Genomic DNA, 144179 nt, shown 5'->3' with positions numbered 1-144179 from the left:
GAGAATATCTTTCTAGCTCCCCTATTTTACAATTGGTGTGACTGTACCTTGAAAGACAAGATAAATGACTTCTCTAAGAAACCTAGTAAGTAGAAGGAAGATTGAAGCCTTCAAATCACACATACCCTCTTATCGTTCACCTTGTGTCCTATTTTATTGAAAAAAAAAATCTACATTGACCACTGTGATCTCCCTCTGTTTCATTTCATCCCTGCTTTTAACTTGTTAAGGTCTTCTCCCATCCATTCTTTTTTTTTTTTTTTTTTAAACAGGTTCAAAGGATGTTCACTTGCTCACCTGAACTATCAGTTCCTTCCTTCTTTCTACCTTGGTGTCTTCGTTGCTTCAATGGCTCTAATTACTGCACTTATATTGATTATTCTGGAATCCATATCTTTCCCAAACTTTCCTCTAGAGCTCCAATCACTTATTGTCCATTGCTTGTTGAGAGCCACCAGAAACCCTGTGTAATGATAATTATCCTATCTCCCACAGAGTAGAGATCAGACCTGCTGCATTTAGCTTCTCCCCTTCTATTTAATCCTTATTGAAATTGGGGGTGGGGGGGAAGATGTTGAATTTCTACTAATAGCTCAAGTCTCCAATTGTTTTGTCCATCAATTTTGGGGATCCTTGATTGCCCTTCCATTCCATTTAATCACTTAACAGTCAGATTAACTTTTTTAAAAAAATCATCAGAAAGATGGAAGTGAATCTCTTTGATAAAGAGAGCTAATTCAGTTTCAATTGATCAAGGATGGACAGAAGCAGCTACACCCAAAGAAAGAACACTGGGGAATGAATATAAACTGCTTACATTTTTGTTTTTCTTCCCGGGTTATTTATGCCTTCTGAATCCAATTCTTCCTGTGCAACAAGAGAACTGTTCGGTTCTGCACACATTTATTGTATCTAGGATATACTGTAACCTATTTAACATGTAAAGGACTGCTTGCCATCTGGGGGAGGAGGTGAGGGAGGGAGAGGAAAAATCGGAACAGAAGTGAGTGCAAGGGATAATGCTGTAAAAAATTACCCTGGCATGGGTTCTGTCAATAAAAAGTTTTTAAAAAATCATCAGAAAAAACTTTAAAAATGTAATTTTAATTTATGGAATAAAACAAGTATTTCCATAACACAGTAAAATAAAACAAATGATTGCAGTTCAATTTTCAAAAATACAATAAAATTATCATCTTAACTTCCTTTTTTTCCTCCTTCCCCCACTTGCTACCATTAGATCCAAATAGGTATTTATTTATATGTAAAATTATTTTATCCATAATTCTACTTACCAATTCTTTCACTGGATGCAGATAGAATCTTTCTTCATAGATCCTTTATAATCAATTTGGGCATATATATATATATGTATATACATATACATATATATATATATATATATATATATATATATATATATATATATATATATATATATATATATATATAAAACATTCACAAAAATGCTGTTTTAAAAAAAATTGTTGTTTTTGTATACAATGTTCTCTTGGCTCTGTAAGTCCTTCCATATTTTCCAATAATCATTGAGGTCAGATTAGCTTTTACAAAAGCATATTTACTTAAAAGCTAAAGCAAGAACAACCATACAAACATTTCCCTAGCACCTAGAAATAATCTCCCTTACACCACTTGATCTCCAGATAAGGAAGAGGGATTAGGCTCATGGTTTGGCTCTATTCCTATATTGTCTAAATCCCCCAAAGTTTACAATTCCAAAATCTCTTTTGGCCTCTCAAGGGCTTCCTTATAGGGTGGCAGCAACAGCTGACCTAGATGGAACCTTGTCTCCAAGGTCAGATTCTGAGTTCAGGGACAGCATCACTTTTGCCTAGGATACAACAAAACCTCATCTATTTCTTGGGTTACAGGGTCTAAAGGGGGAAAGGAGATAGCTCTTCTCTATACCCAATTTAATCCACAGTGCCCATGATTTGGGTGAACAAGCTCATTACCTCTTGGTGCCACAAGAGAGAGACTGACTGTGTCTCTAGCAAGTAGATTTAAAGATGTAGTCAATTTTAACTATATGATCAATGGAAAGAAGTGGTAGAATCTATTTTCCCAGAATCAGGTTCCTGCTGTTTACCAGATGGATGTCTCCATTTTATGTGATCTGGGCATATGTAAAGCTCTTCTGTACCTGTCAGTCTCTCAAAATATCAACATTTTAAATAATGAACCCACAAATGAACCCCCACAGCACATTCTTCCCCCTGACTTCATTATATCTGTTTGGGGCACAATTCATTTTGACATATATTTGTTAAGCACCTTCTGTGTTCAAGACACTACTCAAGGCCTTGGGCATATAATGACAAAACAAAATAATTCCTAGTCTTAAGAAATGTATAAACTACTTTCAAGTTGGGTTTGTTCTACTTATTCTATTTATATCCCTAGTACTTAGCATATTGACTGGCACATATGAGGTGCTCAATAAATACTTGTTTATGGATTGAACCTTTGAAACTTGGATTTCTGTGTAATTTTGAACTTGAAAGAGAATAACTGCAACTCATATTCATATAGTGTTTTAAGGTTATCAGAATGATTTCGTTCATATTATGTTTTCTGATCTCCCCACAACTATGTGGAGGGTATTTACTTCTTCACTTTTTCTAGCTGAAAAAAAATTGTGACTGAAAAAGGGTATGACTTGTCAAGATCACATAGTAAATATCTGTTACTGAATTTGGAACCAAGAATTCCTGATGCCAAGATTAGTGCTTTATCTATTATATCAGAGTAGGAGGCTATAAAGAGCTATTGTATCCAGGAATTTAGGGGAAGAAAAAGATAGAAGGGCTATGGAAGTAGTGATAATATGGATGGTGCTGCTTAGAGGATAGGGAAACAATGATATTTTTTCCTCAGGTAAATAGGAGAAACTCTAGAGAAAGCTCTCCCTTCCCACATTGGAGTCAGTTGGCTAGGCCATTCTACCTTGTCAATTGAGTAGGGGAACGGGAATAGGAGATCTATTCCCCCAGGTCATTGAAAGAACCATCTGCTTTAATTAGCTTCATCATAGATGATCAGGTGATCTTCCCACTCCTGAGAAGAAAAAGACAATTGCCATCTGTTCTTTTCCTGAGAATTTAGTCCCTCTTGCACTCTTGGTTACAGGATGATGCTGACGCAGCAAAATGTAGAGAATTGGAATGGTACTCAGAACAGAGCAATGTTACCAGTGGAAGGATAAAAAAAACCCCAGGGACCTGGGAAGAAATACTCAAGGATTTAAAACGATTTAATCTGAGGAAGACATTGCTGAGGGGTATGTGTGGGTGTTATTATTTAGGTTGTTCTCAAATAATAGTTGCCAAGTGTATGAAGCCATAATGTTCAGATGGCAAAGAGAAGTTATTCATTTATTCAAAACAAAATGAGAGAATTGTATAGAAATGGAGCAAAGTTAAATAAGCAAGACAATCAATATGACTAGGAGACTGACAAAATACTAGACAAAATAGGTTTAAAATTTTCTTCTTAGGGCATGTGAGAACCGAATGTTAGCGTTCATACTACATACTGCTTAAAATAATGATGTGATTTTTGGAGGTACTTTCTGAGTTCATTCAACAAACATTTATTTTATTTTTCAATATTTTATATTTTTCATTTGTGTAATATAACTTCATTTTCAAGCCTGGGAGTTTTGAGTGTAGCTGCACATGTGGAAGAAGGCATAACTTGTAGGTAGAGAGAATTCTGATAGAACCTTATCGTCATGACAAAAGTTTTGTGCTTTTAAGAGCTCTTCTACTAATTCTTTTCCTCATGCAAGTCAGCTGCGTCAGGTCAGCATTCTCTCTACCGGTTAGGAATTATGTTTTCCTCAACAATCACTAAAACACTTGAAATCTTAATCTTGGTTTGGTCTAGTTACATGTGCCATAAGCACTTCCTAATAGCTCAATCTCCACAGCACAGAACTCTCCTCTGAAATAAGAAAAATAACTAATTGAAACTCTTGATATGTTGGACCAATCTGATAGTGTGTGCCACATTCTATTCACCTAATCCATCACTTCTTCATTTATAAGTAAAGGAGGAATATCTTTTTTTTTTAATCAATTCTTTGGAATCAAGATTGGTGATTGAATTTTCTTTGATTTCTGATGGATTGTGTTTTTTGTATTATTTTAGCTCTAGTGTATATTACCTTACTGATTCTACTATCTTCACTCTGTATCTTTTCATATAAATCTTTCTAAATTCCCTGAATTCCCCATATGTGTCATTTCCTCTGACATAATTTGATTACATGCATTTATTTTGAAATGAACAAAAGACTGGCCCCCTCATTCCTAGGTCAAGGGGCCTCAGGCTTATAGGCAGACATTGCTCCAACTAAGTTAAGGAAAGTGTTATGTTCAGACTGGGCCCCATCCCCCAGTTCATGAGACCCTAGACAACATTGCAAAACATGTTGACAGGTTCCATTGTGTGCTCACTCACACCCAGACATATCCCCATTGTAAATGAGAAACTGTGTCAGTGATTTTCGAAATCTGTAATCACAAGGCTGTACCCAGATGTGGTAAATGTGTTTAAAAATGTACCTTGCTAAAGGTTCTGATCTCTTCTACCCTGTCTAGTGGAGGTCAGTCCTGGCCGGCCAGCTATTAAAGGATGCTTTAAATTAAATAATCTAGTGTGAGCTATCTATCTCGTGTCTATCCATTTCAATCCAAATTCATTAATTAACCTCCTAATTTTATACTTATTTTATTTCTAACTTTTTTTTAAATGTAAAAGGAGTTCTGAGTATTTTAATTTTTCTGTAATCTTTCTTTTGGTTTTTCATTTCCTTAGGACATGTGACCTGTAGTGGAATAGCTGGGTCAAAAAATATCAACAGTTTGGAAATTTTTCTTGCATTATTCCAACTCAAAGTTGATGTGGATTTTGAGCTTACTCTTTTTCCTTGTCAGGAAGAAGCCATCTGACTTATCAGGAATAACCAAGTTCCAGACTATCCTGTTTGTATAGACTGATTATAAGACTGGCACTCTTTATCAGACTCCATTGTCTGTCCCTCCAACCAAAAATGCCAAAAGGCATTTTTAAACACATTGCCTCAGATTTATTTTGTACACTTGTATTTTTGTATATTTTGTGTTTACTAATCTGCATGAGTCTTCTTTACTGAAAGAACAACATGCTTATATTCACAAGCTCCTTGAGGACAGGAAGTTTGATTTTTTCTTTGTTTCTTCAGTTATTGGCATCTATTAGGAGCTTAATTATTGTGGAATTGAGTTGGTCTTTATAAAAATCACGAGGTTAAATCCTATAATTATGCTTTCATGAGGAGGAAATTGTGGCTTAGGTTATATCACTTACCATAATCACAAAACCAGTTACTGACAGAGACGAGATTACAAACTTTGTGCTTCTATGTACCTAAATTCAAGGCTCTTTACACTTTCCCATGCTGCCTCATTTACATTTTATGGTGTATGAAGGAACTAGTATCTTGTTACAATTTCCCTGAAAGCTAAATTTAAGTGACCTGAAAATTTGATCATTTTCAGGGAAGGGAGGGAAATCTAAGTATCTATGGAAATGAGAATGATTTCAGCCATGAAAACTAATTACGAAAAAATTTAAAAATGAATCCAACATAAAGGAATCTACTTCTCTAGAAAGTGAAATATTTCCCTTGTTACTTATCTCAGCCTACTCACATAGAGAAGGCTTTGAGCATGAAATTCTAATCTAGTAGAAAACTGCAAACAAGTAGTTTTATCTCTTGCATCTCCCAAGTGTAAGTGCTACAGCTACCAAGCTGTAAAAATTTAAATTTAGATTTCATCATGGTGTCATAGCAGGTGGACAGAAAGAAACCATAAGTCACACAAAAGGAGGAAAAAATTAGGTGATAATCAAAGAATCCGAGTTAGAAGGGATCTTGAAGGTCAACTAGTTCAAACTGCTACCTAAGAGAAGAGAAAATAATAGGTGAGAGAGAGAAAAAAGAAGAGGAGGAGGAGGAGGAAAAAAGAAAAGCAAAATAGAAGGGGAGAAAAGAGGGAATTATAGTGTGGGCTATTTGATTGTATGTCTTCAGTGCTGCCCTCCATAAACCCAAAGAAGGACATTCTGTTTTTATTAGTTATCCACTGAGGAAATGCTATAATTGCATTACTCATCAATGGAGATACCACTTGAGATAAGCCTTGTATCTCTGGTCCATGCCAGAGTTATACTTTGGCTAAGACGTGGCAGTATTATTTTGTCCATCATAGGGCATTTAGTCTCAAAATGCCCGGTCTGATCCTCTACCACTGAACCTGAAGTCACAAGGTACTTTCAGTTAACTCCTTGCTGGCCAGATCCAATATTAATCTGGGGATAAAAAGGAATGTTGATTTAAAAAAATCTGCTATATATTTAGCTCAGGTCTCCCATTGTATCAAGGTTTTATTTTCTTTATTCACTTTCCACTGTATTCATAAATTTAGAGACATAAGAGAAAGATGAAGGGGGGAAAGGAAATATATTAAATATTATATTTGCTCCCTATTTCATCACATGAGTCAATCAGAAAAGCATTTATTAACTGATCAGTATTTTCAGACACTCTGCAAAAGCACTCAGGATATAAAGGAAAGAAAAAAAAATCAGTTCCTTTACTCAAAAAGCTTAAGTTCTGATGGAGGAGACAATAAATAAATAATTAGATAATTGTATAACTCTGTATACACAGAGTAATTGGAAGGTAATCTGAAAGATGAAACAGAATGGGAAATATCTCCTGGTTGAAGGTCAGTGTATCTATAAAGCAGAGTGAGTGAGTGGAGGACAGTAAATTGTAAGAAGTCTGGAAATAGATGAGGACCAGATTAGGAAGGAATTCTTAATGCCAAATGAATCTTCGAAGTAATAAGGAGCCATTGAAAATGTTTTGGGTAGGAAAGTGACATGGTATTTTGGATCATTTCACATCTAAATCTGACACAAAATAAAAAAGAATTGAAGATTGACTTGAATCTAGAAACAACAAAGACATCCGCAGACAAAGCAGATATTTCTTTCTGAGGAGTTTTACTTGTAAGGTCAAAAAGGCATAATGGTAACTAAAGGCATTTTTCTCTGTATCTGGCCTGATCTTGACCATCCCATCCTGTTCCACTAGTGATAAAGCAGTCATTAAATAGAATTTGAGGTGGCTGCCAGCAAGAGAATTCTGAAGAGAAAATCATTGTAGTCAAGGCATAGTTTATGAGTTTATCATTTTGACTTGATGTCAAGACCTAGTTTATGAGTTTCTCATTTTGACTTGATGTCCTTCTAGAGTGGAATCTGATGGAGGAACACAGGTTTGTAAGTGGGAAGGCTTTGGGGACCTTGCTAAAGCTGACATCTGGACCACTGGCAATTGATGAGGTTAACTATAAGTGTCTGAATGGTATCTAGGAATCTTGGATTTGATAAATGTCTATAGTTTAGTTAGGAGAGATTGGTCTAAGACCTATCTCTTCAACTTTTAAGCTGTAGTTCTCTTATTTTTTTCTTATTTAATATTTTTCTCTCCAGTTACATGTAAAACATTTTTTTTTACCATTTATTTTAAAAACTTTGAGTTCTATATTCTCTTTCTTTCTTCCTTGTTCCCTATTGAGAAAGCACATATGAAGTTATGCAAAACATTTTAGAGGGCACAAAATTATGATTTATTATCAGTAAAAGTTTGATTTGTTTGTCTCCTTTATGTACCTATATATACAGGATTATGTAAAATTTTCTCAGTCAAAAAGTGGTCATGAATGGAAAAGCTTTAAGAAGCACTAAGATTGCAAACATAGTCTTCATGGTAGTTGTTTATAATATATTTTGAATTTTTAAACTTCTTTGGTGATGAATTAGAACAAGCCAAACTTGTGTTCACTTCATTATGCCATGATCACTGATTAAGAGTCATTTTAATATAATTGACTAGAGAGGAAGTAGGTTCATTCATACTGTTAGAGCATCCTTGCAGATAGAGATAGCAGTTTCTGGTAATCAGAAACTATTGTTCTCTCAGGTATTGAAGGGAACATACAACTGCCAATGTGAATTTGGCATGGCAGGTACCAGGGCCCTCATTACTACAATATCAGGAAACTAGACACAGTATTTCTTGATGGGTTAAACAAGAAAATGGAGAAAGAAAAAGTAAGAAAGGAGGGAGGGAAAATGGAAAGGAAAAATTAAGGGAGAAGAAAAGAGTGAAGAGAAAAGAGAACTTATAAAGGAATTGGAAGAACAAGGAGTAGGGTGAAGAAAGGAAAGAAATTGAGTTCTGATTGCTTGTAATTATAAAACATAAAACTATTGTTCATGGGCTAGGCTCTTAATCCCCTATGGCAGAAATCTTGTCTACAGCCTTGCAATATTTTCTGGGTTATAATAGGTGTTTTCACTGATTGAAATTACCACGCTTTTTATGGTGCGTCTCAATCAATTATAGCACGGAATCTGCTATTTATTATCCCCGTACACCACTAGAACCAAATGCTGTTCTCAAAAGGGAAAAGGAAGGAATCTTTAGGGTAACAATTTGGAACAGACAAGCAAGAAGAAAAGAAAGCAGCTGGCGGTTCTTTGGAAATGAAACTCATCATTCCTCTGCCTGAAATCAGCTTCTCCTCTAGAATTTCCTAAATATTACCAGCACTACCAGTCTACCATTTACCCTTTCTTCTCACTCACACCCTGTCAGTCTGATCTCTCCCCACATCAGTCTTCAACTTGTGTTGATTCACTCTTTACAACAAGCTTTTTATTTTCTTTTTCCTCTCCTCACACTGTCACTAATCTAGAACATTATCGTGCCCATGATCTACACTTTTGCAATAGCTATCTATCCAGGTTCCCTGATTTCATTTTTTTCCCCTCCAAACCATTCTTCACATTGCTGACAGATTTTTTTTTTTGAGGGAAGAATCCATGATTACATTGATGCAAGAAAGTTGTAGTGAAAAACTATTTTCCAATGGTGAAGAATCAATGCTAATGAATGCTATTCTGCAATTCAGTACACTTAGAGAGTGATCTGAAGCACTGAAAAGTTGAGAGAAGAGCTCAGAATCACATGATGGTTCACAATTAGAGATGAGATTTTAATCTAGGATTTACTGAGCTCAGGGCTAACTCTATCCACTGTTGCATACTATCTTGAGCACTGTCAGACAACTCTTCTTAATGCTTGTTTTTGGTCATGTCACTCATTATTTTAATCGCAAAACTTCATTGAATACAATCTATACTTCTGAGCTTGCCATTCAAAATTCTCTACCTTCTAGCTTCAGTCTTTACAGCTTTTGCTATTACCATTTCCCTTCATAAAACCTAAACGCTAGTCAATTCCCCAAAGATATATTGTGTTCTTGCCTCTGTATACCTCTGGTCCTGCCTTTCTCTCTATCTGACATTTCTATTTTGCTGTCTCAGTCTCTCTCTTGAAATCCTATTGATCTTATAAGACCCAGTTTAAATGCCACCTCCTCTATGAAGCTTTTTTCTCATCGACTTAGCCAGATGTGATCTATCCCTCTTCTAAAATTCTTTGTGAGAGGTAACATAGTCTAGTGATCAAAATATTAGACTTAAGAGTGGAAAGAAACTGCATTCAAATTCTTCTATAGACATTTACTAGCTGTGTGACTCTGGGAAAGTTTTTGTAATTCAATTTCCTCATTGGTAAAATGAGCTGGAGAAGAAAATGGAAACTATTTCAGTATCTTTGTCAAGAATATCCCAGATGGGTCAAGAGTTGGACACAACTAAAAACTGCCTGAACAACAAAGGCACTCATAAATTTTAACACATGACATGATTTAGTGATAATCTATGGAATCATTAGTAGTCTAACTACTAGATACTAGTTGGAGTTGAAAAAGACTTTGGAGATCATTTAGGCCAAAATCTTCATCTTGCACATGAAGAAAGTAAAGTTCCATGGTTATACAAGTAATATGTGGCAAACTGAGAATTGAAACATAGGACCTCTATCTCCAAAAGCATTTCTCTTTCTACTATACCACTCTACTTCTTGGAAGCTGATGTTTAAATATCTTTGTACCTCAATAACATAAGAACAACAACAAAAGCAAGAATAACAAAAATTATGGTAACAGTAATGATAGCTAACAATTAAATAGCATGTCCAAAAAGTCTTAGTTCAGTTTAATAACTTTTATAGTTTTTTAAAGTTTGCAAAACACTACATATTTGATTGTCACAACAATCCTGTGAGATAGAAGATATTATCACTATTATCACTATATTATCATCATCACCATTATAGATAAGGAAACTGATACACATAAAGGTTAAATGGCTTGCCTAGAGTAAAATATTAGGCAGGATTTTAACCTATTCTTCCTGGCTTTAAGTTGCATTCTCTATCTATTCTGTCATCTAGTAACTTTTTTAGTTGAATATTATATGTGATTCTATATTTTTGAATTTCAACTTTTTTAGAGTGACCCTATGATATATTTATAGAATGCAAGAGTTGGGGAACATGATATTGTGGGAAAAGCACTTGTTCTGGTTTGTATTCAAATCCTACCTATATGATCTTGAGTAGGTCACTTCATGGCTTTTGACCTCTGTTTCTTTATTAACAGAATGAAGTTGTAGCAGATGGCTTTGTAGATCCTGTCTATCTCTAGATTCATGATTCTATGAGCTATCATTAATGGCAATTACAGTTTTCATTATAATATTAAAATCATCCAATTTCTATCTACATTTATAAATTTATAGTCAGCATTCAAAACTGAGTACATTTCACTGAAATACTTTGTAGGGACATATTTTGAACAGAGTAGCGAATGGGCTTATTATTCAGATACACATACACACACACACATATCCCTGCTTAACTCTAGTCTGCTTAGGGGAGGTGAGGGAAATGAAAAGAGAAAAAAAGAATAAAGTAAAAAGGACATTGTAGAGAACAAAAGAAAATCTACAAGGAAGCAAGATGGACAGTCATGAATATAATAGTCTTTTATTATTATATTTGTTGTCTTGAAAATGTATTGTTACATATTTTGAATCCTCATTAATATTCCTGATGGGCATATGACAATTCTCCCCTTTTTGTCTTTCTTTTTTCTATTTTGTTTTTTCTTATGTCGTATTTAAGTTTTAAATAAATAAAAATTTTAAAAATGCTATACAAATGACTAGCTGCTATTATGTTTTTGTGGTCTATTCCATTACATAATATTATACTTCACTCTTAACTAGTCTGTTAGGGCATTTCCCCTATAGAAACATAAATGCTTTGTTCTTTTTATATAGAGAGCTTTCTATTTTCTTAGAATAACAGAGTATATTTAAGCAAGTATTTTACAATTGTTTTTAGGGTATGATATCTAGGTGCAAAGCTGCTCAAAAAGCTGGCTTATGTGCAATGATTATATTGCAAGGTCAGAAGGCTCAAGATAAGTGAAAGAGATAGCCCTCATTTTCCTAAATAGAAGCTCAGTAAAATAACTAACATAACTTTCACATATTTTCATACCCTATTATCATAATAGAAGTTTTGTATTCACAGTGAGGCACTGGATTGAGATTTTTTAGTTCAATTCATCTTATTCTGGTCAGACTTTTTGTTTAAAGATAATATGGGAGATTTACAGTGAGCAGATATGTATATGTATTAGGCAGAAAATTCTAAATTCCATTCATTCTCTTCAAGGTCCAGCTCAACTACTTCTTCCTCCATGAACCCCACTTTTACCTCTTTAGATTATAGTGACCTCTCTCTGCCTGCATAGTACTCATTGTTTGTGATTCTTATGTGACTCCTATCCTATAGTGCTTTTTGATAGCTCTTTGTATTGTGTTCTATATTGGTAGTATTTTTAGAGATGAACCTTCTTCCTCCTCTTCCTCTTTCTCTTCTCTCTTCCTCCTTTTGTGTGAGGCAATTTGGTTAAGTAATTTACTCAGGGTCATGCAGCTAATGAGTGTCAAGTGTCTGAGGCTGGATTTTATATCAAGTCTTCCTGACTCCAGGACTGATGAAGTCTATTTACCTAGTTGCCCCTGGTCACATTGTTCTAATACCAAACATACACTTGCCCATTCAAGGCAAGTACTCACATGATGGTCAAAAGAAGGGATGCAAGGACTCTTTCAAGGTCTCTCTGAAGAAGTTTGGAATTGATTGGGTGACATGGAAGATACTGGCACAGTACTGCCCAGCATGATGAGACATGCCCTTGTTAGAGAAGGTGTCCATGAACAAAGCAGAATTGATGTAGCTTAAATGTGAGATGTGCAAATTTAGAGAATCCATTCCAAATGTTTATGTGACCTATGTGAACTGGACTTGTGGTAGAGCTTTCTGAACTCCTTTTGATCTGATTATTAAGAGTCAGACACATTGTACCTTGATTTTTAACATAGTGATGTCATTTGGGTCCTTTTTGAGAATTAAGGACAATTATCAACCAATATTGGTTATGTGTTATAGTAGATAGACAAATGGCCTCAGAGTTAAGAAGACCTGGGTTTAAGTCCTGCTTCTGACACTAATTGGCTGTTTTACCTTGAACTGAGATACTTCTCAGTATCTGAACAAGATCTCTAAGATCTTGTTGAAGAGAAAGCATTGATTTGCACTGGCAGAGAATTCTCTATTCTTGCGGTTTCCAATCCCCTTCAACAAAAAAGAATGCACTATAAACCCCCAATGTAATTAAATACAATACTCATAATATTTTTCACAACTATTTGTGAAGGCACCATTAAAGAAACTTTAATATGAACCCCTTGGACCATGCATGTGAACTCCTATTAAATGGGAACCACTAAAAGAGAGCCACTTCCCTACAACATGAGATCACAGTTCTGGATTATCATTATTTGACTTTTTGTTTATTTCATGTTGTTAGAAATACATTCTTGACACTGAAAATGAAATATCAAGGAAAATTTATTAAAGAAGAATCTTAAGGAATCATCTTAATGTTTCTGGCCAAAAGCAGGCTATGTTCCTCTTTGGAAAGAGGGAGAGCTGAGCACAGAAATAAGAGAAGCTTTATACTTGTTAACTTGGTACAGTCACTCCCTTCAGAAAACTGATAGGTCCATTCTCCTCTGGGTTACAATCTTTCTGATATACCCATTATTTGTTTCCTAAATATGTTATTAATCCTCCCTCCCCCCTCCCCAATCATGCATCTCATGTTCAAAAATGATAGAAAACTCCTTCTAGGAAGTGTGTTGTTTAATATTCAATTAGCATATTAAGTAGGCACAGTAGTGATTTGGTCAAATCAGATCATGGATTCCAACTAATTTGAACTGGATCTGCTATTATCAAAACCACAAGACTTTTTCTGATCGGCTGAATCTACCTTCCTAGCTCCCCAATTCCTTGTTTGCTCAAGGTTTCTGGGAGATTGAAATTTAATTGTCCTGTGGAATCTTAATCTTCTCTAACCTCTCATATTCTGAAAACTTACTGGTCAGTGGTACCCACTTATCCTATACTACCTTGAAGCTTGCACCACTGCAGAATACCAACTTTTCAATGAAATTGTCAGCTAAGGCAACCAAAAAATACTAAAGATGATGAACTAAAAACTTGGTATAACAAATTCCCATTGTTTCAGTTCTATAAAGTGGTAATTTTGTATGGCCCAACAATGATGTTATAAATATCCAGATGGACCTTAGTAGAAAAAAAGGTTCCCTGCCTCTTTTTTAGACAGTGCTAAAGAGCAAGGAAGTCTTTCCCCAGCTAGTATTTCACACAGCATAGGTGCTGCTTTCTCCATTCAGTTTTCAGCCTCAAAACTTTCTTCTTATCAGATAAGGTACTTCCATCAACTGCAGAATCTCTCTCTATTATGAGATGGTTTCAGCTGTGCTCAGTGTCAGTTCTCATTTCTGTTATCTTTTTAGTTTTGTTGTATTCTTTGTTCTGACTTCTGAAGTTTTGGTGTTCCATAAGAAGCTTCTTTTGTAACTTCTCATTTGGCTTTTATTATTTCAAGTCAAGGCTTCTTATGTAATTCTTATTTCTATTTTAGATTTAAATGATTCAAAGCCATGTTTCTGCTAGGTATGACATATTTAATAAACTATTAAAATGAGATATTAATATAATAAACTAGTGAGATAAAATAACAAATTGACAAAATGAGTTAAAATAAGATAGTATTTGTAAAGCATTTTACAAACCTTAAAGGATAATATAATTGCTACTATTGTCAATATTATTATATACAATAAACAGTTTTTTGATTAAGAATTTCCAGATAGTAAACTTCCAAGTGCTATAAAATATGTTATATAAATTAGTTGCTTGGAAACAGTGTATTACAACTATAATTAGTCGGTATTTTGCTCCGGAGGTCAAGCTTTCACTCAATCCTTTCAGAACTTTATGTATTTCTCCTCAAGCAATGTTATCTGAGAAATATATTTTCTTTCAGAACTGCTTTTTTGCTCCTTTTCTGTTTCACACATAACATTTCTCTCTCTCTCTCTCTCTCTCTCTCTCTCTCTCTCTCTCTCTCTCTCTCTCTCTCTCTCTCTCTCTCTTGCATATATGCCTTTCTCAGTAAATAAAATGACCATACAAAAAAGGAAAAGTACATCAGGTAAAGAATGTGTGTGTGTGTGTGTGTGTGTGTGTGTGTGTGTGTGTGTGTGTGTGAAACATTAACAACTGCGAAGGTCAAGAAAGGCTTCTCATAACTCTTTAGCTGAGCTTTGAAGGATTTTGAATAAGGATTTTGAGAAGCGGGGGTAAGAAGGAAGTGTGCAATTCAGGCATGTGGGAGTACCAGTACTAGAGAGTACCCTGGAGGGGAATGTGACCATGGAGAAGCAGCTCTTCATGCTCTTTTCCCAAGCCTGACCTAAAATAAATATAGTAAGTAACAAATCTGTTAAGTAAATATTAATTCTTTAGCCTTGTGAACTGTATGCCTATAAGAAGAGTTAAATGACAATATATTTCATGACCTCAGACAATAAATTACCAAGTAATATAGGAGAAGGAAATGTATTATAAAAATGAGAAGCTCTCTCTTAGCATATCTGGATTTATAAAAGAACTGTTGGGGGAAAAAAAGTTACTCATGGAAGAAACAGAGACTAACTAGTTCATTCAGATAATTGAACATCTAGCCTTGGCCTCCCTAATATGAGGCTCTAACCTCCTAAACTTATTCAGGAGAATTATTCATTTGGATTATTTGCATTAACAGAATTAGCCTCAGAGATCATTCTAAAATCAGGTTACTGAATCCAGTCTAAAAAAGACTTGTTAAGTATTTCCTGAGCACCAAGCTATACCTGTTTCCCTTAAGAAAGAAGCTAAGAGGTTTATGAGTCAGTCTGTCTCTGTCCTGTCATGTTAGCCAAGCACATAAGCACAAATAGCTTAGTCACGGTCAAACATTTCACAGCTCAGGATCTCCATTTTCCTTGATGGCTTGTTCTGAGAGGCCCTCCCTATCAGGTCAATAATGAAATTATTTCCCTATCTAGAGAATTTAGCCAATCCTTACAATTTCTATCGTTTTTTGCTTTTGATTGGGGGTGGAGTGGAGTTATTTTTATAACAAAGTGCATTTATTGTTGGTAAACTTTTAATAGATATCATATTTCTTTCTTTCTTTCTTTCTTTTTTTAATAAATTTTTTCCCACATTTAGTCAAGTTTCTTTCTTTTACTTATTTTTTGCTGAGGCAATTGGGGTTAAGTGACTTGCCCAGGGTCATACAGCTAGGAAGTGTTAAGTGTCTGAGACAAGATTTGAACTCAGATCCTCCTGACTTCAGGGTTGGTGGTCTATTCACTGCACCACCTAGGTGCCCCGGATATCATGTTTCTTGACCATATAGGAAGCTTTGAGAGATCTTTGTAACAATCTTATGCATTTTTGTATTTCCCCTCCCTGTTCTCTCCTCTCCAAATAAATCCAGTGCTTTGTCTTGGTTATGGTGTTAAGTAAATATTGATTGTTTGAAAAATAAAAAAAAAGACACAGGGCTCTAATACCTTCAAGGATAGTGTGGGGAGAATTAATGGAGGGCTTTATAAATGTTACTCTGGGGAAGCATATTTAAAGACCCTATCTAGGAGGAAGTCGATCTATTGTTTAAAACTCCCTTCAGCCTTCCTTCCCAGAACATCAAAAGCAGTCTATAGAGGGCTAATTCAAAGTGACTCATTAACTTCAGACAATAGAAAATGACAGATCCAGCCTTTAATCAAAGAGGTTTGAGCAGCCATTGATTGGAAGACAGTCTCACTTTCTTCAGGGCTGACTGATTGACTTTTGAGCTTTCTTACTTGCATCCTAATTAAAAACCTAACTTGGCTGTCAAGTGTTTTAACTTTGTCAGCCTCCATCAAGTCAGAGAAACTTCTCACAGTACATTTTCTTTGTCCTTTGAATTATTAAGGAAAAAAAAATTAGTGAAATCCAGTTACCTGGAAGCTAGTATGGTTTCTTTTTGCCTATAACAATCTCTAACCTAACAGATATGGGGGAAGGGGCAGAAGAGTCTTTAGGAGTGAAGCTATAGTCTCTGACCTCATTCACAGCAAAACCACTGAGAAGAATAGAATACCAAAGACAAAGACAATATGCTATGTGATGGAGCAGAAAAGAAATATTGTGATTGGCTGTTGATGTCTATGAAAGCCATTTGATGCATGAACTTAGAAGCCAAAAGAAACAAGGCCAAAGAAATTTTTTAAAAATCCCACAAAATAAAGGTGGGAAGAAGAAAATGGTAGAGAGCAAAAGTGGGTAGTAGCAGAAGCTCTGGTAGAAGTTAGATTGATTCAATAAAACAACAAGCATTTATTACTGTGAATCTGGTACTATGGTAGTGAAAATGGGGATATAAATGAAGAGCAAAATAAACATTCTTGCCTTCAAACAGTTAGCATTCTAATGGGGGGGGGGAACACACCATATGTGTAAATACATATAGACTGAGTAAATATAAGGCAATATCTGAGGGAGCTATTACCAAATAAGCCTGGACACCAGACTTAGGTTTGAGCTTAGGTTTCAAAGGAAACCAGAGATTTAAAAAGACAAGGATAGAGAAAGAAAAAAAAATGTTTTAGGCATGGAACAGAATTGATGCAAAGCAACAAAGAAAGAAGCAGAGTATCATGTGTGAGGAATTGCAAATAGGCTAGAGTAGCTGAACCACAGAATGCAAAGACAAGAATAAAGAAAAAGTACAAAAACCCTAGAGCTATATAATGGTATAAGATTTTTAAAAGCTTCAAATGTGAAACATATTAGTTGTACTTTTTATTCTAGAGGTAATATGGAATCCTGGAATTTACTGAGCATGATGGTGGCATCAGATGTGTGCTTTAGGAAATTATTTTCCCCTCTTGGATCTTATAAAGCTTTCTGTTGTGTAACTTGCCACTACATTTGTCACATAATAATGTGTATTACTAATATCTGGCTCTTATTTCCCTAATAATTGTTATGTTCCATGAAGGCAGAAATCATGTTTTATGTAAATTTTGTGATTCTTAGCACAGCATTGTGCACATGGTAGGCACTTATTGTTTATTGAAAGAAAAATGAATACATGAATATATTTTAAAGTTTTTATATATATGTATATATATGTGTGTATATATATATATATATATATATATATATATATATATATATATAGGGACAGAGACAGAGACACACACAGAGTGAAAAAGAGAGAAGGAGGGAGGGAGGGAGAGAAAGAGAGGGAGGAAAGGGGGGAGAGAAAGAGAGGGAGGAAAGGGGGGAGAGAAAGAGAGAGAGAGAGAGAGAGAGAGAGAGAGAGAGAAGAGAGAGAGAGACAGAAAGAGAGAGAGAAGAGAGGAAAAGAGAGAGAGAAGAAGAAAATAGAGGAAAAGAGACTGGACAGAGACAGATAGTGAGGGAGAGAGAAAGAGGGAGGGAGAAGACAGAGAGGGGGAATGGAAGGAGGAGGAGAAAGAGAGAGAGAGAGAGAGAGCGAGAAAAAGAGAAAGAGAAGGAGAGAGGGGGAGACACACACAGAGACAGAGAAAGACAGAGACACACATGGAGAAGACAGAGAGAAAGAGAGAGAGAAGAAGATGAAGACAAAGATGACAAAGAAGAAGAAGACAAAGACAAGGAAGAAGAAGAAGAAGAAGAAAAAGGAAGAGGAGGAGGAGAAGGAGGAAGAGAAGAAAGGGAGAGAGAGGGGGGGAGGGAGGGAGAGAGAGAGAAAATGAGGGAGAGACAGAGACAGAGAGACAGAGACAGAGAGAGAGAGAGAGAGAGACAGAGAGAGAGAGAGAGAGAGAGAGAGACAGAGAGAGAGAGAGAGAGAGAGAGAGAGAGAGAGAGAGAGAGAGAGAGAACTAAGTAGCATGCTTGAGGAATGCAAGATTCTGGTCTGTAGAATTTCATGAGTTATTGAAAGATTTTTTTTTAAATCCAAAAAGTATGCCTTAACTATCATATCTTTCAATGACTGCCATGTGCATTTCGGATTTGAGTCTTCTGCTTAACCTCCAAAGGCAAAACCCTTTAATAATTGGTGGGAATTACAGAAGTAAATTTCAGCTTGAAAGTCAAGAAAAGTTTCCTAAATTAGAACTATACTAAACAAAATGTGAAATGGGTTATCCAAGGAAAGTGTGGTTTCTTTCTTTCTTTCTTTCTTTCTTTCTTTCTTTCTTTCTTTTCTTTCTTTCTTTCTTTCTTTCTTTCTTTCTTTCTTTCTTTCTTTCTTTCTTTCTTTCTTTCTTTCTTTCTTTCTTTCTTTCTTTCTTTCTTTCTTTCTTTTTTTAATTATAGTTTTTAATTTACAAGTTATATGCATGGGTAATATTACAGCATTGACAATTACCAAACTTTTGTTCCAATTTTCCCCCCTTTCCCCCATTCCCTCCCCCCATGGCAGGTTGACCAATACATGTTAAATATTTTAAAGTATAGATTAAATACAATATAAGTATACATGTCTTCAACAGTTATTTTGCTGTACAAAAAGTATTGGACTTTGAAATAGTGCTTGTGAAGCAAATCAAAAATGTAGGCAGACAAAAATAGAGGGATTGGGAATTCTATGTAGTGATTCATAGTCATCTCCCAGAGTTCTTTCTCTGGGTGTAGCTGGTTCAATTCATTACTGTTCTATTGGAACTGATTTGGTTCATCTATTGCTGGAGATGGCCATGTCCATCAGAATTGATCATCATATAATATTGTTGTTAAAGTATATAATGATCTTTTGGTCCTGCTCATTTCATGCAGCATCAGTTCATGTGAGTCTCTCCAGGCCTTTCTGAAATCATCTTGCTGGTCATTTCTTACCCAACAATCATATTCCATAATATTCATATACCACAATTTATTCAGCCATTTTCCAATTGATGGGCATCCACTCAGTTTCCAATTTCTGTCCACTACAAAGAGACCTGCCACAAGGGTGTGGGTTCTTTTTATCAGAGGATGGGTCACCACTTCTCACATATTTTGCAATGGGAATCCCTTTTTTAAAAAATTTTTTGGGCCAGATGACCACTGAAGTCTATTCCAAGTCTAAAATTTGGTACTTCCCTGATGCTGAATGTTTTTCTAAAATGAAAGAGTTTCCTTTATTAATTTAGTAAATATATATGGTGAACATAATTCTGCCTACTCTAAGTAAAAAAGACCTTTGCTTCATTTCTTACCAAACTGAGACATTCATTTAAAAAGGCCAAGATCTCCCACTGTATCCCGGGACATCTCCAGTCATCTTGAACTACATGTGCACTGGACCCAGTTGGTTCTGGAGTAGAAAATGAAGCTGGTGACCTTGTACAATCCTCCATCACTCAAATTTAATTCACTTCCTTGATGTCAAGCTCATCTTCAAGAATGAAGGACAAGCAGCAACAAAACCAATAACTTCACTTAAAAAAGTTTGTTAACAATCTTCTAGGGTCTCTGTATTAATATTTGGAACATCCATTCTTATTGCTCCAGTCTGGGAAAGAATTGTAGAAGGTACAGGAATCTGGGCTTAATTGATACCTACTCTAAGGAAGTTCTTGTAATGTTACCCATCTACTTTTCCATTTATCCATCCATCCAATTCACTTGCTCTTGTGAACTTATTTATTTATTTTTTTTACTTTTTCCTATCCAAATAGTGAATTGTAGTTTTAAAAATCCTGCTAATTCAGGATTATGCTTATTTAGATGATTTTTTTTTTTTACAAACTATGGTAATTTTCTCACCTCATTTGCCCTTTGTAAATTTTGCATTAACTGACAGATGTGAAATTAAATGAAAATGCCAATGTTGTTTTTGTTTGGCCTTAGTAATATAATCACTTTGCAAAAATGAACTTTTTCATTATGTAACTGAAAGAAAACATGTAAGAATTAATAGCTGGTAGGAGGAAGCTTACAGATAATCCATATGCTAAACACTACAAAGAAGAGCTGCTACATGATGTTATTAATATCACACAGTAAATCAATTCCTGCTGTGTGGATGTTTTTGCATTTGCTAAAATAAGGGAATTTGTCCTTCGTCTGGGAATTTGAGAAAGAGGATTGGTATCTAGAAATTTAAGCCTAAATTTCCTTAATTCAGGGACCTGGCTAGTTCAAGGCAGCACCATACCCTAAAGTTATGGGTTATTGGGGCAAAGTTAGATCATCTAATTTTCTTAGGACCAGGCAGAGAAAGGGGCCCTAAGAAAGAGAAAAATAAGTTGTGTACATGTGTTACGTGTTATACTGATAAAAATTTTGGAAGAGTTATTAGGTAAATCATTAATCAGTAGGACCATCTTACCACAGGCAGAAAGGCAGGGCTATTGAATTGTGAAAGCAGAAAGGTAGCATCTGCTTCCATAGCCTTAACAAGGGCAGCAGCCTCTCTCATTCTGTGATTGGCTATAAGCAGAGATAGCCTATGACTCTAGACTGGTGTTTCTGAAACTGACATTATACTGTGATTATAGAACTGAGTCTGTGATAGGAAAGAGAGAAAGACTATCAGATATGACTGTGATAGAATTGTAGCTCTGTGAAGTCTGGTTAACTAGATAGCTTCCCTATAGTATATCTGTATTTTCTGTTGTGTGTCCCCTGTCCACTGAGCTGTATTATGAACTACTTGACATTTTAGGCATGAGCTATTTAATTCAATAAACATTTATTCAGTGCCTACTATATGTTGGGCACTGTATTAATTGTTGGGAACATAAAAAGAGGCAAAAGACAGTCCCTGACCTCAAGGAGTTTACTATTGAGTGAACCGGGTAACTGAGGACTTCTCAGAATAATAAGACTCATAAGAGATAACTGCTTAGAAAATAATATAACTATTTAATAGCCTGGAAATATTCAAGAAGACTACAAATTGGGTAATCTCTATTTGTTGATTGAGAAAAGCCTGAGGTAAAACCAAATCTCCTCAGGTTATTTTAGAAATTTCTAATTCCTCTGACTTAACTGATTATTAACCTAGGAAGTAAAACAGACTCTCTTTTGAATCAGGTATTGCTTAAAAAGATCCTAGTGCCACAAAAGCCTACCTATATTTCAGAGACAAATAGAGGAATAAAGGTCGAGTTTGCCAGTTATTTTAGGAAGACTAACAGGAGATGGGTAGGTGAATAGTTTCTGTAATTTTTTTTCCTGACCATTTAAATTATCTCTCAGTCTTTGTGAAACTGGTCCTCTTCTCTCTAAGACTCCAGTGAGTGGACTTCCTGCTTCTTGCAAGATTCTAATAAAGCTTCTGTTCTTCACTTTGAGATATCTTTGAGTATTTTTGAATTAAGGGCTGTTAACCCACACAGTTTGGAGGCTCTTTTCCGGGTAATGCTTGGTGAGGGAAAGCTAGGTGATCCCTGGCTTTGGAGACTAAAAGGCACCTAGAGACCTTTTGTCCCCAAGTCTCTGGGGTTTGGCCATTCTCCTCCCTGCTAGGCAGAGGCCTGCAGCAGAGACACTCAGTTAAGATAGAAGCAGAGTGCCTGGTGTTGTGTGTGTGTGTGTGTGTGTGTGTGTGTGTGTGTGTGTGTGTGTGAGCTCGTGGTCTGGAAGACTTGTATGTGCAATCCAAGGTAGGCCTTCAGGAGTTTGGGGATCAATTGGCTGGGTCGGGGGAGACCCGAGAGCTTAGTTATCACAAAATTAAGGTTTGTGTGATGTCAGGCTGTGGAGATCCTAAGGGAATGGACTCACTAAAGCAGCTCTTGGTTGACTGCTGATAAAAAGTGATTTTTACCAAAAAGGATTGGAAGTAGGAATATGGTCCTCTCCAATCATGGGGAAAGTGCAGTTGAAATCCCCAAGCCAGGAACCAGGTAGTACTTGGTTCATCCAATAATCCATTAGGAAACCTTCTGCAGAATTGGAATAAATTGCCAAAATACTAAAAAAAAAAAAAAGAAAAAGAAAATGATAAAGTATTGCTGTTTTGTTTGGGGTGGACAAGATTTGGGTGGAGGAATAATTTGGCTAAAATATAGTTCCTCCAATAATTGAACATGCCAACAATTAAATTTGTATATTAATGGGAAAAGTCCCTTCAACCCACTTAAGTTAAGTTCTTCATTTTGAGATATCTCTGAATATTTTTGAATTAGGAGCTGTTATCTCACACACTATCTAATGAGGGAGACAGTATGTAAACAAATGTATACAAAGCAAACTATATACAGGATAAATAAGAAATAATTAACAGAAAGAAGGTGCTGGGATTGAGAGTGGTTAGGGAAGGCTTTGTGTAAGAAGTGGAATCTTAGTTCACACTTACAGAAAACCAATGAGATTAAGCATTGGAAGAGGGAGAGCATTTCAGTCATTATAGAGCTGTACAGTATTGGTTCTGGGTCACAAGATCACAATTTCATCCTTTAAAATATATTGTAACACTTTCCTTCTATCTTAGGTGAGTTTAGATTAGAAGTCATGGTGACATTGTTAGTAGGTGGTTGTAGCTTCCTTAGCATATTCTTCATGCATGGAAAGTTTATCTTTGGCTTATTTTCTCTTTTCTGTATTTTCTTCACTCCAGTCTCATTCCATTTTCTGAGTATTTCAAGTCTTTTGTGACTCCCCCTACCTTTGCATTTTCTTATAGAAATAGTCAGTTAAATAAATATATCTTGAATGCTAGCTATTATGTACAAAGCAGTTTAGCAAGGTGCTAATTGATATTAAGGTATTTGTAAATCAATAGTAGTAAAACAACAACACCACTTGTAATCAAACCTTGATTCGAATCCTATCCTCTGCTTGCCCTTTCACTTTTAATTATTTGACTTTAATTGGCACTTCTCTGATTTTCAGTTTCATTTGTAAAATATACATAATAACATCTATAATAATATACTGACATTTTGATGATCAAATAAAAAAGTGTAAATGAAACTGTATCAAAAATGCTAAAATTCCATGCCAATAAAATAAGTAGTATTATTAATGCATTACTTTTTATATGGAATTTCCATTTTTAAAAAGGAGAAGGTAGAGTTGGAATTTTAATCCAAAATAAATAATTAATATTAACTCATATTCCCAAATAGAAGATCTGGTTTTACATCGATTGGATTCAATATTGGGGGTTTTCTATTAATCATATTCTTTGGCTCATGCCCTCAGGGTTTCCTTTAGGAAATGCCAGAATTTGGTTTGTTGGAGCTCCTGAAAACCTGAGGATTTGGTTTATCTTTATATATTCTTGAAGTTACAACCTAAGAAAAAGTATTCTCAGGTCACATGCAAATACTTAGAGTAACAATATCCTGAATGTAGAATTTGCTTTATGTTGTCTCCTCCCTTAAACTGTGAACTTTCTTTGTATTCCCAATGACCTACACATAGTAGGGCACGTAACAAAGACTTATTGACAGGTAGATTGACTGTCTTGGTCTCCTTCCTCACCCCCACTTCCAAAATAGAAAAAAAAAAGACAGACAAAATGACAAATTGTTTTCAGTATATAGGTTTTCTCCATCTTTGACAGGGAATCATAAATTCCTCCAGATCTAAATCATTCCCATAGGACTCAATCCATTCTCATCCTGGCAAGAAGAAAGCACTCAGTACAGATTCTGTGATCTTAGAAACTTAGTCTAACAGACAGGGAACCCAGTCATATGAAAAGTTCAATCTTTCCCATGGATCTATATAATTTTTCAGACTTATGAAACTGTTATGGGGATTGATCATGATCTAGAAGAATTATTAAAGTTAATCTAATCCAACTACTTTCATTTATAGATGAGGAAATTGAAGTGCAGAAAAAGGAAGTGATGTTCTCAGGCACTCCGAATGAAGAGAGGAATAACATGTGCTATGAGGAGCTGTCATTGTGTGTGGCTGGCTGCAAGAAGGACAGAGAAGAATCTCTAGCTTCTTCTTCCCCTATCTTTTCCAAGAGCAACTTTCATTTCTGCCAGGTACTTTTTTTCTGAGATAATTCTTGGGGTTTATAAGCTCTCAGTTCTTCTAAGGTGGTATGATCTCCTGGACTACACTCAGGTCCGTGAGTAACCACAAACATTCTTCTTCATCCTGGAATTGTAACTAGAGACCTGTACCCTATCTATACAATGGGGATAATAATAGGACCTATTACCATAGGCAGTCTGAATCAACTGCTCATTCCAGAGTTCTGATTGAAGATGTCTAAGACAGGGAAGGGGAGCTTGACTCTGAGCTGCTGAGTAATACAGTTCCTACTTACCTTTGCTTCTGTCATAGAAACCTTCCCCAATATGTTATTTCCACAATTATTTTGCTTGTCTGTGCTTCCTTCTGTCCCCTTCTATGTTTAGTTTTTTCCCAATGACTCTTTTTTTTTTAGCTTTTAAAAAAAGTATTTTATTTTTCCCAATTGTATATCAAGACAATTTTAAATTTATTTTTACAAGATTTTGAATTCCAGATTTTTCTCTCTTTCTCCTTCCCTGTTTCAAAAATAGTAGCCAATTTGATATAGGCCATATATGTACAATTATGTAAAACATTTCTATAGTAATCACACTTGTCAAAAAAAAAAGAAAATCTACAAAAAAATAAAGCAAGTGAAAAAAGTATGTTTTGATATACCTTAGAAGTGCACCATTTCTTTATCTAGATATGGATAACATTTTCCATCATGTGTCCTTTGTATTTGTCTTGGACCACTGTACTACTGAGAAGAGCTAAGTCATTCATAGTAGATCATCATGCAGTATTGCTGATACTATGTATAAAATTTTTCTGATTATTTTCATTTCACTTTGTATCAGTTTGTACAAATCTTTCCAGATTTTTCTGAAACCATCCTACTCATCATTTCTTTCATAATAGTATTCATTATATTCATATACCACAACTTATTCAATCACTCCCCAATTAAGTGCATGTCTTCAATTTCCAATATTTTGACAGAACAAAAAGGATTCTATAAATATATTAGTATATGCAGATCATTTCCCTTTTTAATGATTTCCTTAATATATAGATAGTGATGGTATTACTAGATCAAAAGATATGTACAGTTTGGTTGTTCTTGACTTTAAAACAAAAACATTATTTTTAACTAAGAATCCACATAATGTCCATGTCCAAAATGTATTTGTCTTTGCCTGCTTTGGATCCATCATTTCTATGTCAGGTGGATAATACATTTCATCATAAATCCATTGAATATGTGATTGACCATGATCTAGAAGAATTATTAAAGTTAATCTAATCCAACTACTTTCATTTATAGATGAGGAAATTGAAGTGCAGAGAAAGGAAGTGATGTTCTCAGGCACTCCGAATGAAGAGAGGAATAACATGTGCTATGAGGAGCTGTCATTGTGTGTGGCTGGCTGCAAGAAGGACAGAGAAGAATCTCTAGCTTCTTCTTCCCCTATCTTTTCCAAGAGCAACTTTCATTTCTGCCAGGTACTTTTTTTCTGAGATAATTCTTGGGGTTTATAAGCTCTCAGTTCTTCTAAGGTGGTATGATCTCCTGGACTACACTCAGGTCCGTGAGTAACCACAAACATTCTTCTTCATCCTAGAATTGTAACTAGAGACCTGTACCCTATCTATACAATGGGGATAATAATAGGACCTATTACCATAGGCAGTCTGAATCAACTGCTCATTCCAGAGTTCTGATTGAAGATGTCTAAGACAGGGAAGGGGAGCTTGACTCTGAGCTGCTGAGTAATACAGTTCCTACTTACCTTTGCTTCTGTCATAGAAACCTTCCCCAATATGTTATTTCCACAATTATTTTGCTTGTCTGTGCTTCCTTCTGTCCCCTTCTATGTTTAGTTTTTTCCCAATGACTCTTTTTTTTTTAGCTTTTAAAAAAAGTATTTTATTTTTCCCAATTGTATATCAAGACAATTTTAAATTTATTTTTACAAGATTTTGAATTCCAGATTTTTCTCTCTTTCTCCTTCCCTGTTTCAAAAATAGTAGCCAATTTGATATAGGCCATATATGTACAATTATGTAAAACATTTCTATAGTAATCACACTTGTCAAAAAAAAAAAGAAAATCTACAAAAAAATAAAGCAAGTGAAAAAAGTATGTTTTGATATACCTTAGAAGTGCACCATTTCTTTATCTAGATATGGATAACATTTTCCATCATGTGTCCTTTGTATTTGTCTTGGACCACTGTACTACTGAGAAGAGCTAAGTCATTCATAGTAGATCATCATGCAGTATTGCTGATACTATGTATAAAATTTTTCTGATTATTTTCATTTCACTTTGTATCAGTTTGTACAAATCTTTCCAGATTTTTCTGAAACCATCCTACTCATCATTTCTTTCATAATAGTATTCATTATATTCATATACCACAACTTATTCAATCACTCCCCAATTAAGTGCATGTCTTCAATTTCCAATATTTTGACAGAACAAAAAGGATTCTATAAATATATTAGTATATGCAGATCATTTCCCTTTTTAATGATTTCCTTAATATATAGATAGTGATGGTATTACTAGATCAAAAGATATGTACAGTTTGGTTGTTCTTGACTTTAAAACAAAAACATTATTTTTAACTAAGAATCCACATAATGTCCATGTCCAAAATGTATTTGTCTTTGCCTGCTTTGGATCCATCATTTCTATGTCAGGTGGGTAATACATTTCATCATAAATCCATTGAATATGTGATTGACCATTGAATTGATCAGAATTATTTTTCTTACCCTGGGCAACTTTTTCTTCTGGTTCTGCTCTATACATTCTCTTTCATTTTATGCTACCCAGAATTCTCTTAAATGATCTGTTTCAGGTTTTCTTTTGGCACAATAAAATTCTATTACATGTATGCTACACAATTTGTTCAGACATTCCTTAGTTGATGGAAACCCCATTCCTTACTTGATGGAAACTAGAATCTTCTTGTTTTTTTTCTTCACCTTTGCTCTTTTGATCTCTCAAGTTTGTTTTGTTTGTGACTATTCATTCCTTCATATTATCCTCAATCCTAATATCCCTCATCTCCTACCCCCAGTCAATCTCTGATTGTTTTCCTGTAGAATTTGATTTGGGTATGTGTTCTTTTTTTTTTTTTTTTCCTTCATATAACAGTGAATTTTATCTTATGCTCATTTGTTCCATTCTTTCTTTCATGTTGATAAACTCTCACATCTCAGTTATGAAAACTATCAAAATCTGTCTTTTAAATCCTCTTTTCTAGTTGAGCATATTCTTATCAGTCTCCCTTTTCTTTTCCTTCTACATACCTTTTGAAACTATAGACCTATGGATCTGAAAACTTTTAAAAAATTCAATAATTATATTTCAGTGTAACTGATTTCCTTTGCAAGTCTGTGTACTTAATCTTATGTATTTAAGGATATCATTTTTTAAAATTTTAATTTTTTTAATATTTTATTTTATTTAATAATAACTTTATATTGACAGAATCCATGCCAGGGTAATTTTTTTTACAACATTATCCCTTGCACTCTTTTCTGTTCCAATTTTTCCTCTCCCTCTCTCCACCCCCTCCCCTAGATGGCAAGCAGTCTTATATATGTTAAATATGTTGCAGTATATCCTAGATACAATATATGTTTGCAGAACCGAACAGTTCTCTTGTTGCACAGGAAGAATTGGATTCAGAAGGTAAAAATAACCCGGAAAGAAAAACAAAAATGCAAATAGTTCACATTCGTTTCCCATTGTTCTTTCTTTGGGTGTAGCTGCTTCTGTTAAGGATATCATTCTAAGAAGGAATCTGATGGACACAAAAAGTTTCTATACTACTGTGTACTGTTAATTGTTTTTCTCTTCTTATTAATATGTTAGCATTACTTCATTATATAATTCCTTTCAGGTGCTCAAATAAATTTATCTTTTCAGGTTTCTCCTTACTTGTGGTTCCTACTGGTTTTTAAATTAAAAATGCTTGAAAATGCCCTTTGATGAAGTCAGAGTAGTAACTTCTAGTTTGAAATAAACATGTGACAAATTCACAATGGCCATTCTCTTTGCCAAAAGACAGATTCATTTAGGAGAAGAGGTTACAAACAAAATAAGAGGTAAAATAGGTACCAGGAGTGGCAAATAAGAAATAAGAGTTGAGAGAGCATATAGTTAGCAAGAAAAAGACAAGTTCCCTAAGGGAATTCACAATTGACCAGGAGAAAGGTACGTGAAGTAGGAGTAAGCCATTGATTGGCAGGTTAGATCCTCAAGAGAAATTTATCAGACAAACCAGGCACCATTAAAGTGAAGGCATTATGAGGAGGGAGAAAGAGAGTAACCTCATGGTGGGCTTACTTCTGGAAAGAACTTAGCAAAAATCTTCATCATGAGTAGATCTTCTATAGGGAAAATACAGACTTTGGGATTTCTCAGGAAAACCTGGAAAGTAAAGGCAGGAATTCAGAGGGAGGGATAAATGAGCTAGATGAAATGAACTTGGCAGACCAGATCCCAGACCTGTCTAAAAATATCCAATCAGTATCTCAAAAGTTGTTTAAAGATGCACAAAGATTGGGGAAGAGGCAATGGAAATAGTACCATCCTTACAATCTATACAAATAAGATAATCTGGAAATTAGTTATGCCTGATAATAGCCAAATGTACTTATTCCTGACAGGGGAAGAGAGCAAGTTCACATCACCTATGCTATTAAAGATTATTCAATCTCTCCCCCTTGTACTCAGCTTTAAAAAAAAAAAAAGTTGTTCTTAATTGTAATACTATTTCTTTTGTCTTTTGGAATATTGTTTTCAAAGATCTGCTCTACAGGAGAAGCTGTTAGGACTTGGGTAATCCTAAAATGCTTATCTGATATTTGAACTACTTCTTTCTGGATTCTTGGAGTATTTTTTCCCCAAGATATAAAAGCTCAGGATTTTGGCTATGACCTTCCTGGGATTTTTCTATCTGGCATTTCTTTCAGAAGGTAATAGATTTTTTTTCTATCTTCATTTTACTCTCTGTTTCCAGTATATATGAGCAGTTTTTCCTTTGTGATTTCTTGAAATACAGCATCCACACTCATTTTTACAATCATCATTTTTAGACAGCATGGTGTTTCTTAAATTCTCTCTCCTTGAGATGTTTTCCAACTCATCTGTTTAATATAGCAGATATTTTATATTTTCTTCTATTTTTTAGTCTTCTATTTTTTGGGGGGTGTGTGATTCATGGAGTAAAATGGCTTCTTTTGGAGATATTCTTATTTTCAGGGAGTCTATTTTTCCATTTTTAAGTTATTTATTTTCCTTCTAATTTTTTAAATCATAGTTTTGAGATTGACAAAGGAGATCCCAAGAGGTGGGGGTTGCAGACTGGTGTTGCCAGGTGTCTCAAAATAATTTACAGGCTTGAACCCATTTCAAAGTCAAGGGCAAAGTTCATTATAATTGTAATGCCAACTGAAACAGGTTAAGTTCCAAAAGCAAAGAACCAGGAGAAAGAAGTCTTCACGATCATTGACAAACAGATTATTAGAATCATAGCTCTCTTAAAGTCTGGGGGGTCTCAGGATTATTGCTATATTTCTCTTAGAAACTGTACCCTATCAATAGCTTTTATTTAATTAAAAAAAATCTCTTGCTTTACTTCTTTTAGGTGTTCATGTTACCCATGAAGATAAATCAAAATTTCCCCTTTCAGTCTCAGTTTACAATTGTTTCAGAGATTTCCCTCCTTATTTTGGGACTTGATATATCTACAAAAATTTATTAGGCTGATTGATATCTTAAATTTCTTTACTTTTGTTTCTGAATTGGGACTTTGTGTTACTCTTCTGTTGTACTTTTGGGTAGAGTGGTAGATTCTGTTTGGTATTGCTCTGAGTCACCTTTACTAATTTCTGTCTTGTAGATATCTTTGGGATTCATAGTACAGGATCTTCTGGGCCCTTTTTAACAACTCAGGATAAAGTTCTGAGATTGGGATATCCTGATCTGAGCATTGTCATGATGAATTGGTAATTACCTCTCCTGGGTCTTCCAAGTTTCCAACCCTGTGGCTTTTTGATTACTGTGGGACTTCCTGGAAGGAAACTCTTAGATCTTGCTGTTTCCAGTCACAAAACCTTATATAAAATATGAATAGGGTCCTTAAGCTTTTGGGTCTTCTCTGGAGGGAGGTTGAAGGTTTGGTTGCCTATATGACATCAGGCCTTCTAATAGTGCTCTTTTCTTATTCTCCAGAGCCTTCTGACTATTTTCTATGAAGTTCTTAGGTGGAAGAGGTCACTTGCTGTAGTTTTTTTTTTAATTGGATTTCTGGATTATTCAGCCTAGTCTCAATTTCAGGTTTTTTCTAGAGAAGATATATGGGAGTTGTGTAGTCTGCTTCTATTTGGGCAGTGGAAGTCCAATAGCTCTCTTTCTAGCTCCTCATCCTATTCATTCTCTTTTTTCCACAAGGAGAAGATGCTCATGATTGCTAAAGTCACGAAACTAACTCTTCCAGTGAACCTTACTCCTTCCAGATACCCACATATTCATTGATATTTATGGCATTATTTTAGAGTTGAGTCTTGTCTTTTCCCTACAAGGGTAAAATACTCAGATTCGCAATAGCATGCACTTCATTTCCTGGGACCAGCATGGTCCATGCAATTCCCAGCACCAGTGAAAGGCAAGGACTGAATTTGCTTTTCTATGTACTCTGTTACATCTTGCTCCTGCTTGCTAGAATTCTATGGTGTAAAGAGCATTGTCTCTGGAGTCAGAGGAGATCCCAAGAGGTGGGGGTTGCAGACTGGTGTTGCCAGGTGTCTCAAAATAATTTACAGGCTTGAACCCATTTCAAAGTCAAGGGGCAAAGTTCATTATAATTGTAATGCCAACTGAAACAGGTTAAGTTCCAAAAGCAAAGAACCAGGAGAAAGAAGTCTTCACGATCATTGACAAACAGATTATTAGAATCATAGCTCTCTTAAAGTCTGGGGGGGTCTCAGGATTATTGCTATATTTCTCTTAGAAACTGTACCCTATCAATAGCTTTTATTTAATTAAAAAAAATCTCTTGCTTTACTTCTTTTAGGTGTTCATGTTACCCATGAAGATAAATCAAAATTTCCCCTTTCAGTCTCAGTTTACAATTGTTTCAGAGATTTCCCTCCTTATTTTGGGACTTGATATATCTACAAAAATTTATTAGGCTGATTGATATCTTAAATTTCTTTACTTTTGTTTCTGAATTGGGACTTTGTGTTACTCTTCTGTTGTACTTTTGGATAGAGTGGTAGATTCTGTTTGGTATTGCTCTGAGTCACCTTTACTAATTTCTGTCTTGTAGATATCTTTGGGATTCATAGTACAGGATCTTCTGGGCCCTTTTTAACAACTCAGGATAAAGTTCTGAGATTGGGATATCCTGATCTGAGCATTGTCATGATGAATTGGTAATTACCTCTCCTGGGACTTCCAAGTTTCCAACCCTGTGGCTTTTTGATTACTGTGGGACTTCCTGGAAGGAAACTCTTAGATCTTGCTGTTTCCAGTCACAAAACCTTATATAAAATATGAATAGGGTCCTTAAGCTTTTGGGTCTTCTCTGGAGGGAGGTTGAAGGTTTGGTTGCCTATATGACATCAGGCCTTCTAATAGTGCTCTTTTCTTATTCTCCAGAGCCTTCTGACGATTTTCTATGAAGTTCTTAGGTGGAAGAGGTCACTTGCTGTAGTTTTTTTTTTTTAATTGGATTTCTGGATTATTCAGCCTAGTCTCAATTTCAGGTTTTTTCTAGAGAAGATATATGGGAGTTGTGTAGTCTGCTTCTATTTGGGCAGTGGAAGTCCAACAGCTCTCTTTCTAGCTCCTCATCCTATTCATTCTCTTTCTTCCACAAGGAGAAGATGCTCATGATTGCTAAAGTCACGAAACTAACTCTTCCAGTGAACCCTACTCCTTCCAGATACCCACATATTCATTGATATTTATGGCATTATTTTAGAGTTGAGTCTTGTCTTTTCCCTACAAAGGTAAAATACTCAGATTCGCAATAGCATGCACTTCATTTCCTGGGACCAGCATGGTCCATGCAATTCCCAGCACCAGTGAAAGGCAAGGACTGAATTTGCTTTTCTATGTACTCTGTTACATCTTGCTCCTGCTTGCTAGAATTCTATGGTGTAAAGAGCATTGTCTCTGGAGTCAGAGGACCTGAGTTCAAATCGTACTTCTGATGTTTATCATCGCTTTCAGTTTGGCTAAGTAACTTCCTGTGGTCTTACTTTCTCCATTTGTACAGAGGGTATTGGATTGGATGACCTCTGAGGTCAGTTCTATTTCTAAAACTAGAATCCTATAATTGATCGCACTTGGTCCAGGAACATGGAATTTTTAAAGGAACTATTTACGAATTAGGAGACTTAGTTCAGGACTGCTTCTGCTTAACTCGAAGCCACTCTATCATTCTGATGCTACAATTCCATTTCTTCTAGCCTGTCTATTTTCTCTAATTATTCTAATTGTAATCAACAAATTCCTTATCATTTTCTGTTGGCTATATCTACTGTTATCTCTGGAACCATATTATGAAGTACTGATCTCTGATGTGTATTATTCCACAGTGGCTAAAGTATTGTGTGGTTGTGTAGACTTCCCTCCAAGGAGATAGTGTCTGTATATATCTCATAGGTTTCTCTCTTTCCATTTAAAGCTCTGGTACTCACTGACTATTTACAGCTTTCTCTAGCTTTTTGTTTTTTAAAGGTCAGGTCTAAGGGTATAGCTCAAGTATGAAATTCATCAGCAACATGGTATTAACAGGCCATGAAATTAATTATCAAGGTGGTATTATTTTAGTAATTCCCAGAATTCATACCTTGTCAAGGAGCTTTCAAAGACAGAACAAAGGCCTCATTCATGCATGTTACTGAGAAGTTAGCATTGATGAGGGAATTTCACACTAACTGGATTTAGGCTGTATAATAGATGTTCAGAAAAGATGTACCAGGGTATACCTGGGCATAAGATTTATACTAGGAATTCTTAATTTTTTGTGGGACCCAGATCTCTTTTGAAATTTGATGAAATTAATGGATTTCTTCTCAGAATAACATTTAATAACAAAGGAAATGCTAAATTTTAGTTAGAGATTAATAAAAATAAAGATGTATTTTTTCCCCAACCAATTTCACGGGTTCTCTGAAATCCATGGATGTCATAGATAACAGATTAGGAGATACAGCTTTATATGCTGAATAAAATTTCAGGCACCATGGGAGGATGGTGGATATTTTTGGGACAAGTTGCCTTTCAAATACTTCTCAAATAATACCGCAGAAATAATTACTTAACTAATCTTCATCATGAAAGCCTATTGACACTTCTTCCATCAAGTAGGATAGCTATTTCTTAGTCTCCATTAATCCCAGGGCTTTATATGATATAATTTTGGGAAAATGTTGAAAGTGTCTGCCCCATGCTAGAAATATTAGCTATGATTACAGATGATGAAAGTAAATAGTACCCTCGTTATTCATACTTTCATTCATACCTACTTGTGAATTATAAAAAGTACTTCTTATTAACAAGCACTAATGACTATAATAAACTGAGGAGACCTTAATTCAAACAAGTATGATTACAGGTAATAGTGGAGAAGCAAATAAGAAAAAAAGAGCAAATAGGAATCTCATTCATACCTCCCTTCCTTGAACCAACAAATTTTTATGTTCTTAACTGTTTGTTGTTTAAAGTAAAATGTCCCAGTATATTTTCATCATTCATTCATTTAGAATTTTCTTTCTAATTTTTATTTTCAGTTCCAAATGCTCTCTTTTCCCTTTCTTCCTTCCCCACTCATTGGGAAAGAAAGAAATACAATAACTATTACAAAGATGAAGTCATGTAAAACATGAAAAAAGGCAAGAAAAATAAAGAGAAAAAATTCTGTTTCAATATGTATGCAGAACCCACCAGTTCTTTCTCTGGAGATGATCCAAATCTTTTATTATGAATCCTTTGAGATTTCATTGCATTGCTATATTGATAGAGTTGCAAAGTTTTTCACAGTTGATTATCATTACAATATTGCTGTTACTGTGTTCACTGTTCCACTGGTTCTGCTCACTTCATTTTGTATCTGCACATATAAGTATTCTGAGGTTTTTCCAAAACCATTCTCTTCATCATTTCTTCAAGAACAGTAGTATATATCACAATTATACAACATAAATTGTTTAGCAATTCTTCAATTGATAAGTACCTCTGAGTATTATGAGAACTTCATAATAGGAAATAGTATTACCGGTTTGTTTGCTTCCCCTAGCCCCTCCTCCATTCAGCTGGAATATTTCTTTATTCTGAATGCTGCCATTATTGGGAATAAAATATCATATGTCACTGTTCAAATATCATGAAAAGTAAAAACACATATTTACTTGTCAACTTCTTCATGGAAAAATGTAGCATCTAATGGAATATTTTCATGTCCTCAAATTAATGTTTTTCTTGAATATGAAATCCTGGACCATGAAACAACAAAGTATAGATTTATGCTACTTCAGAGGAGAAGCACATTAGAAAAAAAGAGCAAATAGGAATCTCATTCATACCTCCCTTCCTTGAACCAACAAATTTTTATGTTCTTAACTGTTTGTTGTTTAAAGTAAAATGTCCCAGTATATTTTCATCATTCATTCATTTAGAATTTTCTTTCTAATTTTTATTTTCAGTTCCAAATGCTCTCTTTTCCCTCTCTTCCTTCCCCACTCATTGGGAAAGAAAGAAATACAATAACTATTACAAAGATGAAGTCATGTAAAACATGAAAAAAGGCAAGAAAAATAAAGAGAAAAAATTCTGTTTCAATATGTATGCAGAACCCACCAGTTCTTTCTCTGGAGATGATCCAAATCTTTTATTATGAATCCTTTGAGATTTCATTGCATTGCTATATTGATAGAGTTGCAAAGTTTTTCACAGTTGATTATCATTACAATATTGCTGTTACTGTGTTCACTGTTCCACTGGTTCTGCTCACTTCATTTTGTATCTGCACATATAAGTATTCTGAGGTTTTTCCAAAACCATTCTCTTCATCATTTCTTCAAGAACAGTAGTATATATCACAATTATACAACATAAATTGTTTAGCAATTCTTCAATTGATAAGTACCTCTGAGTTTCCAATTCTTTGCCATCTGGTTCCAATTTTGAACTTATTACATGTAAAATCATGTATATTTTGTACTTAAGTCACTGTCATTTCCACTTTTGAAGAGGAACTTCATAATAGGAAATAGTATTACCGGTTTGTTTGCTTCCCCTAGCCCCTCCTCCATTCAGCTGGAATATTTCTTTATTCTGAATGCTGCCATTATTGGGAATAAAATATCATATGTCACTGTTCAAATATCATGAAAAGTAAAAACACATATTTACTTGTCAACTTCTTCATGGAAAAATGTAGCATCTAATGGAATATTTTCATGTCCTCAAATTAATGTTTTTCTTGAATATGAAATCCTGGACCATGAAACAACAAAGTATAGATTTATGCTACTTCAGAGGAGAAGCACATTATTGAAAAGCTGTCTGTAAATTTTGATGCATAAATTTCTATTTTTCCAATGCCTTTTAAAAATAAAATTCCTACTTAATAATATTTAATTTTTTCAATTACATGTAAAGATAGCTTTCCCCATTTTTATAAGATTTTGTTTTCCATTTTTTCTTCCTCCCCTCACTCCCCTATCCTCTCCCAAAGATAGCAGCCAATCTGATATTTTACAGTCATTTACAATCATATTATATATATTTCCACATTAGTCATGTTGCAAAAGAAAAATCAGAACAAAAGAGAAAAAAATATGAGAAAGGAAAAATAACACAACTAAGTGAAAATAGTATGCTTCTATCTGCATTCAGACTCCATAGTTCTTTCTCTTGATGTTAAGAGTATTTCCCATCATGAATCTTTTGAAATTGTCTTAGATCATTGCACTGCTGAGAAGAGCAAAGTCTATCAAAGTTGATCATTACAAAATGTTGCTGGTACAATATTCTCCTAGCTCAGTTCACTGCCTTTCATTGTAATAATCGAGATATTTTTCTCTTAAAAAATAAATATATAAAAAGCATTAGTTCTCTGTGCTGCATTGGCATTTCTTTTGGATGTTTTGATTCATTCTACTTCCTGAGCTTGCTCCTTGGTTGGCAGCTATAATCTTTTCCCCCATAGTATTGATATATATTTTTTATTAAAGCTTTTTATTTTCAAAACATATGCATGGATAATTTTTCAACACTAATCCTTGCAAAATCTTGTGTTCCAATTTTTTCCTTCTTTCCCCCCCCCACCCCCCTCTTTAAATGGCAAGTGATCTAATATGTGTGAAACATGTGCATTTGTTCTATACATATTTCTACAATCACTATGTGCAGCTATAATTTTTCCCACTTCAAGATTCAGGCTCATCTGTAATCCTTAGCTGAAATATTATTGTGTTCTTTCACAAAGAGTGAAGATTCTTTCACTGGAATCAGTCAAATCCTTTCCATTTCTCTAGTTATCCTTTTTCAGGACCTTGACTGAGGTCTGTCACCCTCTAGGAAGGAGATAGTGGAAGAAGAAGCAACATATAGTTCTCCTTCCTGGTTTAGGGACAGATTCAGTGGCAGACCTGATTCTAATTTATAATAATCACAAAGTACCTTATGCAGACTTTCATCTTTGTAAGATGGGCCATAACTGGGCAGTGGCCATCTATCTGCCCAATTATGGTTAACCATTTTTGGAATTCAGAGTCCTTCCATTTCTTAAAATTCTAATGTCCTTTTGTTGGTTAATGAAATGAGTGTCTAGGGAAATGATATGGAGGAATTGTCGTTGCTTGTTTTTTTCACATGGAAATCCACTACCAGATGCCTCAGATGCCTTATAGGGTATAGAATGATTCAATCATATGTGAAATATCTTATCCTTCTATTTCTTTGAATCAATTCACTATTGAAATCTAATTAAGGTATACTCTTACTTTAAACTACATATAAAATAGGTGTAAGACATTTAAAGATGAAGAACTGTTAGCTAGAGAGAGGAGGAAAAATATCATTTAGAATGAAGCAAGTAAGATGAAGCCTGAGCAAATCTAGGAATTCCAGGAAGGAGAGATTGAAGAACATGCCAAGTTTCTGGGACAGCAAACACAAAGGAAGGGGAAAAAAAAGATACAGAAGCACAGCAAGTACATATTAAAAGTGCTATGAAATGAGCATATGAGTATAGCCTAAATTGAAAGAATGTGGACTCAAGCTTATTAGACTACTGGGTCAAAGAACTCTGACCTTCTGTAAAGGATGGTTCCCCATTTCATAAGTTATGGAAAACCAAATTTATAGAAAACCAAACAATAGAACCATCTTCTCCAGAATTCTATGTTCCTTTTTCTTAGAAGATTTTCTGCTTGTAAACTTTCAGAGTGAGAAAAACCTGATAAAATATTTTTTTCCTTCTATGTGAGTTATTAGGTTAAACTCACTTGAATGGCTATAGAAGTCATTAATGATGCTATATAGTATTCCTCATCTTGAAACAATTGGTATGATATAATTAACAAAAGAATCTTACCTTTAATAGGGAATTTGTCTTTCATTTAGAATCTGTGCTGTCTTCATGATAGTAAAAAACATGTCAGGTCCATGACCATCTTTATATTGTATGTCTTACTTAAAACTCATTATCACAACATAGTAAAACTTGTTATCTCTGTTGTACAAATAAGATAATAGGTATAAAATGCATAACTTTTATATATCATAATTAGGATTAATAATAATAATAATTGTTTTTATCATTATATTGAAAGGTAGCATAGGATAGTAGGTAGAAAGCTGGATTCAAGAGTTAGGAAGAATTGGGTAGAAGTTTTTCCTGGTTCAATTTCACATACTGCTTGTGTGACCTTGAGCAATTATATAAGGGTTTCCTCAACTTGCAGTTCCTTAGACCAATGAGATCATAGTTCCAGTCCCTAGTCTTATCCCTTGTCCTGTTGTATCTCCTGGGAAATTTAATATGATCTTAACATAATAGCAAGGCAGTGTAGGGGCCACCTTCCTGGATGAAAGCCTATAAGGCTGTGTTTTATACTCCAGAATTAAATGCTTTATTATAACCTGTAATGTTCTTCTCTAAAATATAATTTTCTCTGGGATCAGGTTTCTTGGGGAGCTTCTGGAAGCAGTCTTCCTTTCAGTTCAGTAATCACAACAAATGCAGCCAGGGATTAAAGTCCAAATCCTTTATTGTCTCCTTCAAAGTCTTATCTCCTTCACTTGGGGCTCGGCTAGTTTTCTGGAGGCCTTCCGGATCTTGGTTTCAATGTTCTCCACAGGACAGCCTGCTAGCACTTCTCTGTCTTCCTTAGTTCTCCTCAACTTCCAAGGGTTTCTGCTTCAGCCTCCAGCCACAAAAAAGGTTGAAGATGAAATGAATCTCTCTCAGCCTCTGAGAGCTTCTAGTGCGCTTGTCCTTTCTGGCTCCTCCTTATATGTTCCACACTGAATATATACCAATCATTATATCACTAGGAAACCATTAGTTGTTGTAGGATTAAATCAATGCTAAACTAGATTTAACCTGTCTTCTCAATTCCACTTACTTAGCACCTTATTTCAAGTTCTGGCCCATAACAGTAACCAACAATTAACAAACCAGGACTTTGAATTCCCAGCCAATTGTGTAATTATAAAGATGTAACTGCTTTAGAAAGTCATTTGTTTAAAAAAAAGATATCTCCATCAAACTTCCTGTTTTGTTATCACATTTAAAAAAAAATTAAGGATACTCTTGAAATTCACATACACACATATAGATGTATATATATATATATATATATATATATATATATATATATATATATATAGTTTATTTTGTTGTTACTTGAGGTCCTCTCATTTGCATTTGTTTTTCCAAGCACTAATAACATCTGGAATGTTTTTTCCCCCTAATCATGTTCTCTCTTCTGGTTTTAAGATGTTTTGGAGCCTAATTCCTCAAAGCCTCCAGAATTGTGTTCCCATACATATTGTGTTCCCTGCATGGATGAAATCACCTTCATGGATGCCTATTCTGATTCAGCTATTTTTTCATACTTCAATACCATTGCCTCTTCCTCATTTAGCATATTGCTGACTAAGATGTCAATCCAGATATTGTGGTCCCAAGGTCATCACTTAAGATCATGGAATTGAAAAAAACAAGATCATAGAATTGTAGATAAAATTAGAAGGGATCTTAAAGGTCATCTAATCCAATAATCTCATTTTACAGAGGAATAAATCAAGGGCGAGGGAGGTTAAGTGTTTTTTCTCAAGGGGTTATTTTGTTATAGGATTATTAATAAATCTGTTCTTTTTTCATCTTCAAATGTTCTTGGGATGTTCTGGTTTAATTGTGTCTCATGTTAAGCCTTCTGAAAATCTGCTTTATGCTTTCCCCCCACTTTTTCATGAGATAGTATCTGCTGATAATCTTTTGCTTCTTAATTATGAATCATATTTTATGACATTTTTAGCAGTCCTTTCCTATACTCCGCATTAAAGTCACTGAGTATTATGGTATCTACTAAGTCGGGTTGGAAGGTTTTTATTGAGTTCTTTGTATAAATCCTCTACTTCTTCTATTGCGATAATAAAATTTTATGCATACTCCTAAATTATCTTCATGGAGGTTTTTTATTTACATTTATCATGATTCAGGTTGCCTTTGGGCCCAAGATCAAACCAACTCTGTCAATTTATTTGTCTCTTGTAAGAGAAGCTGTGTGTTATGCTTCCATTCACCATAATTTCCTTATAAATGAAGGAATAATGCATTTATTAATTCCTTATCTTGTGCAAAGTACTGTCCTAAGTGCTGGAGGAAGCAACTGGAAAAGGAAGTCAGTTCTTGTTCCCAGGGAGCTTACATTCTAATTAGGAAAATAACACATGTGGAATGTTTCAGCTGCAAGTCAGATGGATCAATCCTATGGTCCTTAGACTGAAACAATAATGGAGATGTTAAGATTTCTATTCAATATCATTTTCACTGATAAAATCAACTACTTTTCTGTGGTTGAACTTGTTGACAGTGCCAAAGACTTTGACAGCAAGAGCTTTCCTTTCTGCGTCTTCAATACCTATGACTATTACCAGTTACCAGACTATTTACAGAAGAGTTGCTTCTAGGATGAAAACTTTAGGTATTGGAATAGAAGCATTGCTATTCCCAAGTCTCGGGGGTTCCGGATCCTGGTCTATCTTCAGGATGTGAAGGGAGATGGTAGTGAAGATAGTGGTTGTGCTTTGATTCTACTAGTATATGCTGACTCCTGTCTTTCTCTTAGGGTACTTACAGCTTCAGCTAGACTGGCTTGCCTTTGCTTTATATTGCAGTTGATGGAAGTCTTATCAAAGACTTTCAAAGTTTCAAAGCCTTCAGAGAGATAATTTGAAATGAAAAAAAAAATGCTAAAGCTTCTCTGGATGCTGACAAAATGAAGGGTTTTGAAGGCAAGCCAGAATGAGAAGTGATAGTTTTTATCATGAGCTTATATGTGGAGACCTTTGGTGCATCTCTTCTGGGTCTCCTGGCATCCAAGTTTGTAAGGATGGTGATCAGAATCCATCTTCTTCACTAACTGAATCTTTTTTGGCCATCTTAGGATTGCCTAGTTAGGATATCAGAACCTTAGTCTCAGAAATTATCACTGCAGAGGTATTTTGGTAATTGTATAGCAATGGGCTCTTTAGAGAAATAAAATCCAAAATACTTTTTAAAGTTTAATTTGTACCATTAACATCTTTTCATTACTCTGTTAGATTTAGACAATCACCAAAACATTAAATCAAGACCTGATTTATAACATTTGTCCATTTCTGAAGTACAAATGCAAGCTCTTAGAATTTTTTCTTATGCATTTCTATGAGGTTAATTTGCTATCAGACCCTAGGCTATGCCTAATTTCCTTGACTAGGAACTGGGGAAAGAATGACCCCATGGGTCTCATTCTATCCCCTACTATTCTATCCTTTTGTATGACCTACTCTCTAAAGACATTTTCTACCTGAGGGGGGGGACATTCTACTGGAATTTCTATCTCCATCCAAATTGCTTTTAATAGTGAAAATGTGCTGAATAACCTACTTGCTTGATCTACTGTCTGCTCTGAAGGTCTTGCTGCTTCCTAAGTGCCTCATGAATTCTCTGGAGACATTGCACCTCTAGCACTCATCTCCTAAACAGTCAGCAGAGAGATTCAACATAAGTTACCTATACCTTAGGCATTTTAAAAATTAGAATACTGGTCATTACCCAAATATACACAGTGTTTTCCTACCTCATTGTCTTTACTCATATTTTACTCTGTGCATAAAACACTTTTTTCTCCCTCTGCCACTTGATATTCTATAAAACATTTTCTTTTCCCTTTGCTATTTGAAATTCTATAAAACATTTTCTTCTCTCTCTGTGCTTGAAATTCTATCCATTCTTTGAGATTGAACTTATATGTGATAGTTCCTTGAAGATTTCCTTGATCTTGCTATTTACTAGAAATTAGGACCCAATTTTGAATTTTTACAATTGCCTTTCTTTGTACTTTTAGTCTCTATTTTGCAATAGAATTATCTGATCCTCATATATTTTACCTTGCATAATAGACTTTTAGCTCTTTAACAGTAGGGCCCATGTCTCTCTTACCTTTCTATTTCTCTCTATTTACTTATTGAACTGAATTGCTTATCGAAGCAATGTGACACTGAGTTATTTGCCAGGAACCATGTCCTTGGAGACAGGAAAATGCGCGTAAAACTCTGAGCTAAGACCTTATCGTGAACAAACAATACATCCTAAATTCCTGAGATAAGATAATGTGTGTCCCAAGAAATCGGTCATCTCCGCCCAGGAACTAGATAACGAGTATGCCCCAGGATGTCAGCCACACATGTGGTCTGACATTCTTCTCATTGCAACCCCCAACTCAGAAATCATATTTAACTAGACCCTCTTCATTCAATAAACTGAGACTTTGTTCCACCTCAGCTCGTCTCCCTCCTCATTTCTAACCCCATCCCTTTTCAGGCAATAGCCTTACAGGCAAATGTCCACCTCGAGACCCACACTTTGATGACCTGCTGGATGGGTCATTTGGCGCCCAAACGTGGGGCCCCGAGGCTGGACATTTGCCTGGCAGATTAAGAAGAATTTCGTCCGGACCCGCTACGAGACCGCTCCACAGAGAGCCCTGCAACTGACCGCTCCACGGAGAGCCCCGCAACTGAAAGGTGAGTAAGCATCTGCTGCATTCATGGGGACTAGAAAGAGGAGTAAAAATTCCCCGTCAGGGATCATTGAGATCTCTTCCAAGTCAAGTCCCCGTCAGGGATCATTGAGATCCCTTCTGTCAAGTCTATCTACCCCCCACTTCCCAAAGAAGGGACTCCCCCCGTAGAAAGCAATCTCACATACCCTGTCTTCCCCGCTGCCGAACCTAAACTCCCTGTGAAAAATAAAAGTGAAACTCAGGATGCCCTTAGCGCCTCAGACGTTGCTGAATTAGGGCCGCAGGGTATATTCCACCTCCTCACAGCTTGCCTCTTCTTACCGCCGATACTTAACCCCCCTGTCGCCCCGGTCATTGACCTCACCACAGCTAAGCAAGACTTAACTGAAAAAGTAAAAAACCTTCGAGAAGTCCTAGACTTACAAACTCAATATTTACAAATGACGAACAAACTCTCAGCATTACAACAATCTTTACAAAGAACTCTCTCCCTCCTTGTGTCAGGGTATCAGAGACAATTACCCAAAGCAGTGAGACCCTTGAAGAATAAGAAAAACCCCCCCTCACTCACAAAAATTAAAAACCCCGCTCCTGCACAGCTTGCTTTCCCTGTGTTAAGAAGCCAGATGTTTTATATGTGGTAACTGTGTAGTCTGTGTGATGTGTGTTCTATGTTCTGTGTGATTTGTCTGTTTTATTGGTTGGAAAAATTTTTAAGAACAACGTTGCAACTATGCTTACTAAAACGGAGCTCCATGTTTGTCTGTGTGTGTCTGTGTTAAAAGGTACCAAGCTTGTAAGAGATAAGGATTCAGCCTCTGTGTTGCAGGTTTAGAGAATATCAAGAAGTTTGAAAAATCTTTCTCTCTCTCTCTCTCTGTCTCTGGCTGACTGCAGCAGCCTGTGAGACAAAGGGAGAAAGGGGAGAGAAAGGAAGAAAGAAAAAAAAAAGAAAAAAAAAGGAAATGAAAAAATAGATTGAAAGGGATTTGGAATTTCGGAAAGTTAAAATATGTATATAGAAGACCAGTGTGCTAACATTTAAAGGAAAGAAGTTTGAATGGAATATCTAGACATTCTCTGTGAAGGCAGAGAAAAGCACTAAATGGGCTTGGAAGTTCATAGAAACCCCTTTTGGATTCTGAAATGGGAAAAGGTGAAACAAACTTCTCTCTGGGGGTGGAGGTCCTGGAAAAAGCCCCTAGTCTGTTTTTGCTGATTTAAAAGCTTTGTTAAGTTTTAAGAACAATGATTAAGAAATTTGGGAATTGGTTGTTTGAAAATTTGTTTGTGATTTTAAAACTTTTAACCTGTTGTACTAATTTTGTAAGTACATGGAATTTAGCTATTTTAAACGGACAGAAAAGGTTTTTTTTCCCCTTGAAACAAAGCCTACTAGAGTAAAGAGCAATAAAATTCAAGCTTACCCTGGCCTGGGCAATAAAAAGCTCTGGAGATAACATGCTAATAGCTGTTAAAAGAAATGTGGTAAAAGACAAAACTTTTAAAAACAGCTGTATTAGTTTGATTCAGTTTGTTACCTTCTGAAATATATTGAGTTATTTGTTAACATAAGTTATACTTTAAAACCAGCTCTGCTGGACATGTGTGGGTTTTTTTTTGGAGGTATGGACTATTCACTATAGTGTGAATCTTACAGGTTTTTGAAGAGAAAATGTAAGAGGAATGCAGGTGATTTAGGAAGGACTGATTTGTAGGGAAATTAGAGGTTTGCATGGTTTTAGGAAGGTGAAAAAAAGACTTTTGGGAGTAGGTGAAGAGGTGGGGGGAGGAAGCCATCCACCTCCACTGTCTTCTGCTACTTTATAGTAGCATCAGGAGCATCTGATAGGAAAGTTCTTTAAGGAGATTGTTCAAATATGTAGCCAGGAAGAAAGAGAAAGTTGGAAATGGATAAATTTGGGAAGAAACCTGATGTTGGGAAACTGATGGGCTAAATCTTGAAAAGGATCCCCATGTAGAAAATCGAGTGGGGAACCTGAGGAAGTTTTTTCTAGGGGGCAGGAGTGGGGGAAGGGTGGCCATGTGGAATCCTCTCCTCCCCTCACCCCTCTAGAATGTGTTACTGCTGTTTTTTTTCCTTATCTGATTACAGCCAGTTCAGCAAACTTTGATTTTTTAAGGACATGCTTACTTTTAGGTTAATTGATTGAATATTTGTTTTTTTGATACATAAATGTTTTTTGGTTAAAAGAAAATGGTTGTAAATGTGATCCATACTTTGGTACGAATATTTCTAAAAGTTTAATTGCTATGTTAAAAAAAAAAAAACCTTCTTGAATTCTTTTATGTGGAATTGGGTCTTTTGTATAAGTTTAAATTGATTGTATTGGGTCATCCTGAGGTTATTTAAAGGGCCTCTGAAAATAATAGTTTTTTCCTTTGTCCTTTTGAAAATGTTTTTGTTATGGACAATATGCAATTTGGGATATTTTTTCTATGTATTGGGTATTTTAAAAGCAAAATGATTTGTATGTATAATGTTCACTTATGTAACATCTACCCAGATATGATAATTGTTCTAAGTTGTGAACTTACTGAGACGAAATTTCTTTCTGTTATTACTACAAGGTTATGATAAATAATTGTTTAAGAGTTATCAGAAATTTGATTAATGACATCTGTTATTGGAGGTAAAAAGTTTTTGGCTTAGAGTTAATTAGTTAATGCTATTTGGGAGTTCTAAAGCTCCACCCTCTGACAGTTACTGGGACAATTGATTGATAAGCTGTTAAAACTCAACTGCTTATGTTATGTTATAGTTATGTTCTTGCATTTTTCCTTCTGTAACTGATCTCTCTGATCAGAGCAATGGTCAGTAGAACTGTTAATGCAATTCAATTATGTCATGCCTTGCTATTTTCAGTCTGGTTATATGTAATCATTGCATCCTAAATGCTTGGGCAACTGAGTATTTCGCCTAGTCATCCGTCTGTTACTGGATATTGATGTTTTGTTCCTTTAAGGTTTCTACATGATAAGTGGACAATTAACAGAGGTCTGTAAGACTGCAGCCATTTGCTTGGCCTGTAAAGCAAACTCGTCTCTTCACATAGGAAACTGCCGGCCAATTTATTTTGGCCTCCTCATGTTTTGCAGCAACCTGATGAACTGAGTCTATCTGAGACTGATCTAATCTTTATTTGCTAGACTTGTGTTTTTGTTCTATATTTTGGTCAAATTACAGATATTGGTTTGCTTCTGGAACCTGGATCAGCTTTGATTAGCTTTGATTGTCACCACGGCACACACCCACTCTGCAAGGAATGAGAGCCTCCTATCACTTCACAGCCTGAAGCAGCAGTTTGTACATGAGACCATGGACTGGACCCTGCATCGAGTGTACTTTGGACTAATATAAGGGACTTTGGGAATGGTTGATGACTGACTGTTAAACCTTGCCTGGATCATCTATTACTGTGTGTTTAAGATTTGGGATGGGATTTGTTAAAAACTCTGTAACTGTTGCTGTTATGTTTGAGGAATTTTTAGGAAATGCTACTGTACTAGTCTGTTATGTATAGGGATTTTGATTCACTCTTGGGATTTATATGGGGAATGGTCATTTGATAATTCCTTTCCATGAGAAAAAAAAGGGGAGGAAAAGATAGAACATTGGGGAAACCGGTATATATTTTTTCAAAATACCTGAAAGAATGGGAATGCCTAGTTCCTATTCACTTTGCCTTAAGCACTTTTGCCCCACCCCCTATCTCACTAGTTCAGATTGAATTTGGATGCTTTAGTTTTAGAATCCCTTATTTTGTTAAAACCTCAACATCAACGAGCCTGGTGCAGCTTTACAATTTTCTACCATGGTTATGAATGACCCCTGGTATCACAGATGGTGGACTCGGTTGAAGTCCCCCTGTGCCGGCTGTGGGTGAGCCAATGACGGGATTATTGTGGCCCCATATTTCAGGAACATCATACCCTCTGGCTGCAGGAACACCCAATGACGGGATTATTGTGGGCCCATTCTCCATAAGCACACCCCGGAAGTTTGATGCTGGGGTGCTGGGACGGATGCCGCCCACATAGCCTAAGACAGGGGTCCTGCCTTTTTCCTGGCCTTTAAGGTCGGATTATTTGGGTACTGAATATGGACACTGGCCACATAGCCTAAGACAGGCCTCCCACCCATATATAAATAAAAAAGGGGGACATGCCAGGAACCATGTCCTTGGAGACAGGAAAATGCGCGTAAAACTCTGAGCTAAGACCTTATCGTGAACAAACAATACATCCTAAATTCCTGAGATAAGATAATGTGTGTCCCAAGAAATCGGTCATCTCCGCCCAGGAACTAGATAACGAGTATGCCCCAGGATGTCAGCCACACATGTGGTCTGACATTCTTCTCATTGCAACCCCCCACTCAGAAATCATATTTAACTAGACTCTCTTCATTCAATAAACTGAGACTTTGTTCCACCTCAGCTCATCTCCCTCCTCATTTCTAACCCCATCCCTTTTCAGGCAATAGCCTTACAGGCAAATGTCCACCTCGAGACCCACACTTTGATGACCTGCTGGACGGGTCAGTTATTGGGTATGAAATAAATAATAGGGTTCATATTCTGCTTATAATACTAACAAATGAGACTTTCCATAAGACACTTGACTCATTGTCTTAGTATCATCATTTGTAAAATAAGGTATTTCACTACATCAGTGACTTTTAACTTAGGACTCATAGATAGGATTAAGTACCAGATTCTGGGAGAGCAGTTTGGAATATGAAAAGCCCATAAAAACATTATTGTAGTCACAAGAAGTCCTTTTATTTCAAAAAGAGGCAAATGGGCTGATCAAGATCTAGTTTTCAGCTTTTGAGTGAAGGGGATCATTTAAATAGCAGAGGTTAAGATGGAAAGAAATGTTAGAACCAACACTCTTGACACTGAAAATCAGATATCAAGGAAAAATTATTAAAGAAGAATCTTAAAGATACCTTAACATTTCTGGCCAGAAGCCGGTCCCATTCCTCTTTGGGAAGAGGGAACAATGAGTATAGAAGTGGGGGAACCTTTATATTTGCTCATGTGATGTAGCCCCTCCCTTCAGAGAGCAGATTGGTCCATTTTATCCATTACAGTCTTTCTGATATACCCCCTACATGTTTCCCCTTAATATGTATAAAACATGTCCCCACTCCCTCATCATACATCCCATGTTCCAAAATGGCAGAAAACTCCTCCTCTGGGATGTGTTGCTTAATATTCAATTAGCTTATTAAGTAGGTGCAGTAGTGATTTGGTCAAGAGAGGTCATTGACCCCAACTAGTTTGGGGTGGATGGGCTATTATCTTCAGTTTATGATTTTCTCAAAACCATAAGAATCTTTTTGATTGGCTGAATCTACCTGTGCCTTCATAGCCCCTGTTAGGATTCTTAAAAGGTGCTAAGTAAGTGAAATTGAGGAGACAGTGGTTAAATCTAGTTTAACATTGATTTAATCCTACAACAAATAATGGTTTCCTAGTGATATAATGATCAGTGTATACTCAGTGTGGGATATATAAGGAGGAGGTCTCAGGGCCAGGAAGGACAAACCCACTAAAGGACAAGTCCACTAGAGGTCAAGCTCACTAGAAGAAGCCCACTAGAAGTTTTCTGAGCCTCAGCCAGGATTCAGTTGAGCAGATTCACAAGCCAGAAAAGACAGCTTCAGCTCTGGGAACCAAGACTACAGAAGGCCTCTAAGAAAAACTAGCCAATCCCTAAAGGAAGGAGATAAGACTTTGAAGGAGATGATAAAGGATTTGTACTTTAACTCCTGGCTGCATTTGGGGTGATTACACTGAACTGAAACTAAGGCTGCTCCCAGAAGCTCCCCAGGAAACCTGCTTCCAGAGAACTTTATATTTTAGAGAATATTACAGCCTCTTCTCCCAATTCCTGGTTTAATCAAGGCTTCCATTGATCACTTAATTGTTCTGTGAATCCTAACTTTCCTTAATCTCTCATATTCTGAAAACCTCTTGGTCAGTGGTACATACCATCCCACATTACCACAAAACTGGTAACACTGTGGAAACCCAACTTTTCAGCATTTCTCACAAAAGTAAAGGCAAGGTCTAGAGAGTTAGGGAGCAGTTAGGGAGAGTCCTAGTTGAGAACAAACTCCCATGCACATTATGTCCACATTAGCAATTATATGATGGGAGTACAGGAAGAGGGATATGTTAATACAGGATAATGAGGGTGCTTTGGTCACAAATATTACTTGTACAGCAAGAGTATCTGTAGTGAACCTACTTTGGGAAAGGCAGAGTTTTTTATCTGCAGGGTTGTTACTGATTTGGTAGATTGAACAAGTCTTGGTCACGTTGACAAGATAAAATAGTCCCTGAAATGCCTATCTTTGCGTGGGATAAGGTTGACAATGGGAACAGAGTGGGCTCAATTAGAGTTCATATCATTCCTGATAATGGCTACACCATGACAGATAGATTTCAGGAGTTCCATGAATTTGGACTTGGAAAAGTTAAATCTTTATTTTCACTAACCCCTTAAGCAAAATTTTGTATTTCCTTCAATTATTTAAGCATATTATTCTGAGAAGACTGCCAAAGGGGCTCATCTCATTAGAAAGGTTAAGAATTCTTATTCGAGATTGCCTCTATGATCCTTTTAGCTTTAAATCTATGACCCTAAAACTAAGAATTCTTATAGTTGATTTGAGCTAAGGTCACTAATCTATGAGGCCATACATCTAGTTATCTTGCTCATTTCTCATGGCTATAAATATATACCAATCTGCAAATGCAGAATGCTGAAGACACATGTAAGAACAGCTCTATCTGCCATTACAATGCATTAAATCTATATGTTATAGATGTTGGTCCACTATATTCCCCTATCCACCCACCCCCAAACCCCACAAGCTGGGGGCCATGGTTAAAGAACAATCTCAGTACTTCTTAAGGTTTTATTTTGAGCTGGAGTGTAAAAGGTTACTGTTTTAGAGATTTATTTTAAAGAAAATGCCACATTACCATTGAGAAGAATATTTAACTCCCTTACCTACCCAATTATTTGTATGTAGAGTAACTGAATACAATGGAAAATGCACATTCAAAGATTCTTGAAACTCTGCCAAGCAATTTAGCAGTCTTTGAGGGAGAGTCTATTTACCTATTATTGGTACCACTCCACCAGGCTTCTGCAATTTCATTTTCCATTTTATCAAATATGCTTTGTTTATCTTCTGTGAATCTTTCTTTCAGCAACTCCAGCTTTGCTTATTCCCACATCTTGCTTTGTTTTCAATACTGTTTCCTTCTTTTATGAGGCTTAACATTTCTCTACATTCTTCCAGGACTGATAATTTCCTGGCAGAGAGTATAGCTTTATTCTCCATAATATGAACTGAGGCTTTGACAAATCCAAGCTTGGTATGGTAACTGAAAGCTGAATGTCTCCAGAGTTTAGCTCAGGGGCTCACCATTAAACAAACTATTCACAAAAATGAAGAGAAAACCCCCACTCAGCTGCTCCTGAATAAAAATTGCATATGAGGGGTGGTTTCATACATATAACTGTAATTTAAGGGGGTATAGTGGAGGAAACACACTTTACCACCAAATTAATCTTTCAATAGTCTTTAATTTCTAACTCTTCCTCCCTCCTTCTCTCTCTCTCTCTCTCCTCTCTCTCTCTCTCTCTCTCTCTCTCTCTCTCTCTCTCTCTCCCCCTTCCCCAGTGCTCAGCAGAAAAGGTAAGTATATGTAATGTAGAGGGAACTCATGGTAAACATGGGTTTTCCTAAGACAGAGATGAAGGGTCTGGGGGTGCATTCTAGATAAAGGAAACTGCTTAGTATTATGTGAGAATAGTGAATGTAATGCAGTCTCATTGGATTCTAGAAAGTGTGAAGAGGAGTACCATGAGATAAGCAGAAAATAGTAAATTGAGGCAGATTGTGGAGGATCTAGAATACCAGACTAAATAATTTGGAATTTATTCTTTAGGCACTGGGGAGCAGTAGGATTACAGCTGGCAACAGTGTTTAGATTGGTCAGGGAGAGCTTCTGATTAGAAGGCTGGATAAGATACTATTGCAAAAATCTAGGGGGAGAAGTAATGGCTCAAAAAGTAGGATGATACCAACAGAAAGGAATAAAAGTAGAGGTCAGAAGGGAAAGGAAAAGAGATAAACATCTATATAGTTCCTACTGTTGTGCCACAATTCCCTTTTATTGTCCTGACTCAGTTTCCCTAATTGTTCTGCCTCAGTTTCCCTAATTGTTCTGCCTCAATCCCCTTAGTTTCAACCCCTCCCCCCTCAGGTTCATTAAGACTGATATAACTCAGGGATACTTACTCTAAGGTTATAAATTGTCAATGTGTAAACTCAAGATAAGGAGTCCAGACTTCCTAGCTCTAAGCTAGACACCTCCTTAACTCCCAGTTTGTTAGAATTTATGGTCCTACTCCTCAATCTGTCAGAACCAGATTGATGGTCCCTGCCTGGAGATTCCTGCTCACCAGACTTTGCACTCCACCCACTGCCTTTGTGTACTTGAACTTGGAGCTTGTATATATTTGAGAACTCACATTTGCTGCTAGATGCTTTGGATATCAGCCCTGGGGGCATCATGCCCCCAGCACAATTTCTACCTCTCAGAAATCCAAATAAAATATTAAAAACTCTGTACTGTCTATCTTCCCTCGGTTTCTCTTGCATTACACTACTATCTGTCAGGAACTGTGCAGAACACTTAAAAAAAAACCCAAATATTATCATATTTGATTTTTACAACAATTCACAATGAGGAAAAAGAGGGATTGAGAAGGAAAGAGATTCCCTAGTCTTCATTCTTTTTTTTTTAATTGAAGCTTTTTATTTTCAAAACACATGCAAGGATAATTTTTCATCATTGATCCTTGCAAAACCTTGTGGTCCAATTTCCCTCTCTTTCCCCCCCACCGCTTCTCCTAGATGACAAGTAATCCAGTATTTGTTAAACATGGTAAAATATATGTATATGTAAATACAATATAGGCATACATATTATCTTGCTCCACAAGAAAAATCAGATCAAAAAGGAAAAAAATGAGAAAGAAAATAAAATTCAAACAAACAACAACAAAAGAAGTGAAAATGCTGTATTGTGATCCACACTCAGTTCCCACAGACCTCTCTCTGGGTGTAGTTGGCTCTCATCATCATAAGATCATTGAAATTGGCCTGACTCACCTCACAGTTGAAAAGAGCCACATCCATCAGAATTGATCATTGTATAATCTTGCTATTGCCGTGTACAATAATCTCCTGGTTCTGCTCATTTTACTTAACTTCACTTCATGTAAGACTCTCCACACCTCTCTGAAATCATCCTGCTGATCATTTCTTAAAAAAACAATGATATTCTATAATATTAATATACCATAACTTATTCAATCATCCTCTAACTGATGGGCATCCACTCAGTTTCCAGTTTCTTGCCACTACAAAAGGGGCTGTCACAAACATTTTTGCACATGTGGGTTTTTTCCCCTCCTTTAAGATCTCTTTGGGATATAAACCCAGTAGAAACATTGCTTGATCAAAGGGCATGCAAACCTTTTGATAATCTTTTGAGCACAGTTCAAAATTGCTCTTCAGAATGGCTGGATCAGTTTACAAATCCATCAACAATGTATTAGTGTCCCAGTTTTCCCACATTCCTTCCAACATTCATCATTATCTTTTCCTGTCATCTTAGCCAATCTGAGAGGTTTGTAGTGGTACCTCAGAGTTGTCCTAATTTGCATTTCTCTGATCAATAGTGATTATTAGCACCTTTTCATATTCAGTTTCTTCATCTGAAAAGTGTCTATTCATATCCTTTTACCATTTATCAATTGGAGAACGGCTTGTATTCTTATAAATTTGAGTCAATTCTCTCTATATTTTAAAACTAGGCCTTTATCAGAACCCTTGAATGTAAAAATATTTTCTCGATTTATTGTTTCCCTTCTAATCTCATTTGCATTAGTTTTGTTTGTACAAAAACTTTTAAACTTAATATAATCAAAATTATCTTTTTGCTGTTCAATAATGAGCTTCGGTTCTTTTTTAGTCACAAATTCCTTCCTTCTCCACAGATCTGAGAGGTAAACTATCCTATGTTCTTCTAATTTCCTTATAACATCACTCTTTATATCTAAATCATGAACCTATTTTGACCTTATCTTGGTATATGGTGTTAGGTATGGGTCAATGGCTAGTTTCTGCCAGAGTAATTTCCAATTTTCCCAGGAGTTTTTGTCTTGATGATATTTTGTCATATAGTGAGTTCTTATCCCCAAAGCTGGGCTCTTTGGGTTTGTCAAACCCAAATCTAGTGATTGCTATAGTCACTGACTATTTTGTCCTGTACTTAAGCTATTCCACTGATCAACTACTCTGTTTCTTAGCCAGTTTCATTACCTCATCTAATTCCTTTTACTTCTTTTTCTTCTCTTATTGCCAAAGCTAACTTTTTAAATACAATATGGAATTGTAATGGTGATAGTGGGCAATTATCACTCCTGATCTTATAGGGAATGATTCTAGTTTATCCCCATTACATATGATGCTTGCTGGTGGTTTTAAATAGATGCTACTGATCATTTCAAGGAAAAGTCCATTTATTCTTATAGTCTCTAGTGTTTTTAATAGAATTTTTGCCAAATGTTTTTTCTGCATCTATTGAGATAATCATATGATTTTTATAAGTTTGGTTATTGATATAGTCAAGTATGCTAATAGTTTTCCTAATACTGAACCAGCCCTGCATCCTTGCTATAAATCCTAATTGGTTGTGATGTATTATCCTGGAGATAACTTTCTGTAATCTCTTAGCTAATATTTTATTTGAGATTTTTGCATCAATATTCATTAGGGAGACTGGTCTATAATTTTCTTTCTCTGTATTCATCTTATCTGGTTTAGGTATCAGCAACATATCTGTGTTATAAAAAGAATTGGTAGGACTCCTTTCCCTATTTTTTTCAAATAGTTTGCATAGTGTTGGAATTAATTGTTCTTCAAATGTTTGATAGAATTCAAATGTAAATCCATTTGGCTCTGGAGATTTTTTTTTAATGAGTTGATTAATAGCTTGTTCTATTTCTTTTTCTAAAATGGGACTATTTAAATTATTTATTTCCTCTTCTATTAGCCCTGGGCAATCTATATTTTTGTAGGTATTCCTCCATTTAACTTAGATTATCAAATCTGTTGACATAGAATTGGATAAAATAACTCCTAATCATTGCTCTTATTTTCTCTTCATTTGTGGAAACTTTTCCCTTTTCATTTTTGAGACTAACAATTTGATTTTCTTCTTGCTTTTTTCTAATCAAATTAGCTAAAAGATTTATCTATTTTGTTGGTTTCTTCATAAAACCACCTCTTAGTTTTATTTATTAATTCAATAGTTTTTTTTTCTTTCAAATTTATTAAACTCCCCTTTTATTTTCAAAGTTTCAAATTTGGTATTTAATTGGGTTTTAAAAAATTTGTTCTTTTTCCAGCTTTTTTTAGTTCCAAGCCCAATTCAATGATCTTCTCTTCTTCTATTTTATGCAAGTAAGCATCTAGAGACATAAAATTTCCCCTAATAACCACTTTGCCTGCATCCCACAAATTTTGTTGTGTTGTCTCATTATTGTCATTCTCTTCGATAAAATTATTGATTGTTGTCTATGATTTGTTGTTTCATGCATTCATTCTTTAGGATTAAATTATTTAGTTTCCAATTAATTTTTGGTCTGTTTTCCCCTGGCCTTTTATTGCATAATGATATGGAAAAAATGCATTTACTATTTCTTCCTTTCTGTATTTGATTTTGAGGTCTTTATGCCCTAATATAGGGTTAATTTTTGTATTGGTTCCATGAACTGCTGAGAAAAAAAAGTGTACTCCTTTTTGTCTGCATTCAATTGTATCCAAATATCTATCTTACCATACCTAACTTTTAAAAAAATATATATTTACCTCCTTAACTTCTTTCTTATTTATTTTGTGGTTTGATTTATCTATTTCTGAGAAAGCAAGGTTGAGATCCCCCACTATTACTACTTTGCTGTCTATTTCTTCTTGCAACTCTCTTAACTTTTCCTTTAGGAATTTAGATGTTATACCACTTGGTGCATGTTTGTTTAGTATTGATATTACTTCATTATCTATGGAACCCTTTCGTAAGATATAGTTTCCTTCCTTCTCTCTTTTTTTATTAGATTTATTTTTGCTTTTGTTTGATTTGAGATCTAGATCGCTACTCTTGCTTTTTTTCTTTTACCTTAAACATAATAGCTTTTGCTCTAGCCTTTTACCTTTACTCTAAATGTATCATTCTGTTTTAAATGTGTTACTTGTAAACAACATATTGTAGGATTTTGGCTTTTAATTCAGTCTGTTATGGCTTCCACTTTAGGGGAGAGTTCATCCCATTCACATTCACAATTAAAATGACTAATTCTGTATTTCCTGCCATCTTATTTACCCCAAATTATGCTTTTATTTTTCCTTTCCCCCTTTTCCTCCTCTCCACTATTTTGCTTCTAACTACTGTTTCCCTCAAACAGCCTTCATCTTTTACAGCCCTTCCCCCTTTCCTATAACTTTCTCCTACTTTTGTTCTCCCTTCTATTAGCCTTTCCCCTCCCACTTCTCTATAAGGTGAGACAAGTTTCTCTGTGAAACCTAATATATCTAATATTCTGTCTTTGACCCAAATCTGATGAGAATAAGATTCACACAATGTTTATCCCTCTCCGTTCTCTCAATTATAATACATCTTCTTTGCCTCTTCATAAGATGTAATTTTCTTCATTTTATCTTCATTTTCCTCTTTTTAAGAGAAACTCTCCTTTCCACCTCTAGTTTTTTTTTTTAATATTATCACAGTAAAATCAAATTATACCTGCACTCTCTAAGTAGGACTATAGCGGAGATATAGTTCTCAAGAGTTCTTTCCTTTTTACCTTTTTAGGCTTCTTTTGAGATCTGTTTTTGGAGATCATATTTTTTCTTCAGCTCTGGTATTTTCATCAGAAATAAATGAAATTCATCTGTATTATTGAATATCCATCTTCTTCTCTGAAAGATAATGCTCAATTTTGCTGGATAGTTTATTCTTGGCTGCATTCCAAGTTCCTTTGACTCTTGGAATATCAGATTCTAGGCTCTTTGTTCCTTTAAGATGGAAGCTGCTAGATCCTGGGTAATCCTAATTGTGGATCCTCAATATTTGAAATGTTTCTTTCTGTCTATTTGCCGTATTTTTTCCTTGGTCTGGAAGTTCTGAAATTTAGCTATGATATTTCTTGGAGTTTTCATTTTAGGATCTCTTTCAGGAGGTGATTGGTGAATTCTTTCAATGGCTATTTTTATCTTCTGACTCCTCAGGGAAGTTTTCCTTAGAGATGTTCTGAAAGATAATTTCTAGGCTTTGTGGTTTTCAGGGAGTCCAATAATCCTTAGATTGTCTCTCCTAGACACATTTTACAGGTCAGTTGTTTTTCTAATGAGGTATTTTATATTTTCTTCTATTTTTTCTTTTTCTTTTTCTTTTTCTTTTTCTTTTTCTTTTTCTTTTTTTTTGGTTTTGCTTGACTAATTTTTGATGTCTTATAGAATCATTCATTTCCATTTGTTCAGTTCTAATTTTTAGTGAATTATTTTCTTCAGATATCTTTTAAAGTTCCTTTTGTATTTGGCCAATTGAATTTTTAAATGAGTTGTTTTGTTCAATGGGTTTTTTCCCCATTTTATAAATTCTGTTTTTTAAGGAGTATTTTCTTTTTTCATTTCATAAATTATGTTTTTCATGGAGTTGTTTTCTTTTTCCATTTTGTCAAATCTATTTTGTAAGGAGTTATGTGCTTTTTCTATTTTATTAATTCTATTTTGTAAGTTTTTTTCAGATAGTTTCTGTTTTCTTTTCCAAACCCTCTTGCAAAATTCTCATTTCCTTTTCCATTTTTCTTCTTACTCCCTTTTAAGACACTATTTTAATTCTTCCAAGAAAGCCTTGTAAGATAGGGACCAATTCCTTTTGGGCCTTCATCTGGAGATGATCTGCTTTTAGTGTCCCCAGGGTTTGAAATCTGATCTTCTCTTTCTCTGTAAAAACTCTTTATGGTCAGAGTTCTTTTTCCTTTCTTGCTCATTTTTCTAAAGGTTAAGGTCTGCTTTTAGAGCAAAGGAGGGATTGTCCAAGCTTCCTCTATAAGTGACAATGACTGGAGTGGGTCAGTAATGACTAACTTCTGGTGCTGGGTGGATGTGGCCAGTTCCATGATATTCTGGAGTTTAGGGGCTTACTTTTTGCCTTTTCTATTTGCACTAGATATTTTACAGCTAATCTGCTGATTTACTGGCTTGCAACCAGGACAGGTAAGTCAACATTGCTGTAGATTCCTTGGCCATGGAGCCCACACTGCCCTGGGTCTGTGCACTGCCTGCACTCGGCCCACCTGCCTTTGGCCTGTCTCCTATTGTGCTCAATTGAAACAGACCTTTTCTGGAGATCTTCCAAATTATCTTCTGCTAGAAATTTGTTAATTTGAGAAATATGGGGAGAGCTCAGAAAAATATGTGTCTCCTCTCCATCATCTTGGCTCTGATGAGAGTAAGATTCACACAATGTTTATCCCCCTTTTAGATTGCATCAATGTATTTTTAGTGGTTCTCTGTTAATGTATGTGTAGTTTAGGAAGTATAAGTCACTAAAATGGCAAGCGTCATTAATTGTTAGGGGAAATGAAGCACTGCTTTCTCTTTGAGATGTGCCACAGAGCCTATACACCATGTCAGCTGGTAGGGTGGGCCCAGGAGGTAAAAAGGGGCTTGGCCTCTGAGGCAGGAAGATGTGTCTAGCAGGAATTAGAGGAACTGCTAATAGGTTTCTTGAGATGGCAAGGGGTGTGTCCTTTTGCTAGATCTCCTCCTGGGATGCAGCACTAACTCCAGAAGCCTCCCTTCTAGGGCTCTACCTTTGTAGTTCTGAGTGGTCTGGGCACAGGCAATCCTAGAAGAAAAGCAGCATAGATAACATTGAGCAGAACTCGCTCTCTTGTACTCTTGTTTCCAGCATCCTCCACTGAGAGGATGACTGAATAAACACAGAATGTTTGCATCTCGGTGTGATTTGGGTTGAAGCCCCAAGGCAGGTGAGCTGGCCTAGTCGAGGCCACCAATAGGTAAGCAGATAGAGTAGCCATTAGGGACACTACAATTAATAATCATTAATAATCAAGTCAGTCATAATCAGGATTAATGAATTATTAATAATCATCAATAATCAAATCAGTCATCGATAATCAGGGTTTTCTTGAATTAATATAAGCATATTTTCCTCTTGCCCAGCACTATTCTGCATAAATGAGCCCTAGCTTAGGTAAGGTTGTTTTGTTTGTTTGTTTGTTTGTTGAGGCAATTGGGGTTAAATGACTTTCCCAGGGTCACACAGCTAGGCAATGTTAAATGTCTGAACTCAGATTTGAACTCAGGTCCTCCTGACTTCAGGGCTAGTGCTTTATCCACTGCAGGAAGCTCAGGTATGTTTTTATGGGGCCTGAAGAAGTATGGAGAATAAGATAATTCCAGGAAAAAAGTAGGTCTGAATCTTGGCTAGCTAGAAAATGCCAGGGAACAATTACTACCTAGGGATGAAGAATGAGAACGAAAATTGAGAGGAAGAAAAAAGAAAGAAAAAGAACAAATTCTGCCTTTAAAAAAATTGTGCGGTAGATGAAATTTATTTTGGAATTTCTCAGCATCATTGCTCTAAAACCTTTCTCCACTTCAGTGTTTCTTGTCCCATTACCTGACTAGGTATTCCCTTAACCCTTGAACATAAAATCTCATCTTAGAACCCTTCATTCACAACGAGAATTGCTTATTGTATTGCTCTTTCTAGAGGAATTACCTTTTTCATAGTGATGAAGAGGTGATGTTCTAAAATAAATTTAAGATGGAAACTTGAGAGTAGTAGTGGAAGATAATTTTTTTGAGGGGGTGGGATGGGTGGTATGGGCTGAGGGCCTTTCACAGGGCCTTTAAGGAAGCAGTATGGTATATTGGAAAAAAATATTGAATTGATTTTACAATTTAAATCTCAGCTGGACAAATTACATAATCTTTATGAGTCTCAGTTTCCTCATCAGTAAGATAAAAAGGTAACGGTGGATACCAGCTTCTTAAACTGTGGCTCACAACTCTATATGGAGTCTTATTATTGAATGTGAGGTTCATGAGACTGCTTTATTACAAGTAAATATTTGATTTGTATGCCTATTTTATATACCTATATACCTGGGGTTATATAAAAATTTCTCTCATGAAAAGGGGTTGTGAGTGGAAAAAGTTTAAGTAGAAGCCTTATATTATTGGACCATTCTATTGCTGGATATTTAGATTTGAACTTTAAGGGTTGGTATGTTTTTTGTTTTGGTCAGTTTTTGACATTTAAAAATAGTGCTATTACAAATATTTTTGAACAGGTATGACATGGGATTATCCCTGAAGACAGGAACAATACTACATGCTTTATCATTACTTCAATTTTTTTTCCTGCCTTTTTGAGGCTTATCAAAACTTCAGAGGAAACTAATTTAGAGTGAGATATATAACAGGAATTTGAAAAACAAATGGAAGGATATATGAATGTGTATCTTCAGACTAAGAAAAAAAACATGAGTAGAAAGTTCTGGCCATGTAGGAGGCACATTGTATAATAATGGAAGGAAAGAATTAAAGGAGATTGATTTATCCTAATTCAGCTAAGAGTAATGACTGGGGCCTAAGGTTAAGTCATTGAAATCTTCCACCTTCTGCAGTTCTTTTGTTTGTCAGCACATGGGGTTGTGACACTAGTTAACAGAGATTAAAAAAAAAAAAAAACCTTAACTAGTTTGTAACAATTTGCATAGAACATCAGTCTTTTCAAATGTCACTATTATCATGAGTTGAGGGGAAGTGAGTATTGCTTATGATATAAATTATCAAACTAATTTTAAGTATTTGTTCTATTCTAAATAAATGATGTTTTTTAAAAAGCAGAAGGTTGTAGCATCCTTGAAAGAAAGTAGCAAGAAATTCTCTCTGAACCAAATAGTAGCTACAGAATTACAGAGGAACATCAGAATGACAATCTTTCATATCTTAAAGGGAGAGGATATGGGAAGAAGCAAAAGTTTTATTAGATCATACCAATAAGCAAGTAGAACTCAGACAGAAGGGATCTTTGAACAGCAGATAATAAGATACAAATTCTCTTTTACCTTAAAATGTGAATTTTTCCAGGAATTTCTCAGAAAAGAGGCTATATATAGTTCCTACTGACAATAAATCTGCACTCAATTGTCTCTATAGAGGAAAGGCACAGGGACAGTGGTTCTATTGCTTGATCTCCCTCCCTAACACCCCTCTCACCACCACACAGACATTATTTACTTTGCTATTCTGTCCAAATTAAATGACTTGTTTTTTTTTTTCTTTTCTTTTCTTTTTTTTTTCTTTTTTTTTTTTTTTTTTTTTTTTTTTTTTTTTTAGCATTTTCTTGATTGACTTGTACAGTAGGAACTGGATGGGAGTTTGAGCTAGACATTGTCTATTTACTGAACCTATAACCTATGGGAATTCTAGAATGGGTGCAATATATGTGTGGATTTTTTCAAAATGTATATTTATCTTTGTACCTTTTGCTTAATATTTCCATATGACTTTCCTCAAAATTTCTATTAATTTGTAATTTTAATATTGATGAACAAGTATAACTGTTTTCTTACAGCATAGCCTGCATTGAAATTCTATGCTTTTAATTGATAAATACAAGGTGTTACCTCAAATTTGTTTTAATTCTTTGATTATTGGTAAAGTTGACTTTATTTTTCAAATGATTATTAGCATTTATATTTCTTCTTTTGAAAATTCTCTGTTTATTGAGTGGTTTGGGAAGGTAAGGAGAGAATTTGGAATTCAATTTTAAGAACAAATGTTGAAAATTGTTTTTTACATGTAATTGGGGAAAAATTAAAGACAATTATATAAAAAGAAAACCTTGTTCATGTTGGTTAGCACAGTTTCTTGCTGTATATATCATAAAATTTAAATACCAACAGCAGCAACAAGTTGAGTAGCCAAAGAAAAAATATATATGGACTTCAGGAACTAAACATTTACTATTAAACTAAATTCTTCCCATGTCCTCACAGTTTGATATTAATGTTCATTTGTGATATATGATGTGAGTCAAATCAATATCCAAGCAGAGAAACAAATTAGGAATAAGCAGTTCTAAGTTCAACCAAGCATGTAAAGCTCTTTGATGAAGTGGAAATGAAAGATTTATTTAGTCTTCTATATATGTCCCAAAGAGTATCTAAATGTTCCCAAAGGTTAATTCTAGAATAAAAACCTATAACCATTGTGATATTGGGAGAATTTCCATTAGATAATGTTAATAGGGTTTTTAAAAAGTACTCCTTGGTTCCTATTAGATCCATGCTGGGAAAATAATGAAAAATCCTGCAAAAATGCATCTTGAAATTAATGGAAAATAATATTGGAGAGAAGAAATTTCCCAGCAAAGAAATACTTAAATTCCTTCTATTGGGAGGGCCCATTGTGTTTGTCTGATTTTCATAATTGAGGCAATTAAATGACTTATATTTATAGTAAAATGGAGAGTTAATGCAGTCAGTAATCTATTTACTTCTTTATTCAGGAAATTTAGTCATATGATTTACCATAAAATAAAAATATAGGAAGGAAGGAAGGAAAGAAAGAAGGGAAAAAAAGAAGGAAGGAAGGAAGAAAAAAGGAGGAAAGGAAACACGGAAACAAATATTTATTAACTGTCTATCATGCTCCAGGCACTGTGCTAAATGCTTTATGAGTGTTTTATCTCATATGATCTTCACAACAACACTGAGAGGTAAATGCTATTATTATACCCACTTTACAGGTGAGAAAACTGAGATAGACAAAAGATTAAATGACTTGTCAAGGAAGAGTCACATAGCTTTTAACTGTTTGAGGTCACATTCAAATTCAGGTCTTCCTGACTCCAGGACTATGTGAATGGATACAGAATATACATATATATTTACATATTGTTTTCTGTATTAAGCATAGAATAGTGGTGTCAAGTAGAAATGGGTCACTAAACTATATATACAGATTCTTCTGGGGAATATATTGATTTAGAAAACCACAAGTGAACATTATCTATCTTCCTTGTGTTTTATTTTGTCAAATATTTCCCAAATACATTTTAATCTGTTTTGAGTTGCCCTTGTGGTTCACATGTTCATCTGTTTGACACCTGGATATAGAACATCATACCTTTTAGATATGACTTTGATGCTTTTCATGAGTTGAGGATAAGAGAATATTGTTTACATAGGTTGGTGATTTGTCGGTTTAAAAATAATCTAACCACTGATGGTAGCAAGACTATGATATAATCTCATAGCATTATGGGATAATATGTTTAGAGCAAAGCATAACTAGTTCAAGTTTTTCATTTCATAGTCAATAAGGGTTCAACCTGATTTTTGTGTCATTTAGAATCTGGAAAGAAATATTCCTAAGATTTATATTTGTGCCCAGTGGGAATCCTGGAAAGAACTCATGAAAAAATAATTTATTTTTGTTCTGTGGCCTTGAAGTGAAAAAATTCCAGTGAGATTGAGAAGACAAAGACAGAACTTCCATTTTCCTAAGTATTTATGTTGAAAATGACAAGCTCAGTCAATCTTATAGTCTGGAACAGTTTTTGAACTGATTTATAACATAACATGATAAAAATGGAATCTTTTCTGAAGGATCTCCCCCTCTTAAAATTACTTAATATAATTTTGTAAATATTTGTATTTGCCAGCTTGTGTGCATGTGCATCCAGTAGTAGAACATAAGTTCTTTAAGGCCAAGCACTGTTTAATTTTTGCTAATCACCATGCTTAGAACAGAGGAGATGCTTAATGTATAATTGTTGAATTGACGGTGTTCAATTGACTCTCTGGTCTATTTTGCAAGAATTTGATGGAAAGTCCATATTGAAGATAAAAAAATGAACACAGAGGTATTTTGAATTCCTTTCTATTCTTAGAATGCTAAGAATCTTCAGTCTCATATCTTGTGATCTTCAATATTATTTGTGGACTCTAGCAATAATCCACATAATTCTGGAAACTTTTTCCTTTTCTCTCACCCTTACCCTTCCAGTAAAAGAAATTTTGAAAATACCAAGTAAAAGCTTGTGCTCTTTAATGAGTTAGTGAATTATGGGACTATTATTAATTCAACACTTCAAAAAGTTGCCAAAATCACCAAGGTAGGAGGTGGTGAATAGTCTTTTTCACTTGAGGATCTCAAAGAACTTTTTAGTCATAAAATTATTAAGTATGAGAAAACCCTAGCAGGGGAGAAATTGGTTGTTAATTAAGTTTTTCATGTTCTTGGCATTTTACATTGCATTGAGGTCAAGTTCATCTCTTTGTAATCAGCTTATAAAACACATGTGTGTACAACAAAGTGGAAAAATCTAAGGGTATTATCAAATAACCATGTAGACTATAATTAAGGTTGAATGATTAAGTACTAATTAATTAAACTGTCAGATTTTAATCAAGGGATTGATTGTTTTTGTATGGATCCTTGATAGTTTCACATCTTTCTAAAGATTCTGAAACCTTCCTTGTAAAAATGAACAAATTAAAGTGCCAAGCTATAAATAACTAACTAGAATTCCTTATAAACTGAATTTACTGCAATATTGTTTTATGACTAGCAGAAATCCAAGTTAAACACATTTCAATCAACAACCTGATTTTTTAAAGGGATCAAAATTATTCTTCTCTAGTTGAAAAAATGGTGCAACCTAGGGCAAGCCACAACACCTTTTTAGACATCAGTTTCCCAATTTTTAAGAGGAGACAGCTGGATAAAATCTCTAAATTTCATATTTTTTAGCTTTTAGTTTCTATGGGTCTTTGGTTCTGCAATTCTATACATCTACTAAATAATTTTGGTGATGATGATCACCCTCCTACTATCATTATAGCAGTTTTCTCTTTTTCTTCTTCTTTTTTCAGAATTCTTAACTAACCTCTTGACTAAGAAATCCAAGTTAGTCTGAATCAGGAAGAAAGAGTGGCATGTCTCTGAGCTAGAATGGAGTTGGACCAAACTTCAAAGAAATCAATAAGGAAAAAAAAAAAACCCAAACTCTTGGATCTTATTACTATTTAATTTTGATCAAGGACCTTGGAATTTTGAATGCTCCTTCAACCAAGGACTTTAAGGTTCTAAAAAGAGATAGTCATTCACAAGGACCTCCAAAAATTTGCCTATCAGTAGAATTGTAGATAAATTACACCTAAGCAATCCTTCAGTTGTTATCAAAAACTTCCGAAGATCTTTGGGAAAATGATTACTATTTTCAAATATTTGAAAGGTTGTCATGAGGATGAGAGGCAACTTGTTCTGTGTGGTTCCAGAGAAGATAAAAATTAGTTTAATGTTTCAAGTCCTCCTGGTGATCTTTCCATAGAACAAAATAAATCCAAATCAAAGAACCTCCACATCTCTCAAAACCAAATATTGGAAGGAAGTATGAGCTAGAAGAAGGAAGAAATCTGTTTGGGCTGGTGTGTGTGTGTGTGTGTGTGTGTGTGTGTGTGTGTGTGTGTGTAAAGAGAGAGAGAGAGAGAGACAGAAAGAGAGAGAGAGAAATAGAAACAGAGACAGAGAGAGAGAGACATCTATATACAGAGACAGAGAGAAAGACAGAGACACCTACATAAAAACAGAGACATACAAAAAGAGTATATATATCATTCTGGTAAAACTTCACAAAAGATATGTGGAGAGAGTCTAACCTGGGCCTTGAAGAAAAGATAGGATTCAGATAGGTCAGGAAAATATTTTATAGGTGAAAATAGAGAAAGATGGTATAAACAGAGGTATGGATGAGGAATATATAAAATATGTTCCAAGAACAGTGAGCAGACTATTTAGGATTAGATAAATGTTTTATGTAGAAAATAAAAGTTAGACATGTATGGTAAGAACACTACTTAGTCCAGCCTAGCCTTCTTCTTCCTTTACATCTCTTAATAATCATAAAATAATAATGATAAAAGCTAAGATTTATATAACACTTAATGTGCCAGGTTGTTTTCAGTGATTTAAAAAATCTCATTTGATCTTCATAACAACTCTGAGAAGTAGGTGCTGTTATTATCTCCAAGTTTCAGGTGAGAAAACTGAGGCAAATAGAGGTTACATTTCTTTCTTTCTTTTTTTTTCCTGAGGCAATTGGGGTTAAGAGACTTACCCAAGGTCACACAGCTAGGAAGTGTTAAGTGTCTGAGACCAGATTTGAACTCAGGTCCTCCTGACTTCAGGGCTGATACTCTATCCACTGTGCCATCCAGCTGCCCTGAGATTACGTTTCTTGTCCAGGGTCACAGATATAGCTAGTAAATGTCTGAAGCTGAATTTGACCTTGACTTTAGGCCTGGTATTCTATCCACTACTCTACATAGCTGCCACTGTCTGGCCCTGAAGGTGAGTATGTGCTGCCCAAGCTTTGATTGCCAAATGCACTGGAAATGATAAACTAGGTGGACAGTGAAGGAATGGTGGTTCAAAGATAAGAAGAATGGCAGCCAGAGAAGTCTTTCTTCATGCTGGTCTCTGTGCTTCAATTTTTCTTACTGCTTTGTTAGTAGTAATTAAACAATGTGGAGCAACTGAAAGTGTAGATTGGCAAGTTGATGAGTACATGAGGTGGAAATCAGTCATAGATAAGCAGAAGTCTAAGTCATTAATAGAATGAGGAGAAATTGTTAGAATCCTAGTGTTAACTCAATGGAATTGATACAATGCTTAATGGTTCACACATTAGAGCAAATCCTTACAAAGTGTTAAGTCACTCGTATTGATAGAAACAATGCTTGAGTTTACATTTTTGAAAGTTCACACACTGGCTCACACATTGGAGTTCACAAGTTTGGGAGATTCACAAGTCAGAAACCCACAATCCCACTCTCAGAGGAGGAGTCAACCTTTGGGTTCGCACCTTTAAGAGATCATATATAAAGAAGCTCTTAGAGCTTCAGTCAGTCAGTCAGTTGAAAAGATTGAGAGGGGAGCATCAGTTGGAGATTGAGAAGCCATGAGTCAGAGTTGAACTAGAGGCAGAAGCTGGATGAGCTAGAAGACATGCTGTGAGAGTTCTTGGAATCAAGGAGGGAGAGAGGCCTCTAAGAAAGTCCAAAGAAAGAGATAAGACTTGGAAGGAGAAAATAAATGTTTGGATTTTATCAGCTTGCTGCATTTGAAGTGATTATTACTCTGAACTGAAACTAAGGTTGCCTCCAGAAAACCTCCCCAAGAAACCCGCTCTTTTTGTATAATATGATGGTTCTCTACTCTCAGAAAACCATCATATTATACAAAAAGAAGAGAACACCACAAGAAATGGTCAGAAGAGGAATCAATATGGTAGGCCTAGAGTTTTCCTTGCAATGGTACTCTGATATTTAGGACTGCTGTCTGAGGGGAAAACGTGGGAATTTAAGGGGAGTTGAGGAAGCCATAAACAACACACAAAGGCCAGCAGATGACACAGAAAAGCTTTAGAAACTCAGAAATGCATAACATATATGTAGAGTATTGTATAATATCAATATATTTCACCTTATAATACCATAATAATTCAGACTTCTCTAGGACAAGGAAAGGCTAAAAATTTATATGTAGATCTTCCAAATCACAGGGTCATATTCTCCTAGCCCCTGTAGTGTAGTAGGGACAATTGCATTTGAGAGCAGGAATTGTGCCTACCATACCTAACATAGTGTTTTGCACATTTTAAATGAATGTACTCGTTTTGATGAATGACTGAATAAAATGAATACACATATGTGAAAATGCTTTGAGAAACGTCTGGGTACTATGGAAATGCATAGCATCATTACAATTGCCTGTTCTCCTGATGTTATTAGGGCACAGATGAGGAAAATTATTAGTGTATTCAAATAATGGAGCTCTTTAACTATCTTGTTTCTGGCTTCAAGATGTTTAGCTTTGATGGCTCCATCATTACAGCAAATGCAAACCTGCCAAGTGGAAGCTAGAGGAGCTTGCTGTGTTCAGATGATCATTTCCTGCTGATAAACACCTTGAGTAAATCTTTACTGACCTTGTCTGCACTGGATGACTAATTTGCTTTGCAGGCAGGATATGAAATGAATTTGATTGCATGCCAGAAGAGGGTGGCCCCTTATCTATAGAGATTAATTAGACATCTTACATTGTCTTACTAGCATCAAGAATTCAACTCTCTTGTGGAAAATCATACGAAAGTATTCGACTAATTATTGAATATTTGTTCCATGTCTCCAATGTGCCTAGACTGTTCTGGGTGCATTATGGGACATTAAAGAATCACAGCACATTATTATGATTTTTTATCTATCTATAATTGGTTAAGATTATACCATGGGAAAACAACAACAAAATTAATATCTGTATAACATACTATTTTAAAATCAAATTTACAGATGTCAAAAAACTGGGAGGAATCCATTAATTCATTCAATAAACAAACATTTATCAAGTATTGATTTCATTCAAGATACTGTACTGAGCCTGAGGATATAAAGACAAAATGAAATACAGTCTCTACTCTCCTGAATTTGTATTTTAGGAACACAAGGAATTCATAGAAAGAGATTTGAGAAGAGGAAGAACACTGACATCTAAGGATACCAAGAAAGTACTTCTTCATGGGTAGAAACTGTATTATCTACTGAGGAAGGTAAGGAGTTCAGGAGACAGAGGTAAGAAGGAAGTTTTTTAAAGGTAGAAGGTACAAACTTTACAGGCACAGAAATAGAAAATTGAATGTTAGGTTTGAAAAACAGCAAATAGGTCAGTAAAGTGAAAGAGAAGAATCACATGAAATCTAGAAATGGCCAGGTGTGGTAGTACAAACATTTAATGCCTGGGGAAATAGTCTTTTGAAAATTTCTTGAAATTTGGAATAGCAAACTGCATTGGAACTGTTTTTATTAATTCATCATTGATATAATGAACTCAGGGAATGGGGGCCTGTAGGTTGCCAAAGGAGTGATGAACCAGCCCAGATTTAAAAAAAAATACCTGCTGGTGAAGATACCCATAAATAGTCCCTGCATTTTAAGATTTGTAGGCATTAGAAGAACTAATATTAAGAAAAAAAATCTGAGAAAAGGAAAATGACAAATGCTAGTGGGGATTTGGGAAAATAGGCACTCTAAAAATTTGTTGGTAGAGTTGTGAATTGACCTAACCATTCTGAAGAACAATTTGGAATTTTACCCAGAAGCATATAAAACTTTGATTCAGCAAGACTATTACTAAGTCTGTATCCCAAAAAGATTTAAGAAAAAGAAAAAGAAACTATACAAAACTATTATAACAGGTTTTTTTTGTGGTGGAAAAGAATGGGAAAGTGAGGGGATACTCTTCAATTGGGGAATGGTTTAACATATTGTGGAATATTATTATGATGGAATATTATTGAACTATAAGAATTGACAAGCAGGATGGTTTCAGAAAAATCTGGGAAATTTTCTATGAACTGATGTGAAGTAAAGTGAACAAAAACAAAAGAACATAATTACAGGAACAGCAACATTGTAATGATGTTCAACTGCAAAAGATATAGCTACTCTGATCAACATAATGATCCAAGATGATTCCAAAGGACTTCTCATGAAAAAATGTTCTCCATGTCCTGAGAAAGAACTGAAAAAGTCTGATGCAAATTAAAGCATACTTTTTTCACTTTCATTTTTTTGTGTGTGTCTTTGCTTTTGTAATCTGGTTAATATGGATATATGTTTTGTATGATTCCACATATTTAATCGAGATCATGTTGCTTGATTTCTGAAAGGTTGGGGAAGAGGAAGGTGGAAGAGAGAGAACTTGGAACTCAAAATATTTTTAAAATTTAAAAATTGGAAAATACAATTGGAAAATAATGAAATAAAAATAAATTTTAAAAGAAAAAAATCTGAAAATGTAGAAGATAGATGAAAGGCATATTGAGCAGGGTAATGACATGGATAAACATTTACTTTAAGAAGATTATTTTGGTAGCAATGTGGAGAATGGATTGGAATGGAGAAGAGAAAGGAAGACAGGCATTTGATTTGATTGTTACATTAGGACAAACTAAAGGGAACAAGGCTCCCTTTGGATTAGTACTCCTATGAATAGAGAGAAGAGGATAGGTTTGAAAGATGCTATGGGGTTGGAATGAACTAATATTGGCATCTAATTTCATCATGGTTGGTTAAGAATAAATCCAAAGTTTTGAACCTGAGAGACTAGTAAGATTATGATATCTTTAGCCAAGATAGGGAAGTCTTAAGGTAAGCAGATGTAGAGGGAGAAATCAGTGCTTTAATCACATTAAAATTTAGAAACCTCTGAGATGTCTTGGTGGAGATATCTAACAGTCTATTGATAATATGGGATTGGAATTTAGGAAAGTTATTAGGGACACCTAAATTTAAGAAGTGTGTGGTACAAAAGAGGACAAATATATTTTCATAGTGACACTCTTTACAGAGATGGAAATTATTGAGAAGATATGCCAATGGGAATTTGCTTAGACTTCCTCATCCTGATCTATCCCTAGCCTTTAAAATAATATGCTTGTTGTCTCTTTTCCCACCCTTTCCAATCATGCTGAATATTTAACTGACCACTTAATTCTGAATCTTCTCTCTCAGTCCTTGACTCCATTGATCAATAAGCAACTCTGGTAAGACTGAGTTATCAATACCTCATTTGGTTTCTTGGTTTTGGACTTTGCTTCATTCTTCAGCCCTATCCATGACACTATCACTCTATATTTCAGGTCACTGCAGTAAAGCTCTTGTAAAAGGTATGTAAAGTAATAGCAAGAATCTCTAATGATCAGTTATGAAAGGCTTGGCTCTGATCAGTTATGAAAGGCTTGGCTCTTCTCAGTGGTTCAGTGATCCAAAGAAATCCCAATAGTCTTTGGACAGAAAATGCCATCTGCATCCAGGAAAAAGAACTATAGAATTTGAATGTAAATCAGCACATGCTATGTTCACTTCTTCTTCTTTTTTTCCCATGTTTTTTTCCTCTTCCCTGGTTTTTCCCTTTTGCTCTGATTTTTCTCTCCCAACATGGTTCAAAAGCAATATATATTAATAATAAAATTTAAAAGTAATAAGAAGAAATAAAAAAAAGGTGCTTTGGGGACCTTCTTTTCCCTTCTTAGTGACCAAAGTCCCACTGTTAATAAATGTCTAAGCCTGGATTTGAACTTGTCTTCTAGATACAGTTCCTGTGCTCTATCCACTGTGCCACCCTAGACTCTGTTCTCCAAATTCAGTTCTAACAATTGCCTTTCTTTTTTTTTTTTCTCTCTCTTATCTTTGTTAGTATTATGAATGTGAGGTCAAACTTCAGAGCTGCTTTAATGTGTATTTATCTAATTAGACACTTGGAATATTTTTATGATCATTGATATCTTATATATCTTCCTCTAAAAAAGGCTATTCATTGTGTTTCATCATTTATCTATTGAGAAATGCTTGTCATCCTTTTTATGTCTTTTTAAAACTAAAGCTTTTTATTTTCAAAATATATGCATGGATAATTTTAGATATTCATCCCTACAAAACCCTATGTTCTAATTTTTTCCCTCCTTTGCTTCACCTCTCCCCCAGTTGGAAAGTGATCCAATATTTGTTGAACATATGCAATTCCTCTATACATATTTCCACAAATATTATGCTGTACCCAAAAAATCAGATCAAAAGGGAAAAAAAAGAGAAAGAAAACAAAATGCAAGCAAACAACAACAAAAAGAATGAAAATACTATGTTGTAGTCCACATTCAGTTCCTACTGTCCTCTCTCTAGGTGCAATGAATGCCTGTCATTCTTAAATGTTTGAATCAATTCCTAATATATTTTGGATGTCAGACTTTTTTTAGAGAAATTTCCTGCAGATTCTCCCCCCTCCCAAGTTAATGAATTCTCTTTAATTTTTCAGTGTACTGATTTTATTTGTGTAAAACTTTTTCAATTTTATGTAACCAAAATTATCTTCTATGATCCTATGTATCATTTATCTATTCAAGAATATCTTCCCTATCTATACATAGGAAAAGCATTTTTTCTGTTTATTGTATTGTATTTTATATCTATGTCACATATTCAGTTGGAACTTATTGTAGTATATGTTATCTTCTTTAAATCAGATTTCTTCCATGCTATTTTCTAGTTTTTCCAGCAGTGAGTCCTTACCCTCAAAAGTGAAGTCTTTAGAGTTATTGATAATTATGCTATTATGTATTTTGCTTCTTTGCTGTTGTGTACTTAGTCTATTGATGTAGTTCATTAGAGAATATTTCTTGTGCTTTTCTCCTATAAATGCCCTCACTGAACATGTCCTTCATTTATTTAAAGGTGATTCTCAAAAAGAATTTGTATAGATGGGGGGAAAGGCAAGTAGGTTGTTGATTATTGATGTTTGTCAGTGTCTTTTAATTTTTTAAAATTTCCTTCTCTGTGAATTTTTATGACTTTATTCTCTCTCAATTGATGCTCTTACTTACCTGATCCATTTTTCTTAGTGTCACATTTTTATCCTTATAATGTCCAATAACTGTAATTGTTTCTTTTAGACCATCTTAGATTGTATTTTCTATTCTCTCACTTGTTGATTTCATTTGATACCACAGATTCATTGACCATCCCTATTCTGATGATAACCTGGTTCTTTCTATCCAGATTTTGTCTCTATTACACAGATTTATAGATATAAATTGTTAGACATTTATAGACTGGATGGCATATAGGCTTCTCAGGCTCATAGATATGTCCAAAATAGAAGTTGTCTTTTCCCATAAATCCTTATTTTTTCTGAACTTTTCTATTATAGTTGATGGGCATAGCATTTTTTTCAGTCATTCACGTTTGCAATCTTGGTATCCTCCTTGATTCCTCTCTCTTGCTTACTTTACAACATACTCATTTGTAAATCTTGTAATTTCCTTTTCTACAACATTTCTCATATATGTCCTCCCTTCTTTCTATTCACATAATTAGCACCCAAGTTCAATTCCCTGCACACCTCTGTACTTGTTTAGCCTTTTAATTGGTCTTTCCTTGTCATAGTCTCTCTCTACTTAAACCCAACCTCCATTCAGCTGCTAAAGTGATTTCCTTAAATTGTAGATCTGATTACATTACCTCTCTGCTCAATAAACTCTAATGGTTCTCTTATCTCCAGAATCAAACAAAAAGTTCTTTGGCTCTTAACAATCTGGCCCTTTCCTGTCTCTCCCATGTTCTTACATTCTGCTCCACTACTTGCATATTCAACAACACTACTTATTATTACTACTATTATTATTGTTATTTGGTCCTTGAGCATAACCTTCCATCTCCTGTTTATGTGTCTTTTCACTAGCTGTTCCCCATATATAGTATGTTTTCTTTTCCATTTTCAGACTCTTCCCTTTTCTTAGTTGGCTTCCCTTAAGATTAAGCTCAAATGTCACGTCATCTAGAATACCTTTTCTTGTCTCCTTAGCTACTGTTGCTATTCCTTCTACAAGTACTTTCCATCTGCTGTGTATTTATCTTATCAGTTTTAATTTCTATATGTTCTTTTCCCAATGAGAATATAAGTTCCCTAGAGGTAGGGACTATTTTTAAAAATTTTAACTTTTTTGCTTTTGTTTTGTATTTCCAGATATGCCTGATACATAACAAACATTTAAGTACTTGTTGATTGGTTGATTGATTAATATGGTCTAAAATTTGCCTCTCCTCGTATCATTCACATATTTTCTTCATTCAGAAACTTTAGTTCTTTAGTACCTTCATAATTGTATCACCTCTGGTTCTTATGCTATCTATATGTTTATTCCCCCTTATTCTTTCTCCCTTTACATATATATGTACAGATATGATATATATATATATACACACACACATAAACACTTGATATATACATAGTATGTATAGATTTATATGTTTTATATATGTGTACGTATCTTTCTTTTTCTGTTTTTATCTCAATCTCTGTTATTATCTCTATAGTTTTAATCCATTTCAAGTTCCTTTTCCTGTCTTTGGTTTGTTTGTTTTTTGATGCCATATCTTCATATCTAACCCCCCCCCCCCCTTTTTTATAAGCATATCTGGGACTGTAATGTTAGATTTCAAACCAGGTGCTTCCACTATCTTTGATAGAGAAAACTTTGTAATGGTTTTTACAAATCACTTCCATTTCATTTCTTTTGTAGTTCTTTCTCCATTTTTGTCATTGAATGCCTTTGGGATGACTCTGTTTAGCTTGATAGTTTGCCAAGCTTTTTTAAAAGCCAGTCTTACCCTCCATAAATTCTCTCTGTTTTGAGATGCTATTGCTCATAATTGTCCATCATCATTTTTCATAAGAAGAGTTTGTTGAAATGGTTTTCACAAATCTTTTTCTTATATTTGTATACCTCTTTCCATTCTTATCCTCAAATGCCTTGAGAGGATTCTGCTTATTTTGGATATTTTGCCAAGCTTTTTTCAAGCTAGTTTAAGCTGCAATCTACTCCTCCCCTCCCTCCCCCTTCTCTGTCTCTCTCATTTAAAGTATTGTGTTCATCATTTTCCATCATCTTCATATTTTCATCTGATGTTATTTTTGAGTCACTTCTCTCTGTTTGGCAAGAAAGTAAGATATACTCTAAAAGACTTTCTGAGTTTTAAAAAAATCTTATTGTAGCAATTAATTTATACTAGTTAAATTTCAAAATGAATTATTATAGTAATGTTGATGTCATTTGTGTTGAAATGATTTCCCATTTTAAATTTTAATTTCTTGTTTAATTCAGGATTAAGTTCTTTTAATTGCACACTATATATTTTTCTTATTTTTTTAATTCTGGAAATTTTATCTTTGATGTATTGATGATTTGACTATATCCAGATACCTGTCTTATAATCTTATAAATTAGATTTTTAAAAATCAACTTCATAAGTATAAGTAGCTTTTTCTTTGCTAAAGTGATTAGCAAAATCACTTAAAGTGATTTTTTTCCAACAGCTTATCTGAAAAGAAAGTCTGAAAATTTTAGTGTACTGTAAGCTCAAGAGAAGTCAATATGTTACTATAATAGTAAAAACAAAACAACCACCCTGATTTAATTTATAAAAATAAAACTGCATTTTAATATAGAATTTCTTCCACTGCCAATGGAAAAACTATCTCTAACTCATAGTGTTAAAGGATCATTTGTGGCCCTGGGAAGTTAAATGATTTACCATCAGATGCAAAGTTATTACATATTAGTTAGGATTTTAATTTATTTTTTTCTTGATTTTAAGGCTAATTCTTTAGTTATTATGTCATTGTTTCAACTCCATCTTCATCTGGTAGCATCTAGATAATAAAAGTTGATGAATCTGGAGTCAAGAAGTTCTGAGTTCAAATCCAGACAGAGACAGTTAATTGCTGTGTAACTCTGGGCAATGACTTAAATCTCTAATTTTCTTTATCTGTAAAATAGGATTGACAACAGAGCTATCTCTCTAGGTTGTTATAAGGATAAAATAAAATAATATTTACAAAGCATTTTTCAAATCTTAATACACTATAGAAATGCTATTATATGTATTAATAAAGTCATAGTGAGGCTGCTAGATTGTACAGTGGATTAGAGCACCAGCCATGAAAAAAGGTGGACCTGAGTTCAAATCTGATCTCAGACACTTAATACTTCCTAGTTGTGTGATCCTAGATAAATCACTTAACCCCAAATGCCTCAGAAAAAAAACAAAAAGAAGCAAGTCATAGTGCCCAGAAAAAAGGACATGATAAACAATATGCTCTGAAACAATATCTAGAGGGTTATGTTATTATGTTCAATTGTTTTAGGCAATTTTAGGTTTTAGGTTTTAGGCAATATCCTGCCAACCACTGCAACCAAAGAATAACTAATATAATAAAAAGGTTGAGAGCCACACAATATTGGGTCATTTGAAGAAGCTGAGACTATTTAGCCTAGAGAAGAGATGATTCAATTAGGGCTATGACAACTGCTTCAAGTTTTTATCATGGTGGAAACAGGATTATATGTGCTCTGCTTGATTGTAGGAGCAATGAGTAGAGGTTGAATAAAGATCTCAATTTGATGAAGGCAAAAACTTCTCTTCCTTCCTTCTCTCTTTCCTTCCCTCCCTCTTTCTTTCCCTCCCTCCCTCTCTCCTTTCCTCTCTCCTTCCTTTCCTCCTTCCCTTTCTCCCTCCTTCCCTTTTCCTCTTTCCATCCCTCCCTCTATCCCTCCTTCCCTCTCTTTTTCCTTCCTTCCTTCCTTCCTTCCTTCCTTCCTTCCTTCCTTCCTTCCTTCCTTCCTTCCTTCCTTCCTTCCTTCCTTCCTTCCTTCCTTCCTCCTTCCCTCCTTCCTTCTTTCCCTCGTTCCTTTTCTCCTTCCCTCCTTCCCTTTCCTTCCCTCCTTCCTTCCCTCCTTTCTTCTCTCTTCCCTTCCCTCCTCCCTTCCTCTCTTCTTCCTTCTCTTCTCCTTCCTCTCTCTTTCTTTCATTTAAATCTCTCCAAAAGTGCTTTTTTAGGAGATCTTCAAATAGAGTCTGAGTGACTACTTGTGAGGAATGTGGTTGAGGGGATTTTTTTTTTTTTTTTGGTTAGGTACACTTTGGACTCCATAGCTTCTGAGATTTCTGGTGACTTTCAGCCTCAGTGATTCTATTATTTAATCATTAATCTTCTGGGACCAGTCTACTATTTTTCCAAATGGTGACATTTCCAATTCATACAGATACTTGTCATATTCTCTCTAAGTCTTTTAGCTCCCAGGCTGAGCATCCCCAATTCCTTAAAGGGATTCTCATGGGACATCACCTTCAGTTGCTTCATTGTCCTGGCTAGCCTCCTTTGGATATATAATTTGATATAGAACTGTATAGGATAGGTAGGAGAAGGAAATAACAAGGAGAGAGGAGTTTATCTAGAGAGCTATTGTTGTCTGTCTCCAGGAGATGGAAATGGGACCCTTGGACCAAGTGTACAACCCCTATTGTATAGTCCTGAATTCAGCAGAATGGTCTACATTAAAATTGCTTTAGGCAATTGTTTGCCACCAGCAATGAGATTGTTATGATAGTAAAATATGTGTCATATCCATTGCCAAGTAAAACACAGCCTAAATTTCATTTAGGGAAATTTGTCTGTTTAATACTTTTGTCGTTTTTTATGGAGCAATAAGAATGTCAAGATTTACACATTTGAGGATTCCTAATTGAATCTTGCAAGAAAAGAAAACGCTACCTTTAGATATTCTAGGTGTTTCATCATATTCAGATTGTTGTGTGTGTATGTCTATTCATGTCAATTCAGTAGCTGAGTTGTGATTTAAAGCAATGATTTTCTATAGGGATTGATATGAAGGCCTGCCCATTCCCTCCTGTGCTGATGCTATATTTGTAAAGAAGTCATTAATGAAATGCTAGTTCTTCTCCCTCTATTCCCAAGCACCAGCTTTGAACAATTGTCTTTTCTGAACTGCCTGTCACTGCCACATCTGGATGCCAGTTTATATGACGGCTATTTCCCTAGCCAGATAGTTGGGTGTTCAGAAGATCATTGATAAAGAACAGGAAGCAACCATAGAGATCATCTACTTCCACTTTCTCATTTTAGAATCCCCAGATCTGTAATCTGTTGGTACTTATCCAAAGTCATATAAGGCAAACAGTGACAAAGTCAATATTTGAATCCAAGTTCCTTAACTCCAAAGCCCTGATGTTCTGGCAATAGTTCTCTGTGAGGAAAAAGAATTACCATGGGGCTGAAATGGCCTCCCTGGCTGTGGGGTTCTGTCAATAGAGGCAGATAACCTGGTATCCTAATCTCTGGAGTCCAGTCTTTAGAATCTAGGGGCCTATATCTCCAGCAGGCTTATCTAAGCCTTAACTCCATAGGCAGGCAGTAGCAAACCAAGGTTTTTAATCAGTGCTTTTAACTAACGTAACTGTTGTATGATCAGTCATAAATTTAGAGCAGCAGAGCATTATAGCACTATAGATCTGGCAATGGAAAGGACCTCAGGGGCTATCTAATTCAACCCTCTCGTTTTACAGATGAGGAGTTGGAGGTTCACAGAGAGGTTAGAAAACTTGCTCAAAATCACATAGATAAAAAGTCAGGGCTGGGAATTAAGCTCAGGTACTTTGACTTTGAAATTAGCTCTTCTTCTTTCTAATATATTATCAAAACAAACTACAGTTTTCCCTTCCACATCATGACTTTTCCTATCATGATTTCAATATATTGCAAGTTGGCATAAGAAATCAAATGGAAATTTTGGAGGAGTTTTGTGGAAGCTGCAGATGACACAGAACCTATGATCTAATACTTAATCCAATTTTTACAATAAGATACTATGAATACCCCAAAAAAGAAAAATAAGAAAATAGACCTTCTCTAGTACAGAATGAGGGTCAAAAATTGCACACGGATTTTCTAGATTGTTGGGATTACTGTTCCCTAACCCCTGAGATATGAAAGGGATAACTATAATCAGGGAATCAGTGAATATACTTGGAGAGAGCAGAACAATAAGCCAGGATAGAAGCTGAGAACAGATAGGGTATATAATAAAAGCCCTGTATCTGACATTTGTTTTTAAATATTCTTCCCCATGGATTTCTATTGAACTATGGCCCTTAAATTTATAGGTTGGATCTTTGCTCTAGGGGCTAGTACAGAATGTTCCCAGAGGGCAATGAAGGGATGAGGGAAGAAGATAGTGTGGAAGGATAGGCTTATATATTTAGAGCTGAAAGAGGACAGTGGTATAATGGATAGAGTACAGGACCTAGAGTAGAATTCATATTGAGCCTGACACTTAACTAGCTCTGTAATCTTGGGCAAGCCACTTAACCCCTGTTTGTCTCAGTTTCTTTAGCTGTCAAATGATGAGGATAATAACAGTATCTGTCTTGCAGAGTTGCTATAAGGATTAAATGAGATAACTACAAATTCCTTTACACAAGATCTGGCACATGGTAAGTACTAAAAAAAAATTCTTATTGCTTCCCTTCTCAGGGGCCCTAACTGACTTAGATGGAATATAAATAACAATTATTTCTGTTTTGACCAGAAACCTTTTCTTCCTCTCTCAGATTAATTTTTTTTTATGTAGGTAAAAGAGATCATTCTTTGCCTTAATTCTTACCTAGCCTTAATCACTGAATGGAGAGCTACCTTAATTAAATTAAGACCTGTTGAAGACCTAAGCTTAAAAAGGCCAAGATCTCCCACTCCAGTCATTCTGCTCTATATTTTACCACTGGACACTTCATAACTTAAATCCAAATTCATCTGCATGTCATGGGATCACCTCCCTGATGTCATAGTTCTCTTTGAGAACAAATGACAAACAAAACAAACAAACAAAAACAACAATAGTCCAACCCACCAACTGAGGCCCAAGAAAAGAAGTAATTTGCCCAAGATCACATTGCTGGTAAAGGAGATAGCAGAGATTCAAATTCAGTTCTTGATTCCAAATCTAACACTCTTTCCATGGCACCATGATAAAAACCCGAAGACCATAATGCCTGAGAAACTGAGGCAGGATAGAGATTAGGGAGTTATAATAATTTATTTATTGGAGAGCTTAATTAATTGGGCCGGACTCGTCTCCAAATATCCAGTATCGAATGTGGGATTCTAGATATTCTTTATAGGGTTTTGATGATTAACAGGAACAATGACATAATGGAGGAGACATCTAATTTTGTCCTTACAACCCTAGGAAGTAACTGCTACTATTACTATAACTTTTCAGTTGAAGAGAATGTGGTAAATAGAGATTATGTGAGTTTTCCAGGGTCATATAGCTTATTAGTGGCTGAAAATTAATTTGAATGAAATCTTCCTGACTCCAGATTCAGCATATTCTTTCCACTGGGACACCCAGCTGTATTTACTTTTATCTTTAATCTTCTGAGTATTCCATCTTTCTTGAACTACTTTTACTCATCTATAGATAATAGCCAAGGACAAACTAATAAATGTTTAACAATTGGCTTCACTTCCCTCCTCCTAAGTATTTATAACACACTTTTAAGTTTAATCCACATTATTGACATTTTCTCCATCACAAAACAATAAACAAAGCCCTAATATAATTTCTTACAATGAAATTTTACCAGTCTGTTCTCCAGCTACTCGATTATACCACTGGATACGCCTCCCCTCACCCCCCATAACGTAGTACAAGATGAGAGCCAATTAGCAGTGAAATATAGCTCAGATTTAATCATGATTACATTATAAAGGTCATTCTTGTACATTTTAAGATTAGGTCAGATGGCTTTCAAGGTCCTTTCCAAATCTAATAGTCAATGATTCTAACCTTGAACAATTTCCCTCAATTGCAGCAATGTTAGTAAACATGGATTTGAGATTTGTGCCTGATGGCAGGAATGGAGAGAAAATGAGACTATTTCTTAACTCCATTTGAGAATCTCTCCAGGAGGGCTAAAGTTAATTCTATTCTTTTGGTTTTCTAATTCCTTTTGAACTGCTTGCCTGTACTGAGAGTAATGCACCTTATTGTGTACTGCTTTGTTCTGTAATTATTAATCCTGCAAAATTTAGTGCTATCTGGCATAGATTTCATATGAATATTTGACTGTTATGCTGTGGTGAAAAGGGTACTGGCCTGGGAGTCAAGAAACTTTTATCCTCGTTCTGGATAAACTCACTGTATCAATTATAACCAAATTGTTTTCCCTCCCTGGGCTTTGATTTCCTCATCTGTAAAATAAGGGAATTGGACCATCTCAAAGGCACTTTCAGGAACCAATATTTTATATTTCTATGACCTCTTTGTAAGTTCCCTCAAGACAGGAACCAAGTCTTATGATATTTCTGTAAACATTTCTGATTCTTGTCTTTCCTTCTCTATTTGCAGCACCCAACATGATCTCAAACATATAGTAGATGCTCAGTGGGACTTGCATAGATTGGGAGATTTTCATACTTGGTGAGATATTTTGCTTAACCTTAACAAGTTCTTCTCTAGACAGAGACCAAGAGCAATCCACAACCTGAAGTTCTGTTGATTTACTGGTGACTTGTTTCTTGGCTCTTACACTTGGTACCTAGAAGTGGGAATAACAACAGAAGTGTATTTTCCGGAAATGAATATAGATCAAGACTAATAATAAGCTTCTTTTGCATAAAACAATGAAAAGTGAAAGCTGGAAGAGAAAAGAATCCTTCCTTCTTTCCTTCCTTTTTTAATTCCTCCCTCCCTCTCACCATAATTTTCTTAAACTCTGAGTCCTAGCCTTCCAGCTTCAAACCTTAGGAAAGTTGAACCTTTAGGAACCTTAATATCATCCTTAGGTGAACCATTTAATTTCATATCCATAGAATGGGAGAGGGAGAATGACTAACTGGACACCATTGTTAACAATAACTACACACAAAACAACACAAAACTTGAAGTTCTAATCAAGGAAGGAGAAAAATGGTTTGGTTAAAATTGAAATGAGTAATTCTTATATCAGGGAGAACACAGTAAAATATGGCTTCCCAAGAAAAGAAGTAATGATGAGATTAGGGTAACAAATGATGAGGTTTAGGTCAGGGAGTTAAATAATGAAGTTAGTGTAGGTTTGGGGTTCAGGGAACCAAATGAAGAGGTTTGGCTCCCCTAAATTCCCCTAGAATTCCGCACAAGGTAGGGAGTTGTGGGAATCCCTTCTGGTGGCATAGAGATCCTTCATAAAGGAATTTACGAACCCAAAAAGCTTAAGTGGTAAAAAGTTTATTATTGGCATTGGGAAGTCAGCTTTTGCTATGCATGAATAGAAACACTGAATTCCTTAGTGGCAAGGTCTGACTGAGAAGTAAAGTTTCTAATAGAGAAATCCCGACAGAGAGGTATAAAGTCTTGTTAGGGAAATAGGTGAGGAAGATAAAGAGAGGGTAACACTGAAAGAGAATATCATTTCAGTGGGCAAAGGGTTGCTGTTATGCACGGCATGGCATATTAGGTCCTCTATAAGGACTGAGCTTAAAATTGGCTCTTTTTATAATAGAAGCCTTGGCTACAAGCTGGGATTTGCTCTTGATAGGGGCTGGGTTCAACTTGAGCTGGAATTTGAATAGAATTGAATGGGTGTCTCTATGTTTGATCTTTAATTCAATGGGAAGCTTAATCAGTAGTGAGTGTTATCAATGGGGGTGGTGCCCTCTCTCAGGAAAACAGAATGAAGCTGTTTATCCTGTTTCCCTCTGATGGGGCCTTTTACAGAGGCAGGATTCAAGGAGACTTTCTACTTGAAGGAGTTTTAGAGAGTTTCAGGGTCCCCCCTATCAGTAAGATATAGTCAGTTGAATTAGAGGCTTCCATTGAAGGAACCTGGAGCAGTTCTAGGGAGGAGCTGATCTGGGATTTATTTAGGGTATGAGGAATAGGGATGATGGAGAAATCCATCTGGTAATTACTTATATAAACTAATTGTTTTGCTAATTAGCAGCTAATCGCTTCTATTTCTACTGGATGAAGAGGTACAATTGCTGCCAGCTCTAAATTCCAGAATCCTAGGGCAAAATCTACATCATTTAAGTTACAGCTTTTGATGTGAGTTAAAATGTGATTATTGTCAGAAGACATTTAAGGGCAAATTGTTGTTGTTTGTCCTTTGTTTTGGAAAAGGACCATGACTTCAGAAAGGTGATGACATGACTTTCAAATGCATTGGATTTGAATGAGGGAGGGCTGTGCGAAGTCACCAATCTCACTTTTTCCTCCAGAGCCATCTGGGTCTAATGACCAGATATAAGTCAGGATGACTGAAGGGTTCACTTGGAAACCAATTCTAAATGCTACTAGGGATAGAGCAATAATTTTAGTAGAAAATGTTAGGTAATAGTTACCTGGGCTTGCAGGGACTCATCTCTTTCATAACTGATATTCTTCTGAATCTTGCTTTTCCTAAATTCTGGGAGATATTGGCTTTCTAGGACATAGGCAGACAAGATCAGCCCTAGATGAAGATATCCAGGATACTCTCTTTATATCCATGTGGACTATAGGGCTTACAATATCATGAACTCACCTGTAAAGTGTCCTTATGACACTTGTTCTGTTCTCATTCTTTGGTTGTAGGATGCTAGGGCTTACTCTATGAATCATCACTGACCTCTTGCTACTAATCTTTTATTTAAATAACATTCATCACTATGGGCATAGATCTTCATATGAAACTTCCCAAAGAAGCCTTTGTGCTCCTGAACTGGGACTTAACTGTCTTATTGTGACTGATTGTAAATTTACCCAGTCTACTGTATCTAGCAAGAGTTGCCTAAGATCATTAATTAGCATCCTGTAGAATCACTTACCCAGGTCATCTTGCCACCAGCCCTGTCATGAAAACATAGCATCTCACACAATGATTTTTTCATTTTTTTCACTTTAATATTCATTCATTCATATTTCTGGTCCCTACTTGTTCTGTTCCTTGATTGAGGCCATTTAATCCAACCTCCTTCCTTTCCAAATGAGAAATCTGAGGACCAGAGAGGATATATAATAAATATAAAAGCACATAGTGTATAGCAGCAAAGTTGGATTTTGAATTCAGGTTGACTGATTCAAACACGTTTTTTTTCCCCCCACAGTACCATATAGTTGTTTAACCTCTGGGGGTCTTGCTTTCCTCAATTGTAAAGTGAGAAGGGAGGGGATAGATTAGACGGCCATTGAAGTCCCTTCTTTCTCTAGATCTATGATCTTATGCAGCCCTCAGGAGTAGCTTAAGCTCTGAATATAAATTCAAAGCAAAAGCAAACTTCAGAGCTCAGCATAAACAAATTCTGCTCTGAGTGAGAAAATCCTGTTATGGTTTCCAGTGTATGTTTAGCTCACTCAGTTGTGTCCAGGGAATATTAAAGGGTTTAGGCTAATGTGGGATTATCTTATTTGATAATAGTAACAAAGGTTCCTAGAGCTATAACTTTGGTAACTGTGGAGAAAATAATTGAAAACAATTCCCTCAAGGACACCTAAGGCTCCCTCCATTTATAATTGACCAGGACACCCAAAACAGTTTCAATTCTGGTTCTAATATTGCTTTCCTTATATCAACTTATCCAATACTATTTTTCCTTTCTTTTGCTCCCAGCACAAAATGAGTGTACTCATGTACACTATTTATATCTGTATGAATGACTATAATCTAAAATTTCCAAGTATCTTGAAAATCAAAATCTACTCAGAGGAATGAGGGAACTGATGATTTAACCTGGGTAAGCAAAAATATGGAGGGGGAGACAAATAATATGTCATTCATAAATGTCTATTGATTGAGTAGCATGATGGTAATGCTCAATAAGTAAAGATGTATCACCTGGGAGAGGCATTTCTACATGTCTTCAAAACATAGAATCTAGAACTAAACGGTGACAATACTCTATTCTACATAAAGGACCATTTCTATTGTTCAGTTGTTTCAATCTTGTCTAACTCTTCAAGACTAAATTTGGAGGATTTTTTTGAGAAAATTACTAGAATAATTTGCCATTTCCTTCTCCAGTTCATTTTACACATGAAGAAACTGAGACAACCACGTTTAAATGAAGTGCTCAGAGTCACACAGCTAGCAAGTGTCCGAGACCAGATTTGAACTAAAGTAGATGAGCCTTCCTGATTCCAAGCTCAGCATACAATCTACCTAGCTGCCTATAAAAGATCAACTTTCCTTCAATTAAAGTTATTCAATAATGAACCATCCATATTTCAAAATAATGGACCATTCACATTTCAAAGTTTTATAATTTACAGAGAATGTTCCTTTACAATAACTTCTTGAGATAATTAGTTTTAGCAAAAATTTTCCCCATTTTACAAGTTAGAAGATGGAGGCTTTGAGAAGCTAAATAAGGTGCCTGTGGATGCATAGTTATAAAGCAGCAAAGTCAGATTAAAACTCAATCCAAGGTCAATGTGTTTTCCCACTATACCAAACCACCTCAGAAAAGGAATGAGCTGTCTATTTAGACAGGACAGAGATTGCCCAATCATTTTTTGGGGCTTTCATAGACGAGTATCCTGATTTAGGTAGGAGATAGGGCTCAATGAGAGAAAACGTGAGAAAATGTTTTTTAATTGAAATAAAATGCCATTTAGATGCATGCCATGATGATTATTATAACTTGCAAGTGTTTAAATTATTCAGTATTCTTGGATGAAAAATTTTAACTTACAGTAAAACACAGGATTATCTATAAGACTTATGTTTTAATTTTTTCTTGCATTAATTTTTTTAAGTAGAAAATTATTCAAATTATGGTTCAGTGTTGGAAAAATCATGTCTGAATTTATAATCAGTGGACCTTGATTCAAATTGTGGCTCTTTCTCTATCTGGGTGACCTTGGACAACATTATCTCTCTGGGCCTATTATTTGTAACGCATAATGAAGAATGGGCCTCAATCATGACTAAGAGTATTTCTAGTTCTAATTCTTTGAACTTCATCCCAGGAATACCTCATCTTGGCTCTGGCAGATTTATTTTGTTCCCCCCTCCTGATGCATTTATTATAAACTCGTGAAAAAAGTAGATTTCTGACCAGAAGTGATGACACAGCATTCTGCATTTTGCCACAATATTTAAACATTCTTTGCAATTAGGTTCTGAATTATTGAGGCACGATTTTAATTACCCAGTTCACTGACTGTATTAAAGGAGATCTGTAGTTGCCATCTACATCCAAGCATTATAGTTTGTTTTATTTTTTTAATATGATGCAATCAATTGATTGTTGCATGCAATTGATTTCTTTTCAGTAAAGAATTCCAGGTGTTGAAGTGTTGTTGAAACCATGCTTTCCAAACCCAACCTGGTATTTTACTTTAGAAAAGTCACTTTTTTATTTTTATTTTTTTGCATTTCAATTTTTTATTTGTAAAGCAAGTGTATAAGTATGTGTTTTAACTGTGTTCTGGTCTGGTGTTGAGCCATACAAAATCACAGATTATTGAAGATGAAGTATCTTACCTCTATTAGTCCTGTGTTTGTCCTATTTATAACTTGATTTTTATGTATTTGTTTGCATATTGATTCCTCCATTAAATTGTAAGCTTCTTGAAAATAGGGATTAGCTTTTGTTTCTTTCTGTGTCCCCAAAAGGTTGGAGTCACAGAGTATCTCAAAAGAATTTGTAGGCTCGAACCCATCTGTAAGTCAAGGGGTAACGTTTATTGTAATTGTAACTCCAATTGAAACAGGCTAAGTTCCAAAAGTATTTAGCAAAAAACCAGGAGCAAGAAGACAAATTTATAGGAAAAGACAAGAGAGATTTGGTTCTTCATGTCACTGATATGCTAATTTTATGTTACAGAGGAAGAACTGAGGAGTGGTCTGGTATTCACCTCACCCTTTATCTCAGAAACTCTTTCATCACTGATCCATAGATCCTTATCTGACAGCCAGCATCATCTGTGGAACTATAGCACTGCCAAAGCCTGATAGGCTCAGAGCTACTGCAACATTTTCCCTAGAAGCTGTATCCCATTACCAGTGTCTGCCTTATCAATGAAGAATACCCACCTTTCCAACATACCAGATAGATATTTATTCAATCTTGGCTTGAAGACTTTTAATGAGAGGGAAAGCACTACCATTGAGGAAGCTTATTTCATTTCTACTCTGCTCTAATTATTAGGAAATTTTTTCTTATCTTAATCTTAAAATCAAAAAAATAAATAAACTTAAGTTTAAGATTAACAATCTAGTCTAAGCTTCCATTTTTATAGAGGAAGACATAGGACTGGAGAACTGGAATCATTTTCATTGACTAATCTGCCATGCCTCAAATATTCTCCCTCTCAATTTCTATTTTCTGGCTTCTTTTTAAGATTCTGTAAAATTCCCACTTTCTGAAAGAAGTTGTTCCTAGAACTAATTAATATTACTGCCTTCCATCTGAGATTATCTCCCATTTATGCTATCTTGTTTGTACATACTTATTTGCATGGTGTCTCTTTCCACTGGATTCCTACTTGAGGGTAGGGCTGTTTCTGCTTTTCTCTGTAATAATAATAATAATAGCATTTATAAAACGCTTTTAGATTTGCAATGCACTTTATGTATATCTTATTTGATCCTCAGAACAATCCTGTAAGGTAGATGTTATTATCTCCATTTGACAGATGAGTAAACTGAGGTAGAGGCTGTGACTTATTCAGGGTTACACAATCAGTAAGTATTTGAGGCTGTATTTGAACAAAGATCTTCCTAAATCCAAGTTCAACACTCTATTTACTGCCTTACTCTTAGCATAGTTCATGGAACATAATAAGTACTTAATGAATGCTTATTGACTTGACTTGATGGAAGTTACACAGCTAATTAATAGGATGGCCAGATTTGTCTCAGTCCCAGATCAGTGCTCTTCCCCCTCAACCGAATCAGAAGTGCTGTGAAATATAAAAAAAGATATACAAATACCAGTCTAGCTACTGAAAGGATAACTATATGCTGAGCACTGCAGAATTATGCAAGTGCCATTATTGTTGTCTTTCCAGAGATGGTCTACATCCTTCAGGCTTAAGAGGAGATGGCGATTCACTAAGGACAAGACTCACCCCATTCCCCTACCTTCTAAATTCTCTTTGCTGAAGTGAGTGATATTTATCTGAAAGAGAAGAAATAGTTCATCAAGGGCAAAGTAGCTAAATTTACAAACCTGGAAAGGGACCTTCATAGGGCTGCTCTGTAAAGGCCAGTCTCAGAGAATGAATGGAGCCAGCAGCTGCCTAAACACTGTGAGTCATTGGGTTCTAGCTTCAAATATCTTCCCTTAGAGATATATTCCTTTAGGTTAAAAGACATTATTGCCTGTTCAAATTCAATTCAGTTAAAAATAAAAGTCTCTAATAAAGTCAAAATTTCCCAGCTTGGTATTTTGCAGCCTGGAATATAAGACCCATTCAAAGTCCTACGTAATCTGGCTCCAACCTACTTTTCAAATCTTTGTTCATACTTTTGCCCCTCATATACCTTATGTTCTTATAAAATAAAATAACTTCAAAAGATATCAATCAAAATTTACTTGAAAAAACCTAGCTACTCACTATTTTTTGAACATCTCTTGCCACTGCTACAATAGGTTTATGTCTTTCTCTCTGTATGGGATCGCCCCCTCTAAGTTTTTGCACATAGTGGCTTCTTCTTATCTCTAAGATCAAATAGAAATTCCTCTGTTTAGTATTTCATGTTATTCATCACCTATTCCTTCATTCCTTTCTGGTATTCTGACACCTAGGTAGATAGAGCACTGATTCTGAGGTCAGCAAGACATTGTTTCAATTCTAGCTTGAGACTTCAGGGTCTTTGTCTTTGTGTAACCTTTGTCTTCCTGTAAAATGGAAATAATAGCCTTCACTTTCCAGGGTTATCTTGAAGAACAAATGAGATAATATTCATTAAATGCTTAGCACAATGTCTGGCAAATAATAGGCATTTAATGTGCTTAATAAATGCTTTTTTGACTAATTGTTGAAATTTTACCCCTTCTTCAAGGCTCAGCTCAAATTTTTTCCTTTTCTTGTAGCCTTTTAAATCCCTGCTTCTCTTCTCTGAAATTCCATGACATTTTATTTTGAGTTTTAGTTATTGTTATTTTCCTATAGTCTTAGCACCAAACATACTGGTAGCTCTTTGAAAGCAATAATCATATTTTATTCATTTTTCTATTTCCCTTACTATTTAGCATACAACCTTGCCTATTTTAGATGCTCATTAAATGTCTGTGGAATGAACTTTTATAGATAAGGAAACTGAAGTCCAGAGATTATAGAATCAGTGTTAGAATTGGAAGAGATTTCAGAAGCCAGCTAGTCCAACCCTCAGAAAACAGACCTAGGGAAGTTGGTTTACTTAAGGTCACATAAATATGAAGCATCACAATTTATGGATTCCCTCCCAACCTCTGGGCTCCTTAACCCATTTATTTTCTACTGTGAGTTATCCAAAGTCACATAAAAAGTGATAAGGCTAGAAGTCACATGTGATGGCCCCTTACCTGCTGTTTCTCCTTTTCTAACACGCTGCATCAGATCATTTTCAAATGTATCTCTAGTCAAGCGAAAATTTTGTTTACCCCAGGAGAATAGAGAAAAAAGTTCCTGGACATTCATGGAACATTGTTTAGAGAGGACCAGCTTGGAAAGGCTCCTAACTCAATGCATGGCACATAGTAAATACTGTATAAATACTTCTTGGTCAAATGATTAGGAGGCCATGGAAAATTAGGGGGCAGTAGCATGGGGTCACAGGACAATGTAGGCAGGGCTCTAGATTACAGGAAAATAATCCTAAATGTAGACACATTAAACACTGAAAGTCAACTTAGTCTCCTTTGGTTTTGATACAGGGGGTCCCTTGTGCATTTAGGCATAGTTTATACCCCATCTGAGAATGCACAGACCAAGAAAAGTTTTTCTGATTCTTGTGCAACTTTCTATCAAAAGAATTGGCTGGTACAAGGATCTGTGCAATTTTTCCAAAAAAGATCTGAGGGTTTTTAATATATTGCAAACTCAGTATGAGCCATCAGTATGACAGCACAGGGAAAAGAGCCATCTTAGACTGTCCAGGATTAGCTAAATTAAAATCCTGTTATACTATGCTTGGGTCAGACCACATCTGGAATTCTGTGTTTAGTCCTCAATGCCACATTTTTGGAAGGGAATTGCTGTTGTTGTTATTGTTGTTTGTCCTTTGTTCTGGAAAAGGACCCTGACATTAGGGAGGTGATGCTGTGACATTCAGGTGAATTGGATTTAAGCGGGGAAGGCTATGCAAAATCACCTGTCTCACTTTCCCTTCCAGAGCCATCTGGATCCAGACAAGACATAGATCAAGATAACTGGAGATGGCCCTGGATGCAGTAGGAGACCTTGACCTTTTTAAGCTAATGTCTTCAACAGTCTTGGTATTACTGAGGCTGGCACTCATTCAGTGATTAAGGTTAGGTAGCAATTGAGGCAAAGAATCTCTTCTTTCACTTAGACCAAAAAACAATCTCAATAAAGAAATAAAGGAATGAATTTGGGAGGGGAAGACCCTCAGGATTTCTGGCCAAAGCATAAACCACTGGCATTTACATTCAATCTGAGTCTGTCTATACCCAAACAATGACCAAATGGAACTTGGCCTAAGACCCATTGATGATCAATTAGAATCAGAATGGGTTTGGTCCTTAAGAAAGAAATCTAACCAGTGAAGTCCAAGATTTATTGTCAGAGGAAGAGAAGGAGGGGAAGCAGCAAGGAAAGGAGGAAGGGAGGGAGGAAGGAAGAGAATAAGGTAAGGAGGGAGGAAGGAAGGCTGTACAAGGTCACCTTTCTCACTTTAGGTGACCTTGCACAGCCTTCCTTCCACTAGAGTCATCTGAGTCCAATGGCAAGATATTCAGGGGTCCTCAAACTTTTTAAATAGGGGACCAGTTCACTGTCCCTCAGACTGTTGGAGGACCGGACTCTAGTAAAAAAAAAAAAAAAAAAACTTTGTTTTGTGGGCCTTTAAATAAAGAAACTTCATAACCCTAGGTGAGGGGGATAAACATCCTCAGCTGCCGCATCTGGCCCGTGGGCCGTAGTTTGAAGACCCCTGATATAGATGAAGACCACCGGATGCAGTGGGAGACCTTGGCCTTTTTAAGCAAACAGGATAATAAAGTGAGGAGGTGTGATGTAGAAGGCCACAGACAGTGGGGGGAACTCTGGGTGAGGAATAAGACCCTTCAGCCCAGAGGGAACCTGCTGACAATGTCTGGTTCAGCTCTTTATCTCCCCTTGGGGGCATCTCAACTTTCCTGAGAAGTGTGTATGGGGGGGCATGACAATCTGTGTTCTACTTGAAGCAGAGATACTTGCAGTAAAGATGCATTTACATAATAATAGCAAGGTGCTTATAGTTAGCACATGCTCAGTGTGGTGATATAATTGTCCTATAGTTAGCACATGCTCAGTGTGCTGTGGTGATGAAATTGTACTAAAGTATTTAGCAGCTGAGAGAATTTGAAATAAATGGACTCCATCTTTGACCATCCTCTTGGGCCCCTGCTTCATCACTCCTCCACTAAGACCAAGGATTTGGGCTGGTCCTGAGATTCTCCAAAGAGCTAGTCCCGATGGTACATTTTGGCACCCTAGCATGAGAGCTCTAGAAAGCACACCACAGTGTGAGATTGTAAAAGCCCTGAGAAAGCCTAAGGCTGCCTGGGCGTGGGAGTACCACAGAAAATGCTGGTCGATAGCAGGAATTCAATAGTGATTCTGTTGGTCAGTAAGCTGTAGAATTCAATGATGGGAACTACCCTATCTATCCCTACCACTCCTCAATTATCACTTTACATCATAATATTAGCATATCAACCTAACTTTTGTTTTTCCTATAAAATTATCACCTTGATTCTGACTCTGCTAAATTCCCTCTGAATTAGCTGTCAAGCAGCTTAATATGTTCTTGCTTTTAGCTCTTAGGAGATTCCCTTGGAACTTAAGACTGCTTCAATTGGCTTCACAATTATAATAAATATTTTCCCCTTAACTTGGAGACTGAGTATGTGAATTCTTTCACCAAACCCATGACACCAACCAAGAGGCTCTGGACCTGAAGATCATAGCTTGGGATGATTGGGTGAAGGAAATAGGGATGTTCTGCTTAGAGAAGAGAAGATGGTGGGGGAGGAGATGTTAGCTGTTTTTAAATATTTGAAGAGCTGTCATGTAAATTAGGACTATTCCAAACCGGATTTCTTCTTACCTTCTACTCTATTGCTAAAAGTTCTAGACTGCCAGCCTTCCAGAGACTATGACATGAGAAATTGCATGTTCATCTTTGAAATTCATGCCCTGGGACCTTTCCTGTCAGAAACTGGTGAGTTTGTGACTAGCTACCTCCAGTCAGTCATACTTTCTATTCTGTTTCAGTTCTCTTTTCTCTTCCCTACTCTACAGTCTCAGCAAATCAATACTGCTTTTACTCCTGAAAAGCAACCATTACCTTTTGTGGCTATTCTTTCCCTGACACCTTACCCACCTACCCCACTCTCTATTATCTCCCTCTATTAGAATAAAAGGTACTTATCATCATTATTATTTGTAATTTCAGTGTTTAGCACTTGTTTCCTACTTGGTTTATGGTAAGTATTTAGTAAATTATTTTCATTTTTTTTCATTCATTCATATTCTATTTGGCCCTAGAAGGCAGAATTAGAAGCAATAAATGGAAGTGGCAAATTTAAGTTTGGTGCTAGGAAAAACTTCCAAATAATGAGAATTCACAGAAAATAGAATGGGGAACTTCAGACCCATCTAAGATCAGAGGCAGTGTGGGTCCCCTCAATGAGTGGAGGTGGGAAGTTTGGGGGGGTGGGGAAGAGGGAAGGCTTTTAGGCTAGATGATTACTCATTTAGGAATGTAAGAGAGGGGAGTCTTGCTCAGGTGTGAGTTGGACATGATGGCCATTTCAGTCTCTTCCCACTCTGAAATTCTATAATTGTACTCATTAGCTCTCAGGCATGACTCCCCCAGGATCCCAAGGACATGTTTATATGTGTGAAGCTGCTTTAGTCTAATTTAAGATCTGCCAAGATGTCAGCAACGAGAAGTCTCACAATGACTGTGGGTAGTTAGTACAGAAAGGGATTGTGAGTCTCTTCTGTTAAACTTTTGAATCAGGAATGCCAAGTGGGTTAACCCGTTCCTGTGCATTCCATTTGTAAGGATGGGTTTAGCAGGCGAGCTTCATGTCTCGAATAGAGCACAGGGCTGTGGGAAGATGGGGAAAAGGACAGGGAAGTTTGGTTAAAGAATCAGGAGAACATAGAGTATGAGGCATGGGGAAAAGGAGAGTCATGAAGGTAGAGAACATTGTGTATCTAAGGATGGGTTACTTCCTTATGACATATACATACATACCTACATATAAACGTACAGACAGACAAAAAGACAAAGAGAAGAGCCAGAGAGAGGGTGAGGGTGAGGGAGGGAGATAGAGAGAGAAAGAATGAGAAAGAGAGAGAGAGTGGGAGAGACAGAGAGAGACAGACAGACATATACAACTGAGTGAAGATCTCTCATAAGAATATGGCCTTTACCTTTGCCTTAATTGTGATTTGAGACTTTGCAGTAACAAGTTGAGTTATAGCTAAAAGCTGCAGATGTTCAATTATCTAAGATAGACAAACATTTCCCTTCTGTTTCTCTCTGGCTTTTTCATGAGCGTTTAAATATATCTAAAATAGTATAGTGTGTTTTGGATTCAATATTTAGTTTCTAGATAAATTAGAACTCACCAGCCAATGAGAGAAAAGGTCAAGTGTGTGTGGGCTTCTGGTCTATAAATCTTGCATTTTGCTGTTTTTTACTTTGTACTCCTTTTACTGACAAACTCCTTGTCAGATGCCCTTTCTCTTGAGATTATAATAAATCCCTTTTTGCTTTTTCTTACCTTGAGAGTCTGATTGTTTTTATGGTCATTAAACAGTTTTCCAGAATATTTTCTGTTCATGAGGAGTCTCTCATGTACCATCCTTGGGCAGGCACCCTCTGAAGAGTGCTCTGGTGGTCTTTGGACTCAGTTCAAGTACTCCCAATTTTATCAAGTAAGTTCCTGAAGAAAAAGCAAAAATGGAAGTGGGCTAGCAAAAATAAAGGATTAATTTGGCCCAGGAGATAAGCCAGTTGAAAAGTTTGAAATAAGTGTGGGAAATTGTGCACAACCAAGGTGGGTGAGAAACTGGGAGTGGGAGAAGGGAAAGGCCCATGTCCCTTGGTAAGATTGGGTGAATCCTTCATACTTTTCCTCTGTTGAGAACTGGTGAACCACCTAGGTGATTGGGATTGGGAGAATTTAGACAGTTAAAATCTATAAAAGGCTCCAATTTCCCTTTGATACTGGAGAAATTTTAAGCAGTTTAAGTCCCTAAGGATTCTCCTATTTTCCTTTGGTAAGATCAGGTGAGTCCATACAGAGTACATGACACTGTGAACCTTAGAAAAGGAACAATCTAGCTGGCTCTCCTATCTAATGTCCCAGGAAGAAAACTCTTTAGAAAGAATTGGGATGGAGTACCAATATGTATAGGGAGTAAATACTATTGTTTTATTTAGGCAAGTGCCCCATCCATTGGGAGGAACTTTCCATTCCCCAAGGGTTGGAATCTTCAATATTGGCCAGCCAGTTCCTAAGGTTTAGGCTCTAGAACTCATTCTCTGAGAATGGGAGCTTGATTCATTTAGAAAAAGTGTGTGTGTTTGTGTGTGTGTGTCTGTGTGTGTGTGTGTGTGAGAGAGAAAGAGAGAGAGAGAGAGAGAGAGAGAGAGAGAGAGAGAGAGAGAGAGAGAGAGAGAGAGAGAGAGGAGAGAGAGAGAGAGAGAGAGAGGAGAGAGAGAGAGGGAGAGAGAGAGAGCTTGTATGTTGTCTTTCGTGTCAGCAGAATTACAAAGGAAAAGATCTGTCTATTTGAGATTAAAAAAAAAAAACCAAACACTTGTTTTGTTTTGTAAATAATTGGACTTATACAAATAAATTTTAGCTAGAGAAAGGAAGAACCAGTTCTGAGGTAGGGAAAGTTTTTAACTGCTATACCAAAAAAGGAAAAAAAAAAAACCTTGAAATAGTTCTATGGACCTAGACCTGACCAATTTGGGTCTGCAGAAATAGTTGAGTTATAGAATTGCTAAAACATTTTAGCAGATTCTGAAGCTTTTGTGACTAATTAAATTGCTTGGCTCTGTCTCTCATTCGGCTAACTCGAGTTAATCTATTGTGACTAGGCCTAATTTACATGACTAAAAGCCTTCTGAGGATCTGGACCTTGAGGCTTATAGGAAAAAAGACAAAAAACCAGAAACTGCAAAAGAAAAAAAAGTCCTCTCTGGGATTTTCCAAGCTTCTCAAGTTTGTGGAATCAGTCCCTCACTGGCCTGGATGCTTCTAGGATTTATAATGGCACCCCAACATCTTTGGCATAGCCCCTGGCATTTCTGGCAGGGAGGGTGGGCTAGTCACTGGGGCACAGAACTGAAGCAGGACACCTGGGTCCAAATTTCTCCAAATCTCTCCCCCAGGGTTCTAAAGTCTATTAATTCCTTAAAGCCCTGTGGATGGACTTGAAAGGCCATTTTTCTGCCACCTTAAATTTTGGTGTTTAAATTGGAATTTCGATTCTGAGATTGAATGAGATTATTACTGTTATTTATTCTGGTATAAGGTTTTAGAGATATGTGTGCATTGATATTGAAGGAGTGTTACTAGAAATTTAAATCTGTATTTGATTTGATTTTAAGTTAAAATTTTTGCTTCTCCGGTAATTTACATAAAGATGTCACATGTTTGTATCCTCTAATTAGATGAAATATATTTAATCTACTATGTTGCTTGCTAAATTGTACATTGGGCAATTTGTAAAAATTTTATGAGTTGTATTATGTTGGCCCGTCCTGGATACGTGGCATAAATTTTGTGAAATTTGATGCAAAGTTATTTAGATATTATTTATATTCTGAATCTTAAGGTTTGTCTTTCTTTCTCCCTTTAACAAAGAAGTAAAAGCAAGAAAATTTGGCAGAAAACAAATCGTATCTGACAAGTGTGTAATATGTCTAAGATAAATAAGAAGGTATTGGAGAGGTGTCCCTCCAGAGGGAGGGAGCCTGGCTCTAAAATATTCAAGTTAGGTTTAACTGCTTTAAGAGTGATTAGTAGAATAACACTGGAACAAATTGTACCTAAGTATGGATTGGTAGAAAGTATTGATTCTAATAAAGGAATACATTTAACTTCTAAGGTTTTATAAGAAATAATGGGAAGGGATTGCAAATTGAGTGGTAATTCCATACATCTGGGCATCTACCCTCATCAGGGAAAGTGTAAAGAATGCATCAGATTCTTAAGAAATGGATTACTAAATTGATGTTAGAGACTAAATTGCCTTGGACCAAATGTTTGATTATTGCTTTGTTAAAGAATTAAAACTGTTCCCAGAAGTGATGTGGGACTTTCCCCATATGAGATTGGCTTATTTTATTTGGGAGGAAAAAGGGGAAGACCTTTTGAAACAAATGATAAGTTTTTAAGAAATTATATGCTGACAGTATCCTCATCCCTTTAAGGCCTTAGGAAGCAAAGATTGCTGACCCAGACAATACCTTTGGAATGTGCAATTCCAGGACAGTGGATGCTTATTAAGTCCTGGAAGATGCAGAGTGGGAAGGACCTTACCAGATATTACAGATGACTGAGACTGCAGTCTGGAGGCTGACATACCAGGATTAAAGGATCTTTGGAGGAAAGAATGACTGTTAAGGACCCCTAAATAGACTTTGGAATTAGGAATGTTTTGGTGGGAGGTGGGAATGTTTGTGCTTAGAGGAATTTTAACAACATTGATGTTGTACCTGTTGTTTACATTTCCAGAAAAGATTATAGAGGCTTCTTGATTGGAGGACATTGAATTAACATTTTTAAGATGAAGAAATTATTAATGTTAATTCTGATAGGGTTCTTTAATGTAAAATTAAAATATTCTACATTATATGTGAGTTTTAATTGATTTGCTGAATCATTTTAAAGCAGTTCCCATTGTTTAGGGAGATTCTGAAAATAGTCTTTGTCTCTTTGAACATGGTTAATACCCGAACATGTTTTGATATAGATTGGTTGTTGATTGTCTTAAAGCAAAATGATTTGTGTAATATTAAATTAAAAACCCATCCACTTAGATATGAAGATAAGCTTTGAACTTTCTAGGGTGAATCTTTTATTGTTAACAAATGTAAGTGGGTATAGTCAATATGTATATAGTATATGTGATCCTTGAGACCTAAATTTACTTGAAGCTTTGATTAATGAAACGTGCTATTTGAGACAAAATCTTTTGAGACTATAGCTGATATTATTTGGAGTTTTAAATTCAGGTATGGTTGTCTGATGCATCATTAAGCCAGTAATCCACCATCTGAAAGGAATATGCCACAAACTACTTAGAGGAATGTGATTCTGATGTGTTATAAGTGGAGGTTAGTATCTGGGCAAAAGTTGGGAGGACAATCTTGGCCTCTGCTTAAGATGGTATCCTTTTGACTCAGTTTCCCAATGATGTTCGTTTGAATAAGAACTCACCTGATTATTCCTAAGACTGGCTATAAGGTGGAATTGTTATTTCATATAATTAACTAAGGATGCTTTATCCTGTCATGTACGTGCTCTCAGGATGAGACCTGAAAGTTTTTGATTATAAATATGTTCCTGCTTTTTCTTCTTATAGCAAATTTCTATAATCAGGGCATGTGTTCAGTGTAATGTAAGATCTTACAGTTTCCTATCAGAAAATATGTGGCCATTATATCCTAAATAAGTAAGTGAGTATTTGACCTATTTATCTGTTTCTAGATGCATATATCTGTCTGTTTCTTTTAGCATTTTTATTATTGCTGACTTTCCTAATAGGCATTTTTATTTATGAAATATTGTGAAAGGTTATAGTGTGACAGATGGCCCCAGATGGGAGTTGGGGTCCAGAACCCTAATTTGTATACTGACTAGGCTCACTAGACTCCAGGCTATGGTTGAAATAATTATTAATCAGACAACAAAGGCAATGGATTTGGGAGCAGACCAGATGACTCAGACCAGAGAAGACTCCAGCATAGATTAGTATTAGACTACTTTTTAGCTGAAAAAGGTAGAGTTTGTGGGAAAGTAAATTTTTGCTGTGTGAAAATTGATGATAATGGACAGGTAGTGGAGGAAATTGCCAAAGACGTCAGAAAATTGACCCATGTTCCCTTCTAGATTTCGACCTCACCATTTACCTTTTGGTGGTCTTAGTTTGGAAGCATCTGGTAGAAATAGGTTTTTTGGTTCCTAAGGAGGATGGACCCCACTAGAGAAAAAGATCCAGAGGGATTGGAAACTGAGAATATGATGGTTGAAGCAATGTATCAAGAATGGTGTGAGAGGTCTTCTAAGGTTAATAAATAAAGAGGAGGGACTGAATGGGATAAACTAAGTGAAGACCTCTTTTAAGGATGTGAATTCGACCTGTGCCTTATTTGTGACTTGAGACTTTGCTGCAGGTGTTTGACTGTCTTAGATAAAGAAACATTCCCCTCCTGTCTCCCCCCCCCCACTTTTTTTTATTAGCATTTAAATACTTAACAGGATAAAGCGTGTTCTGAGGTCAATATTTAGTCTCCAGGTAAACTAGTACTACTCAGCAATGGGAAAAAAGGTCAAGAGGTGGGGGCTTCTGGTCTATAAATCTTGTTATTTTTTTTTTCAGTTTGTGCTTAGCACTTCTCTACTGATACCTTGTCTATTGGGAGTTGCCCTTTCTCCCCAAATTGCAATAAATCCCTTTTTGCTTTTTCTTACCTTGAGAGTCTTTGATTGTTTTTGGGGTCACTACTATTCCCCCTTTCCCAAAGAGAGATGGAGATGGAGAGGGGAATGGAGGGGGAAATGGGGAGGACAGGGGATGGGGGGATGAGGCCAGAAAGAGGAGGGGAGAATTTCTCTGTTCTTAACAATTGAAAAGTCACAAGGAGAGGAAACTTAGGGCAATTGATTCACTCCTTCCTCTCCTCATAGTAGCAATGGGCATTGTAGATTTCAGAAAGCAGAGAGTAGAACATTGAGGACACTGTCTGCTATTTCCTAAATTACAAAAAACTGATTTTGTCATGGTTCCTAACTCCCAAAACATGTCCATCCCCCCTTGAAGGAGTTGCTTGATGTATGTAGAAATAACTTGTCCAGAGTCACGCAACTACTTAGGTGATAGAATCTGGTTTTGAAACCAGGTTACCCTGTGTCTATAAATCATAAGAATCATAGGATTAGTCCTGAAAGGGAGCTTAGAGATCATCTATACTAAAGGTGGGGAACCTTTTTATGTCAAGGACCATTTGGATATTTATAATATCATTCCTGGGACATACAACTCAAAGAACTCAAGCAGTAGAAGATCGTTATCCCTGTAGTTGCCTTGGCAGGGCTAGACCAAATGATTTCATGGGCCTTATAAACCCTTAGGCCAGACATTCCCCTCAATTTTATACCAACACCCATATTTTACAGATGAGGAAACTGAGGTCCAAGCAAGTTACACAGCTAGTTGGTAGCAAAGTCAGGATTTGATCCTGGGAGTTTTGCCTTCATATACCCTTCCCCACATTACCTCAGGGTGGGAAGGGACTGAAGTGGCCATCATGTCCAACTCATACTTTCTTCCATATTCCTAATGAGTGATCATCTAGCCTTGAAGGTATTTCTCCCCCCCCAATCTAAAGGGGGGACACACACTAACTCTGGTCTTAGATGGGTCTAATGTCACCCATTTCACTTCTCATGAATTCTCACTGTTTGGAAGTTTTCCCTAGGATCGAGATTGAATTTGTCATTTATCATTCCATTTATTACTCCTAATTCTGTCTTCTGGTACCAAGCAGTATATGAATGAATGAATGAAAAATCATTTCTAAATATTTCCCACATCTTTCTCTACAGAATCATAGCTGAAACAGGAAGAAAGTCTAGAGCTTCCAGCCCAATTCCCTCCATTTCTTTATGTGAAAGGAACCTGGGAGAGGGTAGTGACTAGCCCAAATTGGTAAATGGCATAAGTACAGCTTGAATCCTGGCCTTTCTTCTATTGATCCAATATCCATACTTATATACAATCTAATATATAATACATAACTGAAAAGCTTCAATGTTTAGATAGTGAGGTCATTTTGCCCACTTTATTCTACCAGAAAGAAATAAAATAAAAGCTGCATTTTCCTCCCAGAAAAAGTCGATTATAGCCTCAGTCGGTCAAAGGGTAAAGATGTACAGGATTTCCCAAAGCAAAGCTTTGGTCTCTGTTACCCTGAGGACAATTGAAGGGGATCTAACATCCCCTCTCCCCTCCCAGGAGGGTCAACTCCAGTGTAAGGACACTTACCTACAATTAACAACAAGGGATCCAGCCCAGGAAATTCCTCAGATTAAGGAGGGTTCGCTGTCCAACTTTTTTAGAAATAAGACAAATGCTTTATTCACAAAGTGGTATGTTAACTTCTAAAGCCCCCAGCCAGTTTGTAGTATCTGGAAGCCAGGTTCTGTAGCCTCTGCCCAGATACCAAATCAAGCCCGTATTCTGCAGCAGGGATGATGCTAGTGAGTCCTATTTTGTTTTTTTTCAGTAAGAAAAAGAATGGACCTAAATAAATGGCACTGAGAATTATGGGCAGGAAACAGAGGGCATGTTAAGGAAAAAGAAATACACACACACACACACACACACACACACACACACAATTCCAAACAAACCAAAACCCTGAACTCCGCAGAAATCAGCTTGCTGCAGATGCCTGCAGTACAAAGAAAGCATTGCCTCAGTTTGGAATTCAGGTTCAGAAATCTCTTCCTGGAATGCTGAATTGCACTGCAGCAAATCGGTACTAGTAAGTCATCAAGTGTGGTTACCATTCCCAACCCCCAGAAGACAAATCCTATCTATGAGAACAATGCTAAACTACCCAGTCCCCGTTGTGTTTTTGTACAGTAAATCCAGAGAGCTTTGTTGCACACCTGCATTCAATTTTCTCCTCTATATTCCAATGCAGGAAAAGGAATAATTCACAAAACATACATCTGTCTCTAATGTCTATCATATCTATTTCTAAACACACATCTGTGGCCACACACACAAAAACATGCTTAGCTGCTTCAGTGGAAATCGCCCCAGGGTCTGTGAATTCATCCACGTGGATTCTTCCTGCATTGGTGAAGATAAAGATCGTTGCAGTGAGACATAATAGAAAGAGCGCCAAATTTGGAACCAGAAATCCTGGATTTAAATACTTTGATGTTTACTGGCTTTGTGACCTCAGGTCAGTGACAACCTCTCTGGACCTAAGTTTCCTCACCTGTGAAATGAATGAATTTAAACATGAGACAATTGGTGCAATGGAAAGAATGTTACATTTGAAATTAAAGGAACTGAGTTTGAATTCTCTATATTCTGCTTTTACTTATTTGACCCTGCATGAGTCAAAGGACCTTTCATTTGGGTCTCATCTATAATGTAAGGGGGTTGGACTAAATAACCATTAAGGTCCCAGATCAAAAACTGCATTTTTTGGATAAGAGTCCAACTTCTAAATCTTATGGTAAACCATCCTTAGCTTCGCTCCTCTCTCTCTCTCTGTCTGTCTCTCTCTCTCTCTCTCTTTTTCTCTGTCTCTCTCTCTCTGTCTCTCTGTCTCTGTCTGTCTCTGTCGTTCTCCTCTCTCTCTCTCTCTCTATATATATATATATAGTCATTTGTGTATACACATACACACGTATGTTTGTGTGTGTCTCCTAAAAGTTTTAGTGTGGTTCAAAGGCATTAAAACTTTTGGGACACCCTGTACAAACACATACACATATATGAATACTTGGGGAAAATGGTAAATGGATCCTAGCATAATAATGACAATTACTTGACTGAGAGAAATCATATGAAATATACCTTCAAAGATAGATACGAAAAAAAAGATGAACTAGTCATGTAGTAAGAATGAGAGACAACCAGTGACTAGTTTGAATGGTCTATTGGAGCAATCATCATATTAAAAGAACTAGAGGAAAGTCTCCTATCTATTTATTATATTCTGGTGTATTCCTTTCATAGAAGACTTATGGAAAGATATGGATGAGAAGTAATGGGTGGCAAGATAACTACATATCCAGAGATGTTTAGAGGTATATAGATAAACAAGCATAAACATATGTACATATACATACTTGCATGCATACACATGTACACGTTTTCCCCAGGATCACAGGTTAAGGTAGTTTGTTGTGTTCTCATTTCTCCCACTTTCAAGGCTTGTTTCTCTTGCTGGGGCCTCAAAGAACTCAGTCCTATGGAAATTGACTCTCTTTAGACATTTTTGAGAACCTGAATCAGATTATCTGCTCAAGGATCTTTCCTGTCAGATATAAGTGACCAAAATAAAGGATTTAGATGTTGGTCAGACAACCCAATTCCAAACCATTTCTATTTCTTCCTATCTTCTGTGTATATATTTGTCTTACCTACATGGGCTCTCTGAAAGCATTGTTTTATACCAATATTCAAGCTGGTATGTTTCCTCATCATTCTCATCATTGTTGTTATTTTCATAAGCAGATTTATAGACTGTTTTAAGGTTTGCAAAGCCCTTTATAATACCCAGATAAGACAATATTTATATATGAGTTATGATTTGTGGTACCCCAAAGCTTTACCTAAAATGATGTATCCCTTCCTTCCTACCTCTGCTCTGCCTAGTTAATTCCTCTATTAGTCATCCCTTTCTATTGTGGTAGCTGAGAGATACTGCTAAATTGCACATGCGTTCTTGGAAGGGATGACACATTAAGATATCATTGCCCATAATTATTTTCTCAGATAGGCCAGTGGCATAATTGTGGCATATCAGGGAATGGGATTCCTAGGGCAATGTATCACAGAATAGGAAAGATTTTGTGGGGAAGGGAAGAGAGAAAAAAGTACAGAGAATGCATGGACCATTGCTAAGGGTTTGAGGGGGCACTTAAAAGAAGTAGAAAGATATTGTAAAACAATTTTGACTGCTTTACAATTTTGCCCAAGGCTAGTCCAACCAATGATTCAAATGAAAAATCAAGATAAGAATTTGTGACTAATTTCAAAAGTGTTTTTTGACTATAATAGCAAAACATTCATCAGAATAAATGGAAATAAATAACAGAACATAAGCAACAAAACAAGTTTCTAATCTCTAATCCATGAAAGGGAACAGTTTCTGCAGTAGTTAAGAATAGAGAATTCCATGTATAGTCTTGAGGTGAGTTAGGCTCCTTGTTATGGTTGAAATATCTTTCATAGCTCTATCTCCTGAAAACTGGCTGAGCTTTTCAGACCTACTCTTTGGCTCTACCTCTCAGCTCTTACTATGGACAGAGAATCTCCCTTTCTCCATCTGTTCCACTTAAGCTCTACATCTGTCATCCGTTGAAGTTATATTTCTTGATATTGCTTACTATCTCAGAAACTGCCACTTAGTGAAATTTTTTTTTTTGGCCAACCCATTGCTGGCATATGCTAGTACTATCATTTGCCCCTGGTCTTACATGTAGGTTGGACTATAAAAGACACTTAAAAAATTATTGTTTATTGTCCTGGCTTCTTCCTTAGGGGAATGTTATTGTTCTTTTGTGAGACTGCCCCAGGACAATAGGACTCAGAGGCTACTCTGTACATTTTTGTTTCTTTTGTTAAAAAGTTTACATCAGACCCAGATGACTTACATAGTAAAAATTTTCCTACTTACTTTGCAGAACCACTTTTCTCCTATAGTAACATTTGCATTTTAATAGTGCCTTTTAGAAACAATTCCTAAACCTCAAGTGATGATGAGAATTTCAGTGATTAAGAGTAAAAATATCTGTTAGTCAGGTGTTAAGCCTGATCAGGAAAGAGAAAAGGGAAATCTTTTGATATGTTGGTATCCCTTAAATTCAACTATGCAAGTAACCACTTATTTTTTCATAGGATCAGGCTTTTGACTGATCTATTAATCTAACTACTCTATTTGTCTGATCTGACTAATCTGAGTCTATTGAACTCTGAGTCTATTCATGTGATTCCATTGATGTGTCTCTCCATCCTGTGCCTTTCCGATATATTTATTCTTATACTTGGCTTTCTATTTTTTTTTTTTTCTGATTGTTACAAGGAGGGGGGGTCAGGCTTTTTTTATCTTGACTATATAAATCAGAGGGTAGGCAAGCAACTTGTACTCTGGGTTAAAATTCACCAAGAAATAAAAGATTGTTGACTATTAGAAACTTTTCAGAAGGATAAAAAAGTGAATCAACACATTGAATCAACAGTCAATCTATGAGCATTTCCACTAATGTTCTAGGCACTGTGCTAAACACTGAGAATACAAATAGGAAGAAAATAACAATAACTATTCTTAATTAAGGAGCTTATATTCTAATGGAGGACACAAAATTTATGTATATGCATATGTACATATATATCCATATAAAGAGAATAATAAAACAAATAAATACAAAGTAGTCAAATTCAAGCTTGTTTGGGAAGTAGGGCATTAGGAGGTGAAAGGCTCAATTAACATTTTAGAATGAATAAAGTTATTAGATTCCTTGTTCCTCTGGATAGGAGTACAGATAAGGGTGCAGTGAAAAAAGTGGTTATGAAACAGAAGATGAAAGGTAGGAAGAACCTAGAGAGTGAAGGAAGATAGGAGAGGTAGAAGTTTCAACAAGTTCATAAGCTCTTTTAGGGCCAGTCTTATCCCCTTACATGAAGTTCCCAAATTTTTGTCTACACAAAAACTGTAGTACTGTTATGCCACAGTTCTCTTTAACTGTCTTGACTCAGTTTCCCTGCACTAGTTTCCCTTGTCTCAGTTTCTTTGTCTCAGTTCTGTCTCAATCCCCTAAGCTGTAAAACTCCGCCTTTGGTAAGACTGAGGACTATTTGCTCTAAGGTTATAAATTGTTAGCAAGACAAACAAGAGAGTAGACCTCCTGACTCTTTTCTGTCCTCAAGAATTTACAATATCCCTTTAAAATATTCCAAGATACCTCACTGATATCTTTACTTCTGTGTATTCAGACATCCTGTCTCTGGGTTTTTAGGATTTATGGCCTCCCCTATCCTGACAGAAGTTTTCCCACGCTTCTCACCCCTTCCTTTGTTTAGAGAAAAGGTATTTAAGAACCTGGGGTTCCTCCATTCATTGCTGGAGGCTGGAGGCTGGATTCTGGACACTGGATTCTTTGAGATGACACTCTCCTCCAACATGGATTCCTTGGTCCCAGTATATTTTTATTTCTGTCTGACTGGATAATTTGAGATGAGAGTCCTGTCCAGTCAATCTTACTCTCCCATTAATAAAATATTAAAAACTCTCTAATCTCTCTCCTGCTTCAGTTTCTCTGGCATTACAGTACAAACAGTACCAAACTTATACCCTAGTATTGAGCTCAGGAGAGCTTGTGAGAGTGGCCTTTATAGGTCACTATACTCTTAGAGAAAGAGAGGGATGATAACATTGGGCCAATAGTCTGGAAAAGGCCAGTCTGTTTTGGAAAGGGAGGAAGAGAGCTCTTTCTTCATTTGCAATATTCCATTTAGGTTAATTAAGCCAGAAGCATATGCCTAGGCAATGCGATTTGGCTTTAAAATGAAAATTAATCATCCCCGTTGATTTTTTTCTTCTTTTCACTATTTGTCTTTTGGATGTCTACAACCACAGCCTGCTGCAGGGTGTGTGTACAATAAAAAAACATTAATTAAAATGCTAAAATATATTTTAGAAGATGCCCAGTGGCAGCAAGGATGAGGCAAACAAAATTAGCACAAAATCGGAAATAACAGCCTCTAGTTGCTGATCCCCTGGGCTTGGCCAGCTTAAAAAGAGAGGTCTAGTACTGACAACTTGTATTCTGAGCCAACAGCTCAGGATTTGTGTTTTGATTTTTCATTTAAGTGTTGAATAAAAAGTAACTCTTGGCAATTATATGGAAGCACTATGCTTTCACAAACAAAGCAATTAGTCTAAGCTACAGTCAATTGTAGGTCCTCAATACCAATTGACCTCCTTTGTCTCCAATTAAAGGGCTAAGTCTGAAAGATTATTTTTTCCTATTTGCAAGCCTGTTGAAATGTTCCACAATAACTCTAATACACAAACAAATAAACAATCCAATGATTAGCCTTATGAACTAAAGAGTAAACACAAGTATAAATTTCCTTTTTATCCAACTCAACAAATATGATGATAATGTCTTAATAATGGCCTTTTTCCTTTAATAAGCAAACTATAAGGATAAAAACAGAAGCATTAAGAATGCCCAAGTTTTCCAATTTGCTAGGTTCATCGACAATTCAAACTATTCATGGACTCTGGAGGTGGCATTTCCTCATGTAAACTACTCTCTATTATTTATATAAAAAGGGTGCGGAGGGCTGCTTACCAGGGAAATTAGAATCTGTATTTTGCATGGCAATTAGAAGTAATGAGATTCCAGAATTTGTTAGAAAAGACAAAATCCTAGATAAGAGGAAAAGAAGGCTCTTATATGACAGAATGAAATTAACCCTCTATGGCTATCAGTGACTAGATGATGGAAAATGTCTAGAGATAGATTGAGGAAATCCTAGAAGTCAACCCATTTCGATAAAATATACCCAGATGTTGTTTTCTTGACTAGAAAATATCTAAAGTTAGCCTTAAAGGTAGTACCAAGAATCCAGGAACCCTCTTTCAGTTTTCCTCTGCTATTAGAAATAACTTTTAGTGAGTTTCTGAGGGCTTCAAGGTCTCACCAATATGATTTCAGGGATCAGTCTTTGAAACCACACCAAATTTAAATTGAGAGATTTAAATTGGAGCTAGCCTCAAATATCTTCTCTATGAAACTTTATTCTCACTATTTCCCAGTGAAGACCCCAAATTTGGACTAGGTGGTTCTGAGTTTTATTCTTGCTCTAATATTTTGTAAGATTTGTACCTATTTAATGAGTTTTGCTGCAAGTAGAGATGAGAGTATAATAATGTCCAAGGACCCAGACAGGCCCTATTGAAGGGTGTTAGGATAACACACAATTTCTACTTCTAACTTCCCACCTCTACTTAGAGATCAGCACAATGGAAGATTCATCCATCACCTGTTCTGATCCCAAGGTACATTTATTTCTGTTGTCACTAAGCTTCTTACCACTGTCTTTGGTTCCTGCTTATAAATGTTTAAAAATACTCGCTCGATGCACAGTGGGGATTATATCCTCTCTCATTTCCTAAATGAAAAGCAACTCATGCATTATTCAGAAAAATATTGTATTATTGAACAAAGGATGGGCACATTCATTCCTTATTATGCATTCTGGTCTTTGCTACCCTTTTAGTGAATAGCACATATCTCATCAGGACTCTGCTGAGAGGTTTTGTAAACAGAGGCAGAGATCAAAGGTGGTCTATTCATATGGCAAAATTAAGAAATTGCCAATAAGAGATAATGGCTTGTTTCAGTACAACAATACAGAAAGAACTTCTAACCTATTTACCTGGCAAGGCTAAAAGTTATCTAACTTACAAACTGCACTCAGGAGCACAGGGGTGACATTCTATAAAACTGAAGTTTACTTTCTATAACCTTGTCTTCCCCTTCTTTTGCCCTTTTCTTGGTTTTCTCTTGCTTTCTCTCTAATACTCAGGTATTCTCTGATCATATTCTTTTAAGATAGGAAAGTATTTAAGAAACTAGTTTATTATGTCAACCTTTTCCAAAGTCCAGTCTAAGAAAGACTAACAGAGTTTAGTTGTGTCCATGGAGTTATTCCTCCTAAGATACATTTATACATGGGAACACAATTAGCACTGAACTGGCGTAGGCATAGATGGCAGGGATTATAAAGACAAAAATGACAGGTTGTCTGGTGGTCTTACCAAGTTAGACCTGGACTAGACTAGGCTGGGCTGGACTGGGCTGGGCTGGGCTGTTTTTCAGAAGGCATATTGCAGTGCATCAGTTTTGGCCACTGGGCTGGGAGCCAACATGAATCAGTCTGAATTGGTTCTGTAACATAACAGGGGGAGTTTCAGCAACCAAGTAAGTACTGTAAGGAATTTATGTTGTATTCAGCTTAAGAAATGCTCAGATTGTCTCTTGCTTGGTTGCTTCTGATTCCTGATTGTCAGCCCTCCTCTAGAAAGGGAATTTAAGCAGAACAAAGTGGTTAGTCATAATCTCAGCAACCTCAGTTTTACAATATTGAGGTATTAATACTGTCCTAGAGGTGATTGCAGGTTTTCTTTTCTTTTCTTTTTTTAAGGAAGACACTTATAAAGGGCAAAAGTTTAGTTCAAAGGAACAAATTACTAATGATGAAATTTTAGGCTTCATAGAATCTGGCTTGAGGAGCTATTTTGATAACATAAGGATAGCATTTATGTGCCCTTTGATTCACACTATATTGGCTAGTTCCTATTCCTACTAAAAGAATCGTAGAATCAAAGAATTTTGGATCTAGAAGAGGGACAATTTTGCTAAAATTCACCAAAAAAATTAAATAAATGCTTACTATGTCTCAGAAACTGTGATAAATTCTGGGAATATTATAAAAATTAAAGCATAACGAATGCTAGTCCTTGCCCTCAAGAAGCTTACATTTCAACAGAAGAAGACAACACATACAAGGGAGCTGAAGAGGTGTGTCTGTGTGTGGGGAGGACAAAGGTGTTATAGAGAAAGTCAGTAGTATGTAACCAGTTGCAGAAGTAAATTCTTGCCTGGGCAAACTTCCTTAAATGGAAGTTCTAAAAGGAGCTATGTAATCAGATGAGGAGGTCTCATGGGTAGAAGATACTTTTAATGTGTGAATTCTGGACTTGTGTGTGCTTTTAGGATGAAGAGTTTCTGGGGCATGAGAAGAGATTCCTTTTACAGATGAGAAATTTGAAGCTCAGAGAATGATTTGCCCAGTTATGCAGCAAATGGCAACATAGCTAGGACTGAAAACTGGACCTCCTGAAACTGCATTAAAGTAGTTCTCAAATTAAATGAGCCCTGCAACAAATATTCTTGCCAGCTCAATCTTCTGGTTACTGTGTAATCCATTTAGTATTTCTGGGGCATGGAATCCTCATATAATCACTCATATTCATGTAACATTTTAGTATAATGTTAACTACTGATTTGAAATGACATTATTTACAGTTATCCCTTTCATATTGCTTGGGTTAGGAACTTGGCACCTCCTTGATCTGGAAAATCTATCTAAATTTTTTGGCCCTTCCTTCATACTAGAGAAGTCTGATTTTTTTTCTTTTATGGAATGTTCACAGTATCTGGTTGTAAAAATTAGATTAAATATTTGGTCATAAGTTCTGTGTCATCTGCTGGCCTTTAAATGTCATTTGTAGTTTCTGCAAAAATCCTTAAAAATTCCCATTTAATTTGTTATGCCAACTTGTGATATATTGAAACTGTGATAGAGAAAGTTGCAATATGATGAGAAAGTAGTGAAAGTGGAAGGGATAACTATAATAATATTGCTGTATATAATCATCTATTATAATAATAATAGTTCCCATTAACAGAGCACATGGAGACCTACAAAGTATATTCTTTATAATACTCCTGTGAGATAGGTAGCATAAGGATATTCTTTCTACAGACGAGTGAAACTTAGGGACAATGTGGGACTACATTGTTAGTAAACGTTAGAAGTGTGACATGTTTTCAGATCTCTCTCAAGTCCAAGTTTGACTTTTTTCATATTACCATAAATGATTTCAGTGACTTTGGTTTCTTATATGTCTTCTCAATCAGGTACAGGAAAGGAGAAGGATGGGGAGATGATCAGAAGCAGCCAATTGGAGAGGAGGTAAAGTTTTTTACCTTTGGCGTTCTAATACCCTCCTTTCAGCATTCTTTTCTTTATTTCTTGCATTTTCCTCTTCCCCCTTCCTCAGATGGTATAAGGTATGAGCCCATTCTAAGTTGAAGGCTCATTTTAATAGAGAAACTTGGTGGCACAGTGGATAGAGAGCTGGACCTAGAGTCAGCAACATCTGAGTTCAGTTCTAACTTCAGACACTGTGTGAGCCTGAGCAAGGGACTGTTTGTCTTAGTTTTCTTAATTTAAAAAAAATGGGGATAAATAATAGCTCCTACTTTGTATGGTTGTTGTCACAATCAAAATGGAATAATATTTGTAAAAAACGTATATCACAATGACTGGCACTGTATAAATGCTTATTCTTTTTATCCTAATAATATTGCCTTAAATTTACTGAGGCATCTAGGTGGCACAGTGCTGAGCCTGAAGTTGGTAAGACTCGTCCTTCTGAGTTCAAATCTGTCTTCAAATATTTATTTGCTATGTGACTTTGGACAAATCACAATGCTATTTGTTTCAGTTTCTTCATCTGTAAATATGTACCAGAGAAGGAAATGACAAACCACTTCATTATCTTTGCCAAAGAAAACTTCCTAATGGGGTCAAGGAGAGTAAGGAATAACTAAAATTGACTAAACAGGAACAACAAAAATTTATAGAGGGTAATGCAGTTTATGATGAATTTTTACTTCTATTATTTTATTTGATTTTCACAACAGCCTTCTGAAACAAGTAGCTTATAGAGATTTGAATAGGTTGATACTTTGAGCCTAGACTCTTTATCTTACCTTACTGGGTTTTAGAGTATGCATCTTTAAAATGGGACAATGATATTTGCTTTACTACTTTGTGGGCTTGCTATGAAAAGCTAATGCCAGAAGATACAAAATTTGCTTTGAAAAGTTCAGAATGCCATGTAAATGGAAAGTATTATTATTATTTTTAAAAGGGTAAATGCTACAGAAACTCTAGCCATTAAGGCTTTGCAAATTGCTCCTGAAAGGCATAAACAGAAGAAACAGACCTCTTGTAAAATCAAGCTAATCCTCAGGTTAATTAAGCTAATTCAATTAAATAAGCACTTATTAAATATACATTGGACCAGGTACTATGGATACAAAATTGAAAAATGACCCTTTTCCTGCCTTTAAGGAGTGTTCCATCTCATTGAGGACATAAACCCTGAAGACAAATGCATAAAAGTGAAAGAAGATAACATGGAAATGTGAGACCTATGGAAATGATTTAAGAAAGTATGGAGAGAGAATGATCTCTTTTAACTAAGGATGTCAGAGGAAGGGGAAAGAGGGAAGACTTCATTGGAAATAAAACATAACTAAAATATAATGTGATACTTTAAGGTTTTCCATATACTTCTTACATATATTATTAAGTTATTTGATCATAGCATAGCATTATTATATTTATGTTATAAATGACAAAATTAAAATTCAGATTAGTTGAATGACTTGCTTATGATCGCTCAGCTAGTAATTATCAGAGATGGGATTTAATTCTAGATCTAGCACTTTCCCCTCATATTATGCTCTTTTTCTATTGAATATGAGAAAATATGGTGCTACAGGCACCAGCTTGGTACAGTCAATTGCATGGAATTAGGAAAGTATAGTATCAGATTAAAAAAAAAGTTCCATTTGACCATAGCATAGAGTTCAGGAAGAGAAATATAGTGACAATAGACTGGAAAAGTTGTTTTTCTTTGTTCTTTGTTTTTGAAGAGAATTAATGACATAACAGACTAATGTCTTGATTCATCTATGAATAGGATTTAAGAGAGACATTTCCACAAAGTCATCAGTCTTGCTCTCTTCTAGAGTTATTGAAGTTCAATGGCAAGGCAAAAGTCAGGATGAGTGGTGAGGGCTCAGGATGCGATCTTTCAATATCTTGGTGTCTTCAATATCTAATCAAATTCTAATCATTCCATTATGCTTGCCTCACCACCTTCAAGTCCATTGGAACAAATTGTTCTTATCAGTCCATTGATGACAGGTTTGTGACCTGTCAGTTGTCTTCAACTTGATTTAGCCCACCTATCTAGGTGCCACAGCTTTTTGGAACTACAGGTGAGAGTTGAATGTCACGTGGACACCAAAGATAGATGAGCAATCCTGAAAATGGTTCAACAAGCTCACACCAAAGATGCTATTCCTCCTTGAATAGCCAAACACTTTTAGAAAAGTGGCCTGGTTGGAAAAATAGGTGGAAGGAATATTGTGAAAAACTTTAAATGCCAGTTTTCTAAAGCCACTGAAGATTTTTGATCAGGGATAAGCTATAAGAACAAGCCAGGTAAGTGCCGATGAGAGTGATAATATAAGTGTAAAGGAATGGATGCATATGCTCTCATATTACATATGCTGTCATATCACAGAGAGAATAATAGGACATAGTAACTGACTGGTGTGGAGATAAGGGAGAGGAAAGAGTAAAATATGATTCTGAGAATCTTAGTTTGTAATTCTGGGAGAATAGCATTGTCAAGAATAGAAACACAGAAGTATAGGATATGGTAAAGATTTCAGGGTGAAAAAATAATTAAGTTTTGAAGATGCAGAGTTTGACATCATGGCAACTAGCTTCCAGTTAGGCAGCTGGAAATGAAGGAATGAATCTTCCAGGAGAGATATATTGGCTGTGTATGCAGGGTGACTCAAAAATCTTAGTGCAGTTTTAAGCTTTAATAACTTTATCAAGTGCACAGAGATGATAACTAGCCACCAGATCAGATATCTGGGAAATCGTGAAAATAGTGGCTGGAATTTGGACTGGTTTTAGAGTAAAAAAAAACCTGAATACAAATCTTATTTTTTATGCCTTCTACCTTTGAGATCTTAAGCAAATCCCTTTTTCTCAGGATCTTAAATCTGAAAATGAGAGAAATATAACAGTTGGCTGCTAAGGTCCTTTCCAGCTTTAGTTCCTTAAAGCATTGATATCATTACCTTTCTGAAGCTCCTTTCCAGCCTCCCAGGGTCTTTTCCCATAAAACCCAAGCTTCTGGGACCTAGTTGATCTCTGGTACTGCTCAGTAACAACAATAATCACTGGTTCTGTCTGGAAGAGTCTCATGAGGGCTACATCCTTCTCATTTTGATTTAATTCCCCAGATTATAAAGGATCTGCTTTACAGTTTGTACTGAACAAAATCATATTAGGGTAAATTCTGCTTTGTGTTACAAATTTTCAAAATTAATAAATAACTTTTAAAAGTTTCCAGTAATTGGGTTCTGCATAGAAACAACTGTTACTTAAATGAACATTTTATACTGACTCTTCTATTACTTTTAACTTATCCTACTTCTTTTTTGGACTTAGGATAAATATTAACTATTAATAATAAAATCGCAAAGGAAAAAATGAGAAAGAAAATAAAATGCAAGCAAACAACAACAAAAAGAGTGAAAATACTCTGCTGTGATCCACATCAGTTCCCACTGTTCCATCTCTGGGTGCCGTTGGCTGTCTTCATTTCAAGATCATTGGAATTGGCCTCAATCATCTCATTGTTGAAAAGAGTTATGTCTATCAGAATTAATCATCATATAATCTTGTTGCTGCTGTGTATAATTATCTCCTGGTTCTGCTCATTTTACTTAGCATCAATTCATATAAGTCTCTCAGGCCTTTCTGAAATCATCCTCCTGATCATTTCTTATAGAACAATAATATTCCACAAACATTCACATACCACAACTTATTTAGCCATTCTCCAACTGATGAACATCCATTCAGTTTCAGTTTCTTGCCACTACAAAAAGGGCTGCCACAAACATTTTCTGCAGATCTTTCTGCATGAGTATCATCTTCTTGGATGTGGGGGACACTATTGGCAGAAATGGTCCAGTATGGTCAGGATGCTCCAGTCAAGTGGTGGGATTGATGTGGATCAGCTTGTAGCAGGTGTTTTGATTCAGAAGGAACTTACCATCTAGAAACTGACTGTGAAAGCCCTGGCAAAGAACTCTTGAAGCTGTGCCTTCTGTACTTACACAAGGATCACACTACATCAACTTGCAATGTAGTATTCAATTTAGCCAGTTCTGGCTCCAGATTCCTGTGTACCATACTGAAGAGCTGTTATTTTTTTTTTTTTTTCCCTCAGGATGGAAGTTCAGGTAAGCAAATGCTACAATCATGTTGCTCAGCTAGCATGGGGTAAAGCTGTCTGCCTTGTTCAGTATGTACTGGGCAAAAGCTTCAAAAAAAAAAGGCAAGTTAAATCATTTGAGGAAAGTGAAGGACTTGGAGCAGGAATTTTACTGGGTGAAATCATACCTGGTACAGCATCAGCTGCAAGTTTCCAGAATATCTGGGTGTGATGGAAGTTTAGTTTTCCATCAGCATATACAAAGTCAATAAACATTCCTCTTGTCAAGGTAGGTGTAAATTAAGGTAAATTCTGAACCAGGTGGTAGGAGATGGCTCAAAGTAGGGGCACTGACCACCACTTCTGAGAAACCAGAGTCAGCATTACATTTTGTACGTCTCTGAAGACAAACTGCTCTGCCAACACTTGGAATTTGTCTTCTAAACAGTCCATTAGTTCTTCTGAGAAGTTTCTCACTTTGGTCATGAAGACCACTATGGCAGTCCTCAGTCTGCCCAGCATCCCTCCAAGGACATCAGTAGTTCTGACAGGAGCTCCATTGCGGCTCATTTCTGCATGTAGGAGATGATGGTTTTCTGCCAGAAAAAACAGATTGCTATATTTAATTTGGCAGAGCCAAATTCTTGTTCTATGGGTCACAGGGACTAGAAATTCCCTGAAGGTTGTAATGTGTCTAGGTTCTGAAGCAAGTTCATAAGGGTTCCATGTTGACTGAGGATAATTGGCTGTCCAGTGCAGAAAAGCTTCTGAATCCTGGCATCCTTAATGAATGAGTCTCTCTCCAGGTACTTATCAGTCAAGAGGTGAGAAAGCTTAATTACCATGAGGGCAGCATGGTTATGATGTAGCTTTTGCCTACCATAAAACAATTCTTACACTTCCTCAGGGGTGATGGCCTTCTCAATCTGCTGGTTAATGTTCTGAGGCCATGGGCAGGGGATGAACACTGGCTTTTTATATAAGAAACTATCCAAAGTAAAGACAGTGAATCCCTGTGTGGTGGTCATCATCTTGTAGGAGGACCCAGCCAGCCTTAATCTGCTTGTTACAATTAATGGTGAGGCTTGATGGGTGGCCAAGAGGCAGGTGAGTTGCTGTCATACATACTCTTTGGGCTTGGGCAGGGATACTGAACCTGAAAGAGAGATGTAGTACTTTCACCTCAACTTAAACCAGGTAAGATCTTTGACAGTAAGAGCTCAATTACAGACATGTCTCAGTTTTTATAAAAACACGTTTCCAAGAAATTTTATAGACTATTTTCTGATTAACATGCAGCTAAGAAAGGCAGCACAACACAGCAAGAAAAGCACAGTGGTACCTCAGTACTTGGTTCCAGAGGGCATGATAAGTAGTGAAAACCACTATGGAACAAATTTTTCCCATGAGGAATACATTTCCAGACCACAGCCTAACCATTCCTCTCCATCCAGTTCCCCAAAGAGGCAAGTGAGACTTCCAGCTGTGGAGAAACAAGCCAGTCCAGTTCAGTCCAACCAGGATCCTCACTTTTTGATCCAACTCATTTTCTGAGAAGGATTCCAACCTTTATATTTTCTCCCCATCTGTGCTGTCCAAGCTTCCTTGGGGGTGGGGTGGGGCTCTATGCAGAAGCTGAAGCTAAGCTCCCTCACCCTCCACTGCCCAGAGCTCTCGTTTCTACCTAAGGCTTGGGTCTCCTAGGAGTCCTGAGTTCTTTGCAGCTGCTAGTGTCTCTGTCTGGGCTCCTTCTGCTGCTGCTGCTCAGGTTACTTCTGGTGCTCCTGCTCCTGCTGAGCATATCAATTAATCTTTGCTCCTTCCAGTAAAACTGTTTTGGGAGTTAGGAGATTATGTGCTGTAGTCACATTGCCCTGCAATAACTTTTCCATGACCGACCTGCTAACAGGCAAAACCTCAGGTTCATGGGCTCCAGTCTGATGGTCCTGCATACCATCCCCTTCACTGGAGAGAAGCTGCCCTGCATTCTGAGCAGGATAAGTCTTTATACCAGGCTCCTAAAGGAAAGGCTAAGTTCCTGAGGGTGCTTTAAATGAAAAGATTTTTCATACAAATCGATATGCCTAAGCATTTCTCTATTTAGAATTCTTCAGGAATTCTCTATTGCCTTTAGGATAAAATGCCAAACTCTGAATCTGGCATTTAAAGTTCATCCCTATAAGGGTCCCACCCATTTTCCCCAATAGGACCTTAATAAATGGTTATTCTACTCCACTTCATATTGTTCCCTTTCACACACTCTTCATTCTTGTCAAACAGCTCTATTAGGTACTCCTTGTAAGTAATATTTCATTTCCCACCTTCATGACTTTGTAGAGGCAGTCTATGAATGGAAGGAACTGATTCTTCTCTTTGCTTCTTGGAATCCCTAATTTCCTTCAAATCACAAAGGCCAAATGCAGAACTATTATATGAAGTTTTCCCTAATCTTCACCAGTTTTTGATTATCTCTTCCTCTTGAAATATTTTATAGTCATTTACCTGTTTATCTCTTCCTGCATCTTTTGCAAGAAAGCATAAAGTTCTGATGAACATGGAAACACATTTAGAAGGATTGCACATGTTTATTCTATACCAGATTGCTTGCTGGCTGTGGGGAGTAAAGAAGGAAGAAAAAGGGGGTAAAAATTTTGGAACACAAGGTTTTGCAAAGGTAAATGTTAAAAACTATCTTTGAATGTATTTGGAAAAATAAAATACTATTAAAAATAAATAAATAAACAAATGAAAGAAAATATAAACTCCTTTAGTGAACGTACTACTTCAGTTTTGTCTTTGTATAATTCCCTTTCCTATACCTAACACAGAGTTTAAGAGTAAGTCTAATAAATGACTATTGAATTGAATTAAACTGCCTACTAACATGGGCTTAAAATTATCTCAGGATTTTTAGTTGGACACAGACTGAAAAAAAATTAAATGAGTCAAAAGTTTCCAAAGAAAAAAAAGGAATTGGTTAGCTGGATGGTGAAGTCTGCTTAATCATCTCATTATGATACAAGAAGATTCCATTACTGTAACCTTAAAATACATTGATTCCATAATTTAAATTAAGGTTCGTGTTCCACTGATGCAAGCAAATGCAATTATTACTCTACGCTGAAACACAGATGTATTGATTCTTCTAATGCTTTCTTTAGAATTTATTCCATTAATCAATATAAAAGAGAATTTTGGGCTCAGTTCCCTGGTTTGGACCATGCAATATTCTTCTTCCATATAGCTGTGTCTAAGGCCACAGTTGCAGGTAGTGTGCAATTATGTTTAAAAGTATGTAGAAGGAATGGAACAACTGAATGGTAAAACATAAAACTACAACTATTTTAAATGCATCACTATTTTTCTCTAAGCTAGGTCTCTTTACCCTTCATTCTATAACTCCTCATTGTTTGCATAATCTTGGTACCTTGAGTTAATTTATTAATACTCCCCTTGATTTCTTTTATTTTTGTTTCTGAGTCACAGCCCAGAAACCTCTCATCTTCATTTTTATTCCTAGTTGCTCAACTATCAGGAGAAAACTGTCCATAGTACATATCTCTCAGCGGCTTCTTTAATAAGGAATATTCCCTTAATTAATTAATTAATTTCTCCATTAAATTAATTAAATAAATAGCCTATTTGATTAAATTTATTTAATTATTTAATTGATATTTAATTAAATATTTAAATAAGGAATAAAAAACAAATAATCTGGAACAACAATTAGAATTGTATAGGACTTAATAGTAGCCACAATAAAAGCCTGCAAGTCCTAGAATAACATCTACTGGCAATCAAAACTAGGGCTTAGGCTAAATATATCATATACAGCAAAATGATCCATAATATTGAATGAAAAAAAAGAGCATTCAATGAACTTGCAGATTTTCAGGGGTGAAAAGTTTAAGACTGACATGAGCAATTGGATAACTCAAAAGGAATCATTTGAACACCCTCTTCTATGCCCAAATTATACTTTCCAGGATCTCGAGGACATCTGCTTGTATCATATATGCTGGTTAGGACTGTTGGACTGGAGGTACTAGATTTTCAAAATTTATGCTTTTATTTTATACACTTATTTGACCTCTACATAATGTTGTAGTTAATAGTAAGAGATCAGAAAATGAATTTCATTAAATACATGTCATTCATTAATGTATTTTTTGATGTTAATTACTAAAATTAATTATATTAAAATTAATTGAGTTAAGTAGAGCTAAGGATGATAGTTTTGTTTTTCTGTATTTAAAAACTTAAGTTAGTTTGAAGGAAAATTTGAATTTTGATGAGAATTATTGGAGAACAGCCTTGGTCCAAGGCAGTCTCAATCTAATAGAACAAAGAGATGATATAGTGCTCACTTGCTTTAGAAAGTGATTCAATAAATATACCACTTCCATAAAAGTATGTCTTGAGCATAAAATAAACCATTATTTTGTTGTCTTACTATTGTTTCCTTAGAATATTCTTCTTCTTTTTTCTTTTTTTTCAATAGCTTTTTTATTTGTCCAAATACAGGCAAATCAACATTCACCTTTGCAAGACCTTGTTTTCCAAGTTTTTTTTTTTTCTCACTATCCTCCTCTCCCCCTCCCTTAGATAGCAAACAATCCTATATAGAGTAAATGTGTGCAATAGAATAGTCTTCTTAGAGATATGTGGTAGCATAGTGAATAAGATGTTCGACCTGGAGTTAGGAAGATTTGAATTCAAATGCAGGCTTACACATTTACTATATGTGTGACCTTAGGCAAATCACCTAATCTTTACTTGCCTCAATTTCTTCAACTATAAAATGGAGAGTATAACCCCTAATTCACAGGGCTTTTGTGAAAGTTAAATAGGACAATATTTGTGAAAAGCACTTAGCACAATGCCTAAAACATAGTAGATTTTCTCTAAATGCTTATTCCCTTCCCTTTCCTTTTCCCTTCTTGGTCTTTCTCAGCTTTAGATCATTGCTTTGGACTCTTTTTTCTGCTCCCCCATCCCTTACCACTATATGTTTTTGATTGATTATTACTGGTGAATTTTGGTTTGATCTGACAAAGTCTCTGCTTTCTCTCTTTTGTTCTATAGCTTGGGCTATACCCTCTTTCCCCTATGAGAGTTCTTTCCCTAGGGGTTTCTCTAGATACTCAATTGTTTATAGAATGTAAAGGAATTTTACCCAGAATTAGTAATTGCTCTCATAGCTCTGAAAGTGTTCTTTGCTAAAGATCTTTGCTAAAGATCTTTGCTAAAGATCATAATTCTTTCCCATTTTTTATAGCTTTTTATTTACAAGATATATGCACGGGTAATTTTTCAGCATTGACAGTTGCAAAACCTTTTGTTCTAACTTTTCCCCTCCTTCTCCTACCCCCTCCCCCAGATGGCAGGTTGACTAATAAATGTTAAATATGTAAAGTATAAGTTAAGTACAATATATGTATACATGTCCAAACAGTTATTTTACTGTATAAAAAGAGTCGGACTTTGTAATAGTGTACAATTAGCCTGTGAAGGAAATAAAAAATTCTGGCGGACAAAAATAAAGGGATTGGGAATTCTATATAGTGGTTCATAGTCATCTCCCAGAGTTCTTTTGCTGGGTGTAGCTGGTTCAGTTCATTATTGCTCTATTGGAACTGATTGGGTTCATCTCATTGTTGAAGAGGGCCACATTCATCAGAATTTATCATTATATAGTATTGTTGTTGAAGTATATAATGAACATCATAACTTTTTGGTGTGATGATCTGAGATGCCTAGGGTACTGTTACAGAGTTGTGAACTATTCCTAAGTGGAGGGAAAGGGAGAAGCAGGAAGTATAAGAGATAAGTTTGGGTGGATCAGTCATTGGTAGCTGCAGTGTGAGAAGAGATTTCTAGGTAGTTAGAAAAGAGGATGGGCTTCCAAATATGGTCTGCTGAAGACTTTTATAAGAGCATAATATTTGGCAGTGAATGTAAACTCTCAGGACTTATTCTGTTTTTAGAATGAGAGCATTTTGAGTTGTGCATGTATTTGGAGACCAAGTTGTAGAGCTGAAGTGAGGTAGTTGTTCCTCACATGAATAGTTAGAAAGATTCTGCAATTTTGGGTTTTAATTCTGATATTCAAAGAGCATTTTCAGTACTTGGGAAACTATAATGTCAGAATTCTTGATGATATAAAATAGTTATTTAGCATAGTTCTGCTCTAGTTGTGATCTGTTTCCACATAGTCAAAGAGTACTCAGAAAGAAGAGCATCATTTGAATGGTTTGTGATATTTTCTGATGATTTCCTATAGTCATTGATACTTATTTACTCTAGCACTCTGAAGGGGAGAGATATATTATACAACCCAACTATTTCTTCTAACCTGGGGTTTAAATGATGGTTGAGCTGTTGATGGATCAGAGATTACTTAATGTGCAAGACCTAAACACCATGTGATTACAGGAATAGAAGGACCAGATTCTATGAACTATAATCTTATTATTATTTGTCACCTAAATAGAAATAAATGGGTGACCACCACAGTGCATAGAACCAATATTCTTTCCAATGGCACTGACATAGGTTTTCTAGTCTCTTTTACCAAGTAGGAAGAGGACCTGCTAGGGTCCTTGGTCCAGTATAAGTCTTTTGTGGGTATTCAATCCCTGGGATCCATCCCTGTAGTCTAAGCTGAGGTAGTCTTTGTTGTATTCCTCTTAGTGGGTCAATCAGCTCACTGGGCCACACCTTTTACCTCTTAGAAAAGACCCTTCTATTGGAGAATGTGGAGGAGTTCCCAGTAGCTTAATAAGATTTTTGATAGCTCCTTTTGATTCTAGGTCGTCAATGACTTGATTCACTCACTATGGCAAGATTTGAATGCTCTAATTTCTTCCATAACTGACATTGTTTAACATTTCAAGCAGTAATAGTCCTATTTTGATATGGCACTTTTGGGAAAGCCTGGCCATTAAATAAATAATTACCCTATGTTACAGAGATTTTGGTTTTGTTTTGCATTATATATTTTAAAGAGAAAATGAATGAAGGCTTGGAGAGGTACAGTTTAACTATCTTCTGGAGAGAGCTAACTTGTCATAATGACAAATACTTTATGAGGCACAGAGAGAAAGGACTAAGAAAACTTTTGAGAAATTAGGTAAATCAATTATTCTCTTGAGAAAAACTAAAGATATTTTGACCAGAGCTACTGTAATTACTATCTTGTGGTGAAGTTATACTATTGATAAGAAATCCTAAAAAGAATACTTGATAGATTGACCGACATACTGAGTGAGCTGAATCATGGGGCTATGATTCTAGTACTGAAGGGAAGTCAGAAGTTACAGCTCATAAAGAAGACTCTAGCTGTGATCTTCTCATAGATGACATGTTTTTGAAATCTTTCTTTATATTGTTTTCCACTGTTGAAAAATAATATGTTCAGTAGTAAAGCAATTTATATAAACCTTTGAAAGGATGAGAAGGGAGGGAGAGAAGGAGAGAGAGAAAAAAGAGGAAGAGATAGATAAAGTTATTTTATAGGGAAATGATGAAAATTATCTGATTCATTTATAGACTGACTTGGCAATCCAAGCTAATTGATGGAATAATGAAAACTTATCTTTTTCTATTAATTTATTAACTAGAAACTAGGTTTTAGTATTAAATTCAGAATATTAATTCTTAATAATACTTCTTAATAATAAACAATAATTATTAACTAATAACTAATATTAAATTAGTATTAAATTCAAAATTAAAAAATAAAATGGAAAGAAAGGGAAGGAAAATAAAAAAGAACTAGGAAGAAAACTAATTTTAAAATGAATCAATAGCAAAGGGAACTATTATGACTAAAATGTGACTGTGGAAGGGTATACATCCTTGAGAGAGAACAGAATAAATAAACAGGCAAGGGGATAGGAATAGAACAAAATTGTATAAGATACAGTTATGGAAAGAAAACAGAAAACAGGTTGGGGTCGGGGAGAGCACATATAAAGGTCAATGGAAGCAGAAGCAGTACTCTTGGCATAGAAGACTATCACAAGTACTCTTTACAGAAATAGAAATAGAAAAGAGAAGAAAAGTTCAGGAAATAGATCACAGCTCTTTCACATAAGAAGTGGTGGTAGTGGTGGTAGGAATGGGGTATTATCCAGATATCTTCTGTAGTTTTCTTTCTGCCAAAAAGAGAGCAACTAATGATTTTCTGGTTTGTTTTTAATGATAATCTCATTGTTCAAAATGTGAAAGAACTAACAAGGAGAAATTCTCATCTGGATCTGATTCTCACTAAACTAAGTTTGGAGTGGAAACAATGACAATATTGTAGCAAAATGGTTATTCTATTTTTAACATTTTTAAGAGGAGAAATAAAGTTAGGTATGCTTTGGTACCCAGTCAAATTTTGCAAGAGCAGATTTCAAGAGTTCAGAAAAAGTATAGATACAATCTCATAAAATTAAATTCCCAAGTGAAATTCAGCCTAGAAGGAATGACATTCCTTAAGAGTGAATTTTTGAAATCTATCCCAGGTAAGAGGAAAAAGGGATGTGGATGCACATGGAACTCACTGTCTTTGATTTTTTTTTTAAAGACATGTATCTAATTTTTTCTGCCTAAACATCCTTTCTTTATTTGACCTCTTTGGGTTATAGTGCTATCACTGGGTCAGAATATAGAAGCAAGGGCAAAAAAAATGAAGGTGAATATAAAAAAGAGGCACAGTCCTATGAGAATAATATCTGAAGTACTAAAGCTCAGAATAAGCTGCAGCTGGTAAGGAAAGATAAGGACAACAAAAAAGTTTTCTCCAGCTACATTTGGGAAAAGAAGAGGATCAAAGAAGGGCTAGAATTCTTCCTTGGGGGTGAATAGGATGATGATAATTAATGGCAGAAGGCAGAGCTGCTCAACTCATACTTTGCTTATTTTGTCTGCCAAGGAGAATGATCTTTGAATTTTAATAAAAATGGCAAATAGGTCATTGAAAAACAAGATAAGTAAGGAATAAGTAAAAAAAAATATTTAACTTTTCAGGAGGTCCAGATGAATTGGATTCCAGCATAAGGAAAGAACTGGTAACTCTAATTGCTGAACCATTCTCAGGGGTCATAGAAAGATCATTCAAAATGAGAAAGGTGAATTAGAGCTGGACAAGGAGAAATGTCTTTTCAATTAGCTAATAACCATTTAAGTTCTAACATGTACTAGGTACTGTGTTAAATAATGGAACTACAAAGAAGGACAAAAAAGTGATTGTTCTTAAGTAGCTCATAGTCTAATTGGGGTGACATATACATACATATATAGATATATACATATCTATATATGTAAGATATATATGAATAAATTGAAAATAATTACAGAGAGAAGACATTAGAATTAAGAGGGATTGGAAAAAACTTCTTGTAGAAGGCAGAATCTTAGCTGAGATTTGAGGAAAAACAGGATGTGGAAAGGAGGAGGGAAAGAATTCCAGTCATGTGGGGAAAATGTACAGAGGAGATGGAATATGCAAGGGAACCAAAGTCATTAGATTTTAGAGTATGTGAGGACTGATAAGGTGCAAGAGGACTGGACATTTGGATAAGGACAGATTATAAAAGGCCCAAACAGATTTGATTCCAAAAGTAATATGGAGCCACTGGAGTTTATTGATAAAGGATCTGATATGGTCAGATCTGTGTTCTAGGAAGATCATTTTGACAGCTGAGTAGAGGATGGATTCCAGTGAATTTAACTTTAATTTGGGGCAACATTCTAGGACATATCTTTAAAGAAATAGTTAACATCTACCAAAAGAAAACATAATCACAAAGAGCCAGCATGATTTCATTAAGATTAGATAATGCTAGGCTAACCTCATTTCTGTTTTTGACATTCTCAAGACCATTATCAAGGACATGCTATATATTTTACCTAGGTTTTTGTGCAGGCACCAGATCTTGACTTTTAACAGATCAGGATACAGATTTTTAGAAGAGGTATCTCACAGAAATTTTCAGATTTGCATTCTCACTCAAAGAAACTCCAGGAAAAATGTGGCCTTTTTTGCTCCTCTTAGAAAAGGGCTCTCTCACTTCCATAAATACTCAAGATAAAAATACACAAAATATGGAACATACTTCATTTAATGTGATATAAAAGGAGAAAAGTTGTCTTCACTCTTCAACAATTTGGTATATTATTCTCTTTTTGGAGTGTTAAACAGCTCTCCTCTCCCAAACCACTACCTCACAGATCCCTTCTTCCTCTAAAACTATATGTGCATGTGACTCATAATATGAATATTGGCAATGAATAATGGCAAAAAATACATAGACATGTATTTGTCCCTCCACCTTGAGACTTAACATTTCCTTGCTTCACAGTATACATAGTTTCCTGGTATAAAGGTTTCTCTATCATTTAGTTCTCTGCTTTGTTGCTGTAATCAAAGACCTGTCTCTCTTGACTCAGTCTGTTACTGAGACTTTGTTTCCTTTCTGGTTGCATAGGTACAGTTTTTTTTTTTTTTTTTTTTAAAGCACAGCCTTCTCTGCTGACATGGCTTAGTGTTCTCCCTCTCTAGTTGGCACTTTCATCTTGATGGCCTCCAGATCAATGGGATGCTGCCTTTTGTTAATGTTTTCCATTTCTACCATCATAGTCCCCCACCTTTTTTTAAACAGAAAAAACTAGCTTGTGCATATACTATCCCTGAAATCTTCAAGGGGAGGAGTTTACTCTGGGCAAATTCTTTCTGTATCAAAGATATAACCTGGGATCCATGAATATATTCCTAGTCTGAAATTAGAATGCGGGAAAAGATGACTTCTTGATTTTCATTAATTTCTAACTGAATTTTAGCATTTCCTTCAATTATGAAAGTAATAGTAATATTAGCAATAATTGTTACTTTGTCACTGATAGAAATAACCAATATTTTCATATCACATATAGGTGATGTTATTAATATTATTTTATTATTATCATTATAGGTGAAAATTCCTTGGATAGTTAAAATGATGTGTGTTCCTTTGACAAAAACCCACTTCACAGTTTAATGCTTTTTTCAAATTAAGCAACAATTTCCTTTATATTGATACATCTTTTAAAAATAAAGTATAAATGTAACTTGTTTATATTTTAAATATATTATCTTGTTATTTAATGCAGTAATAAAGAAGATCAATTAATCTTCATCATCAATACATCAATTGATGCCATTAATATGTTATTAATAATGCTAATTTCGATTTTAAAAAATCAATTACTTGGAACAAGACAGAGATGATGTATGTTCCAGACAGAATTATGATCTGACATAATAGAATAGTTAGAGCCTGACTATACAAGTAGATATTTGCTTTATTGAGACAGGTTACAGATTTTCAAACAGGCAAAAGGATGCATAATGAGTCTACTCTTGATGTAAACATCAAGCCTTGAGAAAATATTCTTAGTTTCTTCTTCTCTTCCACTCCACAAGTGAAAATACCTCACATGCAGCTAGTTTCTCATCCATCAGGGCTGAGAAACAATAGAACCACAGACCAAAGACTTCTTTGGGAGGCCTCTATTTGTTGGATAATTGCTCACCTGGAGGCCTGTACCTGAATTCCAGATCAGTATTCTGTGCAGAGTTCCTGATTAAGTTAAAATTTATGGCATTTGAACTATGATCAAACCCAGTTTCCATCCCATCCCATCATGCTTGGCAAATTTTCAGATGACATAAAGCTTGGGGAGGTGGGCAGATAACTAACATATTGAATGACAAGATCAGTTCAAAAAGATATTGATATACTAAATAATGGGCCAGTCCAGTAAGATGAAATTTAATAGGGATAAATATAAAATCCTATCATTGTGTTAAAAATAATTTCATAAGTTAATGATGGAAGCTGTGTTGTTGTACAACATTTTTGTGAAAAAAATTATCTGGAGGTTTTGATTTAATATAATTTAACAGTACCTCAAATCAACATAATCTGACGCTGCTTTATTGAAGCATAGTTTTTAGATCAAAGAAGGTGATAGTCCTACTGTGGTCATTTCTGATTACAACATATTTCAAGTACCATATTTAGTTCTGGGTACTATGATTGAGCAAATAAATTGGCAAAATGAATCCATGTGATGGGAAAAGAATGCAAGGATCAATTGAGGGCAGTGAGATGTTTTAACATGGAAAATACAAGACTGGGGGTGATGCATAATAGCTGTCCAAATAGTTTATGGGCTGACATATAGAAGAGGAATTAGAAATTTTCTGCTTGGCCCCAGAAGGCATAATTAGGAGAAGGAGGTGGACATTCTGGAGAAGCAAATTTCAGCTCAATAATTGGAAAGAAGTCTGAACAATTAGAACTATTCAAAAGTGAAACATACTGCTTTGTAAGATAGTGAGTTTCCTATAGCTAGATTCCTAGGTGACTGACCTCTTGTCAGCTATGCTATAAGCAAAATTTTTATTCAGGTTCTGGTTGGACTGACTTGCAATAACTTTCCAGTCAGTTTCTCTGCCTCAAGTGTCTTTCCCATTTAAATCCTTCCTCCTCTCAACCAACCAAGAGCAGGTCTGATGATGTCACTCTCTTACTCAATAAACTCCAGTGGTACCCTATCATCTCCAGGATCAAATGTAAAATATTTTTTGGCTTCAAAATCTTTTATAAATCTTCCTACATTTCCAGTCTTATACTTTATTCCTTTCCACTTACTCTAGATCTAGTGGCACTGGTCTTGCTGTTCTTCACATAAAACACTCTATCTCCTAAAGACAAGCATTTTCATGAATTTTTCTTACCCATGTGTAAAATGTTTTCCCTTCTCACTTTTAAATCCTGGGATCTCCGACTTTTTTTTTTAATTCAGCACAAATATGACCTTGTATTAGAGCTCTTTTCCTGTCCTCCTCTCCCTCCACATTGCTAGTATGAGATTGCTTCCTACTTACATTGCATATGTTTTATGTGTTCATAATTTGTATGTTGGTTCTCCCATTTTTGAGGCCATGGGTCATATTTTTGCCTTCCTTTGTATCTCCAGGGCTTAATTCAGATTCTGATAGGTACTTAATAACTGCTCATTTAGTAAAAATAAATGAAGTGGGTAGGTGGCCAATGGATAGAGTATTGTACCTACCAGGATTCAGGAAAATGAATTCAAATCTAGACTTATCAACTCTGTAGCTCTGGAAAGGTCACTCATTAAGATGTGCTTCAATTTTCTCATCTGTAAAATGAGAATGATAATGATAGCACCTACCTCTTAAATTTTTGAAAGGATAAAATGATATAATATTTTAAAAGAACTTTTTTTTATTAAAGCTTTTTTATTTACAAAACATATGCATGGATAATTTTTCAACACTGACCCCTGCAAAACTTTCTGTTCCAAAGTTTTTCCTCCTTTCCCCCACCTCCTCCCCTAGATGGTAAGTAGTCTAATACATGTTAAATATGTTAAATATATGTTAAATCCAATGTATGTATACATATTTGCTGAATAAGAAAAATCAGATCTAGAAAGAAAAAAAAATCTGAGAAGGAAAACAAAATGCAAGCAAACATCAAGAGAAAACATGAAAATGCTATGTTGTGATCCACACTCAGTTCCCACAGGCCTCTCCTTGGGCATATATGGTATTCTTCATCACTGAACAACTGGAACTGGTTTGGATCATCTCATTGTTGAAGAGAACCACGTCCATCAGAATTGATCATTGCATAATCTAAAAGAACTTTTTTGCTGAGGCAATTACCCAGGGTCACACAGCTACAACTAGTAAGTGTTAAATGTTTGAGGTCAGATTTGAACTCAGGCCCTCCTGACTTGAGGGCTTGTGCTCTATCCACTATGCCAACTAGCTGCCCTTAGTTGAAAGTTATTTTCAAAACTTAAAGTATTATAGTGTTACTAGTAATATTAATTCTGTTGTTGTTGATTGAATGCATGAATGGACAAACGAATGGTGCATGATTTTGAGATTCTTTCCAACTCTGAGTTCTTATGCTTTCTTAATTGTAAAATAGTTAGATAAGATGGCTACTAGAGTTAATTAATAAATAAATAAACATTCATTAAACCTCTACCATATTCCAGATATAGCACTAGGAATTGGGACTTTCATTCTATTGAAGGAGGAGACAACAGATATGTAAATAAGAATATATAAAATAAATATATGGGAAATTTGGGAAATGGAAAATCATACAAGGCTTCATGTACAAAGGTTGATTTTAGCTCCTGACCCCACACTTCCTGTTCCTATGATCTTTTTGAGTCATCTTATGTTGAGATGGCAAGACATTTTCTTATGTAAAGGGAGTGAGAAGGTTGTTAAGCCACTTGGAATCACCTAATGTAGTCCCTCCTTTGTCTAGAGGATATGAAAGTAAACACTGGAATCCAGAAGTCCTATAAATTGAATTACTTAATCCTCAAAATACACCTTATACCTGGAATAGGCAGTTATAGAAGGTGCTTGGGATAGATTGGAGCTAGAAGACATAAACTGAGCCTGTAATTAATCAAACAATCAAGCAAGCAAGAATTTAGTAAGCATATACTTAGTGCCAGGTACTATATATGGTGCTAGATATACAAATACAAAAAATGAAATATTACCTACATTTAGAGAGCTTATACTCTAATGAAAGAGTAAAGATTACCTGCAGAATAAGTATAGCAAGCTGAGACAACAATAATTTATTAAGCACCTACTATATGTTAGACATTGGGCTAGGTGCTAGGAGTACAATGAAAGGCAAAATGCAGTTCCTGTTCTGATGGAGCTCACAGTTTAATGGGGGACACTACACACAAATCTCTCTCTCTGTTGTCCACATATATACATACACATATAATGTATATTTGTATTATATACATATATACATATGGATTTATGCATATGTGATAAATATCATATGATATTTAGGAATAATATGATAAAAGGAAAATAATCTTAGGAGGCACTGATGTGTGGAATATGCAATATGGAATATGTAAAAATTTTAGTTGGTATCTGAAGGAATCCAGGAGATGAAGATGAAGAAAGAGAGAACTCCAGAACTGGAAGCCAGCCAGTTGAAATTCATAGAGTTGGGAGATAAAGTGTCTTCTGTAAAAAACAAGGATACTGGTGTCACCAAGTCCCAGAATACATGGGAATGGGGGAGTGGGAAAAAATGTAAGAGGCTGAAAAAAGTAGGAAGAAGCAGTGTTATAAGGGCTTTGAAAGCCAATAGTTTTTTTTTTTTTTTTTTTTTTTTTTTTGATCCTGGAAGTAATAGGAAGTCAATCACAATAAAATGCAGGATAAAATACAAAGAGAATAAATATAAATAAATGAGAAATTATTAAAGATATAATAAAAATAATATTATAATAAATAAAAATAACAGAATAAATATAAAATAAATAAATAAATGGCTATTATGAGAAGACATTAGGATTTGAGGATGATCTGGAGACTTCATCTAGAAGACAGTTCTCAAACTGCATGTAGAAGGGAAGAGAGTGATTCTATGAGGCAGAAGTGAAAAAGTACATTGTATTACTGAGGGAAGGCAAGGAGATGAGAGGAACAGAGGAACAGAGGAACAAGCAAAAGACCGATTTATCTGGATGGTGGAAAGTAGGAAGGAAAATAGTTTTTTAATGCCATTAATGAAAACAGGGGATTATAGTTGAAAATGTGTTAAGGGAGTTCATAAGGAGATTGGAATGATAGATAGGGACCATATTGTGAAGAACTTCATGAGTTCAAAAGAGGAGTTCCTTTTTGTTCCTAGAGGCAATAGGGAACATGGTGTTTATTACCTAGAAGAGAGACCTGGTCAAATCTGTGTTTTAGGAAAATAATGTGAAGGATGAACTAGATTAGTAAAGGAATTAAGATAGGGAGAGCAATTAGGAGAGTGTTTTAATACGCTAGTAAAGTGGTATTGGAAGCCTGAAAGATAGTGGTAGGTAAATAGTTAACATTAGCATTAGGTTATAGGAGAACTACTCTTCTGATCTTTAATGCCTCTTTCTTCTAGTTCCAACCATCTACCAGTCTATACCTAATGAGTCAAAGAGGAATTTCCTTGGTCCAGTTTTGGCCTAATGTTTAAATTTCAAGTGTTTTACAATGTTGCCTGATTGATTATCTTGATTCTGGAAGTGCTGAGCTAAATATACTCAACCTAAGGCATGACAGTTTACCTGTCTTGCCTCATTAACATTCGAAGGAATGTAGTGGATAAATCAGCATGTACTTGGTTCAATATTTATCCCTTACAGAACACACAGGAAAAAGGGACTTGGATCATTTGCTGAATATATCTAGTTTATTTTCCTGGCACATTCCATGATGGGTAGGATTCCTCTGACTCTGCCCTGAATCTCCATCACGACTGAGTCTGGGATAGCAACCTCCAGAAGCTGTGGCACCTGATAAAAGGAAAGAATGTTGACTTTTGTTTTTGTAATTTTAAAAAATATCTTGAAATTTGGTTTCTCTAAATCACTATGACGCAGAGTGGTCACAGGTCACATTTAACTGGTGCAGTTGCCTGTGAGAAATGTTAAACATGAACTATAAATAATGCAGTTGCTGCTGCCTTTGATTTTGGGGACTTTAGGAATTTGCCGCATTACAGAACAAACTGCAAGGGCGTTGACACTGGCACCCAGCATGGTTTTCCCAGAATTGCTCCAACTGTGATTTTTAGTTTAACTAATTAGCTGTTGTTCATAACAAGAGCTCATATTTATGTAATACTTTTGGCCTGCAAAGGAGTAGCTTCTCAACAACTCTGTAGGATAGATAGTGAATATATTATTCCTTTTTTTTTTTTTTTTTTTGTAGATAAGATAAATGAAGGACAGATAACATAAGGGACTTACCTCCAATAAGTATTTGAAGCAGAATTTGATTTCAACTCCTTTGATTCCCAGCTTCCCTGATCTTTCTACTAACTTAATGGTTCTTAAAGTATCATCTGGAGATTTGTGGGGATCCCCAAGAGTTCTACAAGGGGATTAAAGTCAAATCCATTTTCATAATAAAATTGACATTTTAATTTCTAATATGGCAAATAATGATAGCTATAATGCATACAAACAAAAGTTCTTTGAGGTTCTTAATAATTTTAAGAATGTACAGGGTTCCTAAGGTGAGAAAGTTGAAAACGATTGTAACTAAATCAATAACAAGCATTTATTAAATACTTGCAATACTTTCTAGGTATTATGCAGCATTCCTGTATAGTAAAACTATTAACTTTAAGTTTAGTTTTAAAATATCTTAGGTTGTCATCATTTATGTCAGAAGTCTAATGAAATTACCTCTGTACCTTAAAACATTATTTTAATCCACTTAATTAAAAATATACAATTTTTTTTGGACAGGCAAACTATCTCATAATTTAATATGAAGAAATCTGAATCTTACTTTTACTTGATGCATTGAATAGTTTAGTGGCATATTTGTAATTAAGAGTACATACTACTTTTTATTTGAAGAGTTTTCATGCTGTTCCCTTTTAACCTTTAGCCGAAAAAAAAAATCAAATAAAAACAACAACAACAACAATTAAAAAACAGGTACAAGAGCACACTAATTGGTTAATACCAGGTCTCAGAAGAAACCTTCAGACTTAAATACTTAGTGCTAAACTCCAACTAGACCCTATTCTACAAGATGGGATTCCAGGGGATACTGTGAGTATCAATCAAATGAAGTTGCCTGTTTCTCAGCATCTCAGGGTAGCTCCTTATCAACTTCTCTTTAACTCCCATGGTTCAATATCTGTCTAGGGGCTGACAGTATTTCCTAATTAAATTCGTTGGTTCAAATCTCCACTTACTTAAATACTCCCTTCCCACATTTTTTTTCAGCTAATTAATGACTGTGCCAATGGCATTAAAGACATTAAATTGGACAAGAAAAAAGGTAGTAAAAAGATTCATTGCTCTCATGCTAATACAGAACTTATTTTCCATGGGATCCTGGATCCCACCCTCTCCCTAAAGTAGAAACTGTTTCTGTGTTGGAGTCTGAGAACAGGATCAGAGCTGACCTGGAAGCCAGTGACCTGTTTAAGACATCCTGCCTCCCCATGAAATAGGAAATGAATAAATAAGTTAGCTCACCTCCCATTGTCTACACCAAAATTAGAGAGTGACGTAGAAACTTGCAGCAATCCTTTTGGTCCAGATGTCTGGACAAATAGGACAGCAGGATGCCAGCTCTAGAATCCTGGGAACTAGTCAGAAATAAAATCAGAGTGTAACTCTGCATAACTATATCATCTTATAAATGAGAAAGCTGAATCCTAGAAATATTAAGCTAGTTGCTCAAAGTGTGTGGGAGAGTTGCAGGTGTTCTGACTCCACCCCTTAAGCCACAGTGGTATGTTGCAGTTTTTCCCTGTGATTCCTGTGCTGAAATAGAACTAATCAACACCCCAGAGGCTAATTCCCAAGTAGCACAGCCTGACTATTAAATTAAATGGGAATAGTACAAGGCGGGACAAGCATAGCCCTAGGAATTGGTGTACCCCTCTCTATTACATTTTTAAAAAGTCTTATAGGAATGTGTCCTGTGTCATTGTCTCTCTAGGAGTATATTCATCAAACCATCTCTAAATCACGAAGGAGTCACCAATTGTCTTGCCCCTCTTTGTCTCACTGTAGCCAGGAATTGTAGTCCTTCTTTACATATAAAAAATATCGATTGCATGCTAAAAGAGGGGCTCCTTTAAAAATAGCAGGCTGCTGAGTCATTCACTCAGACTGTGGGTTAATTGGAGCAGCTAGGGCAAGGCCAAATGCCTTCTCTATAACTTAGGGATGGTTTTACTTTAAGAGGCAAGCTAACCCTAATCAGATCGTGCTTAGAGGCAGTTTTTCTGGGACAAGGAATTAAAGTGAACTAAATAATTATGCCTCTTAATAACTCAAAAAGTCCCATTCTTCATCATTGATGCACTTCTGAAAGAAAAAAGAAACAATATTGTATCTAGCAAGTGATGCAAACAACATTAAACTATAAGGAGAATAATAATGAGGATATGGTGAGTTGTATCTCTGAAAATCTATCTATCTATTGGTCTATCTGTCTGTCTATCTATCTATCCACCTACCTATCTATAATTGAATTAATCATATGGATTAAAGGTGAACAAATTATGGATTGAAAGTCAAATACAACTCATTGCCTGATTCATATAATACAACTTTACTTCATTTTTTTTTTTTTTTTTTGGTAGAAACTATTCTTACTCATTGGCCATTCAAAAAAAAAAAAGGTGACAGGCCAGATTTGATCCATAGACTGCAGTTTTTTGACCTTCAATCTAAAAAGTAGACATTTTAATGTTCTTGGTTTTTAACTGATGTTGAAGATTAGATGAATTTCTTTGGAATTGAAAATGTCTTCCAGGAGTCTTTACCATTTTCTTGGGCTTGCTACAACTAGCATGACTGTGTCAAGAACTTGGAGAAACTAGAGAAAGCTTCCTTCAGCATGATCTCTATCCTGGATCTCTTCTATTGCAATAATAGAATAATAGAAAAAGAAAGAGGAAATGAAAAATAGCATGCTTCAGTCTACTTCATAAATAGTCCTTTGGGATTGTCTGGGATCATTGTGCGGCTGAGAAAAGCTAAGTCACTCACAATTCTTCATTGTACAATATTGCTGTTACTGTGGATGACAATAACCTGGTTCTGCTCACTTTATGTTGCAGCACTTAAATCTTTCTAGGTTTTTCTAAAATCATCCTGCTTATCAGGAAAATAGGGGATTCTTAAGAATGATAGTATGAGATTTATTTTGGGGTAGAGGTAAGATGGCAGTGAGAAACTAGGAATTCGCCTGAGATCTCCCCAGTGTTCCTCAGAAATGACACTAAATAAAGACTCTAAATTGATTCTGAAGTGGCAGAACCCACAAAAATTCAGAATGAAGCAATTTTTAGCTTAAGAGAACATAGAAGGACTTCAGGAAAAAAAAAAAAGGAGCCTGGACAATATCTTTCAAGAAATCATCATGTAAAACTGCACTAATATCCTCGAACTAGGGGGCAAAATAGCCATTTAAAGAGTCTACTCTTTACATCCTACTCCTACATCTCCTGAAAGAGGCCCCAAAACAAAAACTCTAAAGAATATTGTAGCTACATTCCAGAATTAAAAGGTCAAGGAGAAAATACTGCAAATAGCCAGAAAAAAAAAAAAACAATTCAAAATTTAAGGAACCACAATCAAGATTACCCAGGACTCAGCAGCTTCCAGGCATGGAAAATGATACTCTGGAAAGCAAAGGAACTTGGACTACAATCAAGAACCAACTACCCCGCAAAACTAAACTTAATCTTTCAGGGGAAAATGTGGCCATTCAATAAAAGAGAGGATTTTTAATCATTTCTAGTGGAAAGACCGAAACTGAAAAGAAAATTTGATCTTCAAATATAAGACCCAAGAGAAGCATTAAAAGGTAAATAGGAAAGAAAAAAATGTTATTTAAAGGTTAAACTATTTATATTTCTACATAAGAAAATTATTCTTGTAACTCTTGAGAACTACATCTTTGTTAGAACAGTTAAAAGCAATATTTATAGACAGAGGATGTAGGTATAAGTTGACTTTGATGTGATGATATATAAAAAAGAAGTTAAATGTAGAAAAAAAAGATTTCCTGGGAGAAAAGAAAAGGGGGAATCAAATGGGGTAAATTATATCACACAAAGAAGCACAAAAGATCTATTACTGTAGAGGAAAAGAAGAGAGGGAGATGAGCATTGTTTGAGCCTTAATTTCATCAGATGACTTCAGGAAGTCACTAAAATGACAGAGTAAACTCAGAAAGCTGCTTGAGCTCTCCCAGTTTTCCTTCCCAAGCTACATGAAACCCAGCCTCTGAACAGAATCTGAAGGAATGAAACTATTCTCCAGCTCAAGATAGACTGGAAAAACTTCAAGAAAGGTCAATTTCACTGGAGTGAAAAGCTCTGCTCAGATAGACTCTGGGAAAGTGGATAGAGGGACTTAATCACAGAAAAGCAGCAACTAACACCTTTAACCTTGGCTCAGTAGAGGAACAAATCAGTGGAGCAGTTATCAGTCCTAGCTCAGAATGCAAATTTGGGAAACCAGGCTGTTTCCTGGAAAGGACAAGCAAATCTACTTCCTGCAAACACAAGGGACTTCTTGCCCAAAGGTAAAGCTCAGATCTGCATTGGAAGCTTGGGACAGCATAGCTTTTACCCCAGAAGCAGAGCTCAACCAAAAATGTAAAAAAAGGAGAAATCCCAAAAGAAAAAGAAAAAAAGTAAGCAAGAAACAGAAAAGAAAATTGACCATATAAAGCTACTATGGTGACAAGGCAGACTAAAACACAAGCTTAGACAAGGACAAAATGTGAGGAGAAGAAATCTCAAAAGCATGATATGAATTGGTCTGAAGCCCAAAGAGGCTTCTTGGAAGTGCTCATAAAATACTTTAGGTAAATAAGAGAAGAAGAAAAAATGAGAAGGGAAATGAGTGTCAACTACTTGAAAAAGGAAAATTACACATTAAAAATTGGAACAGAGCAAATGGAAGCTAATGACTTTGTGAGACAGCAAGAATCAGTTAAACAAACTAAAAAGAATGAAAACATGGAAGAAAATGTGAATTATCTCATTGGAAAACAGATGACCTAGAAAATAGATATAGAAAAGACAATTTAAAAATTATTGGCCTACTTGAAGTCAAAGAGCAATAAAAGAGCCTAGATAGCATTCTAAAAGAGATTATAAAGGAAAATTGTCCCAATATTTTAGAAACAGAGGGGGAAATACTGAGCAAAATAATCTACTGTTCACCTTCAGAAAGACATCTGACAAAGAAAACCCCAAGTAACATTGTTGTGAAACTCCAAAACTACAATCTCAAGGAAAAAAATATTGCAAGCTGCCAGACAAAAACAATTCAAATATCAAGGAGCAATAGTGAGGAACATCCAGGATCTGGGCAGCTTCTCCAATAAAGAATTGGAGGACCCAGAATATCATATTCTGGCAGACAACGGACCTAGGGTTACAACCAAGAATTAACTACCCAGCAAGACTCAGCATCATCTTTCAGGAGAGGAGGTAGAGTATTGAAGTAAGAAACTTTCAATCATTTTTATTGAAAAAATCAGAAGTAAACAGAAATTTTAATCTACAAATACAGAACTCAAGAGAAGCATAGAAAGGTAAACAGGGGAAACTGTTAAAGGTTAAACTGTTTACAAACCTAGATGGGAAAAATATCTGTAACTTTTGAGAATTGTATCTGTCACTGGGGCAAATGGGGTAGGGGAGCATCACATAAACTGAGGGTGTGGTTGTAAAAGGATTCTGATGTGATGACATCAAAGAAAAAGATACTAAGGGGTAGGAAAAGGTCTGTACTGGAAAAAAGAGGAAAGGGGACCTATAATAGGATAATTAGTTTACATGAAGAGGTACAACAGACCTATTATAATCAAAGGAAAGAAGGGAGGAGGTTGAGCATTGTCTGAAGCTTGACCTCATCAATTTTGGCTCTAAGAGGGAATAACTTAATCATTCAGTTGAGTGTAGAAATTTCTCTAACCTTATAAAGAAATAGGAGGAGAAAGAGGAAAAGAAAAGGGAGAGGAGAATAGAAGGTACTGCAGAAACACTAGGGGAAAAGAAAAGAAAAGAAAAGGAGGAAGACAAGGTTGTGGGCTTTTAAAAACACTATTAAGAGAAGGGAGAGGGGTGGTAGAAGATAAGGTAGTGGTTGGGGTTGATTAAAAAAAAAAACACACCACTAAGGACAGGATGGAAAGAGAGAACAAAAGTATATACAGGGGAGAAAATAGGAGGAGGGAAATACAGAGCTGGTAATCATTACTGTGAATGTTAATGGTATGAATTCTCCTGTAAAATGGAAACAAATAGCAGAATGGATTAAAAAACAGAATTCTTCAATATGTTGTTTACAAGAAACATATTTGACACAGAGTCATACAGAGCAAAGGTGAAAAGCTAGAACCAAATTTATTATGCTTTAGCTGAAGTAAAAAAAAAAAAAGCAGGAGTAGCAATTCTGATAGTACTGGAAACAATTCACAGTTCTAGCAAAGTTACAGGATATAAAATAAACCCACACAAATCATCAGCCTTTCTATATTTTATGGAGAAAGTCCATCAGCAAGAGATAAAAAGAGAAATTCTATTTAATATTACAGTAAGCAAAATAAAATACTTGGACAAAATAAAATTGTTGGTCTACATACCAAGACAAATCCCATAACTTTTTGAACACAATTACAAAACACTTCTCACACAGATAAAGTCAATTTTAAACAATTGGAAAAATATAAATTGTTGATGGCTAACCTGAGCTAATATAATAAAATAATTTTTTTCTGAAAGTAGGTGATGAGGAAACAAAATTATCACTCTTTGAAGACAATATGATGGTATATTTAGAGAATCCTAGAGAATCAACTTAAAAACTATTTGAAATAATTTACTACTTTAGCAAAGGTGTAGGATATAAAATAAAGCCACACAAATCATTGGCATTTCTATATGTTACTCACAAAGAGCAGCAGCAAGAGATAGAAAGAGAAATTCTATTTAAAATATCTATAGACAATATAAAATATTTGGGAGTCTACTAATACCAATTGTTCATGGGTAAGCAGAACTTATATAATAAAAATGACAATTCTACCAAAATTAATTTACTTATTCAGTGCCATACCAATCAAATTGTCAAAAAATATTTTATAGAGGTTGAAAAAATAACAAAATTCTTCTTGAAGAACAAAACATCAAGAATATCAAGGGAACTAATAAAAAGAATTCAAAGAAAGGTGGCCAAGACATACTGGACCTAAAATAAGCAGCAATCATCAAAACCATTTGGTGCTATTTAAGAAACAGAGCGGAATAGGATAGGTGAGGTACCCAAGACATAGTAGTTAATGACTATAGCAATTTAGTTTTTGATATACACAAAGACTTCAGGTTCTGGGATAGAAACCTCACTATTTGACAAAAATGGCTGGGAAAACTAAAAAAATAGTATGGCAGAAACTAATAAATACCAGACTTACATGAAGTGATGTTGAGTGAAATGAATAGAACTAAAAGAACACTGTATACAGTAACAGCATGATTATATATAATGATCAGCTATGATAGGTTTAGCTCTTCTGAATAACATATTGATCCAAGACAATTCCAATAGACTTGAGATGAAAAATGCCATCTGCATCTAGAGAGAGAACTATGGAGACTGAATGCAGATTAAAGCATACCATTTACATCTTTCAAAAATTTGTTTTTCTAAAAATTAGTTTTTTCCCTTATGTTCTGATTTTTCTTTTTACAAATTGATTAATATGGAAATATTGTTAAAATGATTGTACAAGCATAACCTACATCAGATTACTTGCTCTCTTAGGGGAGGGAAGTAGGTGAGGGAGAAATAAAGTAAAAATCTTACAAAGATAATGTTGAAATATATTTTTACATGGAATTGGAAAAATAAAATACTATTAAATAAAAAAGAATTATATCCTGAAAATGAACTCATAAACTATTCCAATGAGAAGAAAAATAGAATTATTGGAAGATACCTATGTGAATGCATAAATAACTTACACATGAAGCAAAATATTAAAGATACATTTTGTTCTACTGAATAAAAGTTTTTATAATCAATAAATAATAAGTAAAATGGTATTTTGTTTTCTCTAAACAGTTCAGGCAAATGCATGATGGTAAAGCGGTGGTATACTGTGACATATTTCTTGTAAAAGCCATCCTGTTTCCTATTTATTATCTTTGAGGATATTCTCAGTGTGTATTTGTAGAGATGATTCTCACAAGTGTCATATATTTGGGAACATAATATATGGGTTGATATTTGCTGTTTTCTTCTTTATTTTTATGTTAATAAAGCTTGTTCTATGAAACCCCTCCCCCCTATTTTCTGTTGGTTCTCCTCTTTCAGATACCTTATGAAATAATGTCAATGCACTATCAATTGCATTTCCTCTACCAAGGATTTTTCCCATGTTTATTTATTCTGAGCCAGCTGTTTTTCCTAGTTTAGTTCTTTTTGATGGCAGTTCTATCTCCTGCCCAAACATATCAAAGACTGGAATGTTAGGGGGCAAGTATGATAATTCTCATATATTAAAAAAATTGTAGTTTGTGAGTTCCCTGTGCATCCACATAAGCCTCTTCAAATAACGCCTTCTTTTCCTTCTCATTGGAATTGTTTCTATTGCATCTCTAGAATTTAGTTTTTTCCATTCTCTGGGATCAATTTTCCCTATTGAATTTTAGTTCAGGAGATCTAACTCTCCTTCCTCTAAATCCTTTCAAAATGTTTATCATAAAATGTTGGGTGGATGTCAGACTGTAGGTTTTCTTTTTGTTTATCACTAACTACAGGAAGTCATTTAACCCTAACATTCCCATCATTTGTATCCTAGAAACTAGTTCTTCCTTATAGTGAGAATCAGTTGAAGAATAGAATTTTCCTTTCTTAATGCCTTCCCCTTTTGAAGGAAGAAATTATCTTCTTAAGGCAAATCAAGAAGTTAGCTCTTCCATTTCTGGGAGACAGAGACAGAAAGACAGAAACACAAACAGACAAAGAGATGGAAACAGATAGAGACACAGAGAGATAGACAGAGATAGACAGGGATACAGAGAGATAGACAGTGAGATAGAAAGAGACACACAGAGAGAGACAGAAAGATAGAATCAGGCAGAGTGACAGAGTGGCAGAGAGAGACACAGACAGAGATAAGGAGAGATAAAGACAGAGATAGACAAAGATAGAGATAGAGACAAACAGATAGACACACACACACACACACACACACACACACACACACACACAATGAGCCTGGATATTGAAGTCCCTTCATTACCATATCATGCCTCTATGCCAGATTGATTCCAGGACCACCATTTTCCACTGAAATATATCACTTTTCTTCATATTATACTTGATCCCAAATAGTGAGGAATTTGCATGGATAATAATAGAATGTTATAGATGCAAAAGTCCAAAAATTGTCAGACCACTTGACTATTTCTTTGGTACAGAACCAGAACCAGAACTATTACTTGTCATTTCTCTGAGTTGGATAGGCAAAAACTCAGGTTTTTTTCCAAAAATTATATCTGGAGGAATTGTGGGATAGCTCTATCCCTATAAAAGTAGACTTCCCAAAATAAATGTAATGTATGCTGTAGGGACAAGTTACAAAAGAAAAAAAATACTTAAACATAAACTGCCTTTTAAAAATTTACAGATACTATTAGAATTTCAGTTAGTGGTACCTATAGAACATATCTTAATGGAAATGGGTATCAGTAACTATAGAATTTATGTTGGGATATTCCTATATAATTATGTGTAAGGGAGATTCTTGTGTTTATCTTACCACTCCCCAAAACATAAATTGGGATATCCTTTTTGGCATGTGTTCAATAATTGTTCAATAACTATAATTGTACGATACCAAAATGGGGACTTCCGGTTAAGATGGCAGAGAGGAGGCTCACAGCTGCATAAGCTCCACGCTTTCTCTCACTATCCATTTCATTACAAGCCTCTGAATCAATGCTTGACTGAAAAAAACCCACAAATAGTTACCAAGAGAAGCCATCCTTGAGATCCGCCAAGAAAGGTCTGTCTTTACTGGAGGGCTGGGGCGGTTTTAGATCGGGCGCAGGCTGAGGGCAGCGGCAGTGAGGGCACAGGAGCAGACTGGAGAGGGGGTGGAGAGTGATCGTAGCCGTCTCTGCGGGGAGAGCTTCGCTACAGGTTTGGATACTTTCCTCCGGCAGCAAGTCAACAGCCCAGCAGAGAAGCTAAAAACACCGGGGCTGAAGAATACAACCCCAAACAGCTGGAGTCTCTCAGGACCTGGCTGTCCCCCCCTTCCCCCCCCTCAGTGACTCAGCACGCTTTGGGATCTCAGAGCGCAGGCGCAGCACAGTCCTGCTAGTGCCTCACTGCTGCCCCCTGCAGTCTGTAGAGGAAGCTCGATAACACACCCAGCCCCCCCCCCCCCCCAAAGAAAGACTCCAGTTTTTTCTGTTTTTCTTTGGTAGTTTGTCTCTGATTAATAGACAGAATGAGCAAGAAGCTGAAGAGGACTTTAACCCTTGACAGCTTCTATACAGATAGAGAGCAGACTCTAAATCCTGAGGAGACTAAAAACAGGCAGTCCCCAGGTGAATCCCCAAAGGAGGAGATCGTCTGTTCCTCAGCACAGATGAACCTCATAGAAGTGATTAAAAAGGCTCTCACAAGGGAGCTAGAAGAAAAATGGGGAAAGCAGAGTGAGGCTTGGGAAAAGGAGAGGGAGGCTTGGCAAAAGAGCCTGGAGAAAGTTAAAGAGAGAGTGGATAAAGAAGTAAAATCCTTGAAAAATAGGATTAGTGAACTGGAAACAGAAAACAGCTCTCTAAAAAACAAAATTGGCAAAATGGAAAAAAATTCCACAGAACAAAAGAACTCAATTGGACAATTAGAAAAAGATTTTAAAAAAGTGAGTGAAGAGAATACTTCACTGAAAATCAGAATTGAACAAGTGGAATTGAATGACTCGAGGAGACAAGAAGAATCAGTCAAGCAAATCCAAAAAAATCAAACAATGGAGAAAAATGTGAAATACCTTCTGGGGAAGACAACAGACCTGGAAAACAGATCCAGGAGAGACAATCTGAGAATCATTGGACTCCCAGAAAAACATGATGAAAAAAAGAGCCTGGACACTGTCTTCCAGGAAATTATCAAAGAGAACTGCCCAGAAGTCATAGGAACAGAGGAAAAAATAAACATTGAAAGGATTCATCGATCACCCACTGAAAGGGATCCTAAAATCAAAACACCAAGGAATATAGTGGCCAAATGCCAGAATCCTCAGATGAAAGAAAAAATATTGCAAGCGGCTAGAAAAACCCAATTCAAGTATCAAGGAGCCACAATAAGGATCACCCAGGATCTGGCAGCATCCACATTAAAAGATCGAAGGGCCTGGAATATGATATTCCGAAAGGCTAAGGAACTTGGTATGCAACCAAAAATAACTTACCCAGCGAGAATGAGCATCTTTTTCCAGGAAGAAGATGGACATTCAACGAAGTAAGCGAATTTCATCTATTTCTGATGAAAAAACCAGAACTTAACAAAAAGTTTGATCTACAAATATAGAACTCAAGAGAAATCTAAAAAGGTAAAGATTAATCTTGGGAACTATATTTTGACTATATAGATGTATAAAGAATACATGTATACCTTGTTCTAGAAATTGATGTGGAAAGGACATTGTACCAGAAAAAGGGTAAAGTGGGGGTAGTACATCTCATGAAGAGGCATAGGAAACCTATTATATCTGAGAGAAAGAATGGAGGGGGATGAATATAGTGGGTATCTTACTGCCTTCAGAATTGGCTTTAAGTGAAAAATCTTAAGACATATTCAATCTATGGTGAAACTTCTCCCATCTCATTGAAAAGTGAGAAGGGAAAAGTGGAAAGGGAAGGAATAAGCTAAGTGGAAGGGAATACGGGAACTGGGAAGGAAAGGGGTAAGATAGGGGGAGGAACTCTAAGGCGGGGGAAGGGACACTAAAAAGGGAGGGCTGTGAGAAGCAAGGGGTGCTCACAAGCTTAATACTTGGAAGGGGGGGAAAGGGGAAAGAAGGGAGGAAAGCATAAACCGGGGTTAACAAGATGGCAAGTAATACAGAATTGGTCATTCTAACCATAAACGTGAACGGGGTAAACTCCCCCATAAAGAGGAAGCGGTTAGCAGAATGGATTAAAAGCCAGAATCCTACAATATGTTGTTTACAGGAAACACACCTGAAGCGGGGAGATACATGCAGGTTAAAGGTAAAAGGTTGGAGCAAAATCTACTATGCTTCAGGTGAAGTCAAAAAAGCAGGGGTAGCCATCCTGATCTCAGATCAAGCTAAAGCAAAAATTGACCTAATTAAAAGAGATAAGGAAGGACACTATATCTTGCTAAAGGGTAGCATGGATAATGAAGCACTATCTATATTAAACATATATGCACCAAGTGGGGTAGCATCTAAATTCTTAAAAGAGAAACTAAGAGAGCTGCAAGAAGAAATAGACAGTAAAACTATAATAGTGGGAGATCTTAACCTTGCACTCTCAGAATTAGATAAATCAAAGCACAAAATAAATAAGAAAGAAGTCAAAGAGGTAAATAGAATACTAGAAAAGTTAGATATGATAGATCTCTGGAGAAAATGTAATGGAGACAGAAAGGAATACACTTTCTTTTCAGCAGTTCATGGAACCTATACAAAAATTGACCATATATTAGGACATAAAAACCTCAAACTCAAATGTAGTAAGGCAGAAATAGTAAATGCATCCTTTTCAGACCACGATGCAATGAAAATTACATTCAACAAAAAACCAGGGGGAAGTAGACCAAAAAATAATTGGAAACTAAATAATCTCATACTAAAGAATGATTGGGTGAAACAGCAAATCATAGACATAATTAATAACTTCACCCAAGAAAACGATAATAATGAGACATCATACCAAAATGTATGGGATGCAGCCAAAGCGGTAATAAGGGGAAATTTCATATCTCTAGAGGCCTATTTGTATAAAATAGAGAAAGAGAAGGTCAATGAATTGGGTTTGCAATTAAAAATGCTAGAAAAGGAACAAATTAAAAACCCCCAGTCAAACACTAAACTTGAAATTCTAAAAGTAAAAGGTGAGATCAATAAAATTGAAAGTAAAAAAACTATTGAATTGATTAATAAAACTAAGAGTTGGTTCTATGAAAAAACCAACAAAATAGACAAACCCTTAGTAAATCTGATTAAAAAAAGGAAAGAGGAAAATCAAATTGTTAGTCTTAAAAATGAAAAGGGAGAACTCACCACTAACGAAGAGGAAATTAGAGCAATAATTAGGAGTTACTTTGCCCAACTTTATGCCAATAAATTCGACAACTTAAATGAAATAGAAAAATACCTCCAAAAATACAGCTTGCCCAAACTAACAGAGGAAGAAGTAAATATCCTAAACAGTCCCATCTCAGAAAAAGAAATAGAACAAACTATCAATCAACTCCCTAAGAAAAAATCCCCAGGACCAGATGGATTTACATGTGAATTCTACCAAACATTTAAAGAACAATTAACTCCAATGTTATATAAACTATTTGAAAAAATAGGGATTGAAGGAGTCCTACCAAACTCCTTTTATGACACAGATATGGTACTGATACCTAAACCAGGTAGGCTGAAAACAGAGAAAGAAAATTATAGACCAATCTCCCTAATGAATATTGATGCTAAAATCTTAAATAAAATATTAGCAAAAAGATTACAGAAAATTGTCACCAGGATAATACACTATGACCAAGTAGGATTTATACCAGGAATGCAGGGCTGGTTCAATATTAGGAAAACTATTAGCATAATTGACTATATCAATAACCAAACAAACAAAAACCACATGATCATCTCAATAGATGCAGAAAAAGCATTTGATAAAATCCAACATCCATTCCTAATAAAAACACTTGAGAGCATAGGAATAAATGGACTTTTCCTTAAAATAGTCAGGAGCATATATTTAAAACCATCAGTAAGCATCATATGCAATGGGGAAAAACTGGAACCTTTCCCAGTAAGATCTGGAGTGAAGCAAGGTTGCCCACTATCACCATTATTATTTAATATCGTATTAGAAACACTAGCCTCGGCAATAAGAGTCGAGAAAGATATTAAAGGAATTAGAGTAGGCAATGAGGAAACCAAACTATCACTCTTTGCAGATGATATGATGGTATACCTAGAGAACCCCAGAGATTCTACTAAAAAGCTATTGGAAATAATTCATAATTTTAGCAAAGTAGCTGGCTACAAAATAAATCCCCATAAATCCTCAGCATTTTTATACATCACCAACAAAACCCAACAGCAAGAGATACAAAGAGAAATTCCATTCAGAATAACTGTTGATACCATAAAATATTTGGGAATCTATCTACCAAAGGAAAGTCAGGAATTATATGAGCAAAATTATAAAAAAGTCTCCACACAAATAAAGTCAGACTTAAATAATTGGAAAAATATTAAGTGCTCTTGGATCGGCCGAGCGAACATAATAAAGATGACAGTACTCCCTAAACTAATCTATTTATTTAGTGCTATACCAATCAGACTTCCAAGAAAATATTTTATTGATCTAGAAAAAATAACAACAAAATTCATATGGAACAATAAAAAGTCGAGAATCTCAAGGGAATTAATGAAAAAAAAATCAAATGAAGGTGGCCTAGCTGTACCTGATCTAAAATTATATTATAAAGCAGCAGTCACCAAAACCATTTGGTATTGGCTAAGAAATAGATTAGTGGATCAGTGGAAAAGGCTAGGCTCACAAGACAGAATAGTCAATTATAGCAATCTAGTGTTTGACAAACCCAAAGCCCCTAACTTCTGGGAAAAGAATTCATTATTTGATAAAAACTGCTGGGATAATTGGAAATTAGTATGGCAGAAATTAGGCATGGACCCACACTTAACACCATATACCAAGATAAGATCAAAATGGGTCTATGACCTAGGCATAAAGAACGAGACTATAAATAAATTAGAGGAACATAGAATAGTTTATCTCTCAGACTTGTGGAGGAGAAA

At 35.7% G+C, this 144179-nt stretch overlaps 1 pseudogene; it reads right to left on the bottom strand.

Annotated features, from left to right (window-relative positions):
* Nucleotides 1-42547: 42547 nt before the first annotated feature.
* Nucleotides 42548-115063, bottom strand: LOC127545420 (FAST kinase domain-containing protein 4-like; annotated as a pseudogene).
* Between the last annotated feature and the right edge of the window lie 29116 nt (nt 115064-144179).

The sequence above is a fragment of the Antechinus flavipes genome, chromosome 1 (assembly GCF_016432865.1).
Source record: "Antechinus flavipes isolate AdamAnt ecotype Samford, QLD, Australia chromosome 1, AdamAnt_v2, whole genome shotgun sequence".
NCBI classification, from domain to species: domain Eukaryota; kingdom Metazoa; phylum Chordata; class Mammalia; order Dasyuromorphia; family Dasyuridae; genus Antechinus; species Antechinus flavipes.
This window is presented reverse-complemented; position numbering and strand designations above follow the sequence as displayed.